This window comes from Sorex fumeus, unplaced genomic scaffold (assembly GCF_029834395.1).
Source record: "Sorex fumeus unplaced genomic scaffold, SorFum_2.1 ptg000008l, whole genome shotgun sequence".
Classification (NCBI taxonomy): domain Eukaryota; kingdom Metazoa; phylum Chordata; class Mammalia; order Eulipotyphla; family Soricidae; genus Sorex; species Sorex fumeus.
In genome coordinates, this window is record NW_026606065.1 from 18,354,509 (window position 1) to 18,498,687 (window position 144,179).

Genomic DNA, 144,179 nt, shown 5'->3' on the forward strand with positions numbered 1-144,179 from the left:
GGATCAGTTCTCACTCATTTGTACATGGCCAGAGAACAAAGTAATAACAAATGGGCAAAGACTTTATGGATCTTTAGAGGAAGCCCAAGGAGCCCTAAACAGACTACAGACCAGACCACACCTGTAAGGGGATACATGTTACAAGGTTCAAATTACAGACCACATATTCATAAGAATGCAATGCAGTGTAGGACAGCACCTGTTTTTTTTTTTACACTATCAGAAATAATATAATAAAGGTATTGGACCTTGCATTCAATGGACAGGATTGCTACAGGATGAGTACCACTGTGCATGGGTAAAAGGGAAAGACCATCCTACATGGACATCGGGGTGGGCCCTAGAACCACATACATCATCAATTCAATAAACTATAATTTATAAATATACAGACTCTTGTATGTAAATTTTTCATCCTCATTCAGGGGTCCACAAACTCATGAGACAAATCAGATTTGCTGACATATCCATGCTAACTATTCAGCAGAGAGTACAAGAAAAACCGAGAAACATAAAGGTATCAAGTAAAACCGTTGCATATAGGAAATGGTAGATATTGAACTTACTGGTTCAATTTTATTAAAACTTAAGTTTTAGCTATGGTGTCAAACTGCTTGAACTTGGATTTTTGACTCTGTGGTTAACTAGTTTTAACATTAGTATTTAGATCTCAATTTACATATTATTTAAAAACTTAAAATACTACAGAATTCACAATGTCTAGCAATCCCCACCATTTCCTTTACAATGGACGTGAGAAAGTGGTTTCTAAGGTCATACAGGACAAAACTGTTCACAGAAGTAAGAGAAAGTACATTTGATTCTCACATGAATATGACCAGTTGACTCATTTTTTGGTGTTATTTTATTTCTAAATGAAATGTCTTATTGGCAACATAATGAAAAAAAGGATACACAAATTGAGTTCTGGGGTTGAAATTGAGGGCTTTGGGGTTTCTTAGGAAAAGGAGGTAGACACACGAACAACAGATACAATGTTGGAATTACGTGTATGAGAAATTTATTATCATTATTGTAAACTCACAGAATCTCAAGTGATAATAAATAAATAAACTGTCTTCTAGATTTAGTAGCTAAGTTCCTTTTGGAAGTTCCCACTATCTTTGTGACATTTGAGTTATATTCAATCTTTGTAAGTTATAGCATACTCATGTTAGTAAAAACATATATGATGCACTGCATCTTACTATTAACACATGTCTAAATGTTCTCTTTTTTATTTGGGTCCCATTTATACTTGCTCTCATGGTTATATTATTAAGATTGATATTTGAGTCAAAAAGAAGTGATGATATTTAGCTGAAAAGGTAGAATACTCATAATGAAGATTTTAGGTATCAGAAAAATGTATCACATAACAAATAATTCAATGTACATTTAAGGAATAAACCTAATTTACTTGTAGAACATTGAAAAGAAAGACACTTGAAAAAGAAAAAACAGACCTTGATAAGCAAGACAAACAAATTTCCCATCACATAAAATATATAACAATCATAGTCAGGACATTGTTTTAAGCAACAGTTTCATGAAATTAAACATACATTAGTAATCAACTTTCTGTTTTATCCATTGATAGAAAAGTAAAGTAGTAAGACTTGAATATCTCTAAATATAGTACTTGTTTGTTTTATAATGTTCCCGTAGTCATCATTTAATTAGAAAAGCCATATCTTAAGAAGCCAAAAATCATAGCATTGTCACATTTTATCCAGGACTTTATATAAAGCATATCTTGAATTGAGGAATGACTTGAGAATACCTTAACATTTTAAAGTTATGAAATAGTTATTCAGACCTATGGGCTTTAAACTCAGCATAAACAACTCGGGAGCTGCTTCTTTAATTCTTTGATCTTAATCATATTATAGAAGGGAAACTGGGGAATAGCCTCAGAAACTGACTGAAACAGATTGTAGCCTTTACATGTTAAACTGCTAATATTACTTCTCTAAGTCTACCACACTAGGAACCCTTAGTTTGAAAGCTAGTACAGTAAGTGCAAGTGGCCTTTGAAACTCCCTCCAAAGCATTCCCAGGTCCCTTATTTAAGACCTCTCTGACTCTATCAGCAGGTAATTTTGAAGGGTTAAGTTAGGGAATAAAATTAAGAGACAGCATTAGATTATGGTTGGAATAAAATGTTCCTCGCATGAACATAGGTTTATCTGTCACATAATAGTCTCACCTTTTAATTTTTTAAACTATAAATTGAATATGGATTCTTTGACCTTCATATCTTGCCTTTTTGCCCTGAGGAACTCAAATATTATGGATATCAGGTGGTGGAATATTTCTGTTAAGAAAAGAAGTAATTTTTCCCCTAAAGGAAATTGAGTTTGAACGACCCAAATTTCCTACAAGATCAAAAGGAATCCCCATGTAAAATTGATTTAAAACCATTATAACTTTCATAATGAAAAGATTAGACTGGCTTTTGGGTATTACTATGAGTGCCCCCTCATGTGCTAGGTATAATACAGACCTTGAAGACATAGCCCTTTATCTTTCAGTCTCCTTAGACTTCTTTTAAGATTTTTTTTTCTTTTTTGGTTGCTGAAACATTTGTCCATAGATCTTACTGTCCTGGCTTCTCCACATTCAGATCTTCTTACAGTTTATGCTGAACAACACACTAAATTTATCAACACATAAATGAAAGAGCATAAAGTATTTGTTAACTGTATTGGGTTGCTACCTTAGAATAACCCTTTGCAAGCATAATACTTGGAGCATTATTTTCAAGCTACTGAGAGCATCCTACCCACATGGCAGAGTCTGGCAAGCTTCCTGTGGCATATTCGATATGTCAAAAATAGTTAAAAGTCTCACAATGGAGATGCTACTGGTGCCCACTTGAGCAAATGGATGAACAAATTGAAGACAGTGCTACAGTGCTAATGTGATATCATAAATTGAAATCTTAATGCATAATTTTTCAACTAATAATAAAAATAGATATATGTAAATAAATCTAAGCCTTAATTTACTTGATCTTGAACCCCAAGTAAACAGAATACTAATTATATTATTTAATTTTTTTTCAAAAACTGAAGATAAAAATTCAAAAATATAAGGTTAGAGGTTCAATATAAAATTTAATCATGATTGAGTTTGAAAATTCATTTTCTATTGACTTTGTGATAGTGGCAAGTGCCTTAGCTTTTTATGCCAAATTGAGAAAGAGATAATGAAAATAAATGAGATCAACATTTTTGAAGAATCATTCAAATTAAAATCTTCAAAGAGTTCCTGGTATATAACAAACATTCAAGAATATTAATATTAAATAGACATAATTTAGTATCTTCTGAGAAAGTACAATTTTACAGATTTGAGGTTGTATAGAAAAATGGTCACACCCAGTTGACTTAGACTGACTTATTGGTAAACAGACAGTCACAGGTAATATACTATATTCTGACAATGCAAATGCAATGTTAATATTTTTCTAAATGGTTTTAATCACTTCTAAAAAGTGTGTGTGTGTCTGTGTGTTGTGTATGGAGGTACAGGATTTATAGCTAGAAATTATTACACTAAAATCCATAGAATTTATGAACTGTCCTCCGGTTGTTCACCGATTTACTACAGCTGGCCCAGAAACATCTCCATTCTGAGACTTGTTACTGTGTTTGGCATATCAGATATATCAGGGGTAGCTACCTAGAGTATTTCCCCACACAGCAAAGCCTGGAAAACTACCCATGATGTATCTGATATGCGAAACACAGTAACAACAAAGGCTCACAATGGAGATGTTACTGGACCAGCTGGAGCAAAGTAATGAACAAAGTGAGGATAGTGTTACAGTGACAGTGCATAGAATTTATATAACTTGGGGCTGGAGAGATAGCACAGCAGGTAGGGCGTTTGCCTTGCATGCAGCCAACATAGCCAACCCGAGTTCAATTCTTCTGCCCCTCTTGGAGAGCCCGGCAAGCTACCAAGAGTATCTCGCCCGCACGACAAAGCCTGGCAAGCTACCGGTGATGTATTCGATATGCCAAACATGGAAACAATTGTCACAATGGAGACATTACTGGGCCTGCTCAAGAAAATTGAGGAACAGTGGGAGGACAGTGACAGTGACAGTGGCTTTTTAGCTAAAGCTTCTGGCACGTGATGAGTCATAAAAAATAAAAGTTAACCAGATCAATTTTATTCTGGGAACTAAGAGTCACAATTAAAAATGTAGGATGAACATAGGACTGTGCAAGTTTGGAGGGATAACACAATGGGATGAATAATACACAATGGATCCAAATGGATGGGTTCAATTCCCAGCACTACCCTGGGCTTCACTGTGGGCAACTCCCCAAAACAGAAGGAGGAAAAGACTCTTAGCATCTATAAAAGTGGAAAAAACAAAATAACAATTATTATAATAAGAATGTTAGGTTAAATCACTACATATATTTCAGTATCATTAGAATAGAAACATTATGTAATGTGCACAGAAGGAAGATAAACTGAATATAGGTTGTAAAGACAATAATTCTACAATGTCTCTAATTAAGAACTTGATATTATTCTGCAAACTGTTGAACCTATTTTATCATATGGCAAAATAGCAATTCAATTGTTCTAGAAGAAATTTTAAAAGCTATACAAGTAGAAGAAATATGAACATAAAAAAACAAGTTAAAAATATTCAGGAAATATCAGGAAAATAATATATTATTTAAAAATAATATTAAAAATAATATTTTAAAATAATTATTCAGGAAAAATCAATGCCTTGTGTATTCTTTAATATTTTTGTTTACTGTTCCACAAGAGCTACTTAACACCAATAGAGATGCATAATGAATTGTAATAGATTAAGAAAATTATAGAAAACTGACTTTTGAATTTGTCTATGAATAAGACATTTACATATATAAATATGTGTGTAGACATATATATGTATATATATGTTTGTGCTACAAAAGATAGCATAAATATCAGTACATATGTATATCTACATATATCTTGATATAAAGAAGGTAGGCCTCTGGATATGCCTTTAAATATGCACTAAAATAAGTTCAGTGTAAAGGATGGTACGATGAATGTGGAGAGTGTAAAGCAGTGGACAGGATTAAATATGGAGGACTACAATCTCCTAAGAGAAAGACAAATTTTATGTCTACAAAGGAAGAAACTAAATGGTCTGAAATTTAAATAAAGATGCCAGCAAATGATTAACAAAGACTAAAGGGAAGAAATTAAAGTAGACACAAAATATAAGTATATGAAAGGATTCCAGCAATTTAAAAATCTTCTATAAGAATTTTTTGTAGTAAGTAGATTCCTAGAGTTGACCTAGTAGATGATGGAGATAGAAGCTAAGTGAATTGTCTGAATTAGCAGAAATTGGTGTGGGGGAAGGATGAATAAAAGAGTATAAAATTTGATTTAAAAATCTGGTTACTGCTAAGAAAAAAATGGAAACTGCTAGGTCAGAAAAAAAATTCTCCACCCCATGCAAATGCTTAGATTGGACAAATTAGAATCGGAAATCTTAGTATAGAAGAAGCTAACATAATAAGACATATGGGAAATTTACATGACTATATTTCTAAAGTAAAATGTAACAAATGGGACATCAATATTAGTCACTTGATTACTTGACATCCCATTACTCATTGATTTGCTCGAGTGCACACCAGTAACGTCTCCATTCGTTTCTGTTGTGTGCTAGTGTAGCCCAATGGCATCTGCTCGTTCTAGAAACATGAACAGCCTCAAACTGATCATTCAGTGTCTTGACGAATAAGTCTGACCATCTCATAGGTGGACAGCCACCAATCTTTTGACGTCCCGTGGAGTCTAGTCAGTAATGTCTCTAGTCCAGCGGTCCTCTCCAAATTCCATTACGTGTCCAGCCCATCTGATTCTTTACGCCTTGACTAATGAGACAGCTTCCCTGATTCTTGACCATCGATGGAGGTCAGAACTCCGGATTATTTCTCTCATTTGAGTGAAGCGTGATACTCCAAGTATTGCTGTTCATCGATTTGCTCAATCAGGCAGGCCCAGTAACATCTCTATTTTAAGACTTATTGTTACTGTGTCTGGCATTGCCACGTGGGTGAGATACTCTTGGTAGCTTGTCGGGCTTTCTGAGAGGGGCGAAGGAATCAAACCTGGCTCAGCCAGACTGACTACACGCAAGGCAAATATGCTACCACTGTGCTATTGATTCTACTTTGGGAGATCCGAATAACGTTCTCATCCTGTTTTCGTAGGGCCCTGGTCTCTGAGGCATATCTCAATGCAGGAAGAACAGTGAAATTGAAGAGATATGCCCAGAGCCAGAGGTTCTTTGTCCTCTAAGCTATTTCTTTGAAGAGCTTGAAGGTGTTCCAAGCCACTCTCTTCTTCCTGCACAACTCGGATGCCTGGTCATTTTTCATGTGGATTTCTCGATCTAGGTACACATAACTGTTGCATTCAGAGATGTTCGTTCCATTGAGAGCGAATGAAACATCAGGAACAAGACTGTTTCTCATAAAGATTGTCTTCGTGAGATTCAGCTGTAGTCTGATTTTTCCACACTCACGGTTGAAATCGGCCAGCATTTGTGCCACTTGACTGATGTTTGGTGTTATTAGAATGATGTCATCAGGAAAGCAGAGATGATGTAGTTGCCGACCGTCTTCACTCCCGTTGCTTCACATTCCCGTCGTCGAGTGACATCGTTGAGAGTCTGGAGAGTTTTGGTGAAATGGTATTGAAGAGTGAAATGGTACCACTCTGCCAAACCCCTCTCTTGACGTCAATAATCAACTCCCTGTAGAATGGTGAGATCCTGGTAGTGAATCAGGAATACAGCTCACAGAGAATTCTGATGTATTGAGTTTGAACACCCTGTTTGGCTAAGGGATTGGATGACTGCTTCAGTCTCAAAAGAATAAAAAGCCTTCTTTAAATCAATGAACATTAGACAGAGCGCCATCTTGAACTCCCGAGAAACCTCAATGAGCTTGGTTATCATGTGGATATCGTCAATGGTGCTGAATCCTTTTTGGAACCTGGCTTGCTCGCATGGTTGTCCTTCATCTAGTGTTCTGCCAATCCTATTCAGGATGACTTGAGTGAACAGCATGTAGACAACAGACAACAGGCAGATTGGGTGATGGTTGCCAATGTCGTGGATGTCTCCCTTTTTATATAGTAGTACAGTCCCGCTGCTTTTCCGTTGGGATGGAACCTTGCATTCAGACAGATCATATGTGAAGAGCCGAGCCAGTGTATTGATGAGAATTTCTCAATTTCTCCTTCATCATCTTTTCCGGACACTCAGGCCGAGGCTTACACACGAGTGAAGCCCTACACAACCAGGGAAGCAGAACTTTGTGACCTTGGACTCCAGGCTCAACGGACCCAGGAACAGAGATCCTCTGCCTGCTCACTGTTGCCCAGCAGACCTCCATTTCCACCATTACCCCTACTACCCAGATGCCACCACACTCTCTGACACTTTCCGGACACTCGGGCTGAGACTCACGCACAAATGAAGCCCCACAGAACCAGGGAAGCAGTTCTCTGTGACCTTGGACTCCAAGCTTAACAGACCCGAGAGCAGAGATCCTCTGCCTGCTTCCAGCAGCCCGGTAGACCTCCATTACCTCTACTACCTCCACTACCCAGCCGCTGCCACACTCCAGAACACTTTCCAGACCACGCGGCCAAATAAAACACTTAATACAAGATTACGGCACCATATCTGATATGGTTCAACTTTGGTTTGAACCATGGGAACACCTGCAAGAATGATTAGAGGCCGCCCTAAAAGCTGCTATCTCTCTCGGAGAGCCTGGCAATCTACCTAGAGTATCCCACCCACACGCCAGAGCCTGGCAAGCTATCCTGTGTGAATTAGATATGCCAAAACCAGTAAATACAATGAGTCTCATTACCCTGACCTTGAAAGAGCCACCAATACAGCAGCATTAAGAAGGATGAGGAAGGAGAGGCTTATAAAATCTGAGGGCCGAACTAGGCTAACAAAACGAAGAACAACAAAAATGATTGTCTGTACTTTCAATGCACGTACGCTGGCATCGGATGTATCCACTGACGACCTGATTGTAAAAGCCTAAAAGATCAAGTACGACATCATTGGTCTGGCCGAGACAAGAAGGCATCGATCGCATTACGCTGTTTTCGACACTGGGGAAGAAATGTTCCTTGGAACATGAGACAAAAGAGTCGTTGGTGGTGTTAGTGTCCTTGTTTACACAAATGTGGCCATAGACATTGATTCATTTGAATGCCTAACAACTCAAATCGGACAATTACACTTTAATAGATGTGGCTCACTGCTGGCAGTTTCCATCAATATTAGTATACTTATAAAATTGAAAATCAAGGGGAAAGGAAAAGAAGATTCTATATAATAGGAAGTTTATGATTAACTGTTTTACTCACAGAAACTCATGAGCTTCTTAAATCAGAGATCATTGATAAACATAAATGGTAATGTTAACCTATCACCACCTGTAGGGCATCATTAACCTTAGATTCCTATAAAAACCAAGGTCATTTGGAAAACAGTATGGACGACTCTCAAAAGATTAGAAATTGAGCTCCCATTTGACCCAGCAGTACCACTCCTGGGAATATACCCCAGAGAGGCTAAAATGTATAGTCAAAGTGACATCTGCACTTGTTTGTTCATTGCAGCACTGTTTACAATAGCTAGTATATGGAAAAAAACTGAGTGCCCGAGAACAGATGACTGGTTAAAGAAACTTTGTTACATCTACACAATGGAGTACTATGTAGCAGTTAGAAAAAATGAAGTCATGAAATTTACATACAAGTGGTACTACATGGAAAATATTATGCTAAGCGAAATGAGTCAGAAAGAGAGGGACAGACGTAGAAAGATTGCATTCATCTGGGCAACATAAAGTAACAAAATAAAAGACTAACACTCAAGAACAGCTGTGATAAATACCAGGTTGTTCACTCCATGGCTTAGAGGCCAGCTGCGCACTCTAGGGGTAAGGGCAGCTCAGATAGAGAAGGGAGCACCAAATAAAGGGTGCTGGGAAGATCTGCCCAGGATGGGAGATGCCTGTTGAAAGTAGTCTATGGACCGAACATGATTGTCACCCAATGTCTCTTCTGCAGACCACAGCACCCAAAACCAGAGATAGAACAAAAGGGAGTGCCCTGCCACAGAGGCAGGGTGGGATGGGGGATGGGGGGGTGGGAGGAACACTGGTAATGGTGGGGGTGGAGAATGGGCACTGGTGGTGGGATGAGTACTCAATCATTGTATAACTGAAACCCAAGCACAACAACTTGTTAGCCTACAACTGTACCTCATGGTGTTTCATGAATAAGTAAATAAATAAATAAATAAATAAAAATGCAAAGTGAAAAAAAAAAACAAGGTCATGTTTATCTGAAGAAATCTCCTTGGGCCCTATCTGACAACTGAGATTGATCACAGAGAGAAGGAGAAAAAGACAATGGAAAAGACTGGTCCATGTTTATTATTGGAATCGAAAAGTTCATGAAGAAAAGATACTATAAGGGTACTAATATTAGTATAAGGGTACAAAATGTCCATGATGAAAATATACCTAAGAGATATCACTTGTTCACTTGACATCCCACTACTCATCAATTTGCTCGAGGGGGCACCAGTAACATCTCCATTCGTCCTTGTCTCGTGTAGCCTAATGGTTTCTGCTTGATCCAGGAACACAAAGAGCCTTAAACCATTCATTCAAGATCTTGACGAAGAAGTCTGACCATCTCATAGGTCGGTGACCATGCATTCTTTTGACATCCTGTGGAATCCAGTCTGTAACAGCTCTAGTCCAGTCGTCGTCTTCAAATTGCATTTTGTGTCCAACTCATCTGATTTTTGACGCTTTGGCAAATGAGACAGAATCCCCGATTCTTGATTGTTGAAGGAGGTCCGAACATTGTATTCCTTTTCTCACTTGAGTGAAGCATGATATTTCAAGCACAACTCTTTCAATTTATCTTTGGGAGTACTGAATAGCATTCTCATCTTGTTTTTGTAGGGCCCAGGTCTCTGAGGCATATGTTAATGCAGTAAGAATGTGGAGTTGAAAAGCTGTGCCTGGACCCAAAGGTTTTTAATACCTTTTAGCTATTTCTTCGATGCTCTTGAAGGCATTCCAAGATGCTCTCTTCTTCCTGCAAAGCTCAGTTGCCAGGTTGTTCGTCATGTTGAGTTCTTGACCTAGGTATACATAACTGTTGCATTCGGAGATGTTCATTACATTGAGAGCAAATGTAACGTCAGGAACGAGTTCGTTTCTCGTAAACATTGTCTTCATGAGATTTAGCTGCAGTCTGACCTTTCCACACTCATGGTCGAAGTCGGCCAGAATTCGTGCCACTTGACTAATGTATGGTGTTATTAGAACGATGTCATCAGTGAATCAGAGATGCTGTATTTGCCAACCGTCTATCTTCACTCCCATTCCTTCCCATTCCAGTCATCAATGATGTTCTCAAAGGTGGCACTGAAGACTTTTGGTGAAATGGTATTACCCTGCTGAACCCTTGTTTTTACATAGATGATCACTTCTTTGTAGAATGATGAGATCCTGGTAGTAATACAGCTCTTAGGAGAAACTGATGTACTGAGTTTGAATGCCCTGTTTGGAAAGGGCTTTGATGAATGCTTCAGTCTCAACAGAATCAAAGGCTTTCTTAAATCAATGAACATTAGACAGAGCAGCATCTTGAACTCCTGAGAAACCTCAATGAGCTTGGTTACCATGTGGATATAGTCGATCATGCAGAATTCTTTTTTGAATGGGACTTACTCACATGGTTGTTCTTCCTTTAGTGTTCTGCCAATCCTACTTAGGATAAATCGAGTGAACAGTTTGTAGATGACGGACAACTGGCAGATCGGGCAATAGTTACCTATGTCATGGATGTCTGTCTTCTTGTACAGTAGAATGGTCCTGCTGGTTTTCTATTGAGAAGGAATCTTACATTCAGACAGGTAGTATGTGAAGAGCAAAGTCATTGTATTGATGAGTACTGATGGCAAATTTTTCATTTTTCAGTCTGTGATAGCACAGCAGAAGGGCGTTTGCTTTGCACGCAGCCAACGTGGCCGACCCGATTTCGATTCCTCTGCCCCTCTCAGAGAGCCCGGCAAGCTACTGAGAGTATCTCGCCCGCACGGCAGAGCCTGGCAAGCTCCCCGTGATGTATTCGATATGCCAAACACAGTAACAACAAACTCTCCAATGGAGACGTTACTGGGACCACTTGAGCAAATCGACGAACAACGGGAGGGCCTTTACCTTTACCTTAGTCTGACCTTGTCTGGGCCGGGTGCTGTTTGCTTCTTAACCAATGAAATGGCATGTCAGATTTCAAAAGGGAGAACTTTGGGAACGACATATCCATCCTGTGGAATTTGGTATTTGGGCAGGTGGAAGAGTTCCAAGTAGAAGTCATGGATAATCTTCTCCATTGCCCTTCTGGAAAATGTGATAGATCCATCAGGACATTGGAGGGCAAACATCTTGGTCTTGTAGTTGGTGAAGAACAGGCACACATTGCAAATGCTTTTCCCAGCTTCTGCCACATTGGCCAGTACTGATGCTCTTCTCTCTTTGAGTTCTTCCTTTATCTCTTCTCTGCACTGCTGTGAGAGCTCGGACCTTAGCTTGTGTTTTCCTGAGGCTAGCACCAACCCCTGTTGGCAAATGAGCTTGAGAGTTTCTGAAGACAGGCATCTTTTTTGTGACTTTCTTTCTCTCGGCATTCCTAGCACAATCATGGAGATGCTGAACTAATTGATCATATTCTTCCTTGAAGTATTCAACAATGGCATCTTTCCATGTTGCTGCCCTAGTGCCAAAGAGCTTCCAGCTGGTGGTAATTCTCGGAGTTCTCTTCTTTTTTTTTTTTTTTCCCCCTTTATTTTATTTTATTTTTTTTAAAGTTGTAGATTTACAATTTTTGTGCTTTGGTTTCAATTATACAATGATCAGATACCCATCCCTCCACCAGTGCCCATTTTCCACCACCATGGATAATATCCCTCCCACCCCCATCCCCCCATCCCCCCGTCTCTGTGGCAGGGCAATCCCCTGTGTTCTCTCTCTCCTTTTGGGTGTTGTGGTCTGCAAAAGAGGCATTGAGTGGCAAACATGTTCAGTCCATAGTCTACTTTCGACATGCATCTCCCCTCCTGGGAGGATCCTCCAAACATCCTTTATTTGGTGCTCCCTTCTCTATCTGAATAGCCCTTTCCTCTAGGATACCCGGCTGGCCTCTAAGTTATGGAGTAATCCTCCTGGTGCTGATCTCAGCTATTCTTGGGTATTAATCTCATACTTTGTTACTTTATATCCCCCAGATGAATGCAATCTTTCTATGTCTATCCCTCTCTTTCTGACTCATTTCGCTTAGCATGATACTTTCCATATTGTACCACTTGTATGTAAATTTCATGACTTCATCTTTTCTAAGAGCTACATAGTACTCCATTGTGTAGATGTACCAAAGTTTCTTTAACCAGTCATCTGTTCTTGGGCATTCAGGTTTCTTCCAGTTTCTGGCTATTGTAAAGAGGGCTTCAATGAACAAACAAGTGCAGATGTCACTTCGACTATACATTTTTGCCTCTCTGGGATATATTCCCAGGAGTGGTATTGCTGGGTCAAATGGGAGCTCAATTTCTAATTTTTTGAGAATCGTCCATACTGTTTTCCAGAAGGGCTGAACCAGTGGACATTCCCACCAACAGTGAAGGAGTGTCCCTTTCTCGCCACATCCACGCCAGCATCGGTTGCTTTTGTTCTTTTGAATTTGGGCCAGTCTCTGAGGTGTGAGATGGTATCTCATTGTGGTTTTGATCTGCATCTCCCTGATGATTAATGATGTAGAGCATTTTCTCATGTGCTTTTTTGCCATTCGGATTTCTTCTTTGAGAAAGTTTCTGTTCATTTCATTGCCCCATTTTTGGATGGGGTTGGATGTTTTCTTCTTGTGGAGTTTAACCAGTATTTTGTATATCCTGGATATCAACCCCTTGTCAGATGTATATTCGGTGAATATCCTTTCCCATTCTGTAGACTGTCTTTGTATTTTGGTCACTGTTTCTTTGGAGGTGCAGAAGCTTCTTAGTTTAAGATAGTCCCATTTATCTATCTCTGTTTTCACTTGCTCGGCCAGTGGCGTGGCATCTTTGAAGATACCACTAGCTTCAATGTCATGGAGGGTTTTGCCAACTTTATCTTCAATGTACCTTATGGTTTCTGGTCTGATGTTGAGGTCTTTAATCCATTTTGATCTTACTTTTGTACATGGTGTTAGGCAGAGTTCTGAGCCTATTTTTTTGCATGTAGCCGTCCAATGATGCCAACACAATTTATTAAAGAGGCTTTCCTTACTCCACTTCACATTACTTGCACCTTTATCAAAGATTAGATGAGCATATGATTGAGGAGAGATGTCAGTGTATTCAACCCTGTTCCATTGGTCTGCAGTTCTGCCTTTGTTCCAGTACCATGCTGTTTTAATTATTACTGCTTTGTAGTACAGTTTGAAGTTCGGGAGGTTGATTCCTCCCATTTTCTTTTTCCCAAGAATTGCTTTAGCTATTCGTGGGGGCTTATTGTTCCATATAAATTTCAAGAGTGTTTGCTCCATTTCTTTGAAGAATGTCATGGGTATCCTTATAGGGATTGCATTGAATTTATACAATGCTTTCGGTAGTATTGCCATTTTGACAATGTTAAGTCTCCCGACCCATGAGCAGGGGATATCTTTCCATTTCCTCATGTCCTCTTTTATTTCCTGAAGTAGCGTTTTGTAGTTTTCTTTGTACAGGTCCTTTACTTCCTTAGTTAAGCTGATTCCTAGGTACTTGATTTTCTGGGGCACAATTGTGAATGGGATTGTTTTTTTCATGTTGCTTTCTTCTCTCTCACTGTTTGCGTATAGGAAAGCCATGGACTTTTGGGTATTGATTTTATAACCTGCAACTTTACTATACGAGTCTATTGTTTCTAAGAGTTTTTTGGTGGAAGTTATTGGGTTCTCTAAGTAGAGTATCATATCATCTGCGAATAGTGAGAGCTTGATTTCTTCCTTTCCTACCTGAATGCCCTAAATATCTTTTTCCTGCCTAATCGCTATTGCAAGTACTTCCAGTACTATATTGAACAGCAGTGGCGAGAGTGGGCATCCCTGTCTCGTCCCTGATCTTAGAGGGAAGGCTCTCAGTTTTTCCCCATTGAGGATGATGCTTGCTGTAGGCTTGTGGTAGATGGCTTTAATTATGTTGAGGAAGGTCCCCTCTATACCCATTTTGGCTAGGGTTTTCATCATAAAGGGGTGCTGGATCTTATCAAATGCTTTCTCTGCATCTATTGATATGATCATATGCTTTTTATCTTTTCTTTTGTTGATATGGTGGATTATGTTGATTGATTTCCGAATGTTGAACCATCCTTGCATCCCTGGGATGAATCCTACTTGGTCATGGTGTATGATCTTTTTGATGAGTAGTTGGATTCTATTTGCTAGTAGTTTGTTGAGGATCTTTGCATCTGTGTTCATCAGGGATATCGGCCTGTAATTCTCTTTCTTTGTGGTATCTCTGTCTGCTTTTGGTATCAGTGTGATATTTGCTTCGTAGAAACTGTTTGGAAGTGTTTTTGATATTTCAATTTCGTGGAAAAGCTTAAAGAGCATTGGGAGTAAGTCCTCTTTAAAGATTTGGAAGAATTCACAAGTGAATCCATCCGGGCCAGGACTTTTGTGCTTGGGGAGACTTTTTATTACCATTTCAATTTCCTTGATGGTGATAGGTCTGTTCAGGTATTCCAGGTCTTCTTGGTTCAGCCTTGGGAGTCTGTAGGAGTCTAGGAATTTATCCATTTCCTCGAGGTTTTGATGTTCCGTGGCATAAAGCTTCTCAAAGTACTCCCTGAGGATCCTCTGAATTTCTGTGGTTTCTGTTGTAATGACCCCCTTTTCATTTCTGATTCGGTTTATTAGGGTTTTCTCTCTCCCTTTCTTTGTGAGTTTTGCTAGAGGCTTATCGATCTTGTTAATTTTCTCAAAGAACCAGCTCTTGGTTTCATTGATCTTTCGGATTGTTTTTTGGGTTTCCATCTCGTTAATCTCTGCTCTGAGTTTTATTATTTCCTTTCTCCTGTTCGGGTTGTGCTCCTTTTTTTGGTCCTTCTCCAAGCTCTTAAGCTGTGAGGTTAGGTTACTTATGTGTGCTCGCTCCTCCTTCCTGAGGAATGCTTGTAGAGCTATAAACTTTCCTCTTAACACAGCCTTTGCTGTGTCCCATAAGTTTTGGTAACTCGTGTTCTCATTTTCATTCGTTTCTAGGAATCTTTTGATTTCCTCTTTGATTTCCTGTCTAATCCACTCGTTGTTCAATAGTGCACTGTTTAATTTCCAGGTGTTTGATTTAGTTTTCTGTTTTTGTGTGTGATTTACTTCTAATTTCAGCGCATTATGGTCTGAGAAGATTGTTGATACAATCTCTACCTTCTTAATTTTATGGAGGCATGTTTTGTGGCTCAGCATGTGGTCTATCTTGGAGAATGTTCCATGGACGCTTGAGAAGAATGTGTATTCAGCTTTTTGTGGATGAAGTGTCCTGTATATATCTACTAAGTCCCTTTCTTCCATTGTTTCCCTCAAATGAAGTATGTCCTTGCTAAGCTTGAGTCTGGTTGATCTATCAAGAGGTGACAAAGCAGTGTTGAAGTCTCCCACTAGTATTGTGTTGCTATTGATGTCTTTTTCCAAATCTATGAGTAGTTGTTTTAAGTACTTTGCTGGTCTCTCATTAGGTGCATATACATTTATTATTGTAAGTTCTTCCTGTTGTACAGATCCTCTGATCAATAAGTAATGGCCTTCACTGTCTCTTATGACCTTCCTCACTCTGAAATCAATGTGGTCTGATATAAGGATGGCTACCCCAGCTTTTTTATGGGAGCTGTTTGCCTGTAGGATTGTTTTCCAGCCTTTGACTCTGAGTCTGTGTTTGCTTTGACTATTGAGATGCGTTTCTTGCAGGCAGCAGAATGTTGGGTTCAATTTTCTAATCCATCCTGCCACTCTATGTCTTTTAATTGGTGTGTTTAGCCCATTGACATTGAGAGAGATTATTGTTATGGGATTTTGTCCCATTGTTATGTTAAAATTGGGTGTATTTGAGGGGCCTTTCTTGCCTTAAAGTAGCCCATTTAGTTGTTCTTGTAACCATGGTTTTGAGTCTATGAAGTTCCTGAGCTGTTGTTTGTCTGTGAAACTGTGTGTTGTTCCTTCTATTATGAATGAGAGTCTTGCTGGGAAAAGTATTTTGGGGGAGGCATTTATTTCATTGAGTTTTTTTACTATGTCCCACCACTGTTTTCGGGCCATGAGGGTTTCATCAGAAAAATCAGCTGTGAATTTTAAGGATGCTCCTTTGTAAGAGATTTCTTTCTTCGATCTTGCTGCTTTCAGAATTTTGTCTCTGTCTAAGGTTTTGGTCATTTTGATCAGAATGTGTCTTGGGGTATTTTTATTCGGATTTCTTCTAGCTGGTACCCTTCGGGCCTCCTGAATGTGGTCACAAGTTTTCTTCAGCTCTGGAAATGTTGTAGCAATGATGTCTTTGACAGTTTCTTCTTCATCGAGGTTTTCTTCCTGTCCCTCTGGGACTCCAATAATTCTTATGTTACCCCTCTTGGCTTCATCACGATCTTCTCTTGCCATCTGTTCCCGAATTGTGAGTCTCTTTTCCATTTTCTGCTCTTTTCGGGAGAGTCTCTGAACTTCATCTTCGAGCTCACTGATTCTGTTCTCAGCCGCTGTTACTCTGCTGCTGAGGACTTCCACTGAGCTTTTCAATTCGCCTACGAGATTTTTCAGGTCCGACATTTCTGATTGCATTTTCCTCATTTCTGCCTTCAGATCCTCTTGTCTTCTATTGGCATTGCTTTCCATTGTTTCTTTTAATTCCCTAAGCATCCTAAGTAGCTCCCTTCTGAATTCCTTGTCAGAGAGGTTGTCTAACACTACAGTACTGTTGGTGTCATCTGGGCTAGACTCTTCAATATGAATGTTTGGTGGGCTTTTGCGTTGCTTTACCATTGTGAGAGGTGTGGATTAGTCCTTCACGTTCAGTGTTAATATTCTGCTTGATATGCAGTGTGAGTTAAGATAGGCTTATGAGTTATTGGCAACTGTATTTCTAGAGGCTGAGCTAAAATAGAGAAGTTTCCATCTAAGAAGTTAGCTTATGGTTCCTACGGCATATGTAGTGGGAAAATATTTCGCGGCCGCGTTAGCGGCCGCGGCTCCGGAAAGAGTCCCTGGCACTGGGCGAGGATTTGGGAATGTCTCCTGTTTGGAATTGGAGCCGTTCAGCTTTGTTGCCCAGAGCTGGGCCTCTGTGCCCGTCCCACGCGGATCAGGGGTTGAAAACCGGCTGTCTCGGGGCTGTTTCTAGCTGCGCGTGCCCAGAGAGGAACCCAGGCCCTTGGGGGCGGGCTGTACCTGTCGGAATTGGAGCCGTTCAGCTTTGTTGCCCAGAGCTGGGCCTCTGTGCCCGTCCCACGCGGATCAGGGGTTGAAAACCGGCTGTCTCGGGGCTGTTTCTAGCTGCGCGTGCCCAGAGAGGAACCCAGGCCCTTGGGGGCGGGCTGTACCTGTTGCAATTGGAGCCGTTCAGCTTTGTTGCCCAGAGCTGGGCCTCTGTGCCCGTCCCACGCGGATCAGGGGTTGAAAACCGGCTGTCTCGGGGCTGTTTCTAGCTGTGCGTGCCCAGAGAGGAACCCAGGCCCTTGGGGGCGGGCTGTACCTGTTGGAATTGGAGCCGTTCAGCTTTGTTGCCCAGAGCTGGGCCACTGTGCCCGTCCCACGCGGATCAGGGGTTGAAAACCGGCTGTCTCGGGGCTGTTTCTAGCTGCGCGTGCCCAGAGAGGAACCCAGGCCCTTGGGGGCGGGCTGTACCTGTTGGAATTGGAGCCGTTCAGCTTTGTTGCCCAGAGCTGGGCCTCTGTGCCCGTCCCACGCGGATCAGGGGTTGAAAACCGGCTGTCTCGGGGCTGTTTCTAGCTGCGCGTGCCCAGAGAGGAACCCAGGCCCTTGGGGGCGGGCTGTACCTGTCGGAATTGGAGCCGTTCAGCTTTGTTGCCCAGAGCTGGGCCTCTGTGCCCGTCCCACGCGGATCAGGGGTTGAAAACCGGCTGTCTCGGGGCTGTTTCTAGCTGCGCGTGCCCAGAGAGGAACCCAGGCCCTTGGGGGCGGGCTGTACCTGTTGCAATTGGAGCCGTTCAGCTTTGTTGCCCAGAGCTGGGCCTCTGTGCCCGTCCCACGCGGATCAGGGGTTGAAAACCGGCTGTCTCGGGGCTGTTTCTAGCTGTGCGTGCCCAGAGAGGAACCCAGGCCCTTGGGGGCGGGCTGTACCTGTTGGAATTGGAGCCGTTCAGCTTTGTTGCCCAGAGCTGGGCCACTGTGCCCGTCCCACGCGGATCAGGGGTTGAAAACCGGCTGTCTCGGGGCTGTTTCTAGCTGCGCGTGCCCAGAGAGGAACCCAGGCCCTTGGGGGCGGGCTGTACCTGTTGGAATTGGAGCCGTTCAGCTTTGTTGCCCAGAGCTGGGCCTCTGTGCCCGTCCCACGCGGATCAGGGGTTGAAAACCGGCTGTCTCGGGGCTGTTTCTAGCTGCGCGTGCCCAGAGAGGAACCCAGGCCCTTGGGGGCGGGCTGTACCTGTCGGAATTGGAGCCGTTCAGCTTTGTTGCCCAGAGCTGGGCCTCTGTGCCCGTCCCACGCGGATCAGGGGTTGAAAACCGGCTGTCTCGGGGCTGTTTCTAGCTGCGCGTGCCCAGAGAGGAACCCAGGCCCTTGGGGGCGGGCTGTACCTGTTGCAATTGGAGCCGTTCAGCTTTGTTGCCCAGAGCTGGGCCTCTGTGCCCGTCCCACGCGGATCAGGGGTTGAAAACCGGCTGTCTCGGGGCTGTTTCTAGCTGTGCGTGCCCAGAGAGGAACCCAGGCCCTTGGGGGCGGGCTGTACCTGTTGGAATTGGAGCCGTTCAGCTTTGTTGCCCAGAGCTGGGCCACTGTGCCCGTCCCACGCGGATCAGGGGTTGAAAACCGGCTGTCTCGGGGCTGTTTCTAGCTGCGCGTGCCCAGAGAGGAACCCAGGCCCTTGGGGGCGGGCTGTACCTGTTGGAATTGGAGCCGTTCAGCTTTGTTGCCCAGAGCTGGGCCTCTGTGCCCGTCCCACGCGGATCAGGGGTTGAAAACCGGCTGTCTCGGGGCTGTTTCTAGCTGCGCGTGCCCAGAGAGGAACCCAGGCCCTTGGGGGCGGGCTGTACCTGTCGGAATTGGAGCCGTTCAGCTTTGTTGCCCAGAGCTGGGCCTCTGTGCCCGTCCCACGCGGATCAGGGGTTGAAAACCGGCTGTCTCGGGGCTGTTTCTAGCTGCGCGTGCCCAGAGAGGAACCCAGGCCCTTGGGGGCGGGCTGTACCTGTTGGAATTGGAGCCGTTCAGCTTTGTTGCCCAGAGCTGGGCCTCTGTGCCCGTCCCACGCGGATCAGGGGTTGAAAACCAGCTGTCTCGGGGCTGTTTCTAGCTGTGCGTGCCCAGAGAGGAACCCAGGCCCTTGGGGGCGGGCTGTACCTGTTGGAATTGGAGCCGTTCAGCTTTGTTGCCCAGAGCTGGGCCTCTGTGCCCGTCCCACGCGGATCAGGGGTTGAAAACCGGCTGTCTCGGGGCTGTTTCTAGCTGCGCGTGCCCAGAGAGGAACCCAGGCCCTTGGGGGCGGGCTGTACCTGTCGGAATTGGAGCCGTTCAGCTTTGTTGCCCAGAGCTGGGCCTCTGTGCCCGTCCCACGCGGATCAGGGGTTGAAAACCGGCTGTCTCGGGGCTGTTTCTAGCTGCGCGTGCCCAGAGAGGAACCCAGGCCCTTGGGGGCGGGCTGTACCTGTTGGAATTGGAGCCGTTCAGCTTTGTTGCCCAGAGCTGGGCCTCTGTGCCCGTCCCACGCGGATCAGGGGTTGAAAACCGGCTGTCTCGGGGCTGTTTCTAGCTGCGCGTGCCCAGAGAGGAACCCAGGCCCTTGGGGGCGGGCTGTACCTGTCGGAATTGGAGCCGTTCAGCTTTGTTGCCCAGAGCTGGGCCTCTGTGCCCGTCCCACGCGGATCAGGGGTTGAAAACCGGCTGTCTCGGGGCTGTTTCTAGCTGCGCGTGCCCAGAGAGGAACCCAGGCCCTTGGGGGCGGGCTGTACCTGTTGGAATTGGAGCCGTTCAGCTTTGTTGCCCAGAGCTGGGCCTCTGTGCCCGTCCCACGCGGATCAGGGGTTGAAAACCGGCTGTCTCGGGGCTGTTTCTAGCTGCGCGTGCCCAGAGAGGAACCCAGGCCCTTGGGGGCGGGCTGTACCTGTCGGAATTGGAGCCGTTCAGCTTTGTTGCCCAGAGCTGGGCCTCTGTGCCCGTCCCACGCGGATCAGGGGTTGAAAACCGGCTGTCTCGGGGCTGTTTCTAGCTGCGCGTGCCCAGAGAGGAACCCAGGCCCTTGGGGGCGGGCTGTACCTGTTGGAATTGGAGCCGTTCAGCTTTGTTGCCCAGAGCTGGGCCTCTGTGCCCGTCCCACGCGGATCAGGGGTTGAAAACCGGCTGTCTCGGGTCTGTTTCTAGCTGCGCGTGCCCAGAGAGGAACCCAGGCCCTTGGGGGCGGGCTGTACCTGCTGGAATTGGAGCCGTTCAGGTTTGTTGCCCAGAGCTGGGCCTCTGTGCCCGTCCCACGTGGCTCAGGGGTTGAAAACCGGCTGTCTCGGGGCTGTTTCTAGCTGCGCGTGCCCAGAGAGGAACCCAGGCCCTTGGGGGCGGGCTGTACCTGTTGGAATTGGAGCCGTTCAGCTTTGTTGCCCAGAGCTGGGCCTCTGTGCCCGTCCCACGCGGATCAGGGGTTGAAAACCGGCTGTCTCGGGGCTGTTTCTAGCTGCGCGTGCCCAGAGAGGAACCCAGGCCCTTGGGGGCGGGCTGTACCTGTTGGAATTGGAGCCGTTCAGCTTTGTTGCCCAGAGCTGGGCCTCTGTGCCCGTCCCACGCGGCTCAGGGGTTGAAAACCGGCTGTCTCGGGGCTGTTTCTAGCTGCACGTGCCCAGAGAGGAACCCAGGCCCTTGGGGGCGGGCTGTACCTGTTGGAATTGGAGCCGTTCAGCTTTGTTGCCCAGAGCTGGGCCTCTGTGCCCGTCCCACGCGGATCAGGGGTTGAAAACCGGCTGTCTCGGGGCTGTTTCTAGCTGCGCGTGCCCAGAGAGGAACCCAGGCCCTTGGGGGCGGGCTGTACCTGTTGGAATTGGAGCCGTTCAGCTTTGTTGCCCAGAGCTGGGCCTCTGTGCCCGTCCCACGCGGCTCAGGGGTTGAAAACCGGCTGTCTCGGGGCTGTTTCTAGCTGCGCGTGCCCAGAGAGGAACCCAGGCCCTTGGGGGCGGGCTGTACCTGCTGGAATTGGAGCCGTTCAGTTTTGTTGCCCAGAGCTGGGCCTCTGTGCCCGTCCCAGGCGGATCAGGGGTTGAAAACCGGCTGTCTCGGGGCTGTTTCTAGCTGCGCGTGCCCAGAGAGGAACCCAGGCCCTTGGGGGCGGGCTGTACCTGTTGGAATTGGAGCCGTTCAGCTTTGTTGCCCAGAGCTGGGCCTCTGTGCCCGTCCCACGCGGATCAGGGGTTGAAAACCGGCTGTCTCGGGGCTGTTTCTAGCTGCGCGTGCCCAGAGAGGAACCCAGGCCCTTGGGGGCGGGCTGTACCTGTTGGAATTGGAGCCGTTCAGCTTTGTTGCCCAGAGCTGGGCCTCTGTGCCCGTCCCACGCGGCTCAGGGGTTGAAAACCGGCTGTCTCGGGGCTGTTTCTAGCTGCGCGTGCCCAGAGAGGAACCCAGGCCCTTGGGGGCGGGCTGTACCTGTTGGAATTGGAGCCGTTCAGCTTTGTTGCCCAGAGCTGGGCCTCTGTGCCCGTCCCACGCGGATCAGGGGTTGAAAACCGGCTGTCTCGGGGCTGTTTCTAGCTGCGCGTGCCCAGAGAGGAACCCAGGCCCTTGGGGGCGGGCTGTACCTGTTGGAATTGGAGCCGTTCAGCTTTGTTGCCCAGAGCTGGGCCTCTGTGCCCGTCCCACGCGGATCAGGGGTTGAAAACCGGCTGTCTCGGGGCTGTTTCTAGCTGCGCGTGCCCAGAGAGGAACCCAGGCCCTTGGGGGCGGGCTGTACCTGTTGGAATTGGAGCCGTTCAGCTTTGTTGCCCAGAGCTGGGCCTCTGTGCCCGTCCCACGCGGATCAGGGGTTGAAAACCGGCTGTCTCGGGGCTGTTTCTAGCTGCGCGTGCCCAGAGAGGAACCCAGGTCCTTGGGGGCGGGCTGTACCTGCTGGAATTGGAGCCGTTCAGGTTTGTTGCCCAGAGCTGGGCCTCTGTGCCCGTCCCACGCGGATCAGGGGTTGAAAACCGGCTGTCTCGGGGCTGTTTCTAGCTGCGCGTGCCCAGAGAGGAACCCAGGCCCTTGGGGGCGGGCTGTACCTGTTGGAATTGGAGCCGTTCAGCTTTGTTGCCCAGAGCTGGGCCTCTGTGCCCGTCCCACGCGGCTCAGGGGTTGAAAACCGGCGGTCTCGGGGCTGTTTCTAGCTGCGCGTGCCCAGAGAGGAACCCAGGCCCTTGGGGGCGGGCTGTACCTGTTGGAATTGGAGCCGTTCAGCTTTGTTGCCCAGAGCTGGGCCTCTGTGCCCGTCCCACGCGGATCAGGGGTTGAAAACCGGCTGTCTCGGGGCTGTTTCTAGCTGCGCGTGCCCAGAGAGGAACCCAGGCCCTTGGGGGCGGGCTGTACCTGTTGGAATTGGAGCCGTTCAGCTTTGTTGCCCAGAGCTGGGCCTCTGTGCCCGTCCCACGCGGATCAGGGGTTGAAAACCGGCTGTCTCGGGGCTGTTTCTAGCTGCGCGTGCCCAGAGAGGAACCCAGGCCCTTGGGGGCGGGCTGTACCTGCTGGAATTGGAGCCGTTCAGCTTTGTTGCCCAGAGCTGGGCCTCTGTGCCCGTCCCACGCGGCTCAGGGGTTGAAAACCGGCTGTCTCGGGGCTGTTTCTAGCTGCGCGTGCCCAGAGAGGAACCCAGGCCCTTGGGGGCGGGCTGTACCTGTTGGAATTGGAGCCGTTCAGCTTTGTTGCCCAGAGCTGGGCCTCTGTGCCCGTCCCACGCGGCTCAGGGGTTGAAAACCGGCTGTCTCGGGGCTGTTTCTAGCTGCGCGTGCCCAGAGAGGAACCCAGGCCCTTGGGGGCGGGCTGTACCTGTTGGAATTGGAGCCGTTCAGCTTTGTTGCCCAGAGCTGGGCCTCTGTGCCCGTCCCACGCGGCTCAGGGGTTGAAAACCGGCTGTCTCGGGGCTGTTTCTAGCTGCGCGTGCCCAGAGAGGAACCCAGGCCCTTGGGGGCGGGCTGTACCTGTTGGAATTGGAGCCGTTCAGCTTTGTTGCCCAGAGCTGGGCCTCTGTGCCCGTCCCACGCGGATCAGGGGTTGAAAACCGGCTGTCTCGGGGCTGTTTCTAGCTGCGCGTGCCCAGAGAGGAACCCAGGCCCTTGGGGGCGGGCTGTACCTGTTGGAATTGGAGCCGTTCAGCTTTGTTGCCCAGAGCTGGGCCTCTGTGCCCGTCCCACGCGGCTCAGGGGTTGAAAACCGGCTGTCTCGGGGCTGTTTCTAGCTGCGCGTGCCCAGAGAGGAACCCAGGCCCTTGGGGGCGGGCTGTACCTGTTGGAATTGGAGCCGTTCAGCTTTGTTGCCCAGAGCTGGGCCTCTGTGCCCGTCCCACGCGGATCAGGGGTTGAAAACCGGCTGTCTCGGGGCTGTTTCTAGCTGCGCGTGCCCAGAGAGGAACCCAGGCCCTTGGGGGCGGGCTGTACCTGTTGGAATTGGAGCCGTTCAGCTTTGTTGCCCAGAGCTGGGCCTCTGTGCCCGTCCCACGCGGATCAGGGGTTGAAAACCGGCTGTCTCGGGGCTGTTTCTAGCTGCGCGTGCCCAGAGAGGAACCCAGGCCCTTGGGGGCGGGCTGTACCTGTTGGAATTGGAGCCGTTCAGCTTTGTTGCCCAGAGCTGGGCCTCTGTGCCCGTCCCACGCGGCTCAGGGGTTGAAAACCGGCTGTCTCGGGGCTGTTTCTAGCTGCGCGTGCCCAGAGAGGAACCCAGGCCCTTGGGGGCGGGCTGTACCTGTTGGAATTGGAGCCGTTCAGCTTTGTTGCCCAGAGCTGGGCCTCTGTGCCCGTCCCACGCGGCTCAGGGGTTGAAAACCGGCTGTCTCGGGGCTGTTTCTAGCTGCGCGTGCCCAGAGAGGAACCCAGGCCCTTGGGGGCGGGCTGTACCTGTTGGAATTGGAGCCGTTCAGCTTTGTTGCCCAGAGCTGGGCCTCTGTGCCCGTCCCACGCGGATCAGGGGTTGAAAACCGGCTGTCTCGGGGCTGTTTCTAGCTGTGCGTGCCCAGAGAGGAACCCAGGCCCTTGGGGGCGGGCTGTACCTGTTGGAATTGGAGCCGTTCAGCTTTGTTGCCCAGAGCTGGGCCTCTGTGCCCGTCCCACGCGGATCAGGGGTTGAAAACCGGCTGTCTCGGGGCTGTTTCTAGCTGCGCGTGCCCAGAGAGGAACCCAGGCCCTTGGGGGCGGGCTGTACCTGTTGGAATTGGAGCCGTTCAGCTTTGTTGCCCAGAGCTGGGCCTCTGTGCCCGTCCCACGCGGATCAGGGGTTGAAAACCGGCTGTCTCGGGGCTGTTTCTAGCTGCGCGTGCCCAGAGAGGAACCCAGGCCCTTGGGGGCGGGCTGTACCTGTTGGAATTGGAGCCGTTCAGCTTTGTTGCCCAGAGCTGGGCCTCTGTGCCCGTCCCACGCGGCTCAGGGGTTGAAAACCGGCTGTCTCGGGGCTGTTTCTAGCTGCGCGTGCCCAGAGAGGAACCCAGGCCCTTGGGGGCGGGCTGTACCTGTTGGAATGGGAGCCGTTCAGCTTTGTTGCCCAGAGCTGGGCCTCTGTGCCCGTCCCACGCGGCTCAGGGGTTGAAAACCGGCTGTCTCGGGGCTGTTTCTAGCTGCGCGTGCCCAGAGAGGAACCCAGGCCCTTGGGGGCGGGCTGTACCTGTTGGAATTGGAGCCGTTCAGCTTTGTTGCCCAGAGCTGGGCCTCTGTGCCCGTCCCACGCGGATCAGGGGTTGAAAACCGGCTGTCTCGGGGCTGTTTCTAGCTGCGCGTGCCCAGAGAGGAACCCAGGCCCTTGGGGGCGGGCTGTACCTGTTGGAATTGGAGCCGTTCAGCTTTGTTGCCCAGAGCTGGGCCTCTGTGCCCGTCCCACGCGGATCAGGGGTTGAAAACCGGCTGTCTCGGGGCTGTTTCTAGCTGTGCGTGCCCAGAGAGGAACCCAGGCCCTTGGGGGCGGGCTGTACCTGTTGGAATTGGAGCCGTTCAGCTTTGTTGCCCAGAGCTGGGCCTCTGTGCCCGTCCCACGCGGATCAGGGGTTGAAAACCGGCTGTCTCAGGGCTGTTTCTAGCTGCGCGTGCCCAGAGAGGAACCCAGGCCCTTGGGGGCGGGCTGTACCTGTTGGAATTGGAGCCGTTCAGCTTTGTTGCCCAGAGCTGGGCCTCTGTGCCCGTCCCACGCGGATCAGGGGTTGAAAACCGGCTGTCTCGGGGCTGTTTCTAGCTGCGCGTGCCCAGAGAGGAACCCAGGCCCTTGGGGGCGGGCTGTACCTGTTGGAATTGGAGCCGTTCAGCTTTGTTGCCCAGAGCTGGGCCTCTGTGCCCGTCCCACGCGGATCAGGGGTTGAAAACCGGCTGTCTCGGGGCTGTTTCTAGCTGCGCGTGCCCAGAGAGGAACCCAGGCCCTTGGGGGCGGGCTGTACCTGTTGGAATTGGAGCCGTTCAGCTTTGTTGCCCAGAGCTGGGCCTCTGTGCCCGTCCCACGCGGCTCAGGGGTTGAAAACCGGCTGTCTCGGGGCTGTTTCTAGCTGCGCGTGCCCAGAGAGGAACCCAGGCCCTTGGGGGCGGGCTGTACCTGTTGGAATTGGAGCCGTTCAGCTTTGTTGCCCAGAGCTGGGCCTCTGTGCCCGTCCCACGCGGATCAGGGGTTGAAAACCGGCTGTCTCGGGGCTGTTTCTAGCTGCGCGTGCCCAGAGAGGAACCCAGGCCCTTGGGGGCGGGCTGTACCTGTTGGAATTGGAGCCGTTCAGCTTTGTTGCCCAGAGCTGGGCCTCTGTGCCCGTCCCACGCGGATCAGGGGTTGAAAACCGGCTGTATCGGGGCTGTTTCTAGCTGCGCGTGCCCAGAGAGGAACCCAGGTCCTTGGGGGCGGGCTGTACCTGCTGGAATTGGAGCCGTTCAGGTTTGTTGCCCAGAGCTGGGCCTCTGTGCCCGTCCCACGCGGCTCAGGGGTTGAAAACCGGCTGTCTCGGGGCTGTTTCTAGCTGCGCGTGCCCAGAGAGGAACCCAGGCCCTTGGGGGCGGGCTGTACCTGTTGGAATTGGAGCCGTTCAGCTTTGTTGCCCAGAGCTGGGCCTCTGTGCCCGTCCCACGCGGATCAGGGGTTGAAAACCGGCTGTCTCGGGGCTGTTTCTAGCTGCGCGTGCCCAGAGAGGAACCCAGGCCCTTGGGGGCGGGCTGTACCTGTTGGAATTGGAGCCGTTCAGCTTTGTTGCCCAGAGCTGGGCCTCTGTGCCCGTCCCACGCGGATCAGGGGTTGAAAACCGGCTGTATCGGGGCTGTTTCTAGCTGCGCGTGCCCAGAGAGGAACCCAGGTCCTTGGGGGCGGGCTGTACCTGCTGGAATTGGAGCCGTTCAGGTTTGTTGCCCAGAGCTGGGCCTCTGTGCCCGTCCCACGCGGCTCAGGGGTTGAAAACCGGCTGTCTCGGGGCTGTTTCTAGCTGCGCGTGCCCAGAGAGGAACCCAGGCCCTTGGGGGCGGGCTGTACCTGTTGGAATTGGAGCCGTTCAGCTTTGTTGCCCAGAGCTGGGCCTCTGTGCCCGTCCCACGCGGATCAGGGGTTGAAAACCGGCTGTCTCGGGGCTGTTTCTAGCTGCGCGTGCCCAGAGAGGAACCCAGGCCCTTGGGGGCGGGCTGTACCTGTTGGAATTGGAGCCGTTCAGCTTTGTTGCCCAGAGCTGGGCCTCTGTGCCCGTCCCACGCGGATCAGGGGTTGAAAACCGGCTGTCTCGGGGCTGTTTCTAGCTGCGCGTGCCCAGAGAGGAACCCAGGCCCTTGGGGGCGGGCTGTACCTGTTGGAATTGGAGCCGTTCAGCTTTGTTGCCCAGAGCTGGGCCTCTCTGCCCGTCCCACGCGGATCAGGGGTTGAAAACCGGCTGTCTCGGGGCTGTTTCTAGCTGCGCGTGCCCAGAGAGGAACCCAGGCCCTTGGGGGCGGGCTGTACCTGTTGGAATTGGAGCCGTTCAGCTTTGTTGCCCAGAGCTGGGCCTCTGTGCCCGTCCCAGGCGGATCAGGGGTTGAAAACCGGCTGTCTCGGGGCTGTTTCTAGCTGCGCGTGCCCAGAGAGGAACCCAGGCCCTTGGGGGCGGGCTGTACCTGTTGGAATTGGAGCCGTTCAGCTTTGTTGCCCAGAGCTAGGCCTCTGTGCCCGTCCCACGCGGATCAGGGGTTGAAAACCGGCTGTCTCGGGGCTGTTTCTAGCTGCGCGTGCCCAGAGAGGAACCCAGGCCCTTGGGGGCGGGCTGTACCTGTTGGAATTGGAGCCGTTCAGCTTTGTTGCCCAGAGCTGGGCCTCTGTGCCCGTCCCACGCGGCTCAGGGGTTGAAAACCGGCTGTCTCGGGGCTGTTTCTAGCTGCGCGTGCCCAGAGAGGAACCCAGGCCCTTGGGGGCGGGCTGTACCTGTTGGAATTGGAGCCGTTCAGCTTTGTTGCCCAGAGCTGGGCCTCTGTGCCCGTCCCACGCGGCTCAGGGGTTGAAAACCGGATGTCTCGGGGCTGTTTCTAGCTGCGCGTGCCCAGAGAGGAACCCAGGCCCTTGGGGGCGGGCTGTACCTGTTGGAATTGGAGCCGTTCAGCTTTGTTGCCCAGAGCTGGGCCTCTGTGCCCGTCCCACGCGGATCAGGGGTTGAAAACCGGCTGTCTCGGGGCTGTTTCTAGCTGCGCGTGCCCAGAGAGGAACCCAGGCCCTTGGGGGCGGGCTGTACCTGTTGGAATTGGAGCCGTTCAGCTTTGTTGCCCAGAGCTGGGCCTCTGTGCCCGTCCCACGCGGATCAGGGGTTGAAAACCGGCTGTCTCGGGGCTGTTTCTAGCTGCGCGTGCCCAGAGAGGAACCCAGGCCCTTGGGGGCGGGCTGTACCTGTTGGAATTGGAGCCGTTCAGCTTTGTTGCCCAGAGCTGGGCCTCTGTGCCCGTCCCACGCGGATCAGGGGTTGAAAACCGGCTGTCTCGGGGCTGTTTCTAGCTGCGCGTGCCCAGAGAGGAACCCAGGCCCTTGGGGGCGGGCTGTACCTGTTGGAATTGGAGCCGTTCAGCTTTGTTGCCCAGAGCTGGGCCTCTGTGCCCGTCCCACGCGGCTCAGGGGTTGAAAACCGGCTGTCTCGGGGCTGTTTCTAGCTGCGCGTGCCCAGAGAGGAACCCAGGCCCTTGGGGGCGGGCTGTACCTGTTGGAATTGGAGCCGTTCAGCTTTGTTGCCCAGAGCTAGGCCTCTGTGCCCGTCCCACGCGGATCAGGGGTTGAAAACCGGCTGTCTCGGGGCTGTTTCTAGCTGCGCGTGCCCAGAGAGGAACCCAGGCCCTTGGGGGCGGGCTGTACCTGTTGGAATTGGAGCCGTTCAGCTTTGTTGCCCAGAGCTGGGCCTCTGTGCCCGTCCCACGCGGATCAGGGGTTGAAAACCGGCTGTCTCGGGGCTGTTTCTAGCTGCGCGTGCCCAGAGAGGAACCCAGGCCCTTGGGGGCGGGCTGTACCTGTTGGAATTGGAGCCGTTCAGCTTTGTTGCCCAGAGCTGGGCCTCTGTGCCCGTCCCACGCGGCTCAGGGGTTGAAAACCGGCTGTCTCGGGGCTGTTTCTAGCTGCGCGTGCCCAGAGAGGAACCCAGGCCCTTGGGGGCGGGCTGTACCTGTTGGAATTGGAGCCGTTCAGCTTTGTTGCCCAGAGCTGGGCCTCTGTGCCCGTCCCACGCGGCTCAGGGGTTGAAAACCGGCTGTCTCGGGGCTGTTTCTAGCTGCGCGTGCCCAGAGAGGAACCCAGGCCCTTGGGGGCGGGCTGTACCTGTTGGAATTGGAGCCGTTCAGCTTTGTTGCCCAGAGCTGGGCCTCTGTGCCCGTCCCACGCGGATCAGGGGTTGAAAACCGGCTGTCTCGGGGCTGTTTCTAGCTGCGCGTGCCCAGAGAGGAACCCAGGCCCTTGGGGGCGGGCTGTACCTGTTGGAATTGGAGCCGTTCAGCTTTGTTGCCCAGAGCTGGGCCTCTGTGCCCGTCCCACGCGGATCAGGGGTTGAAAACCGGCTGTCTCGGGGCTGTTTCCAGCTGCGCGTGCCCAGAGAGGAACCCAGGCCCTTGGGGGCGGGCTGTACCTGCTGGAATTGGAGCCGTTCAGGTTTGTTGCCCAGAGCTGGGCCTCTGTGCCCGTCCCACGCGGCTCAGGGGTTGAAAACCGACTGTCTCGGGGCTGTTTCTAGCTGCGCGTGCCCAGAGAGGAACCCAGGCCCTTGGGGGCGGGCTGTACCTGCTGGAATTGGAGCCGTTCAGCTTTGTTGCCCAGAGCTGGGCCTCTGTGCCCGTCCCACGCGGCTCAGGGGTTGAAAACCGGCTGTCTCAGTGCTGTTTCTAGCTGCGCGTGCCCAGTGAGGAACCCAGGCCCTTGGGGGCGGGCTGTACCTGTTGGAATTGGAGTCGTTCAGCTTTCTTGCCCAGAGCTGGGCCTCTGTGCCCGTCCCACGCGGATCAGGGGTTGAAAACCGGCTGTCTCGGGGCTGTTTCTAGCTGCGCGTGCCCAGAGAGGAACCCAGGCCCTTGGGGGCGGGCTGTACCTGTTGGAATTGGAGCCGTTCAGCTTTGTTGCCCAGAGCTGGGCCTCTGTGCCCGTCCCACGCGGATCAGGGGTTGAAAACCGGCTGTCTCGGGGCTGTTTCTAGCTGCGCGTGCCCAGAGAGGAACCCAGGCCCTTGGGGGCGGGCTGTACCTGCTGGAATTGGAGCCGTTCAGCTTTGTTGCCCAGAGCTGGGCCTCTGTGCCCGTCCCACGCGGCTCAGGGGTTGAAAACCGGCTGTCTCGGGGCTGTTTCTAGCTGCGCGTGCCCAGAGAGGAACCCAGGCCCTTGGGGGCGGGCTGTACCTGTTGGAATTGGAGCCGTTCAGCTTTGTTGCCCAGAGCTGGGCCTCTGTGCCCGTCCCACGCGGATCAGGGGTTGAAAACCGGCTGTCTCGGGGCTGTTTCTAGCTGCGCGTGCCCAGAGAGGAACCCAGGCCCTTGGGGGCGGGCTGTACCTCTTGGAATTGGAGCCGTTCAGCTTTGTTGCCCAGAGCTGGGCCTCTGTGCCCGTCCCACGCGGATCAGGGGTTGAAAACCGGCTGTCTCGGGGCTGTTTCTAGCTGCGCGTGCCCAGAGAGGAACCCAGGCCCTTGGGGGCGGGCTGTACCTGTTGGAATTGGAGCCGTTCAGCTTTGTTGCCCAGAGCTGGGCCTCTGTGCCCGTCCCACGCGGATCAGGGGTTGAAAACCGGCTGTCTCGGGGCTGTTTCTAGCTGCGCGTGCCCAGAGAGGAACCCAGGCCCTTGGGGGCGGGCTGTACCTGTTGGAATTGGAGCCGTTCAGCTTTGTTGCCCAGAGCTGGGCCTCTGTGCCCGTCCCACGCGGCTCAGGGGTTGAAAACCGGCTGTCTCGGGGCTGTTTCTAGCTGCGCGTGCCCAGAGAGGAACCCAGGCCCTTGGGGGCGGGCTGTACCTGTTGGAATTGGAGCCGTTCAGCTTTGTTGCCCAGAGCTAGGCCTCTGTGCCCGTCCCACGCGGATCAGGGGTTGAAAACCGGCTGTCTCGGGGCTGTTTCTAGCTGCGCGTGCCCAGAGAGGAACCCAGGCCCTTGGGGGCGGGCTGTACCTGTTGGAATTGGAGCCGTTCAGCTTTGTTGCCCAGAGCTGGGCCTCTGTGCCCGTCCCACGCGGATCAGGGGTTGAAAACCGGCTGTCTCGGGGCTGTTTCTAGCTGCGCGTGCCCAGAGAGGAACCCAGGCCCTTGGGGGCGGGCTGTACCTGTTGGAATTGGAGCCGTTCAGCTTTGTTGCCCAGAGCTGGGCCTCTGTGCCCGTCCCACGCGGCTCAGGGGTTGAAAACCGGCTGTCTCGGGGCTGTTTCTAGCTGCGCGTGCCCAGAGAGGAACCCAGGCCCTTGGGGGCGGGCTGTACCTGTTGGAATTGGAGCCGTTCAGCTTTGTTGCCCAGAGCTGGGCCTCTGTGCCCGTCCCACGCGGCTCAGGGGTTGAAAACCGGCTGTCTCGGGGCTGTTTCTAGCTGCGCGTGCCCAGAGAGGAACCCAGGCCCTTGGGGGCGGGCTGTACCTGTTGGAATTGGAGCCGTTCAGCTTTGTTGCCCAGAGCTGGGCCTCTGTGCCCGTCCCACGCGGATCAGGGGTTGAAAACCGGCTGTCTCGGGGCTGTTTCTAGCTGCGCGTGCCCAGAGAGGAACCCAGGCCCTTGGGGGCGGGCTGTACCTGTTGGAATTGGAGCCGTTCAGCTTTGTTGCCCAGAGCTGGGCCTCTGTGCCCGTCCCACGCGGATCAGGGGTTGAAAACCGGCTGTCTCGGGGCTGTTTCTAGCTGCGCGTGCCCAGAGAGGAACCCAGGCCCTTGGGGGCGGGCTGTACCTGCTGGAATTGGAGCCGTTCAGGTTTGTTGCCCAGAGCTGGGCCTCTGTGCCCGTCCCACGCGGCTCAGGGGTTGAAAACCGACTGTCTCGGGGCTGTTTCTAGCTGCGCGTGCCCAGAGAGGAACCCAGGCCCTTGGGGGCGGGCTGTACCTGTTGGAATTGGAGCCGTTCAGCTTTGTTGCCCAGAGCTGGGCCTCTGTGCCCGTCCCACGCGGATCAGGGGTTGAAATCCGGCTGTCTCGGGGCTGTTTCTAGCTGCGAGTGCCCAGAGAGGAACCCAGGCCCTTGGGGGCGGGCTGTACCTGTTGGAATTGGAGCCGTTCAGCTTTGTTGCCCAGAGCTGGGCCTCTGTGCCCGTCCCACGCGGCTCAGGGGTTGAAAACCGGCTGTCTCAGTGCTGTTTCTAGCTGCGCGTGCCCAGTGAGGAACCCAGGCCCTTGGGGGCGGGCTGTACCTGTTGGAATTGGAGTCGTTCAGCTTTCTTGCCCAGAGCTGGGCCTCTGTGCCCGTCCCACGCGGATCAGGGGTTGAAAACCGGCTGTCTCGGGGCTGTTTCTAGCTGCGCGTGCCCAGAGAGGAACCCAGGCCCTTGGGGGCGGGCTGTACCTGTTGGAATTGGAGCCGTTCAGCTTTGTTGCCCAGAGCTGGGCCTCTGTGCCCGTCCCACGCGGCTCAGGGGTTGAAAACCGGCTGTCTCGGGGCTGTTTCTAGCTGCGCGTGCCCAGAGAGGAACCCAGGCCCTTGGGGGCGGGCTGTACCTGTTGGAATTGGAGCCGTTCAGCTTTGTTGCCCAGAGCTGGGCCTCTGTGCCCGTCCCACGCGGATCAGGGGTTGAAAACCGGCTGTCTCGGGGCTGTTTCTAGCTGCGCGTGCCCAGAGAGGAACCCAGGCCCTTGGGGGCGGGCTGTACCTGTTGGAATTGGAGCCGTTCAGCTTTGTTGCCCAGAGCTGGGCCTCTGTGCCCGTCCCACGCGGATCAGGGGTTGAAAACCGGCTGTCTCGGGGCTGTTTCCAGCTGCGCGTGCCCAGAGAGGAACCCAGGCCCTTGGGGGCGGGCTGTACCTGCTGGAATTGGAGCCGTTCAGGTTTGTTGCCCAGAGCTGGGCCTCTGTGCCCGTCCCACGCGGCTCAGGGGTTGAAAACCGACTGTCTCGGGGCTGTTTCTAGCTGCGCGTGCCCAGAGAGGAACCCAGGCCCTTGGGGGCGGGCTGTACCTGCTGGAATTGGAGCCGTTCAGCTTTGTTGCCCAGAGCTGGGCCTCTGTGCCCGTCCCACGCGGCTCAGGGGTTGAAAACCGGCTGTCTCAGTGCTGTTTCTAGCTGCGCGTGCCCAGTGAGGAACCCAGGCCCTTGGGGGCGGGCTGTACCTGTTGGAATTGGAGTCGTTCAGCTTTCTTGCCCAGAGCTGGGCCTCTGTGCCCGTCCCACGCGGATCAGGGGTTGAAAACCGGCTGTCTCGGGGCTGTTTCTAGCTGCGCGTGCCCAGAGAGGAACCCAGGCCCTTGGGGGCGGGCTGTACCTGTTGGAATTGGAGCCGTTCAGCTTTGTTGCCCAGAGCTGGGCCTCTGTGCCCGTCCCACGCGGATCAGGGGTTGAAAACCGGCTGTCTCGGGGCTGTTTCTAGCTGCGCGTGCCCAGAGAGGAACCCAGGCCCTTGGGGGCGGGCTGTACCTGCTGGAATTGGAGCCGTTCAGCTTTGTTGCCCAGAGCTGGGCCTCTGTGCCCGTCCCACGCGGCTCAGGGGTTGAAAACCGGCTGTCTCGGGGCTGTTTCTAGCTGCGCGTGCCCAGAGAGGAACCCAGGCCCTTGGGGGCGGGCTGTACCTGTTGGAATTGGAGCCGTTCAGCTTTGTTGCCCAGAGCTGGGCCTCTGTGCCCGTCCCACGCGGATCAGGGGTTGAAAACCGGCTGTCTCGGGGCTGTTTCTAGCTGCGCGTGCCCAGAGAGGAACCCAGGCCCTTGGGGGCGGGCTGTACCTGTTGGAATTGGAGCCGTTCAGCTTTGTTGCCCAGAGCTGGGCCTCTGTGCCCGTCCCACGCGGATCAGGGGTTGAAAACCGGCTGTCTCGGGGCTGTTTCTAGCTGCGCGTGCCCAGAGAGGAACCCAGGCCCTTGGGGGCGGGCTGTACCTGTTGGAATTGGAGCCGTTCAGCTTTGTTGCCCAGAGCTGGGCCTCTGTGCCCGTCCCACGCGGATCAGGGGTTGAAAACCGGCTGTCTCGGGGCTGTTTCTAGCTGCGCGTGCCCAGAGAGGAACCCAGGCCCTTGGGGGCGGGCTGTACCTGTTGGAATTGGAGCCGTTCAGCTTTGTTGCCCAGAGCTGGGCCTCTGTGCCCGTCCCACGCGGCTCAGGGGTTGAAAACCGGCTGTCTCGGGGCTGTTTCTAGCTGCGCGTGCCCAGAGAGGAACCCAGGCCCTTGGGGGCGGGCTGTACCTGTTGGAATTGGAGCCGTTCAGCTTTGTTGCCCAGAGCTAGGCCTCTGTGCCCGTCCCACGCGGATCAGGGGTTGAAAACCGGCTGTCTCGGGGCTGTTTCTAGCTGCGCGTGCCCAGAGAGGAACCCAGGCCCTTGGGGGCGGGCTGTACCTGTTGGAATTGGAGCCGTTCAGCTTTGTTGCCCAGAGCTGGGCCTCTGTGCCCGTCCCACGCGGATCAGGGGTTGAAAACCGGCTGTCTCGGGGCTGTTTCTAGCTGCGCGTGCCCAGAGAGGAACCCAGGCCCTTGGGGGCGGGCTGTACCTGTTGGAATTGGAGCCGTTCAGCTTTGTTGCCCAGAGCTGGGCCTCTGTGCCCGTCCCACGCGGCTCAGGGGTTGAAAACCGGCTGTCTCGGGGCTGTTTCTAGCTGCGCGTGCCCAGAGAGGAACCCAGGCCCTTGGGGGCGGGCTGTACCTGTTGGAATTGGAGCCGTTCAGCTTTGTTGCCCAGAGCTGGGCCTCTGTGCCCGTCCCACGCGGCTCAGGGGTTGAAAACCGGCTGTCTCGGGGCTGTTTCTAGCTGCGCGTGCCCAGAGAGGAACCCAGGCCCTTGGGGGCGGGCTGTACCTGTTGGAATTGGAGCCGTTCAGCTTTGTTGCCCAGAGCTGGGCCTCTGTGCCCGTCCCACGCGGATCAGGGGTTGAAAACCGGCTGTCTCGGGGCTGTTTCTAGCTGCGCGTGCCCAGAGAGGAACCCAGGCCCTTGGGGGCGGGCTGTACCTGTTGGAATTGGAGCCGTTCAGCTTTGTTGCCCAGAGCTGGGCCTCTGTGCCCGTCCCACGCGGATCAGGGGTTGAAAACCGGCTGTCTCGGGGCTGTTTCTAGCTGCGCGTGCCCAGAGAGGAACCCAGGCCCTTGGGGGCGGGCTGTACCTGCTGGAATTGGAGCCGTTCAGGTTTGTTGCCCAGAGCTGGGCCTCTGTGCCCGTCCCACGCGGCTCAGGGGTTGAAAACCGACTGTCTCGGGGCTGTTTCTAGCTGCGCGTGCCCAGAGAGGAACCCAGGCCCTTGGGGGCGGGCTGTACCTGTTGGAATTGGAGCCGTTCAGCTTTGTTGCCCAGAGCTGGGCCTCTGTGCCCGTCCCACGCGGATCAGGGGTTGAAATCCGGCTGTCTCGGGGCTGTTTCTAGCTGCGAGTGCCCAGAGAGGAACCCAGGCCCTTGGGGGCGGGCTGTACCTGTTGGAATTGGAGCCGTTCAGCTTTGTTGCCCAGAGCTGGGCCTCTGTGCCCGTCCCACGCGGCTCAGGGGTTGAAAACCGGCTGTCTCAGTGCTGTTTCTAGCTGCGCGTGCCCAGTGAGGAACCCAGGCCCTTGGGGGCGGGCTGTACCTGTTGGAATTGGAGTCGTTCAGCTTTCTTGCCCAGAGCTGGGCCTCTGTGCCCGTCCCACGCGGATCAGGGGTTGAAAACCGGCTGTCTCGGGGCTGTTTCTAGCTGCGCGTGCCCAGAGAGGAACCCAGGCCCTTGGGGGCGGGCTGTACCTGTTGGAATTGGAGCCGTTCAGCTTTGTTGCCCAGAGCTGGGCCTCTGTGCCCGTCCCATGCGGATCAGGGGTTGAAAACCGGCTGTCTCGGGGCTGTTTCTAGCTGCGCGTGCCCAGAGAGGAACCCAGGCCCTTGGGGGCGGGCTGTACCTGCTGGAATTGGAGCCGTTCAGCTTTGTTGCCCAGAGCTGGGCCTCTGTGCCCGTCCCACGCGGCTCAGGGGTTGAAAACCGGCTGTCTCGGGGCTGTTTCTAGCTGCGCGTGCCCAGAGAGGAACCCAGGCCCTTGGGGGCGGGCTGTACCTGTTGGAATTGGAGCCGTTCAGCTTTGTTGCCCAGAGCTGGGCCTCTGTGCCCGTCCCACGCGGATCAGGGGTTGAAAACCGGCTGTCTCGGGGCTGTTTCTAGCTGCGCGTGCCCAGAGAGGAACCCAGGCCCTTGGGGGCGGGCTGTACCTGTTGGAATTGGAGCCGTTCAGCTTTGTTGCCCAGAGCTGGGCCTCTGTGCCCGTCCCATGCGGCTCAGGGGTTGAAAACCGGCTGTCTCGGGGCTGTTTCTAGCTGCGCGTGCCCAGAGAGGAACCCAGGCCCTTGGGGGCGGGCTGTACCTGTTGGAATTGGAGCCGTTCAGCTTTGTTGCCCAGAGCTGGGCCTCTGTGCCCGTCCCACGCGGATCAGGGGTTGAAAACCGGCTGTCTCGGGGCTGTTTCTAGCTGCGCGTGCCCAGAGAGGAACCCAGGCCCTTGGGGGCGGGCTGTACCTGTTGGAATTGGAGCCGTTCAGCTTTGTTGCCCAGAGCTGGGCCTCTGTGCCCGGCCCACGCGGCTCAGGGGTTGAAAACCGGCTGTCTCGGGGCTGTTTCTAGCTGCGCGTGCCCAGAGAGGAACCCAGGCCCTTGGGGGCGGGCTGTACCTGTTGGAATTGGAGCCGTTCAGCTTTGTTGCCCAGAGCTGGGCCTCTGTGCCCGTCCCACGCGGATCAGGGGTTGAAAACTGGCTGTCTCGGGGCTGTTTCTAGCTGTGCGTGCCCAGAGAGGAACCCAGGCCCTTGGGGGCGGGCTGTACCTGTTGGAATTGGAGCCGTTCAGCTTTGTTGCCCAGAGCTGGGCCTCTGTGCCCGTACCACGCGGATCAGGGGTTGAAAACCGGCTGTCTCAGGGCTGTTTCTAGCTGCGCGTGCCCAGAGAGGAACCCAGGCCCTTGGGGGCGGGCTGTACCTGTTGGAATTGGAGCCGTTCAGCTTTGTTGCCCAGAGCTGGGCCTCTGTGCCCGTCCCACGCGGATCAGGGGTTGAAAACCGGCTGTCTCGGGGCTGTTTCTAGCTGCGCGTGCCCAGAGAGGAACCCAGGCCCTTGGGGGCGGGCTGTACCTGTTGGAATTGGAGCCGTTCAGCTTTGTTGCCCAGAGCTGGGCCTCTGTGCCCGTCCCACGCGGATCAGGGGTTGAAAACCGGCTGTCTCGGGGCTGTTTCTAGCTGCGCGTGCCCAGAGAGGAACCCAGGCCCTTGGGGGCGGGCTGTACCTGTTGGAATTGGAGCCGTTCAGCTTTGTTGCCCAGAGCTGGGCCTCTGTGCCCGTCCCACGCGGCTCAGGGGTTGAAAACCGGCTGTCTCGGGGCTGTTTCTAGCTGCGCGTGCCCAGAGAGGAACCCAGGCCCTTGGGGGCGGGCTGTACCTGTTGGAATTGGAGCCATTCAGCTTTGTTGCCCAGAGCTGGGCCTCTGTGCCCGTCCCACGCGGATCAGGGGTTGAAAACCGGCTGTCTCGGGGCTGTTTCTAGCTGCGCGTGCCCAGAGAGGAACCCAGGTCCTTGGGGGCGGGCTGTACCTGCTGGAATTGGAGCCGTTCAGGTTTGTTGCCCAGAGCTGGGCCTCTGTGCCCGTCCCACGCGGCTCAGGGGTTGAAAACCGGCTGTCTCGGGGCTGTTTCTAGCTGCGCGTGCCCAGAGAGGAACCCAGGCCCTTGGGGGCGGGCTGTACCTGTTGGAATTGGAGCCGTTCAGCTTTGTTGCCCAGAGCTGGGCCTCTGTGCCCGTCCCAGGCGGATCAGGGGTTGAAAACCGGCTGTCTCGGGGCTGTTTCTAGCTGCGCGTGCCCAGAGAGGAACCCAGGCCCTTGGGGGCGGGCTGTACCTGTTGGAATTGGAGCCGTTCAGCTTTGTTGCCCAGAGCTAGGCCTCTGTGCCCGTCCCACGCGGATCAGGGGTTGAAAACCGGCTGTCTCGGGGCTGTTTCTAGCTGCGCGTGCCCAGAGAGGAACCCAGGCCCTTGGGGGCGGGCTGTACCTGTTGGAATTGGAGCCGTTCAGCTTTGTTGCCCAGAGCTGGGCCTCTGTGCCCGTCCCACGCGGCTCAGGGGTTGAAAACCGGCTGTCTCGGGGCTGTTTCTAGCTGCGCGTGCCCAGAGAGGAACCCAGGCCCTTGGGGGCGGGCTGTACCTGTTGGAATTGGAGCCGTTCAGCTTTGTTGCCCAGAGCTGGGCCTCTGTGCCCGTCCCACGCGGCTCAGGGGTTGAAAACCGGATGTCTCGGGGCTGTTTCTAGCTGCGCGTGCCCAGAGAGGAACCCAGGCCCTTGGGGGCGGGCTGTACCTGTTGGAATTGGAGCCGTTCAGCTTTGTTGCCCAGAGCTGGGCCTCTGTGCCCGTCCCACGCGGATCAGGGGTTGAAAACCGGCTGTCTCGGGGCTGTTTCTAGCTGCGCGTGCCCAGAGAGGAACCCAGGCCCTTGGGGGCGGGCTGTACCTGTTGGAATTGGAGCCGTTCAGCTTTGTTGCCCAGAGCTGGGCCTCTGTGCCCGTCCCACGCGGATCAGGGGTTGAAAACCGGCTGTCTCGGGGCTGTTTCTAGCTGCGCGTGCCCAGAGAGGAACCCAGGCCCTTGGGGGCGGGCTGTACCTGTTGGAATTGGAGCCGTTCAGCTTTGTTGCCCAGAGCTGGGCCTCTGTGCCCGTCCCACGCGGATCAGGGGTTGAAAACCGGCTGTCTCGGGGCTGTTTCTAGCTGCGCGTGCCCAGAGAGGAACCCAGGCCCTTGGGGGCGGGCTGTACCTGTTGGAATTGGAGCCGTTCAGCTTTGTTGCCCAGAGCTGGGCCTCTGTGCCCGTCCCACGCGGCTCAGGGGTTGAAAACCGGCTGTCTCGGGGCTGTTTCTAGCTGCGCGTGCCCAGAGAGGAACCCAGGCCCTTGGGGGCGGGCTGTACCTGTTGGAATTGGAGCCGTTCAGCTTTGTTGCCCAGAGCTAGGCCTCTGTGCCCGTCCCACGCGGATCAGGGGTTGAAAACCGGCTGTCTCGGGGCTGTTTCTAGCTGCGCGTGCCCAGAGAGGAACCCAGGCCCTTGGGGGCGGGCTGTACCTGTTGGAATTGGAGCCGTTCAGCTTTGTTGCCCAGAGCTGGGCCTCTGTGCCCGTCCCACGCGGATCAGGGGTTGAAAACCGGCTGTCTCGGGGCTGTTTCTAGCTGCGCGTGCCCAGAGAGGAACCCAGGCCCTTGGGGGCGGGCTGTACCTGTTGGAATTGGAGCCGTTCAGCTTTGTTGCCCAGAGCTGGGCCTCTGTGCCCGTCCCACGCGGCTCAGGGGTTGAAAACCGGCTGTCTCGGGGCTGTTTCTAGCTGCGCGTGCCCAGAGAGGAACCCAGGCCCTTGGGGGCGGGCTGTACCTGTTGGAATTGGAGCCGTTCAGCTTTGTTGCCCAGAGCTGGGCCTCTGTGCCCGTCCCACGCGGCTCAGGGGTTGAAAACCGGCTGTCTCGGGGCTGTTTCTAGCTGCGCGTGCCCAGAGAGGAACCCAGGCCCTTGGGGGCGGGCTGTACCTGTTGGAATTGGAGCCGTTCAGCTTTGTTGCCCAGAGCTGGGCCTCTGTGCCCGTCCCACGCGGATCAGGGGTTGAAAACCGGCTGTCTCGGGGCTGTTTCTAGCTGCGCGTGCCCAGAGAGGAACCCAGGCCCTTGGGGGCGGGCTGTACCTGTTGGAATTGGAGCCGTTCAGCTTTGTTGCCCAGAGCTGGGCCTCTGTGCCCGTCCCACGCGGATCAGGGGTTGAAAACCGGCTGTCTCGGGGCTGTTTCCAGCTGCGCGTGCCCAGAGAGGAACCCAGGCCCTTGGGGGCGGGCTGTACCTGCTGGAATTGGAGCCGTTCAGGTTTGTTGCCCAGAGCTGGGCCTCTGTGCCCGTCCCACGCGGCTCAGGGGTTGAAAACCGACTGTCTCGGGGCTGTTTCTAGCTGCGCGTGCCCAGAGAGGAACCCAGGCCCTTGGGGGCGGGCTGTACCTGCTGGAATTGGAGCCGTTCAGCTTTGTTGCCCAGAGCTGGGCCTCTGTGCCCGTCCCACGCGGCTCAGGGGTTGAAAACCGGCTGTCTCAGTGCTGTTTCTAGCTGCGCGTGCCCAGTGAGGAACCCAGGCCCTTGGGGGCGGGCTGTACCTGTTGGAATTGGAGTCGTTCAGCTTTCTTGCCCAGAGCTGGGCCTCTGTGCCCGTCCCACGCGGATCAGGGGTTGAAAACCGGCTGTCTCGGGGCTGTTTCTAGCTGCGCGTGCCCAGAGAGGAACCCAGGCCCTTGGGGGCGGGCTGTACCTGTTGGAATTGGAGCCGTTCAGCTTTGTTGCCCAGAGCTGGGCCTCTGTGCCCGTCCCACGCGGATCAGGGGTTGAAAACCGGCTGTCTCGGGGCTGTTTCTAGCTGCGCGTGCCCAGAGAGGAACCCAGGCCCTTGGGGGCGGGCTGTACCTGCTGGAATTGGAGCCGTTCAGCTTTGTTGCCCAGAGCTGGGCCTCTGTGCCCGTCCCACGCGGCTCAGGGGTTGAAAACCGGCTGTCTCGGGGCTGTTTCTAGCTGCGCGTGCCCAGAGAGGAACCCAGGCCCTTGGGGGCGGGCTGTACCTGTTGGAATTGGAGCCGTTCAGCTTTGTTGCCCAGAGCTGGGCCTCTGTGCCCGTCCCACGCGGATCAGGGGTTGAAAACCGGCTGTCTCGGGGCTGTTTCTAGCTGCGCGTGCCCAGAGAGGAACCCAGGCCCTTGGGGGCGGGCTGTACCTCTTGGAATTGGAGCCGTTCAGCTTTGTTGCCCAGAGCTGGGCCTCTGTGCCCGTCCCACGCGGATCAGGGGTTGAAAACCGGCTGTCTCGGGGCTGTTTCTAGCTGCGCGTGCCCAGAGAGGAACCCAGGCCCTTGGGGGCGGGCTGTACCTGTTGGAATTGGAGCCGTTCAGCTTTGTTGCCCAGAGCTGGGCCTCTGTGCCCGTCCCACGCGGATCAGGGGTTGAAAACCGGCTGTCTCGGGGCTGTTTCTAGCTGCGCGTGCCCAGAGAGGAACCCAGGCCCTTGGGGGCGGGCTGTACCTGTTGGAATTGGAGCCGTTCAGCTTTGTTGCCCAGAGCTGGGCCTCTGTGCCAGTCCCACGCGGCTCAGGGGTTGAAAACCGGCTGTCTCGGGGCTGTTTCTAGCTGCGCGTGCCCAGAGAGGAACCCAGGCCCTTGGGGGCGGGCTGTACCTGTTGGAATTGGAGCCGTTCAGCTTTGTTGCCCAGAGCTAGGCCTCTGTGCCCGTCCCACGCGGATCAGGGGTTGAAAACCGGCTGTCTCGGGGCTGTTTCTAGCTGCGCGTGCCCAGAGAGGAACCCAGGCCCTTGGGGGCGGGCTGTACCTGTTGGAATTGGAGCCGTTCAGCTTTGTTGCCCAGAGCTGGGCCTCTGTGCCCGTCCCACGCGGATCAGGGGTTGAAAACCGGCTGTCTCGGGGCTGTTTCTAGCTGCGCGTGCCCAGAGAGGAACCCAGGCCCTTGGGGGCGGGCTGTACCTGTTGGAATTGGAGCCGTTCAGCTTTGTTGCCCAGAGCTGGGCCTCTGTGCCCGTCCCACGCGGCTCAGGGGTTGAAAACCGGCTGTCTCGGGGCTGTTTCTAGCTGCGCGTGCCCAGAGAGGAACCCAGGCCCTTGGGGGCGGGCTGTACCTGTTGGAATTGGAGCCGTTCAGCTTTGTTGCCCAGAGCTGGGCCTCTGTGCCCGTCCCACGCGGCTCAGGGGTTGAAAACCGGCTGTCTCGGGGCTGTTTCTAGCTGCGCGTGCCCAGAGAGGAACCCAGGCCCTTGGGGGCGGGCTGTACCTGTTGGAATTGGAGCCGTTCAGCTTTGTTGCCCAGAGCTGGGCCTCTGTGCCCGTCCCACGCGGATCAGGGGTTGAAAACCGGCTGTCTCGGGGCTGTTTCTAGCTGCGCGTGCCCAGAGAGGAACCCAGGCCCTTGGGGGCGGGCTGTACCTGTTGGAATTGGAGCCGTTCAGCTTTGTTGCCCAGAGCTGGGCCTCTGTGCCCGTCCCACGCGGATCAGGGGTTGAAAACCGGCTGTCTCGGGGCTGTTTCTAGCTGCGCGTGCCCAGAGAGGAACCCAGGCCCTTGGGGGCGGGCTGTACCTGCTGGAATTGGAGCCGTTCAGGTTTGTTGCCCAGAGCTGGGCCTCTGTGCCCGTCCCACGCGGCTCAGGGGTTGAAAACCGACTGTCTCGGGGCTGTTTCTAGCTGCGCGTGCCCAGAGAGGAACCCAGGCCCTTGGGGGCGGGCTGTACCTGTTGGAATTGGAGCCGTTCAGCTTTGTTGCCCAGAGCTGGGCCTCTGTGCCCGTCCCACGCGGATCAGGGGTTGAAATCCGGCTGTCTCGGGGCTGTTTCTAGCTGCGAGTGCCCAGAGAGGAACCCAGGCCCTTGGGGGCGGGCTGTACCTGTTGGAATTGGAGCCGTTCAGCTTTGTTGCCCAGAGCTGGGCCTCTGTGCCCGTCCCACGCGGCTCAGGGGTTGAAAACCGGCTGTCTCAGTGCTGTTTCTAGCTGCGCGTGCCCAGTGAGGAACCCAGGCCCTTGGGGGCGGGCTGTACCTGTTGGAATTGGAGTCGTTCAGCTTTCTTGCCCAGAGCTGGGCCTCTGTGCCCGTCCCACGCGGATCAGGGGTTGAAAACCGGCTGTCTCGGGGCTGTTTCTAGCTGCGCGTGCCCAGAGAGGAACCCAGGCCCTTGGGGGCGGGCTGTACCTGTTGGAATTGGAGCCGTTCAGCTTTGTTGCCCAGAGCTGGGCCTCTGTGCCCGTCCCATGCGGATCAGGGGTTGAAAACCGGCTGTCTCGGGGCTGTTTCTAGCTGCGCGTGCCCAGAGAGGAACCCAGGCCCTTGGGGGCGGGCTGTACCTGCTGGAATTGGAGCCGTTCAGCTTTGTTGCCCAGAGCTGGGCCTCTGTGCCCGTCCCACGCGGCTCAGGGGTTGAAAACCGGCTGTCTCGGGGCTGTTTCTAGCTGCGCGTGCCCAGAGAGGAACCCAGGCCCTTGGGGGCGGGCTGTACCTGTTGGAATTGGAGCCGTTCAGCTTTGTTGCCCAGAGCTGGGCCTCTGTGCCCGTCCCACGCGGATCAGGGGTTGAAAACCGGCTGTCTCGGGGCTGTTTCTAGCTGCGCGTGCCCAGAGAGGAACCCAGGCCCTTGGGGGCGGGCTGTACCTGTTGGAATTGGAGCCGTTCAGCTTTGTTGCCCAGAGCTGGGCCTCTGTGCCCGTCCCATGCGGCTCAGGGGTTGAAAACCGGCTGTCTCGGGGCTGTTTCTAGCTGCGCGTGCCCAGAGAGGAACCCAGGCCCTTGGGGGCGGGCTGTACCTGTTGGAATTGGAGCCGTTCAGCTTTGTTGCCCAGAGCTGGGCCTCTGTGCCCGTCCCACGCGGATCAGGGGTTGAAAACCGGCTGTCTCGGGGCTGTTTCTAGCTGCGCGTGCCCAGAGAGGAACCCAGGCCCTTGGGGGCGGGCTGTACCTGTTGGAATTGGAGCCGTTCAGCTTTGTTGCCCAGAGCTGGGCCTCTGTGCCCGGCCCACGCGGCTCAGGGGTTGAAAACCGGCTGTCTCGGGGCTGTTTCTAGCTGCGCGTGCCCAGAGAGGAACCCAGGCCCTTGGGGGCGGGCTGTACCTGTTGGAATTGGAGCCGTTCAGCTTTGTTGCCCAGAGCTGGGCCTCTGTGCCCGTCCCACGCGGATCAGGGGTTGAAAACCGGCTGTCTCGGGGCTGTTTCTAGCTGTGCGTGCCCAGAGAGGAACCCAGGCCCTTGGGGGCGGGCTGTACCTGTTGGAATTGGAGCCGTTCAGCTTTGTTGCCCAGAGCTGGGCCTCTGTGCCCGTACCACGCGGATCAGGGGTTGAAAACCGGCTGTCTCAGGGCTGTTTCTAGCTGCGCGTGCCCAGAGAGGAACCCAGGCCCTTGGGGGCGGGCTGTACCTGTTGGAATTGGAGCCGTTCAGCTTTGTTGCCCAGAGCTGGGCCTCTGTGCCCGTCCCACGCGGCTCAGGGGTTGAAAACCGGCTGTCTCGGGGCTGTTTCTAGCTGCGCGTGCCCAGAGAGGAACCCAGGCCCTTGGGGGCGGGCTGTACCTGTTGGAATTGGAGCCGTTCAGCTTTGTTGCCCAGAGCTGGGCCTCTGTGCCCGTCCCACGCGGATCAGGGGTTGAAAACCGGCTGTCTCGGGGCTGTTTCTAGCTGCGCGTGCCCAGAGAGGAACCCAGGCCCTTGGGGGCGGGCTGTACCTGTTGGAATTGGAGCCGTTCAGCTTTGTTGCCCAGAGCTGGGCCTCTGTGCCCGTCCCACGCGGCTCAGGGGTTGAAAACCGGCTGTCTCGGGGCTGTTTCTAGCTGCGCGTGCCCAGAGAGGAACCCAGGCCCTTGGGGGCGGGCTGTACCTGTTGGAATTGGAGCCATTCAGCTTTGTTGCCCAGAGCTGGGCCTCTGTGCCCGTCCCACGCGGATCAGGGGTTGAAAACCGGCTGTCTCGGGGCTGTTTCTAGCTGCGCGTGCCCAGAGAGGAACCCAGGTCCTTGGGGGCGGGCTGTACCTGCTGGAATTGGAGCCGTTCAGGTTTGTTGCCCAGAGCTGGGCCTCTGTGCCCGTCCCACGCGGCTCAGGGGTTGAAAACCGGCTGTCTCGGGGCTGTTTCTAGCTGTGCGTGCCCAGAGAGGAACCCAGGCCCTTGGGGGCGGGCTGTACCTGTTGGAATTGGAGCCGTTCAGCTTTGTTGCCCAGAGCTGGGCCTCTGTGCCCGTCCCACGCGGATCAGGGGTTGAAAACCGGCTGTCTCGGGGCTGTTTCTAGCTGCGCGTGCCCAGAGAGGAACCCAGGCCCTTGGGGGCGGGCTGTACCTGTTGGAATTGGAGCCGTTCAGCTTTGTTGCCCAGAGCTGGGCCTCTGTGCCCGTCCCACGCGGATCAGGGGTTGAAAACCGGCTGTCTCGGGGCTGTTTCTAGCTGCGCGTGCCCAGAGAGGAACCCAGGCCCTTGGGGGCGGGCTGTACCTGTTGGAATTGGAGCCGTTCAGCTTTGTTGCCCAGAGCTGGGCCTCTGTGCCCGTCCCACGCGGCTCAGGTGTTGAAAACCGGATGTCTCGGGGCTGTTTCTAGCTGCGCGTGCCCAGAGAGGAACCCAGGCCCTTGGGGGCGGGCTGTACCTGTTGGAATTGGAGCCGTTCAGCTTTGTTGCCCAGAGCTGGGCCTCTGTGCCCGTCCCACGCGGATCAGGGGTTGAAAACCGGCTGTCTCGGGGCTGTTTCTAGCTGCGCGTGCCCAGAGAGGAACCCAGGCCCTTGGGGGCGGGCTGTACCTGTTGGAATTGGAGCCGTTCAGCTTTGTTGCCCAGAGCTGGGCCTCTGTGCCCGTCCCACGCGGATCAGGGGTTGAAAACCGGCTGTCTCGGGGCTGTTTCTAGCTGCGCGTGCCCAGAGAGGAACCCAGGCCCTTGGGCCGGGCTGTACCTGTTGGAATTGGAGCCGTTCAGCTTTGTTGCCCAGAGCTGGGCCTCTGTGCCCGTCCCACGCGGCTCAGGGGTTGAAAACCGGCTGTCTCGGGGCTGTTTCTAGCTGCGCGTGCCCAGAGAGGAACCCAGGCCCTTGGGGGCGGGCTGTACCTGTTGGAATTGGAGCCGTTCAGCTTTGTTGCCCAGAGCTAGGCCTCTGTGCCCGTCCCACGCGGATCAGGGGTTGAAAACCGGCTGTCTCGGGGCTGTTTCTAGCTGCGCGTGCCCAGAGAGGAACCCAGGCCCTTGGGGGCGGGCTGTACCTGTTGGAATTGGAGCCGTTCAGCTTTGTTGCCCAGAGCTGGGCCTCTGTGCCCGTCCCACGCGGATCAGGGGTTGAAAACCGGCTGTCTCGGGGCTGTTTCTAGCTGCGCGTGCCCAGAGAGGAACCCAGGCCCTTGGGGGCGGGCTGTACCTGTTGGAATTGGAGCCGTTCAGCTTTGTTGCCCAGAGCTGGGCCTCTGTGCCCGTCCCACGCGGATCAGGGGTTGAAAACCGGCTGTCTCAGGGCTGTTTCTAGCTGCGCGTGCCCAGAGAGGAACCCAGGCCCTTGGGGGCGGGCTGTACCTGTTGGAATTGGAGCCGTTCAGCTTTGTTGCCCAGAGCTGGGCCTCTGTGCCCGTCCCACGCGGATCAGGGGTTGAAAACCGGCTGTCTCGGGGCTGTTTCTAGCTGCGCGTGCCCAGAGAGGAACCCAGGCCCTTGGGGGCGGGCTGTACCTGTTGGAATTGGAGCCGTTCAGCTTTGTTGCCCAGAGCTGGGCCTCTGTGCCCGTCCCACGCGGATCAGGGGTTGAAAACCGGCTGTCTCGGGGCTGTTTCTAGCTGCGCGTGCCCAGAGAGGAACCCAGGTCCTTGGGGGCGGGCTGTACCTGCTGGAATTGGAGCCGTTCAGGTTTGTTGCCCAGAGCTGGGCCTCTGTGCCCGTCCCACGCGGCTCAGGGGTTGAAAACCGGCTGTCTCGGGGCTGTTTCTAGCTGCGCGTGCCCAGAGAGGAACCCAGGCCCTTGGGGGCGGGCTGTACCTGTTGGAATTGGAGCCGTTCAGCTTTGTTGCCCAGAGCTGGGCCTCTGTGCCCGTCCCACGCGGATCAGGGGTTGAAAACCGGCTGTCTCGGGGCTGTTTCTAGCTGCGCGTGCCCAGAGAGGAACCCAGGCCCTTGGGGGCGGGCTGTACCTGTTGGAATTGGAGCCGTTCAGCTTTGTTGCCCAGAGCTGGGCCTCTGTGCCCGTCCCACGCGGATCAGGGGTTGAAAACCGGCTGTCTCGGGGCTGTTTCTAGCTGCGCGTGCCCAGAGAGGAACCCAGGCCCTTGGGGGCGGGCTGTACCTGTTGGAATTGGAGCCGTTCAGCTTTGTTGCCCAGAGCTGGGCCTCTGTGCCCGTCCCACGCGGATCAGGGGTTGAAAACCGGCTGTCTCGGGGCTGTTTCTAGCTGCGCGTGCCCAGAGAGGAACCCAGGCCCTTGGGGGCGGGCTGTACCTGTTGGAATTGGAGCCGTTCAGCTTTGTTGCCCAGAGCTGGGCCTCTGTGCCCGTCCCACGCGGATCAGGGGTTGAAAACCGGCTGTCTCGGGGCTGTTTCTAGCTGCGCGTGCCCAGAGAGGAACCCAGGCCCTTGGGGGCGGGCTGTACCTGTTGGAATTGGAGCCGTTCAGCTTTGTTGCCCAGAGCTAGGCCTCTGTGCCCGTCCCACGCGGATCAGGGGTTGAAAACCGGCTGTCTCGGGGCTGTTTCTAGCTGCGCGTGCCCAGAGAGGAACCCAGGCCCTTGGGGGCGGGCTGTACCTGTTGGAATTGGAGCCGTTCAGCTTTGTTGCCCAGAGCTGGGCCTCTGTGCCCGTCCCACGCGGATCAGGGGTTGAAAACCGGCTGTCTCGGGGCTGTTTCTAGCTGCGCGTGCCCAGAGAGGAACCCAGGCCCTTGGGGGCGGGCTGTACCTGTTGGAATTGGAGCCGTTCAGCTTTGTTGCCCAGAGCTGGGCCTCTGTGCCCGTCCCACGCGGCTCAGGTGTTGAAAACCGGATGTCTCGGGGCTGTTTCTAGCTGCGCGTGCCCAGAGAGGAACCCAGGCCCTTGGGGGCGGGCTGTACCTGTTGGAATTGGAGCCGTTCAGCTTTGTTGCCCAGAGCTGGGCCTCTGTGCCCGTCCCACGCGGATCAGGGGTTGAAAACCGGCTGTCTCGGGGCTGTTTCTAGCTGCGCGTGCCCAGAGAGGAACCCAGGCCCTTGGGGGCGGGCTGTACCTGTTGGAATTGGAGCCGTTCAGCTTTGTTGCCCAGAGCTAGGCCTCTGTGCCCGTCCCACGCGGATCAGGGGTTGAAAACCGGCTGTCTCGGGGCTGTTTCTAGCTGCGCGTGCCCAGAGAGGAACCCCGGCCCTTGGGGGCGGGCTGTACCTGTTGGAATTGGAGCCGTTCAGCTTTGTTGCCCAGAGCTGGGCCTCTGTGCCCGTCCCACGCGGATCAGGGGTTGAAAACCGGCTGTCTCGGGGCTGTTTCTAGCTGCGCGTGCCCAGAGAGGAACCCAGGCCCTTGGGGGCGGGCTGTACCTGTTGGAATTGGAGCCGTTCAGCTTTGTTGCCCAGAGCTGGGCCTCTGTGCCCGTCCCACGCGGCTCAGGGGTTGAAAACCGGCTGTCTCGGGGCTGTTTCTAGCTGCGCGTGCCCAGAGAGGATCCCAGGCCCTTGGGGGCGGGCTGTACCTGTTGGAATTGGAGCCGTTCAGCTTTGTTGCCCAGAGCTAGGCCTCTGTGCCCGTCCCACGCGGATCAGGGGTTGAAAACCGGCTGTCTCGGGGCTGTTTCTAGCTGCGCGTGCCTAGAGAGGAACCCAGGCCCTTGGGGGCGGGCTGTACCTGTTGGAATTGGAGCCGTTCAGCTTTGTTGCCCAGAGCTGGGCCTCTGTGCCCGTCCCACGCGGATCAGGGGTTGAAAACCGGCTGTCTCGGGGCTGTTTCTAGCTGCGCGTGCCCAGAGAGGAACCCAGGCCCTTGGGGTGGGCTGTACCTGTTGGAATTGGAGCCGTTCAGCTTTGTTGCCCAGAGCTGGGCCTCTGTGCCCGTCCCACGCGGATCAGGGTTGAAAACCGGCTGTCTCAGGGCTGTTTCTAGCTGCGCGTGCCCAGAGAGGAACCCAGGCCCTTGGGGGCGGGCTGTACCTGTTGGAATTGGAGCCGTTCAGCTTTGTTGCCCAGAGCTGGGCCTCTGTGCCCGTCCCACGCGGATCAGGGGTTGAAAACCGGCTGTCTCGGGGCTGTTTCTAGCTGCGCGTGCCCAGAGAGGAACCCAGGCCCTTGGGGGCGGGCTGTACCTGTTGGAATTGGAGCCGTTCAGCTTTGTTGCCCAGAGCTGGGCCTCTGTGCCCGTCCCACGCGGATCAGGGGTTGAAAACCGGCTGTCTCGGGGCTGTTTCTAGCTGCGCGTGCCCAGAGAGGAACCCAGGTCCTTGGGGGCGGGCTGTACCTGCTGGAATTGGAGCCGTTCAGGTTTGTTGCCCAGAGCTGGGCCTCTGTGCCCGTCCCACGCGGCTCAGGGGTTGAAAACCGGCTGTCTCGGGGCTGTTTCTAGCTGCGCGTGCCCAGAGAGGAACCCAGGCCCTTGGGGGCGGGCTGTACCTGTTGGAATTGGAGCCGTTCAGCTTTGTTGCCCAGAGCTGGGCCTCTGTGCCCGTCCCACGCGGATCAGGGGTTGAAAACCGGCTGTCTCGGGGCTGTTTCTAGCTGCGCGTGCCCAGAGAGGAACCCAGGCCCTTGGGGGCGGGCTGTACCTGTTGGAATTGGAGCCGTTCAGCTTTGTTGCCCAGAGCTGGGCCTCTGTGCCCGTCCCACGCGGATCAGGGGTTGAAAACCGGCTGTCTCGGGGCTGTTTCTAGCTGCGCGTGCCCAGAGAGGAACCCAGGCCCTTGGGGGCGGGCTGTACCTGTTGGAATTGGAGCCGTTCAGCTTTGTTGCCCAGAGCTGGGCCTCTGTGCCCGTCCCACGCGGCTCAGGTGTTGAAAACCGGATGTCTCGGGGCTGTTTCTAGCTGCGCGTGCCCAGAGAGGAACCCAGGCCCTTGGGGGCGGGCTGTACCTGTTGGAATTGGAGCCGTTCAGCTTTGTTGCCCAGAGCTGGGCCTCTGTGCCCGTCCCACGCGGATCAGGGGTTGAAAACCGGCTGTCTCGGGGCTGTTTCTAGCTGCGCGTGCCCAGAGAGGAACCCAGGCCCTTGGGGGCGGGCTGTACCTGTTGGAATTGGAGCCGTTCAGCTTTGTTGCCCAGAGCTGGGCCTCTGTGCCCGTCCCACGCGGATCAGGGGTTGAAAACCGGCTGTCTCGGGGCTGTTTCTAGCTGCGCGTGCCCAGAGAGGAACCCAGGCCCTTGGGCCGGGCTGTACCTGTTGGAATTGGAGCCGTTCAGCTTTGTTGCCCAGAGCTGGGCCTCTGTGCCCGTCCCACGCGGCTCAGGGGTTGAAAACCGGCTGTCTCGGGGCTGTTTCTAGCTGCGCGTGCCCAGAGAGGAACCCAGGCCCTTGGGGGCGGGCTGTACCTGTTGGAATTGGAGCCGTTCAGCTTTGTTGCCCAGAGCTAGGCCTCTGTGCCCGTCCCACGCGGATCAGGGGTTGAAAACCGGCTGTCTCGGGGCTGTTTCTAGCTGCGCGTGCCCAGAGAGGAACCCAGGCCCTTGGGGGCGGGCTGTACCTGTTGGAATTGGAGCCGTTCAGCTTTGTTGCCCAGAGCTGGGCCTCTGTGCCCGTCCCACGCGGATCAGGGGTTGAAAACCGGCTGTCTCGGGGCTGTTTCTAGCTGCGCGTGCCCAGAGAGGAACCCAGGCCCTTGGGGGCGGGCTGTACCTGTTGGAATTGGAGCCGTTCAGCTTTGTTGCCCAGAGCTGGGCCTCTGTGCCCGTCCCACGCGGATCAGGGGTTGAAAACCGGCTGTCTCAGGGCTGTTTCTAGCTGCGCGTGCCCAGAGAGGAACCCAGGCCCTTGGGGGCGGGCTGTACCTGTTGGAATTGGAGCCGTTCAGCTTTGTTGCCCAGAGCTGGGCCTCTGTGCCCGTCCCACGCGGATCAGGGGTTGAAAACCGGCTGTCTCGGGGCTGTTTCTAGCTGCGCGTGCCCAGAGAGGAACCCAGGCCCTTGGGGGCGGGCTGTACCTGTTGGAATTGGAGCCGTTCAGCTTTGTTGCCCAGAGCTGGGCCTCTGTGCCCGTCCCACGCGGATCAGGGGTTGAAAACCGGCTGTCTCGGGGCTGTTTCTAGCTGCGCGTGCCCAGAGAGGAACCCAGGCCCTTGGGGGCGGGCTGTACCTGTTGGAATTGGAGCCGTTCAGCTTTGTTGCCCAGAGCTGGGCCTCTGTGCCCGTCCCACGCGGATCAGGGGTTGAAAACCGGCTGTCTCGGGGCTGTTTCTAGCTGCGCGTGCCCAGAGAGGAACCCAGGCCCTTGGGGGCGGGCTGTACCTGTTGGAATTGGAGCCGTTCAGCTTTGTTGCCCAGAGCTGGGCCTCTGTGCCCGTCCCACGCGGATCAGGGGTTGAAAACCGGCTGTCTCGGGGCTGTTTCTAGCTGCGCGTGCCCAGAGAGGAACCCAGGCCCTTGGGGGCGGGCTGTACCTGTTGGAATTGGAGCCGTTCAGCTTTGTTGCCCAGAGCTGGGCCTCTGTGCCCGTCCCACGCGGATCAGGGGTTGAAAACCGGCTGTCTCGGGGCTGTTTCTAGCTGCGCGTGCCCAGAGAGGAACCCAGGCCCTTGGGGGCGGGCTGTACCTGTTGGAATTGGAGCCGTTCAGCTTTGTTGCCCAGAGCTGGGCCTCTGTGCCCGTCCCACGCGGATCAGGGGTTGAAAACCGGCTGTCTCGGGGCTGTTTCTAGCTGCGCGTGCCCAGAGAGGAACCCAGGCCCTTGGGGGCGGGCTGTACCTGTTGGAATTGGAGCCGTTCAGCTTTGTTGCCCAGAGCTGGGCCTCTGTGCCCGTCCCACGCGGATCAGGGGTTGAAAACCGGCTGTCTCGGGGCTGTTTCTAGCTGCGCGTGCCCAGAGAGGAACCCAGGCCCTTGGGGGCGGGCTGTACCTGTTGGAATTGGAGCCGTTCAGCTTTGTTGCCCAGAGCTAGGCCTCTGTGCCCGTCCCACGCGGATCAGGGGTTGAAAACCGGCTGTCTCGGGGCTGTTTCTAGCTGCGCGTGCCCAGAGAGGAACCCAGGCCCTTGGGGGCGGGCTGTACCTGTTGGAATTGGAGCCGTTCAGCTTTGTTGCCCAGAGCTGGGCCTCTGTGCCCGTCCCACGCGGATCAGGGGTTGAAAACCGGCTGTCTCGGGGCTGTTTCTAGCTGCGCGTGCCCAGAGAGGAACCCAGGCCCTTGGGGGCGGGCTGTACCTGTTGGAATTGGAGCCGTTCAGCTTTGTTGCCCAGAGCTGGGCCTCTGTGCCCGTCCCACGCGGCTCAGGTGTTGAAAACCGGATGTCTCGGGGCTGTTTCTAGCTGCGCGTGCCCAGAGAGGAACCCAGGCCCTTGGGGGCGGGCTGTACCTGTTGGAATTGGAGCCGTTCAGCTTTGTTGCCCAGAGCTGGGCCTCTGTGCCCGTCCCACGCGGATCAGGGGTTGAAAACCGGCTGTCTCGGGGCTGTTTCTAGCTGCGCGTGCCCAGAGAGGAACCCAGGCCCTTGGGGGCGGGCTGTACCTGTTGGAATTGGAGCCGTTCAGCTTTGTTGCCCAGAGCTAGGCCTCTGTGCCCGTCCCACGCGGATCAGGGGTTGAAAACCGGCTGTCTCGGGGCTGTTTCTAGCTGCGCGTGCCCAGAGAGGAACCCCGGCCCTTGGGGGCGGGCTGTACCTGTTGGAATTGGAGCCGTTCAGCTTTGTTGCCCAGAGCTGGGCCTCTGTGCCCGTCCCACGCGGATCAGGGGTTGAAAACCGGCTGTCTCGGGGCTGTTTCTAGCTGCGCGTGCCCAGAGAGGAACCCAGGCCCTTGGGGGCGGGCTGTACCTGTTGGAATTGGAGCCGTTCAGCTTTGTTGCCCAGAGCTGGGCCTCTGTGCCCGTCCCACGCGGCTCAGGGGTTGAAAACCGGCTGTCTCGGGGCTGTTTCTAGCTGCGCGTGCCCAGAGAGGATCCCAGGCCCTTGGGGGCGGGCTGTACCTGTTGGAATTGGAGCCGTTCAGCTTTGTTGCCCAGAGCTAGGCCTCTGTGCCCGTCCCACGCGGATCAGGGGTTGAAAACCGGCTGTCTCGGGGCTGTTTCTAGCTGCGCGTGCCTAGAGAGGAACCCAGGCCCTTGGGGGCGGGCTGTACCTGTTGGAATTGGAGCCGTTCAGCTTTGTTGCCCAGAGCTGGGCCTCTGTGCCCGTCCCACGCGGATCAGGGGTTGAAAACCGGCTGTCTCGGGGCTGTTTCTAGCTGCGCGTGCCCAGAGAGGAACCCAGGCCCTTGGGGTGGGCTGTACCTGTTGGAATTGGAGCCGTTCAGCTTTGTTGCCCAGAGCTGGGCCTCTGTGCCCGTCCCACGCGGATCAGGGTTGAAAACCGGCTGTCTCAGGGCTGTTTCTAGCTGCGCGTGCCCAGAGAGGAACCCAGGCCCTTGGGGGCGGGCTGTACCTGTTGGAATTGGAGCCGTTCAGCTTTGTTGCCCAGAGCTGGGCCTCTGTGCCCGTCCCACGCGGATCAGGGGTTGAAAACCGGCTGTCTCGGGGCTGTTTCTAGCTGCGCGTGCCCAGAGAGGAACCCAGGCCCTTGGGGGCGGGCTGTACCTGTTGGAATTGGAGCCGTTCAGCTTTGTTGCCCAGAGCTGGGCCTCTGTGCCCGTCCCACGCGGATCAGGGGTTGAAAACCGGCTGTCTCGGGGCTGTTTCTAGCTGCGCGTGCCCAGAGAGGAACCCAGGCCCTTGGGGGCGGGCTGTACCTGTTGGAATTGGAGCCGTTCAGCTTTGTTGCCCAGAGCTGGGCCTCTGTGCCCGTCCCACGCGGATCAGGGGTTGAAAACCGGCTGTCTCGGGGCTGTTTCTAGCTGCGCGTGCCCAGAGAGGAACCCAGGCCCTTGGGGGCGGGCTGTACCTGTTGGAATTGGAGCCGTTCAGCTTTGTTGCCCAGAGCTGGGCCTCTGTGCCCGTCCCACGCGGCTCAGGGGTTGAAAACCGGCTGTCTCGGGGCTGTTTCTAGCTGCGCGTGCCCAGAGAGGAACCCAGGCCCTTGGGGGCGGGCTGTACCTGTTGGAATTGGAGCCGTTCAGCTTTGTTGCCCAGAGCTGGGCCTCTGTGCCCGTCCCACGCGGATCAGGGGTTGAAAACCGGCTGTCTCGGGGCTGTTTCTAGCTGCGCGTGCCCAGAGAGGAACCCAGGCCCTTGGGGGCGGGCTGTACCTGTTGGAATTGGAGCCGTTCAGCTTTGTTGCCCAGAGCTGGGCCTCTGTGCCCGTCCCACGCGGATCAGGGGTTGAAAACCGGCTGTCTCGGGGCTGTTTCTAGCTGCGCGTGCCCAGAGAGGAACCCAGGCCCTTGGGGGCGGGCTGTACCTGTTGGAATTGGAGCCGTTCAGCTTTGTTGCCCAGAGCTGGGCCTCTGTGCCCGTCCCACGCGGATCAGGGGTTGAAAACCGGCTGTCTCGGGGCTGTTTCTAGCTGCGCGTGCCCAGAGAGGAACCCAGGCCCTTGGGGGCGGGCTGTACCTGTTGGAATTGGAGCCGTTCAGCTTTGTTGCCCAGAGCTGGGCCTCTGTGCCCGTCCCACGCGGATCAGGGGTTGAAAACCGGCTGTCTCGGGGCTGTTTCTAGCTGCGCGTGCCCAGAGAGGAACCCAGGCCCTTGGGGGCGGGCTGTACCTGCTGGAATTGGAGCCGTTCAGGTTTGTTGCCCAGAGCTGGGCCTCTGTGCCCGTCCCACGCGGCTCAGGGGTTGAAAACCGGCTGTCTCGGGGCTGTTTCTAGCTGTGCGTGCCCAGAGAGGAACCCAGGCCCTTGGGGGCGGGCTGTACCTGTTGGAATTGGAGCCGTTCAGCTTTGTTGCCCAGAGCTGGGCCTCTGTGCCCGTCCCACGCGGATCAGGGGTTGAAAACCGGCTGTCTCGGGGCTGTTTCTAGCTGCGCGTGCCCAGAGAGGAACCCAGGCCCTTGGGGGCGGGCTGTACCTGTTGGAATTGGAGCCGTTCAGCTTTGTTGCCCAGAGCTGGGCCTCTGTGCCCGTCCCACGCGGATCAGGGGTTGAAAACCGGCTGTCTCGGGGCTGTTTCTAGCTGCGCGTGCCCAGAGAGGAACCCAGGCCCTTGGGGGCGGGCTGTACCTGTTGGAATTGGAGCCGTTCAGCTTTGTTGCCCAGAGCTGGGCCTCTGTGCCCGTCCCACGCGGATCAGGGGTTGAAAACCGGCTGTCTCGGGGCTGTTTCTTGCTGCGCGTGCCCAGAGAGGAACCCAGGCCCTTGGGGGCGGGCTGTACCTGTTGGAATTGGAGCCGTTCAGCTTTGTTGCCCAGAGCTAGGCCTCTGTGCCCGTCCCACGCGGATCAGGGGTTGAAAACCGGCTGTCTCGGGGCTGTTTCTAGCTGCGCGTGCCCAGAGAGGAACCCAGGCCCTTGGGGGCGGGCTGTACCTGTTGGAATTGGAGCCGTTCAGCTTTGTTGCCCAGAGCTGGGCCTCTGTGCCCGTCCCACGCGGATCAGGGGTTGAAAACCGGCTGTCTCGGGGCTGTTTCTAGCTGCGCGTGCCCAGAGAGGAACCCAGGCCCTTGGGGGCGGGCTGTACCTGTTGGAATTGGAGCCGTTCAGCTTTATTGCCCAGAGCTGGGCCTCTGTGCCCGTCCCACGCGGCTCAGGGGTTGAAAACCGGCTGTCTCGGGGCTGTTTCTAGCTGCGCGTGCCCAGAGAGGAACCCAGGCCCTTGGGGGCAGGCTGTACCTGTTGGAATTGGAGCCGTTCAGCTTTGTTGCCCAGAGCTGGGCCTCTGTGCCCGTCCCACGCGGATCAGGGGTTGAAAACCGGCTGTCTCGGGGCTGTTTCTAGCTGCGCGTGCCCAGAGAGGAACCCCGGCCCTTGGGGGCGGGCTGTACCTGTTGGAATTGGAGCCGTTCAGCTTTGTTGCCCAGAGCTGGGCCTCTGTGCCCGTCCCACGCGGATCAGGGGTTGAAAACCGGCTGTCTCGGGGCTGTTTCTAGCTGCGCGTGCCCAGAGAGGAACCCAGGCCCTTGGGGGCGGGCTGTACCTGTTGGAATTGGAGCCGTTCAGCTTTGTTGCCCAGAGCTGGGCCTCTGTGCCCGTCCCACGCGGCTCAGGGGTTGAAAACCGGCTGTCTCGGGGCTGTTTCTAGCTGCGCGTGCCCAGAGAGGATCCCAGGCCCTTGGGGGCGGGCTGTACCTGTTGGAATTGGAGCCGTTCAGCTTTGTTGCCCAGAGCTAGGCCTCTGTGCCCGTCCCACGCGGATCAGGGGTTGAAAACCGGCTGTCTCGGGGCTGTTTCTAGCTGCGCGTGCCTAGAGAGGAACCCAGGCCCTTGGGGGCGGGCTGTACCTGTTGGAATTGGAGCCGTTCAGCTTTGTTGCCCAGAGCTGGGCCTCTGTGCCCGTCCCACGCGGATCAGGGGTTGAAAACCGGCTGTCTCGGGGCTGTTTCTAGCTGCGCGTGCCCAGAGAGGAACCCAGGCCCTTGGGGTGGGCTGTACCTGTTGGAATTGGAGCCGTTCAGCTTTGTTGCCCAGAGCTGGGCCTCTGTGCCCGTCCCACGCGGATCAGGGTTGAAAACCGGCTGTCTCAGGGCTGTTTCTAGCTGCGCGTGCCCAGAGAGGAACCCAGGCCCTTGGGGGCGGGCTGTACCTGTTGGAATTGGAGCCGTTCAGCTTTGTTGCCCAGAGCTGGGCCTCTGTGCCCGTCCCACGCGGATCAGGGGTTGAAAACCGGCTGTCTCGGGGCTGTTTCTAGCTGCGCGTGCCCAGAGAGGAACCCAGGCCCTTGGGGGCGGGCTGTACCTGTTGGAATTGGAGCCGTTCAGCTTTGTTGCCCAGAGCTGGGCCTCTGTGCCCGTCCCACGCGGATCAGGGGTTGAAAACCGGCTGTCTCGGGGCTGTTTCTAGCTGCGCGTGCCCAGAGAGGAACCCAGGCCCTTGGGGGCGGGCTGTACCTGTTGGAATTGGAGCCGTTCAGCTTTGTTGCCCAGAGCTGGGCCTCTGTGCCCGTCCCACGCGGATCAGGGGTTGAAAACCGGCTGTCTCGGGGCTGTTTCTAGCTGCGCGTGCCCAGAGAGGAACCCAGGCCCTTGGGGGCGGGCTGTACCTGTTGGAATTGGAGCCGTTCAGCTTTGTTGCCCAGAGCTGGGCCTCTGTGCCCGTCCCACGCGGATCAGGGGTTGAAAACCGGCTGTCTCGGGGCTGTTTCTAGCTGCGCGTGCCCAGAGAGGAACCCAGGCCCTTGGGGGCGGGCTGTACCTGTTGGAATTGGAGCCGTTCAGCTTTGTTGCCCAGAGCTGGGCCTCTGTGCCCGTCCCACGCGGATCAGGGGTTGAAAACCGGCTGTCTCGGGGCTGTTTCTAGCTGCGCGTGCCCAGAGAGGAACCCAGGCCCTTGGGGGCGGGCTGTACCTGTTGGAATTGGAGCCGTTCAGCTTTGTTGCCCAGAGCTGGGCCTCTGTGCCCGTCCCACGCGGATCAGGGGTTGAAAACCGGCTGTCTCGGGGCTGTTTCTAGCTGCGCGTGCCCAGAGAGGAACCCAGGCCCTTGGGGGCGGGCTGTACCTGTTGGAATTGGAGCCGTTCAGCTTTGTTGCCCAGAGCTGGGCCTCTGTGCCCGTCCCACGCGGATCAGGGGTTGAAAACCGGCTGTCTCGGGGCTGTTTCTAGCTGCGCGTGCCCAGAGAGGAACCCAGGCCCTTGGGGGCGGGCTGTACCTGTTGGAATTGGAGCCGTTCAGCTTTGTTGCCCAGAGCTGGGCCTCTGTGCCCGTCCCACGCGGATCAGGGGTTGAAAACCGGCTGTCTCGGGGCTGATTCTAGCTGCGCGTGCCCAGAGAGGAACCCAGGCCCTTGGGGGCGGGCTGTACCTGTTGGAATTGGAGCCGTTCAGCTTTGTTGCCCAGAGCTAGGCCTCTGTGCCCGTCCCACGCGGATCAGGGGTTGAAAACCGGCTGTCTCGGGGCTGTTTCTAGCTGCGCGTGCCCAGAGAGGAACCCAGGCCCTTGGGGGCGGGCTGTACCTGTTGGAATTGGAGCCGTTCAGCTTTGTTGCCCAGAGCTGGGCCTCTGTGCCTGTCCCACGCGGATCAGGGGTTGAAAACCGGCTGTCTCGGGGCTGTTTCTAGCTGCGCGTGCCCAGAGAGGAACCCAGGCCCTTGGGGGCGGGCTGTACCTGTTGGAATTGGAGCCGTTCAGCTTTGTTGCCCAGAGCTGGGCCTCTGTGCCCGTCCCACGCGGATCAGGGGTTGAAAACCGGCTGTCTCGGGTCTGTTTCTAGCTGCGCGTGCCCAGAGAGGAACCCAGGCCCTTGGGGGCGGGCTGTACCTGTTGGAATTGGAGCCATTCAGCTTTGTTGCCCAGAGCTGGGCCTCTGTGCCCGTCCCACGCGGCTCAGGGGTTGAAAACCGGCTGTCTCGGGGCTGTTTCTAGCTGCGCGTGCCCAGAGAGAAACCCAGGCCCTTGGGGGCGGGCTGTACCTGTTGGAATTGGAGCCGTTCAGCTTTGTTGCCCAGAGCTGGGCCTCTGTGCCCGTCCCACGCGGATCAGGGGTTGAAAACCGGCTGTCTCGGGGCTGTTTCTAGCTGCGCGTGCCCAGAGAGGAACCCAGGCCCTTGGGGGCGGGCTGTACCTGTTGGAATTGGAGCCGTTCAGCTTTGTTGCCCAGAGCTAGGCCTCTGTGCCCGTCCCACGCGGATCAGGGGTTGAAAACCGGCTGTCTCGGGGCTGTTTCTAGCTGCGCGTGCCCAGAGAGGAACCCAGGCCCTTGGGGGCGGGCTGTACCTGTTGTAATTGGAGCCGTTCAGCTTTGTTGCCCAGAGCTGGGCCTCTGTCGGAGTTCTCTTCTTAAACTTTGTATTTGTTACTCCCCACTCGGTGAGGTAGAATTTTGCATGAAGGAGACATTGGTTTGATCCTGTTTGAAATTTTGGGACAACAGAGACATTGTAAGGCAAAAATGTTGATTGAATATGATGTGTTCAATTTTGTTGTGGAACTGTGCACCGGTAGACTCCCATGTCCAACGTTTAGATTCAGCCTTTTGGAATTGTGAGTTACCATGGGTGGTCTTGGTTGAAATGAAATATGGTGTTCAAATATGGTGTGGACCAAGGGAACACCTGCAAGGGTGATTAGAGGCCACCCTATAAGTCTCTCCCTCTTGGAGTACCTGGAAAGCCACCTTGAGTATCCTGCTAGCATGGCAGAGCCTGGCAAGCTACTCGTGGCATAGTCGATATGCCAAAAACAGTAAAAACAATGGGTTTCATTCCCCTGACCCTGAAAGAGCCCCCAATATGGCAGCATTAAGAAGGATGAGCAAGGAGAGGCTGATAAAATCTCAGGGCAGAACTATGCTGCCAAAACAAAGAAAGACTAAAATGACTGCCTTTACTTTCAACCCATGTATGCTGGCATGGGAAGAATCCATTGAGAACCTGATGGTTCAAGCACGAAAGATCAAGTATGACATCATGGGTCTGACCAAGATGAGAAGGCATCAATCACATCATGCTGTTTTTGACACTGGAGAAGTACTGGTCCTCGGAACATGCAACAAAAGAAGCGTCAGTAGTGTTGGTGTCCTTGTCAACATGAACTTGGCCATGATTATTGATTCATTCGAATGCCTAACAACCCAAATTGGATGATTACACTTGAATAGATGTGGTTCACTGCCGGCATTTTTCTGTCTTCCTTGTATGCACCAACATCCAACTACAATGAAGAAGAAATTGAATTCTACATGGAGTTGGAGAAGTTCTACAAAAAATACCATAAGTAAAGTAAGTAAAGTAAAGGCCCTCCCATTGATCATCGATTTGCTCGAGCGGGCCCAGTAACGTCTCCATTGGAGACTTTGTTGTTACTGTGTCTGGCATATCTAATACTCTCGGTAGCTTGCCGGGCTCTCCGAGAGGGGCAGAGGAATCGAACTCGGGTCGGCCATGTTGGCTGCGTGCAAGGCAGACGTCCTACCCGCTGCCTTCTACAATATCATTGTCAGTAATTTTAGTGCCAAGATAGGACCGATAAGATGGGCCAAAAAACTCCACATTGGGACCCAAGGCCTAGAATGGAACCAACAGAGTGAGAGACTCTCTGAGTTCATCATGCCGACATAAGAGAAATAGCAGATAAAATTCCTTCAAACAGAAGGAAGAACAAACATTGAAGGGGTACAAAATCTAGTTACCCAAAATATGTCTCTTTGGTATAAGACTGCCACTGGCTTATTATTCTTGAGAAATAGCATGCATGTTCCAAAAAAAAACTGAAGTTACACCTTTTCAAAGAGACATTTATATGACTAAGGAAACTGTTCATTGGTAAGAAGTCACTTTTCTTACATAAGAAAAAATGGAAACAACTAAATTTATCTCTTGCCCAAGGATAGAGCAGCAAATTATGTTAGCATAGCAATTAAATCTGCATAAAAATCATACTTCTGTTTAAGGTGACTTTCTAAGAACCCTTTTTTTTTATATGCTACATTTCTGGAGAGGCTGCTTCCAATCCTTCACCTTTAGCTGAAGATACTTTCTAAGGTAGAGATTTATGGTTATTATATGGTTTCCTCAGTTTTCCTGTCCTTTTAGTTTGTGTAACAGAGGCATACATAATAAAACAACAGAATGCGTGACACCTAAAGGCAAAAGAAGATTCTGGAAGTGCTCATCTTCAGCCTCAGTTTCCTAAATTTATAATGGAAAATGTACTGTCTTGGGGCAGGAAGCTATCGTGAAAAATATCTATTCACTTAAGTAACTTCTAAGTGACAGAGCAAACTTTGTTTTCTCAAACTTCTCCTAAGTTTCTATGAATTGCCTTTTCTCTGCAACTCTGAGTACTTATAGTGTGTTTGGAATTCCTGTACTTAAAAAATTAAATTGATATTTTAATCAATTAATCTTTTTTTATATAAGGTTTGTCTCCAGTTTAGAAAGCTTAGAAGATAACATTTTCTTCCCACCAACATCTTATTCTGTGATATTGGAGAAATTACTGTATTGATACACAGTAAAATTTGTAGATTGATAAGATATTATGAGAACAATGTAAAATCAAACAATGCAATGCTTCTATAAGTGGATAGAATAGCTAATATTGTAGCAAAATTAAGAAAAATATTGAAAGAACTGCGACCCAGACTATAGCAGAAGCAATAGATAGAAAGAAAATAAAAATGAAAAACAACAAAAAATTTTAACACCCAGGAATAAATAATAGATAGCATAAAGGTAAAAGGTAAAGGCCCTCCCGTTGATCGTCGATTTGCTCGAGTGGGCCCAGTAACGTCTCCATTGGAGACTTTGTTGTTACTGTGTCTGGCATATCCAATATTCTCGGTAGCTTGCCGGGCTCTCCGAAATTGATAGCATAATATCTTCAAAATGTTTGTTATCAAGTGTTTAAAAGTTTAAGAACAATAAAATATTTGTAATACCTAGAGAAATTAGAATATATATGTTTTAATAGTTACATATGAGGGTATTAAATCAAAATCTTCCATCTTACAACTGAGATACTTCTTCATAAAAAATAATTGGCAGCCTGTAACTTAAGCAATAGTAACAATAAAAATGAGTTCACAACTGCCCCCACATTCTGAAGTCCTTTCTATGATAAATTTTGCTGACCAATTAAGGATAGATTGATAAACTTAAAAACAATTCAAAAGGTTTCACAACAAATGATTCAAATTCAAACCACTTTCTTACCCCATCTGTCTGTCCCTGTGTTCTGACCCTGATGGAATATGTCTTGAGAATACACTGGACCCACTCCGTGGTTCCTGTTCTAAAGTAAAACTCTTGATTATAGTACAGATGAACTATTTCTTAGTCACCATAGATGAAACTTACATAACTGTTACTTCCCATTATCAGAAGGAAAAAAAGGTAAACAGAATGAGGAAACAGTGATATAGGAAATCAAGTAAAAGTTATGACGATTTTTTTAAAGATGGAAGATAGGAATGATTATTTTTTTCCAAAACAAATTTGATATCTAAATATTATGCTTTACCCTCTTTTCGGCATTCATATTTTACTTCATCTCAATATTTTTGAAATAAAATGATAGAACAGCGGGTAGGGCGTTTGCCTTGCATGGGGCTAACCCGGATTCGATACCTCTGTCCCTCTTGGAGAGCCCAGCAATCTACCAAAAGTGTCTAGCCCACATGGCAGAGCCTGGCAAGATCCCCATGGCATATTTAATATGCCAAAAAAACATTATCAACAAGTCTCACAATGAAGACGTTACTGGTGCCCACTCGAGCAAATCGATGAACAATGGGAGGACAGTGCTACAGTGCTACAGTTAATATTTTTATAATATTACACACATCATTATGAAAGGCTCACTATCAGTTATCATTAATCCTTTAATATTTCCTGTTCGCACTTCTGTGTCATGTGTTTAAACACTTATGCTGTCAGTGATTTGTGTAAATCAGGGAGTGAGAGAGGGAGCCTGAAGAATCCAATGCTCTTCCGTACCTGGGCACCTGGAGAAATACCTTGCATGGTCAGAACTGGTAAAAACTCCCATAAGAACATATGAGCACAGACACTCATATCCAACTGGCCTCACCATGCAGCATCAAGCTGCACCTGAAGCCCATTTGCTCTGCTTGGCTCAGTAACTGGTGCCTACCACCTGAGTCTTTGGGGATCTGTGGATTCAAGCTAAAGTGAATAATTACTTTTGTAGAAAAGGAAATGTTCTGTACAATTCTAAACTTGGCACAGGCTTTTCAGGTCTATTGCTTTTCCCTCACTGAAAAGAATTTCATGAAGCAAATATTAAAGCAAAATAGTTTTGTTAAAAGAAAATTGCTTAGAGAAATGTCAGAGAAGAGAGATACATGTTTAAAAGATAACACAGATTTCTCCATAGGGGAAAAATAAATGCTGAAAATGGCTTTCAGGGGAAGGTTATATACAATTTCTTCAAATTGTTTTGACCTGGATTTCTTTTATATTCATAAAAGGTAATCTGGGTGTTACCATAGAGAAAGTTTGGACTCTTGCTGGTACTTTCATATTTTTCTTATGGCCTTTAGATTCTCTTGGATTTTTCCTTTTCTGAAGAGATCTACTCTTTTCTGAGTGGTGTCTCAGTTCCTCCATCTTAAAAAAAGCTTAGGATTTTTTCCTCAAATGGGATGTGATCTTCATGTCTTTGGGCTACTTCCTCTGTGCATTTTCTTCTGAAGTTTTAGAATTTAGGGTTGGGGATTTTTTTTTTGCATTTTAGTATTAAAAAAACTCATTACCAGGCTTTCCTGTTTATCTACATGATTTACTTTCATCATTATGAACCAAATTTTCTGCATATTTTATGTTTGTATTAAGTACATGACCTCCTCCAAGCCCTGTGCAAAGTGCAGGTGTCAGCTGTGCAGCAGCAGCAGCAGCAGGAGCAGCAGGAGAAGAAGAAGAAGAAGAAGAAGAAGAAGAAGAAGAAGAAGAAGAAGAAGAAGAAGAAGAAGAAGAAGAAGAAGAAGAAGAAGAAGAAGAAGAAGAAGAAGAAGAAGAAGAAGAAGAAGAAGAAGAAGAAGAAGAAGAAGAAGAAGAAGAAGAAGAAGAGGAGGAGGAGGAAGAAGAGGAAGAAGAGGAAGAAGAAGAAGAAGAAGAAGAAGAAGAAGAAGGAGGAGGAGGAGGAGGAGGTGGAGGAGGAGGAGGAGGAAAAGGAGGAGGAGGAAAAGGAGGAGGAAGAAGAAGAGGAAGAGGAGGAGGAAGAGGAGGAAAAGGAAGAAGAAGAAGAAGAAGAAGAAGAAGAAGAAGAAGAAGAAGAAGAAGAAGAAGAAGAAGAAGAAGAAGAAGAAGAAGAAGAAGGAGGAGGAGGAGGAGGAGGAAGAGGAGGAAAAGGAAGAAGAAGAAGAAGAAGAAGAAGAAGAAGAAGAAGAAGAAGAAGAAGAAGAAGAAGAAGAAGAAGAAAGAAGAAGAAGAAGAAGAAGAAGAAGAAGAAGAAGAAGAAGAAGAAGAAGAAGAAGAAGAAGAAGAAGAAGAAGAAGGTAGTGCTGCAGTGGGCATTCACACAGCACATGCTCATTTGGTGGCTGTTCCCCTGTGCTTTCTTTCCCGGTCATGTCATCTAGCCTGTGGAGGTGGCTATCAGCCACCGGACACTTGAGTCCTGTGTATCCACACTGTTCTGGCCCACCAGTTTTCTTATTTATTAAAACATAAGTTTGGTGGTCGAGAGCCACCTTCCCAGGATGAATGATGGGCGAAGGACGGTGGTTGATGGATGGAGAAATAGGAACCAGGTCCCAGGCTGGTCGGCAGTAGGTTTATTTCTCTCTCTTCCCAGTACCGTCCCATCTCTCGTTTTACGGTGCAATCGTAGTTATTGTTTTGACTGAACTCCCAGTCATCAGAATTCATCATCCTAGTCTCCTCACAGACCTCGAAGTCTCCAAAGCCTCAGTTATCCTCCTTGTCTTCAACGTCTCATGGTTGACCTTCTTGTCCTCAACATCTAGTCCTCAGCATCTAGTCTTCATCTCCTTCCCAACACCTGTTTCTCAGCATCTCCTTCTCAGAGTCTAGTCCCAGAGACTCATTTCAGAGTAGTTCCGTTTTCCTTTCCCAACATTTAGTCTCGTTCTTCTGCTCTGTTCTGCTCTGTTCTGTTCTGTTCTCTGTTCTCTGTTCTCTTGTCTTCAAAAACTTTCCCTCCCAGAGTCTAGCCTACCTCTGACAAATCTCTGTAGCAGCCACAAGTCTCTTTTCAAGCCTAAAAGTCTCTCTGCCAGCCCCTACAGCATAGTTATACAGGAATCATGTAGGGTGGGTATTCAAAGTTGAAGATGAACATTAACATAACAACAAGAGAGGTAAAGGCTACTCCTTCAGGAGATTAACTCAAGGACAAAATCTTATTTTAGGAGATTATTCAAGATTACCAAGAGATCTAGCTCAAGGACAGGATTCCTCTCAAGTTGTATTGCTTTTTTCTTTTCCTCAGATAGCAATCTATTTAAACAGTCATCATAAATTTACTTCTTATAATATTTCTTGCTATGTTGTTTTGTATGAGCACATTAAGCTTAAAGTTGGCTCTTCCTGGGAACATCTCCCTATAGAGTCCAGACCACAATCCTCAGGCCAGGTTAGCCTTTCTAACCCCAGCAGGGTCATTATTCAACTACTGCTTTTTGGGTCATTACAGAGTTGTCTATGAACATGCTCTTAACTTAGAGTTAAGTGTTATGGCACTTGTCTTGGCCCATTTTGATGCCAGGGTAGCTCACAGTTTGCCCTGGGTCCATCAGTCCCTCGTCAGACCCTGCTCTTGGAGTGCTAGGAACTAAGGATAACTGAGGCTTAAGCCAAGTATAAATGGATGCCCAGGAGCTAAATATTATTTTGGAGTCAATTAACTCCCATGTTACATAACATTGCATCAACTGTCTTCCTGTGTCTATACAAAAATGACTTTACTAAATAAACCATGCAAGATTTAAAGGAAAGAGAAAAACAATTTAGGATTATTAGTCCTTAGTGGATTTGGGTTTGCCTCAGTTGCACTGCTGTGGGAGTGGCTCAATAAGCCTTAAGCTTCTTTTTGGAGCAGCAAGGACAACCCATTGTTATCCAACATATGGTTAACCTTGAAACTTAATATGCCTGGTTAAAGATAAAGAAATAAATAAACCAAGAATTTTAAGTGCCTTAACTTTAATTTTTGATAATGTTACCATGGAAGAGAATTTATTCTTGAGTTCATTCTTGTGTCATGTACAAAAGATTTGCGTGCAAAGTTTCATATATTTAAGAAATTATAAATATTTATTTTGTAGCTTCAAGAAGGTAGTTTTGGGTTGTTCAGTGTTCTAGATCTCAGCATCACATTGGTGTATTTGAGTCTTCTTTGTTGTCCTTTTAAGCTCTTGCTGCTCTCTGGCAGGTCACACTAGAAGCCAACCATTGATATCTCACTGGTGCTCTGTAGACTTTTATAGATGCTCTGAGCCTGTTACTAAAACTATATGGCCTATCTCTCCAGGACTGTGACCCCATGGCTCTGTCTCAACTTCCCTAATTTTCCAGTGATCACATGTCCATCGGTCAGAATCTTTCTGTCCTGTAGTTTGCTCTGATGTACACTCCTACAAGGAAACTGCATAAATCTTGAAAATGCATATTTCTTTCCTGAGTTATTTTTTTTCTGTTTTTATTATAACCATGAAAGTTCAATTCAAATGCTTCCTCATGACAATAAAATGAAAGAGACCATGAAAGGTTGAGAAAACGAGTTTTATTGGTAATATAGCACTGACAGGTTAGAAGCTGGAAGAGTTATGCCTCGAAACAAACATCTTTTCTGCAAAACACACTGTTTGAGAGGAAAATAACAAGAATAGGTGGGTGACACACAGGTGAGTTCTAAAACAATTATTTCCTTCTTGATATGGTCTTCTGAGACATATGTCATCTTACTTGCAAGCCTAAACTCAATAAGGACATACTGAAGAACACTATCTTTAATTTTAAACACTTTAAATAAGTATGTCAAATAGTTGCAGGCAAATAGGTAGAGGGGTATGCGTAAGGCACTTTTGAGAAATTATAAAATTTAAGAAGACACTGTCTAGGAGCTAGAGCGATAGTACAATGGGTAAAGCATTTGCCTTGCACCAGACTGACCAGGGTTCGTTTCCCAGCATTCCAGATGGTCCCCTGAGTATTGCCAGCAGTGATTCCTGAGCACAATGCCAAGAGTGAACCCTGTTCAGAGCCAGATGGGACCTTAAAAGCCAAAAAACAAAATAATAATAAGGAAAGAAGACACTGCCTTAAACTGAAGTGGCCCAAAGGCATAAAGACCACGTTCCTTTGCCATGCAAATCCCAAGCATTTTGGAGTGAAGATATTGAAGCAGGACAAGATGAAGAAATCCAAAGTTCTACCCAGAGAAGGGTGGACCCCTTGGGGAAAAAATGAGAAAAAAAATCTATGAGACTATGAAAAGATCAGAAGTTTGAAAGGAATGGAATTATGAAACCAATAACAGTGCGAGGCTTTTCTTGCAACAAAGCCTAGAATAATTCAAGAAAAAAATCCATTTGGAGAAAATGTTTAATACTTCTTCCTGAAAGCAATTTTGGTTCAACTCTGTTTTTTTCCTCGAACATAGAACATATATCTAGCTTTGTTGCCTCTTTGCTTCCTTTATTCACTCTGTTGAAGTCTATGTTCTCTCTTGAGCACATACTTCCTGTCTTTTCCTCTTCCTCACATGTTTCTAAACTCTGGCCAGTAGAAAACTACTTTGTTTCACTAGTTTGCCTGCTCCTGAAATTATTTTATGTGAGGGAAAGGCTAAGGATCCAGCACCTTAGGGCCGGTGTTAAGATTGTCTTTCCTAGTATCATGTTAAGCGAAATGAGTCAGAAAGAGCGGGATAGACACAGAAAGATTGCATTCATCTGGGGAACATAAAGCAACAAAAAGGGAGACTAACACCCAGGAATGGCTGAGATTAGTACCAGGAATTTTGCTCCATGACTTGAAGGTCAGCCACCCGTGCTAGGTGAAAAGGAAGCTCAGATAGAGAAGAGAGCACCAAATAAAGGATGTTGTGAGGACCCTTCCAGGGTGGGAGAAGCATGCTGAGAGTAGTCTATAGACCAAGCATGATTGCCACTCAATGTCTCTCTTGCAGAACACAGTACCCAAAAGAAGAGAGAGAGAACAAGGGGGAATGCCCTGCCACAGAGGCAGGGTGGGATGGGGGGGTGGGGGGTGAGGGGGATGCTGGGACCCGTGGTGGTGGAGAATGGGCACTGGTGGAGGGATGGGCACTTGATCATTGTATAACTGAAACCCAAGCACAAAAATTTATAAGTCTATAACTGTACCTCATGGTGTTTAACTAATAAAAAATAAGTAAAAATTAAAAAATAATTCTTCATACTGCTTTCCATAATAAATAGAATGATTTATATCCCCCCCAAAAAAAGATTCTCTTTCCTTTCCGGCAAAGAGCAATTCCTCACCCCAGTTAAGGTCATGGCTTCCAAGAAATAAGGTTTAGGAATTAGCTCTGCTGGGCAGAGCTAGTTGACTTCAGGCACAGCTGGAGCTGGTGTGAAGATGCAATGTGGATGTTCACAGCTGACTTTACCTATCCTGAGCCAAGTCAAAGATTTTATAAAGTGCAGCTGGCTGAGTTGGGTAGCAGAGAGGTAGAGACACACTTTCCTTAAATCTGCCTCCCTCTCTCCCCACTTAATCAAGTTACTGTAACAGAACCATTCACTCTTTCTAGAGTGACTTGGTCACAAAGATAATATCCACTGCATAAGTGTGAGTTATATATATGCCCCTAAGCCAAAGAAAGCAGGTAAACTAGAATTAAAGATTTATTTGGGGATATGTGAGAGTGTTAGAAATATTTATAAGCCTAGGCTCATGTGGTGCATATATTTTCTTTTCAATTACTGTTGACCAAACAACAAACAAAACAAACACATCTTCCCGCTGTTCATCCATTTGCTTGAGCAGGCCCAGTAACGTCTCCATTTTGAGACTTGTTGTTACTGTGTTTTGCATATTGAATACGTCACGGGTAGCTTGCCAGGCTTTGCCATGCGGGTGAGATACTCTTGGTAGTTTGCCAGATCTTAATAAAATTGGTTTATCTTGATGCAAAGCTTAAAAATAATGTCTATTCTTCTTTGGCAGATAATAACCAGTACAACTCCATAAACCATAAATGTCTACTTTATCTACCCACTGTACAGAGTAGGATTTCTGAGACTGAAATATCAGAATATATGTTTGTAATGGATACAAGCCAGCACTTACTAAGAGTATTGAAGTTGGAACAGAGCACCCCTAGTTATTCAGCACTGTCTGAAAACTAATGATGGTATATCCACTTGAAATTCATAGAAAAATGCTATTTATGACACTCTCCATTTTAAAAAATAGGTTAAAAAAATGACAATATTAAGGATGCATTTGAATGTTCATTTTCAATTAAAATGAACAGAATATAATTTTGTGAATTATGGGAAAGTAGAAAGGTCATATGACACATTTTAAAAATATATATACAGAAATATTTTTCAAAAAATGAAAAATTACGAAATGAATATTAATGATTACCTACAAACATATATATACTTTAATATTGCACAGGAATACAAGGAATAACTGAAGCATCATTACTTGTAGAAAACAGTGTTGAATGGCAATATACATTAGTGAGAAGGATATGTATAATATGTATATGTATATGTATAATTTTTTTAAGTTATAAATTCAGTCGGGCTGGAGCGATAGCACAGAGGGTAGGGTGTTTGCCTTGCATGCAGCCGACCCAGGTTTGATTCCTCCATTCCTCTCAGAGAGCCGTCAAGCTACCCAGAGTATCCCAACCAATGACAGAGCCTGGCAAGCTCTCTATGGCATAGTCGATATGCCAAACACAGTAACAACAAATCTCATAATGGAGACATCACTGGTGCCCACTCAAGCAAATCAATGAACAATGGGAGGAGAGTGCTACAGTGCTATAAATGAGTCATCAGAACACCTACAGTAAAAATATGGAATAGAAAACGATACAATTCAAGACAAGATAGAGCACAAATATCACACTACAAGTTCATCTTTCAAAAGCTTTCGCTGTTTATTTTCCCATAGTATCAATGAAAGAAGCTAAAGAAAGCTCCCAAATATACGACCCTGCAGCTTTACAACTGAAATTTCTTTCCTTTTTTTAAAAATTTCTTTTGTGGGGGAAGGGGCCAACATACCCAGCAATGCTCAGAGGTTATTCCTGGCTCTATATTCAGGAATTACTCCTGGTGGACTTCAGAGGTCCATATAAAATGCCAGAGATCAAACCCATGACTGTGTGCCAGGCAAAAACTCTACCCACTGTACTATCACTTTGGGCCCTACAACTGAAATTTCTTAATTATAGAGGTTGGACAGTCATCTTTCCTTGCCAGCTCAAAAAAGGCAAACCTTTATGATTAGAGGGCAAATTGTTCCAATTTAAAATTGCAGTCTTCTTTCCATTACTACATTGTACTCGATCTGTAGTTTCTGATAACTTTATTTTCATGCCATATGTTCTCAAAATTAAATGTTTTAAAACTTGAAATCTATAATGACATTTTCTATATTGCTTTATTTTATATAGCTTGCTTTATATAATATACATTCATGGGTATAACTTTAACATTTTCAAGATATGTAAATGCTAGTGTATTTTTAAATTAGGTATATTAATTTACACAAAAATTACCTGTCAAATGTACAGATATTAAAAAATGTAGAGAAAACAATGAATCAGTATTTTAAAATGATTTTGTATATAATAACTGGGCTGATACACGAACCAAAATATTTTAATTAAAAGTCAAATACAATTAATTTATGAGTGCTACAAAGATTCCTTCAGCAAAAAGCTTAAACCCTAAGTTGTCTGATGGAGAAATGTCAATATTTAAGATTTATAATTTCAAGGTTGGAAAGGATATTAAAAGGCATTTGATCTAAAGTTCAATTTGATGTTAAAATCCTTTCACTATCTCTGCAGAAATATTATACAATTTCTTACTGGTTAAAATTATAAAAGTTACTCTAATCAATAACTTAAATCTTGCTAAAGAAAACCAATCTTTCTTTAATATTGGAAATTCTAAAAACTGCTTTCTTAACCTTAATACCTACCAATATTGTGCAGAGAGCTATTTATCCTTCTGTATTGTTTCTGGTTCATGTATCATCTACCAGAAATATTTTTCTAAAAGTCTTACTCTTCTTCACCTTGAAATACACAGGTATTTGAAGATGCAATGAAACTCACTTCCATGCTCCAAGTTCTCAATGGAGACTATCTCAAGATTATTCTCTTTCAGTTTTTGTAATATTCTATTATGTGGTTATTTTAATGTTTCTACATAGCGAGTTTCACAAGTTCTTAAGTTGTCATTTATTCAATTTGAGCATTGTCACTTGATAAAACACTATCAACTTTATGAAATAGTATTATCTGCCAGTGCTATAATGTCAAATTAGTCAATCATACTCTAAAAATACAATTACTTGAAGTGAATACAGAAAAGAGTATTTCTAGAGAATATATCATAGAATTATAAAGGGATATAGGACCCTTATTTTTCCTTATTTTCCAAAAACAAATCTAAATAATTATTTTTTATTTCTGGTTATATTTTAAAGGACTGCCATAATATATAGCTTAAGCCCCAAGAAAAGCAATTTCATTGAATCCAGGCAAATGAATGAAAGATTACAAATTCAATTATGAAAGCTAAAAGTTATAAACAACTTTTCATATAAAAATGGACTTTATATCTGGGTAAGAGTTTCTACTTGTCTTTGTTGTTCTTTGTCAAATCTCTAAAGACCTAGAAAAATGCCTGCAGCACAGTAAATTCTTAAAAGTAGATAACAGTAGAAATGACAAAGTTGGCTTCCCCACGACATATTTTATTATATGGTGTCTGAATCACATTCTTTGCCATACACTCTGAGGCATTGTCAAAAGGTTTCTTTAAAGAAGGGATTCTAAATGATAGAAGAAAACATTACTCTTAGAAGAAGAGCCATGGTGATGTCACAGAGTGAATAAACTCTATCCCTTAGAAGACTATTGTTGCTGATTTCAAAACAATTGTTTTATCTTGTTCAAGCTAGGTCCTGGTTTCTCATTATTGCTCTTTTCCCTATGAATAAGCAACAGTTGCACTGTTTTGTTAAAAATTACAACAGTCACTCTGGTAGAATGTGCAGAATTTTCAGGTAATATTTCTGCTTACCTGGAGTTCTTTATTTCAATATGTGAATGTCACTGTTCTTTTATATTTTATTATAATAAATACTCATGTAACATTATCAAATTTAGCCCAATATAAATTTGTAGGTTCTGATTATATGGGCTCTAAATAGAGCTCCTTTATTAATTCTCTACATTTTAGAATTGGGTTAGAATTTATTGTATCAAGACCATAAAAATAGAGAATTGCTCTTCAGATCAGTTGTTAAGTGTGGAAAAATGATGCAATTTCTATTGGTGCTCCTAGTCATCTTTTAAGAGCTGTATCATCTCTAGTTCTCATAAGAGCCTTTTACTGCCAAAACATAGAAAAAGCATAAGGTAACAATGAAGTACTTTGTAAGAAAGGATGCTGGCAGTAGCCACTGAAGGATCATGTTTAAAGTTCTTCAAGGGTAGAGTATCTATGACTCTAATAGAGTCCATTTGTACGACTGTTCTAAGACTTGTTTGCAAGAATATTCTATTCATAATGTACCATCCTTCTGCACCGCAGGAATTTGATTTCTGCTCTCTGAAAATAATCACCTGACATGCAATATGTCTTTGTACTTTAAAAATTGTTTTACCACTTGTCTCCGGGATGCTTATTTTATAATCCAATATAAATGTAATAATCTGTATATGAATGTATGGTGCTCTCAAATTTTAGAAACAAGGACTCATAAGGGCATTATTTCACTAATATTAACGTTGTAATTCTTTCAGGATTGAAGTCAACAACATTTTAGTAGGACAAAAATATGAGGTCTCTCATTTTTCTTTAACACACAGCATTTCATGAGATTCTCTGACTGTGCCATAACCCATAGAGGACATATTAGTTTTATAATGGAAACAGCACAGCAAAACTGCAATCACCAGATTGCCTACATAAGTAATACCAATGTGAAAATTCAACCAATAATTCACAGTTCTTCAGTGCCACTGAATCACAGTAGAAATGAGCATTGTATAGAGGACTTACTCAAACATCTAAATTAGAAATAGTCACACCCAAACATGATTCAGGTTATATTCTTTCCCTCTTTCTCATACCATGTGTGAAAGATGCTGCTGCTCTCTTTGTCATGATAAATGCTGAGAAAACAAAGCAGCATCACACACAGGAACTTCAGTATTAGAAAAATGTGTGTGCTTTAAAATGGCATCTAAGAAATATTAAAAACTGAAACATTCATTTGAAGTATTGAAATAGGTGTGACTTCAATAGTATCAAGGGGATAACTTTCCAACTTCTTTATATTCTTCTTGTTTATATTCTTGTTTATATTCTTCCTAACACCATGGAAATTTTCTTTAGTCAGTGCCTGAAATCTTGTATTCATTTTGTTTTATTGCCAGCTCAAAAATAAATAAATAAATAAATAAATAAGAAGTTAACTTTGGCTTACAGATCTTTAATATGTCCTTTTCTTACACGTTCCTCACATAACATGATGTTGATATTCTTTTCACTGAGAGAATGTATGTAATATATGTATTCGTCCATTTATATGGGCAGGATTTTCTTTCATAAAAAGGGTACACTGGTAACTTCCAAGGTTGTCATAAAATGTGATTCCTTTTATTCTTAAAATCCTCAAGTGTCATGTCAACAGTTCAACTTCTTTGAGGTCAACGACCTCTGGACAAGTCCAAAACTTTTCCATGGAGACTACAATTGCTAAGAACTATAACCAAGTATTCCTTCTTCTTTTAATCCTTCCACTTGTTTCAGCTCTAGTCACATCTGACAGGGATTATTTTATGATGGTAGTGAAAATGTGTCAGCTACGACCCAGTATTTTAAAATATAAATATTTATTCTGTAATTGCCACTGGGGAAAGTACAGAACAAATTAACTGAAATAATGGACAACAACCATAAAGTGGAGAATCAAGATGAAACTAAGCATATGTGTTATATTAGTGAAAAAGAATGAGGTATAAATTAAAAGAACAATCAGAAAAAAATTAGTAGAATTATGTCAATTACAGGAATCTATTCTCATGCCCCAAGCTCTAGAAATTTCAAAATATTTAGTACCACGCTTCTTGCCTATATCTTTTTGCCTTTTATTAATTATCAAATGAAGAGAAGAGGCATGATATTAAAAGTTTTATATTTGAAAATCAGGCTGATTATTCATTTTTCATAATCCTTTGCTGGAGAGCAAAAGAAGAAATAAAAACATAAAGTCCCAAATCTCCACATTTCTTCCATTTTTTTTGGTACAATGTTATTCACACACTGTAAATTTCCCAAGCATCAATAAGGTACAGCTCAGTGTTTCCCAAGAATATGCACTGTATTAGATTTTAAATTCAATTCTGCTCCAGAACTTAATGACTATGACTAAATTATACCTATCACTGGTATAATAAATTACTTTAACCTTAGAGGTTTTAACAACTAAATTTATATTTTCCACGTCTATGTATCAGAAGTATGATGTGGGTCTCATGTAGCTAAAATCAGAATTTAGAATAGAGACACATTACTCTCTGAAGATGATTTTTTACTGTATTAAAGTACCATGATTCACAAGGTCATTCATCCTATATTTTTAGACACAATATCTCCTGCACCAATCCTATCACTAATGTCTTCTTCCTTTCACTAGGGTTTCCAGGTTCCCTCACAGGCCACCCCTCTTAGTTAGTGACCCTAACAGGAAATTTAAGGAAGAATCCTTCACAGTTTTCAACTCATTACCTTTGCTATGGTATCACTTTCTCTGATTGTCTCTTCCAGGAAAGGTTCTTAATTTTCATTAGATTAGACCCATTTTTATAATTCATTTAACAATATCAAAATTGTTAATATTAACTGCATCATTGGATATTTTCTTGCTATGTAAGATAATATAATCATAGAAATATGGATATTTGAATGGGCATTATTACTATGAATTATAATTATATTTTGAATTAAATGCCCTCTTTTATTCTAGAAAGAGATGGCAATCAAGGGTCACATTAACTCTCTACCTGTGGTGGGGAACAATGGTACAGTTGTTGCCTGGCACTGACTGATTACCAGAGGGTATGAGGTGGCATTTATCTTTGAGGGCCACTGCATCACTACCAGACAGAAGGTGGGATTAGAATCATGTAAGGTGCACAATACGCTGCTAAGATGTGCAAATTAGCTGGCATTCACTCTTATTTAAACTGGTCTTATTTGTTGATGACTTGCATAGGAACATGGCAGAAGCAGAAGTCAGCAGAAGAAACTCACACCCCAGGATGAACAATGAGCAGATAAATAATTTAAGGTAAAAACAAAACAAAAAACAAACAAACAAACACAAAAATAAACGAAGGTAGAGGTAGGGTGCTGATCAACGACTTGGCTAGGTTCTACTTCACCTGTAAGGTCTCTGTTAAGTGGCCAACTGAGATGTGCTGAGTAATTTTTAGCTCAGTTTGCCCTTCCACTATTATCATGGGGCTTGCTTGGGGCACTTGGGGCTTATATTCATCAGCCAAACTGCTTGTTTTGGGAGTAATCACCAGAGGTCATTTAGAGGATATTAGGGGGACTGGCCAATGGATAGTCCAGACCCTACAAGGAGGGCTAACTGATGAGTGTGTGCAGCCTCAGGTTTACTATCCAGATCTCTGGTGATAACTGATTATGGTGCCAATATGCAGGACCCCAGGTCCCTTTTCTGTATCATCTACTAAGGCCACATTGCTTGAGGTAGAGATTGAGAAGTGGGACAATTTCTTGACTGAAAAGGGTAGTCGTCTTTGTCCCAAGGGCCTCTAATATTGTCTAGTGTTCTGAGCATCTCTTCTTACGTCAGCCTCAGAATGCAAATACCCAGTGTCATGTACATGGATTTGGGGCATAAACTCATGGGGCTACACTACCAGTGGTTCTGGGGGAGCATGGAGCTGTAAAGTGGTAGATTAGTGGGGCATGAGAAGGGTTATTGGACCAGAAGTTGAAGTTCTCAGGGACTGTTTTCAAACGAAGGGCCTCCTGGCAGGGAGTATCTGGACCTCTATTGAGATTAAATTCCCACCATCTGAGCAATCAATTTTTTAACACTGAGCAGAGGAGATTGCCCCCTGGCTTCCTCCAGTGCCATACATTTCCTAAAGTGTGGTTGGAAACTGAACTCAATTTTGGGTTCTTAGGATCGGGAACTACTTGTTTTAATCCCTTGGTAACCTGTGGTTGGTGGGAGCAGGCAGAGGATCTCTGTTCCTGGGTCCATTGAGCCTGGAGTCCAAGGTCTCAGAGTTCCACTTACCTGGTTCTGTGGGGCTTCACTCATGCGTGAGTCTTGGCCAGAGCATCTGGAAAGCATCCTGGAGCATGGTGGCAACTGGATAGTGGAGGTAGTGGAGGAGAAGCCCCACAACCACACGACATATCATAAGGCACTTAATACCCATCTTCCAGGATTGCAGCAACATATTTGATAGGGTTCAAATATGATTTGAACCATGGGAACACCTGCAAGTGTGATAGGAGGCTTCCCTAAAAGCTTCTATTCCTCTCGGAGAGCATGGCAAGCTACCGAGCGTATCCTGCCCACACAGCAGAGCCTGGCAATATATCTGTGGCACATTCAATATGTAAAAACCAGTAAGTGCAATGGGTCTCATTACCCTGATCCTGAAAGAGCCACCTATATGGCAGTGTTAAGAAGAATGAGGAAGGGGAGGCTGATAAAATCTCAAGGCCAAACTAGGTTACCAAAACGAAGAAAGACAAAAATGACTGTCTGTACTTTCAATGCACATATGCTAGCATAGGATTCGTCCATTAAGAACCTGATGGTACAAGCGAGAAAGATCAAGTATGACATCAGTGGTCTGACCGAAGAAGGCATCAATCACATCATGCCGTTTTTGACACTGGGGAAGAAATGTTCCTCGGAACATGTGACGAAAGAGCCGTCGGAGGTGTTGGTGTCCTTGTCAACATGACGTTGTCCATGAGCATTGATTCATTTGAATGCCTAACAACCTGAATGGGACAATTACATTGAATAGATGTGGCTCACTGCCAGCAGTTTTTATCTTCACTATCTATGCACCAATGTCCAATTATGATGAAGGAGAAATTGAGAAGTTCTACATGGAGCTGGAGAAGTTCTGTAAAGAAGACCACACCTTATACAAGATCACTTCGGTGATTTGAATGCCAAGATAGGACTGGGAAGATCTGCCGTAGAACTCCACATCAGGACCCAAGGCCTAGAAGAGAACAAACAGGGAGAGAGACTGAGTTCATTATGTTGACCTAGACCAACCACAGTAACTCAAAGTTTCAGAAGGCCTAATCTAAACGTTGGACTTGGTAAATATCCTGGTGGACAGTTTAACAACGAAATTGATCACATCATATTCAATCATCGGTTTTGCCTGACCGATGTCACTGCTGTCCCAAAATTACAAATGGTATTGGACCACCATCTCCTTCGTGCAAAATTCTACTTCACAGAGTGGGAAGAAAGGGCTGCAAAGTTTAAGAGAACTCCCAGAACAACCAACAACTGGGAACTCTTTGGCACTATTGCTGCAACATATGAAGATGCTGTTGTTGACAACATTGATGAGGAATACAATTGACTGGTTCAGCACCTCCATGAGAGTGCAAGAAACACCCAGAGAGAGATAGCCCCCCAAAAGAAATGCCTGTATTCGAAAACTCTTGAGCTTATTCACCAATGTGACTTGGCACATTCCTCAGACAATGATAAGTGAATGTTTGAGCTCACAAAGCAGTGCAGAGGAGTGATAAAGGAAGACCCCAAAGACAGAAGAGCAGCAGTGCTGGATGATGTGGCAGAAAACAAGAAAAGCATTCTCAACACCCACCCTTTCTATGCTAACTACAAGACAAAGATGACTGTCCTCCAACATCCTAATGGATCTATCACATATTCCAGAAGGGCAATGGAGAAAATTATGCATGACTTCTATTCAGATTTCTTCGATAGCCACATCCACCTGCCCACATACTAAATTCCGCAGGTTGGGTATGTTGTTCCCAACATTCTCCCGTCTGAAATCAGGCATGCCATTTCGTCAGTAAAGACGCAAACAGCACCTGGTTCAGACAAGGTCAGACCCAAACACCTGAAGAATCTGTTGTCCTTATTCATCAATACACTGACTCGGCTCTTCACACTGAATGCAAGGTTCTGTCCCAATGGAAATCCAGCAGGACTGTACTATTGTACAAGAAGGGAGACATCCATGACATTGGCAACTATCGCCCACTCTGCCTATTGTCTGTCATCTACAAACTGTTCACTCAAGTCCTCCTGAATAGGATTGACAGAACACTAGATGAAGGACAACCAGCAAGCAAGCTCGGTTCCGCAAAGGATTCAGGACGATCAACCATATCCACACAATAACCAAGCTCATTGAGTTTTCTCAGAAGTTCAAGATGCCACTCTGTCTAAGGTTCATTTATTTAAAGAAGGCCTTTGATTCTGTTGAGACAGAAGCAGTCATCGAAGCCCTAGCCAAACAGGACATTCAAACTCAGTACATGAGGATCTTCTGTGAGCTGTATTATGGGTTCACTACCAGGGTCTCACTATTCTACAACGAAGTTATCATCCATGTCAAGAGAGAAGTTCGGCAGTGTGATACCATTTCAACAAAACTCTTCAGTGCCACCCTCGAGAACACCATTCAATGACTGGAATGGGATGTATTGGGAGTGAAGGTAGATGGTCGGCAACTACACCACCTCGTCTTTGCTGATAATAATAACACCAAACATTAGCCAAGTGGCATAAATGCTGGCCAACTTCAACTATGAGTGTGAAAGATCAGACTACAGTTGAATGTCACGAAGACAATATTTATGAAAAATAGTCTCATTCCTAACATTGCATTGGGTCTCAAGGCAACCAACATCTCCGAATGCAACAGTTATGTGTACCTAGGTCGAGAAGTCAATATGACAAATGACCTGGCACCTGAGTTGGGCAGGAGGAAGAGAGTGGTTTGTAATGCCTTCAAGAACATCGAAGAAATAGCTAAGAGGGTGAAAAAACTCTGGCTCCAGGCACATCTCTTCAATTCCACTGTTCTTCCTACATTAACATATTTCTCAGAGTCCTGGGCCCTATGAAAACAGGATGAGAACGCTATTCGGGGCTCCCAAAGAGGAATCTAAAGAGCTATTCTTGGAGTATCATGCTTCACTCAAATGAGAGAAAGAATCCAGAATTCCGACCTCAGTAGAGGTTCAAGATTCAGGGATGCTTTCTTGTTTGCCAAGGCATCGAAAATCACATGGTCTGGACACGTAATGAAATTTGGAGACAACCACTGGACTAGAGCCATAACTGACTGAATTCCACAGGATGTCAAAAGATCACATGGCTGCCCACCTACGAGTTGGTCAGACTTCTTCATTAATACCCTGAACAATCGGTTTGAGTCTCTATGTGTTCCTAAAATGAGCAGATGCCATGGGGCTACAGGAGCACGCCACAGGGATGAATGGAGACATTACTAGTGCCCACTCAAGCAAATCAATGAGTAATGGGGTGTCAAGTGATCAAGTGATCAGGATTGGGAGGATTGATATCCTTCATAATCCTTTGAAGTTTCCTCAGTCTATATAGGATCTTTCAGATTTACCCAAAGCACTCTTGAAAGAAACTTGCAGGTTTCCTCATCAGGCCCTTTCCTCTTCAGTGTTCATGAAATGCAGATGATGATTCCTGCTATGATTTTCGAGGTCCCATCAGATAGAGAGAGGTCCTTGTAGTCACCTGCAAATATCTCAAAGAAACATGCATTGTTATAGCAACAGTGCATGCTCAGAGGCTATGGAGAGTATTCTTGGTGCAAGGATAGATATGGCATATCCCATCCTGAAGGGCCACAACTGTAGTCTGAAAGAACAGAGTCCCACTTTTTTCAGGAGAACAGAGTCCCACTTTTTTCAGGTGCCCAGGCTTAATGCCCAGGCCCAAAGAGCTATGCACCAGCTGGCATAAAGGAACAGACAAACTCTACCAGAAATTTGAGTCTATACAGTGTCTCATGTAAAGTCCCTTCAAGGCATCCTTTTCAGAGCAAACTGCCAAGCCTGGTGAGAGAGGAGAAGGTGAGTTACCCTACTCGCTCTCTGCCTAGTTCGAGTGCCACACTTGCTTTCAGATACTCAATTTTGAGTCCAAGCCATAGTTGAACTGTGTGATGGAGCTGGTATTTGTGAGAAAGCAGCTTTAGCAAGGAGTCTGGGAAAAGGCAGCAGCTGGAAGGGATGTACCTGAAGAGGTCCAAGATACAGATAGCCCAAACACCTTTCTAAGGCTGTCTTCATGAACAATTGTGTTTGTCCTTAATGTCCTCAATGTCTGTAACGGCAACACTAAAAACTCTCTGCCCAGCATGGGAAGCAAGAGTCAGTTGTTTATTTGGTGATTGGCAACACCTCTTTGCATCAGCATGGTGTGGACACGTTTTTATCTCTTAGAAGAGGTTTACTACAGGTTTGGGGGTGGTTTCATTTGTATTTCTACTTCATATCATCACCTTTTGATCTCTTCTTCTCTTGCTCGCTACATAGCATCTTAACTGTCTATATGTGGGGCTTGTTTTCACAAGCTCCTGAGGTCATACTGGTATCACTAGATGGGGGCGGGGTTGGGGTGGGAGAAAAATACCCCCTCTTCCTTATCACACAAATACTTGGCCATTGACAATTATGCTTATCATAAATGAGCACAAAAATAGCTAAACACGTCAAGAATGTCTTTTTTTGAATTAATTATTTGTTCCAAATCTTTATCTTACACTTTATATAAATACTGTGGTCTACAAAGCTATTCATGATAATTTATTACAGTCATTCAGTGTTGTAATACTAATCCCACCACCATAATATCTTCCATCCACCACTGTCTCTAATTTTTCCAGCCATCCCTTAAACCTGCCCCTGTAGACAGCCCTCAATAATTTACTTAATATTGTTGGTTGTTAATAATTTCCTAAAAGATTGATCAAGAGCTGTTAACTTAGAAGAAACTTAGTGAAGATTATCATCAGGCAAAAAATGTCTTGGGTAAAAGAGATTTGAAATGATTTACAACACAGAATCTAATTTATCAGATGTCATATCAGTTCTCCATGGACTCTCTCAATCCTCTTGCACGTGTTTATGTGCTGCCTTAGCAAGGTAAGCTGTTGGAAACCATATACTCGTCCAACGCAGTAAAACCCTCCCTATGTAGTGACTATTTATGACTCTTTAGATTTCCCCAGGGAAGTTTTCTACAGTATTTTGAATTCACGTAGTCGACAGGATATTAAATCGCCACTACCACTTATGAAAAGATACCTTTATCTTGATGAAGAATACAGATAATGCATTTGGGACTGCATAGATATATTCTAAAATATATGAAGGATGGAGATGATAAAATATTTCAGTATTTAGTCAAGAAGATTGACTGTGTAAATAGAGCACTTACATTATTTTTTAATTTTTTTTGGTATTTAACGGTGCACTAAATACCAAGACATATCATAAAGGATATAGAAACAACTTGAAGAAAAGGAATATCAAGGAAAACATGGAAGGTTTTTACACAGGATCATGTAATGCTGTGGTTTTGTGGTGCAAATTTCCTCCAGCAAGCATCTCTATTACAGAATCTCTAGAATTACTTAAACTACTGGGAATTTTTGGGGGGGCATGTCACATAGGCATAGTTGATTTTTACTTTCATTTACAGACCCTATTTTCTTTCTTGTGAATGAAAAAATGCATCCCCAGAATCTAATATGATCACCTGACCACCTTCAGGAGTAATTCCTGACTGTAGAACCAGGAGTAACTTCTGAGCATTGCTAGATGTGACTTCCAAACAAAACAAAACAAAAAGAAGAGGAGTCTTTCAAACTATCCCTATTTATGAGGCTTTTAGGTACTGATTCAGCAACACCGGGAAGTGATCAATATGTATATTTTGTATCAGGGAAATAAATCTGTATTTGTGAGCCAGACAAAGAGTCTATGGGTTAAGGAGCAACTCTTGCATGCGGTATAGCTGAGTTTGATTCCTTAAACCCCATAAGGTCACTCAAGCACCACAAGAAAGGACCCTTGACCACAAGGTGAGGATTAATCCCTGAGCACTACCTGGTATGGTCCCAAAACAAAATAAGCAAAAAGTATCCCTGCTTTTTTCTGATCTCTGTCAACTCAAGGTCACCTTTTCCCTCATCAGACCACTTCTCTAGTTATGCCAAGAATTCGAAACTGAGATTTTCTAGAAGTCACAGCTCCCTTGGAAAGAGACAGCCCCGGGAGACTTGTATTCATTTTAATTAATTTAAATCCACCAATTTAGGATCTTGGAGAATACCCATTTGTTCTTTCACAGTTTCCTAAGTCAAAAGTCAGGCGGGCTTGACTGTGTTCTTTCCATGGTCTTGCCAGTTAAAAAGCAAGTAGCAAGAGACACACCTAGTGGTAGTCTTGGTTTCTATCACCCATTAACAAACATTTCGAGCCCTGCTTGGTTTTGATTCCCATCCTGGAAGAGAAAACATGCAACATCACTGTACTAAAATAAGTGTTCCCTGATTTCTGATTCCTATACTTTAAACCTTGTCCCTCAAGGTCCTAGAAAGATAAAGAGTATTTTCTATAAAGGTAAAGAACATTTACTTTCACTTTTCCCTTAAACTAGTTAATATCTTATGCAACGTGAAATTGAGGGGCATTACTAACTTTGTTGATGAGAAAATAATTGATTCCATTTAACACCCATACTCTTTTTTTCCAGAAATGCTGTTAGAAGCATCGGGACAGCCTCCAGAGGCATGAGTGAAGGAAACAGATACATTGTCTTCTAACTTTACATTCTACTTTGAGAGAAAAAGAAAGGTAACCATTTAAGATAAAATAGTATATGTATCTCTTGCCTTTTTTTTAGTTCATATTAGAATACTTTTCTTTTACAATGTTTATGACATTTCTGCTTGAGAAGAACTAGAAAGTCATCAAGATATAGGTGGGTAATTAGCATCTTTTTTATGGACAACTAATGTTCAGGCTTCAAAGATATGTACAAAGTAAAGTGTTCACTAAGGGGTAGGAGAAAAATGATGAAAAAATAATGAGAAGGACTGAGAGTGTGTTAGTATTTAGAGAGTAAATGCCTGGGGCCTCCTGTAATATTGGGGTGCTATGTTAAAAAATTGTGATCATTCCTCAGTGCACGTTAGGTCCTGTTGAAACCTGAAAATTTGTGACTCTCAGTTATTTGATGTCACCTGATAAAGGTTATTGTAGAAGGATACTCTAACTATTAAGAACATACCACCATCATCTGATAAGAATTAAGAATTAAGTCACCTTGGCAAAGGATTGTTTCTACTGCAAAAAGGGCAACTTTATAGTGTGAATATGCTTTATCCTGGTTTTCAAAAGAGATTAAAGGTGAGAGTTGAAAAGTTGTTAACTTGACTTAACATGTTGACAGAGGCACAGTGATTTCTGCTGATTAAACTGTATTCAAGTGTGAGCCACTAGTGGTACTCATGGGTGTCAGTTTGTTAAGGTTGTCAGATGGAACATTCATGCATAACAGTATTGAGAATTGCAATATTCCCTTACAAGCTCTCAAAGTGCTTTTATTTAATATAATATAATAAAATATATCAATTTCACTAGTGCATGATTTATTTTGGCAGTTACATTTACATAAGCATGAAAAACTAATATATCCCACTGTGTATCTATCCACTGACCCTCATTCATTTATTACATTTCTGTGACAAAAGAAATTATCTACCACTATTTAAATCTGTGGATACTTTACTTTCATATGGGCTGATTTTACTCCAGTAATTATGAAAGTTGGTCTTTTTCATAATATCCTTTGTGGCAATTATGTGTAGGGAAATGGTGGAAATTTTGCAAGTTAGTCTATAGAAAAAAATATTTTAACATTAAATTAAACAAATGAACTTCTGGGTAACTTAAGTGGAACATAATACAAAATATAGACAAATGACAGAGTGATTGGAACAGGTTGTTAATTATTTTTATTTATATGTATATGTACATATATTTTGTCACAGAATGTTATTTCTAATTAATGTATTTTTAGTATGTTACCCATAACTGCAGGCCACACATGACAACTCATAGTGCTTATCCATCCCTAATTTTGTGTAGACCCAGTAACTAGAAGCCCACTTGTCTCCAATAAAGGGAATATAGATGATAGCTGACTATGGCATTTTTAGTTAGTTAAGAATAAACAGGAGTAAATATTCTCTTATTCCCAAGAAAGAAAATAAAAATTGAACCTATTCAGTTTCTTTTAGTTTGAAGCTTTAGAATTGAAACTTTCACCTTATAAATATACCAGTACTGACAATTGTGCAGTAAGTAGCATTTGTCAGTAGTAGCATTTCCAGATTCAGTCCATTAAATAGTAGCACTGCACTGTAACGCTGTTCTCCTGTTGTTCATCAATTTGCTCGAGCAGCCCTAGTAACGTCTCCATCGTGAGAATTGTTGTTACTGTGGTTGGCATATTGAATACACCACGGGTAGCTTGCCAGGTTTTGTCGTGCGGGAAAGATACTCTCAGTAGCTTGCCAGGCTCTCCGAGAGGGGTGGAGGAATCGAACTCAGGTTGGCTGGGCCGGCCACGTTCAAGGGAAATGCCCAATGCTGTCCTATCGCTTCAGCCTTTAAATAGTATTTTAACTTAAGTATTGTGAGAAGCCCCTCTCGGAGAGCCTGGCAAGCTACCGAGAGTATTCAATATGCCAAACACAATAACAAAAAGTCTCACAATGGAGATGTTACTGGGCCCACTCGAGCAAATCTATGAACAACGGGAGAACATTGTGAGAAGCAAACAACACATCTTAGAAAAATACCAATTATCTACCCCTCTGTCCCACTTTCACCTCTCCCCACAATTCTTGACATATTTCCTCTCTTAGAAATCACTGAAACAGACAGAATTCAAGACAATTTTTCATTGAAAATAAATTTCATTAAGTCATTTAATTATTTCACTTGGTCCAAATACGATGACTGTTGATATATATGAAGCCTAATTTGATCCCTGCTACCATCTTCTAGTAAAGAATTAAAGACAGAGGTCAGAGAGAAAGAGTACAGCTGGAAGGGCATTTACTTTGCCTATGACTAACCTATTTCTCGCATGCAAGATGTTTCCTCAAGCACTTCAAGGAATGATTACTAGGTACAACTCCAAAACAAGACACTATAAACAATTTAAGTAAACTCAGTTTTTTTATTGTAATAATTGTTTTTATGTAATACTCCCTCTTGATTTCCATGAACTATGTCAGAAGATGTTAATTTGCATGTACTTTGAGAAGTACATCATAATGACATATTGATTGATCTAAAATGAGAAGGTTGTGGGAATAAAAAAAAACATTTAGAGTTATATTTATCAGTGCAATATGGTTAACATGATTAACAACATATTAACTTTTTGTCATATGGTAATGTTATAAAAATGTATGGAATGATATATGTATAAGTTTGCAAAAAACATTGAGATGCTCTTATTTTAATGTGAAAAACTTGAAATTTTATATATCAATGCATATATATGCATGAATTTACTAATAAATATCTTAAGCCTTAAGGAATAAGATATTAGATGAATTAACTCCTGGTTAGGACTGGAGCGATAGCATAGCGATAGCATAGAGGCCAACATGGCCAACCCAGAGTTCAATTCCTCTGCCCTTGTTGGGGAGCACAGCAAGCTACCGAGAGTATCTTCCCCGCACGGCAAAGCCTGGCAAGATCCCCGTGACGTATTCAATATGCCAAACACAGTAACAACAAGTCTCACAATGGAGATGATACTGGGCCTGCCCAAGTAAATCTAAGAACAACAGGAGGACAGTGACAGTGACAGTAACTCCTGGTTAGCTATATCAGATCTACAGTGACAAGAAAATTTATAAATGCAACATTTTCCCTTATTCATATTAAAATCCTATATAATAAGTCTTTGGAAGAACCACAGATATTTTTATATAATTCAGATTGCCTTAACATTTATGCTACTAAAAATGCTTGACATCATATTATTAAAATAATAAAATTTTTAAAAAATGCATAATGTATGCCAAAGTGATCACCAGTATTAAATAATTTTATTTGCCTACTAAGATTAGAAGACACATACATCAACTATGCCATTATAGAGGTGATAAATCTAAAACACAAATTGTCCAAAGAACTTTTGAAAATTATGTGACTACAAAATTATGGGATACAGACTAGATTTGGGTATTTTACAAACTAAGGCATATGTTTTGTTAACAATTGATAATCGGCGATGTTTATATCTTTTATGTAAAATGTCATGTTCTTTTGACATAGGACTTTCTCATAGTACTTTCAGCATTAAAAATATGTTTCTCATTTGTCATGAAAGCTTTGTATTCAACCCCATACTCTGTATTCTAAAATAACTTTTTAATTGAAAAGGTCTCTTAAAAGTTTTAAATTGTTAAAGTCTGTTTATAACTATTTCTGGCAATAATGAAACTGGGCATTTTGTGTGCATATAACATAGGAGGGATTTTGCCAGGGGAGGGTAAAATAGGTAAGAATAAGTGGAAAATCATTCCAAATAAGTTGAAAAAAATCTTTTTTATGTAATGACTAAATAATACATCCCCAATTATCCTACTAATTGTTCTCATAGCACTTATTTCAAAATTAACATTTTATTGGCATATGACTATGTTTATTTATTTTATTTGTCTGTGCCTATTTTCTATGGCTGCTTTGCCTCTATAGTGCCTGTTTGCGCAGTTACGAAAGATAAACTCTGGCCAGGAAAGACTAAAATATTCATAATTTGGCCCTTTACCAAAAGCAAAATTGGTAAGGTTGGACCTTAAATAATGTGTTTACTTATTTTGTCTCTTTTCTGCTTCCTCTCAATAGATTTAATTTCTCGGCATAGAAAATTTGGTCTGATTTTATTTGGATTTCTTTTTATGATTTCTGCATCCATATTCTACATAAAACTGGCATGTAGCAGACATTTTAGAAATGTTTTTATTGATGTTTGAAGGGATGTCTATACAAAAATAATGCAATATTGATCACTTTTATATATACTGACTCAAGTAATTAATTGAAATATTTTAAAATGTAATGTTTCAAAAGTAATAGTAATTAAATGTAAAAAGATATGAATAAAACAGTATATAAAATAGCTTGCAGCAAATATCATGAACCGTGACCATTCGAATCTTTTAATATAAACTAAAATAATTATAATTTTTTGTTTATTTTTTTGCCACACTCAGTACTCAGGTATAACTTTTGGCAATGCTCTCAGGGATTACTCTTAGCAGGATAGGGGACCACATGGGGCCTTGGAGATATAACCCAACTTGGCTATGTGCAAGGTAAGTGTCCATCCACTCTACTCTCTTTCTGACCCCTGTTTATAATTTTTTAACATTGCAAGTAAGTTGTATATTAAAATATTTATATTTGCAAATCATAATCCATGATAGAAAGGAAAACTGAAGTACTATTACCTCCTTCAAAGATTAAGAGTCAAGATAGATTGTAATTTAGATTTTAATGGGATCAGAAATAAAAGTTGTATTTATTATATTGAAGTACCTAAGATAGTGTGCCTGTTTAATCTGAGTTTTCATTTCAGACAAGATAAATACTGATAAATGGTTGGGCTTGAATAAAAGTTATTAAGAAATAAATGTATTAGATAAGTTTCACAAATACCACCCCCCACACACACACACTTACAATAGCATATAATCCCAAAAGCCTTCAGGTTTAAATATAGCTTAAAATGAAAGGCACAGGCATAAGAAAATTGTGATAACAATGAGGCACGGTCAGTGAGGAAGAAAAAAATGAAGTACCTAAGTAATTTGAGTACTTTTTCAATACTCTGATTTTGCCAGTGTGTACACTTATCTACACTTACATACTTATACACCTATATGCAAAAATTTTTCAAATATTTATGGTCAGGTAAAACAAAGATAAACTGAGTTTTAAAAAATAATGCTTAGGGATAAAATTCTGATTCCTATATCTAAAATCCAACAATAAAAATCACAAAAATTATGTAACTTTTGGCTACAGTGGTAGAAACACTTTCACCATTTCGGGCGATCTGTTGAAATCTGCAGTTATTATTTTGTTACTGTTAATGTAGTTATTAATTTAACAATAGTTGGGTAGTAACTGAAGTGCTTTGTTTTGATTTTTGATTTTTAAGGCTACTTTTAAGGAACCACTTATATCAAATTGCTGTATATAGATTGTATATAGGCTAACAAAGTTCATATTTTTCAAAGTAATATGGAAGATGTGTGAAATGCAGATTTCTTTTCTGTACTAAATATCAAGGAGGGCCATTTACATTTTTTCCTCATTTTCATCTTTTAAGTCTTTTTCAGGAGTAATCTGCTATTAGTTATTTGTTATTCAAAATTTGTTACCTCATTGTGAGGAGGATGAATTAAATCTGGGTTTGAATCTGTTGTAGGCATATGCTATAATACTGAATACCATTATTAATGCTGATTTTCCCCTCTCCTTTCAGTGTCCATATTTGTGGCCAGAGTATAGTTTATCTTTTTCTAGGATCTAATTTGTTTATTCTTCTTTTTTCCCACAATGCTTTGTGTTTTTTTGGGGGGTGGGGGTGGGGATGGAGGATTATCAGGCCTCCAAAGTTGTGCTCAAGAAGTGCAGGATCCCTGACCTTTAATTTTCAGGACATAAACCAAGGATTATGTACTGCTCTAATCCTGTGGTACTAGAGATTACCTGAACCACTCCATGATGCTCCAGAGCTCCAGGGCTCCTAGTGATGCTTAAGATACCATATGTAAGTGAAATCAGGAAATTTGATTATAAGTAGATCGACATGGAAAGTATCATCCTAAGTGAAATGAATCAGATAGAGAGGGACAGACATAGAATCACTGCATTCATTTGTAGAATATAAAGTAACAGAATGGGAGATTAACACTTAATGGAAATAAGAATCAAGAGGATCACTCCATGGCTTGGAACACGACGTCACATGCTGGGAGAAAAGGCAGCTAGGATAGAGAAGGGACCACTAAGTGAATGATGCTTGGAGGGCTCACTTGGGATGGGAGATGCGTTCTGAAAATAGACTATAGACTAAACGTGATGGCCACTTACTACCTGTATTACAAACTATAAAACCCAAAGAGAGAGAGAGAGAGAGAGAGTAAAAGCAATGTGCCTACCACAGAGGCAGGGGGGTTGAGATGGGGGTAGCAGGGGGGATCCTGGGGACATCGTTGGTGGAGAATGGGCACTGGTTGAGGGATGGGTACTCTATCATTGTATGACTGAACATTAATCACAAAAATTTATAAGTCTGTAACTGTACCTCAAGGTAATTCATTATATATATGTATATACATACATATGTATATATATATATATATATATATATATGATACCATGTTTGCTGGGGATCTAACTCAGATAGATTACATGTGCTACAACCCTGCACTATCCTTGTCCCATGCAAACCTAGCCATGCAATGAGCTTTTACCAGTGCCTTAAGAGTAGTGATACGCTGTGCCCTATAGCAACATGTTAAAGTTTATAATGGTAGTACTAGAGATTTGGGTGACATTTGTGAACATTTTGCATGATTACTATTCCTCAGCCCCATATTTGAATTGGAATACCTCAATTAACACTTTTATTTTTCATGATTTTATGTGAATATTTAGCATAGTGTGTGAACACAGAGCCTAAAAAATGTGCAGTGTGTTTCAAATGGTAACATATTTATACTATTCATGCTTAAAGACCACATCAATATTTTGCCAATTTTTAAATTTTATTATCTGAACTCTTAATATTGTCCACTTATTTCTGTCTCAAACAAAAAGGTAAACTCTATCTTTTGTTGGGAGATCTATTCCAACAGGAATATTATACCCTTAGAATTTATTCAGTGGTTATTAGGTAAACAAGTTATACAATGAGCTTGAAATCAAGCAAATGCTTTTGAAGTAAAAAAAAATATTGTTTTATTTTTGTTATATAATGAGCATGACATTCATTTCAAATACTGCTTTCTCAATTTGGTACTAAACGTTTATTTGACTGGCTTGCGATTTTTTCCAAATTTTACCATTTTTTCAGATTATGTTGTAGCACTGTAGCACTGTCCTCCCAATGTTCATCAATTTGCTAGAGCAGGCCCAGTAATGTCTCCATTGTGAGACTCGTTGTTTCTGTGTTCGGCATATCAAATACATCATGGGTAGCTTGCCACACTTTGCAGTGCGGGCGAGATACTCTTGGTAGCTTGCAGGGCTCTCTGAGAGGGCTGAAGGAATTGAACTGGGGTCAGCCAGGTTGGCTGTGTGCAAGGTAAACGCCCTACCTGTTGTGCTATTTCTCCAGCCCAGATTATGTTAAAGCATAGAAATTTCCATCCTATAGCTGCTTCTTCTCTATATTTCTCCATATATCCCACCCAATCCTGTGATACTTTTGTACATGTGGAGTAGACAAATTAATGCAATTGCAATAAAGGCTTCTACTGATTCCACAGGAATTTCTGGCATTATTATGGCAAATGAGAGATGTCCTAATTTGGGAACTAGATAGACTTTAAGTATGTTTTTTTGTTTGTTTGTTTTGTTTTTGCATTTTGGGTCGCACTCAGCGATGCTCAGTGGTGCCTCCTGGCTCTGTACTCAGAAATTACTCCCAACAGTGCGTGAGGAACCATATGGGATGCTGGGGATTGAACTCAGGTCAGTTGCATACAAGGCAAATGCCCTACCCACTGTGCTATCACTCCAGTCCCCAGACTTTAAATTTCTTAACAGTAGATTTTGGGAAAGAGTTTCTTAGAGAAAAATGTATAACACCGAGAAAAGTAGGAATTGATAATATTCAGCATGAGAAGGAATAAAATCTTTATGCTAGAACAGATATAGGCAGCACAATATTGTATCTATCATACTTACAAGATATTATCATTTTAACTTTCAGGAAAACACATCCTATTTTGAAAATGTTCACAATCATTAATAGTTCTAAAAATTAAAGTACTCATATTCCAATTCTTCAGTGTCCACTAAGTAGAGGCCCTCCCGTTGATCATCGATTTGCTCGAGTGGGCCCAGTAACGTCTCCATTGGAGACTTTGTTGTTACTGTGTCTGGCATATCGAATACTCTCGGTAGCTTGCCGGGCTCTCCGAGAGGGGCGGAGGAATCGAACTCGGGTCGGCCATGTTGGCTGCGTGCAAGGCAGACGCCCTACCCGCTGTGCTATCGCTCCAGCCCTAAGTAGTTGAGGAGAAATAGAAGTTAACACTCAAGTTACCTTGACATGAACATACACTATATCATTTGACTTGCACCCCTTTCTTTCCTGAAAAATTTATTCACTTCCTCTCGGTTAGAAATAGAAGCATCTATGTCAATGAAACTTAAATATTTGTTTCAAGAAATTTTAACCCAGGAAAGTAAGATTGCAAACCGATAAATAACTTCCGAATTTGCTTCAGGAAATTGCAAAAACAAAAGTATTTGAGAAAAAAATTTACTCACCTGTGCAAACAGTTATCAGGCCATTTTTTTTCACAACTAGATAAACAGCTCACTTATCATGACAATTTTCATTTCATTTCAACTTTACCTTAAGATCCTTATCCCAGCCTTAGTGCAAAACTAAGCAAAACAAGAAAAAACGCAGAAATAGTTCGATTCTGCAAGTTTTGTTCCCATCTGAAAAACCCACCTAAAGTCACTTGAACTGAGGCTTATGATTCTATGTCTACCATTCACTATCTTCCTCAAGTTGTGGCATTTGTAAGAGTGTGTGATGGTACTACATTATGCTGTTGCAGCAAACTGAATGAATTAGTTATGCTTAGTTAATTTTCTGGTCTTTAGGGGAGACTATAATTGTCAGTTCTGAAGTTCATCTCAAGGGCCTCCTGATATCTTCTTGCTGGTGTGATTAATGATTATGTACTCAGATATAGTACATTCTCTAATAATAGTACAACCCGTCAAGGGATCTCTCTGATCATAATATTAAGTTACACATATCCTACATTTGTTCTGAGTTATGATTTCTGTCTTTCTAGATTGTCTTCAGTCTTGTCAAGTTACAGACTGAAGACTGTAATTACTCATTTCTGTCTATACAAGCTTTCCTGAAGCAACACATTTCAAAGTTTAGAAATGAGCTAATACAGTTTCCATAGATATAAAACATTTGCTGTGTTTTATAGCTCGAGATTGCTAGATCCAAATATCTTGTCTTAAAAATATTAGTTTATAATATATTTTGAAATTAAGACTCTTCTTTTGAAAATAATTTATGTTAATAAGTATGAAATACTGATATTTAGTGAAAATATGACTTTCTTTAATAATGCTATATAATTTTTGGTTTACCCTTACCCAGTTATCTTTTGAGCCTCTAAGAGAGGGTTCATAAGACACAATAGAAGTAGGTTCAAAAAGTCTGTACATCAAAATGGTTCTAAAGAATAAAATAATATATATGTAACTTTATAGGGTAAACTTTGCTGTAATCAGTTTTTCCTAATACATGCTATATTTTCTCATAATTTGGTTTTTTGCTTAAAATCACATATTGCCAAATTAACGCTGATTGACCGTGCCTATTCAAGTTACATGTGTAATTTAGTATTTCTTTTTAGAACCATAACATTAATACTGACTATATTTAATACATCACAATTGGCATTGGGTTGTTATTTTTGTTAGCTTTTGAAAACACTGGCTTTGTCAGCACCATTTTTTATCAAACATTGCAGTTCTTTTATTTTTTTTTTGCTTCAAATTATTTATTATTTTATGTATCATTTGTCACATTGGTTTTAATGTTTTCACCTTAAGATAATGATTTTTTTTATGTATGAGTACTGCTATTTATTCAACCACTGATTAGGCTGATTGAATTGGGCATGAACTCCACAAACATTGCAGTTCTTTTAAGGACTTATTCATTGGCATAAAAACAAAGGTGATTTTTTTCATGTTGTAATTTAATATATGTTTCCTTATAACTGCATGTTTCCTCAGGGACATTTTGGAAATACATTAGCAATTTCAACAATATTTTTACCTGAATATGTGTTTATGGCTTTTCAATTTAGAAAAAAATAAAGACCTATATTCAATATCTTCTCCTTCTCTTCCTCCTCATCTTGTCCTCCTCCTCCTCAGGAAATATCATTTGTTTCCATATTATAGAGATTAATATTTTGTCATGTTATACTGCCTTTATTGTTTGTTATACTATTTCATTTTATTTTTGTAGAATATGTTTCTGGAATATAAATAGATAAGTTAATAGCTATGAAATCCACATAGTCCTACTCACTAGAATTGCTTTTTGAATCTGTCCTCAATTATTGGTAAAATATAATGTCCGACTAAAATCAATTTATGATTTTGTCAAAGTATACAACCTCAATGACTATGTTGGATTTTCTTTTACATTTTTGCTCTTGTTGATGTCTTATGAATGGATACTTTGTATATGTGACTGACATATATTGTTTAATTCACAACAGATCGAATCTCTAACTCACTGTATTTTACATACAATGAGAACATCTTTTATATCCCTATTTCCACCTCCCCCAAATAAACAGAAAATTAATTATAAAAAGGAACTATAGAAAGATGTTGAATTTGTAGACCATTATAGCACTTAAAGAAAATATTGAATGTAAATGAATCTTATATTTCCATCTGTTTCTACTTCAACCTCAAGGTCTCCTTTTCTCCCGACTCTCTCCTCCACACACCTTCATCTCAAAAATATAAGAGTATTTGATTATTCTAATTCAGCAGTCTGGAAAGAAACTATTATTCATCATGTAAAAAGGATAGTTAATGCCGACTGGTCATACCCTCTTGGTTTGATGAATAAAAAAATACATTAATCATCAAGATAAGGGCATTTATAAGTATTTCTATTTTTAAATAAAATTATGGATAATGCCTAAGTATTTTATAGGTGTTCAAAAATACTTTATGTTTATGAACTAGATGATTTGAAGGATTATTAAAATGTTTTTCTTTCATAATTTTTTCATTACCCTGTTCATACAGATATTAATCTTTCTTCAAAATCAAGTTTGAAAAAAATATTCCTTGTTTTTCTGGGCTGGAGCGATATCACAGCAGGTAGAGCATTTGCCTTGCACATGGTCAACATAGGTTCGATTCCTCCGCCCCTCTTGGAGAGCCCAGCAAGCTACCAGGAGTATCCTGCCCACACAGCAAAGCCTGACAAGCTACCCATGACCTATTCCATATATCAAAAACAGTAACAAGAAGTTTCACAATGGAGACATTACTGTTGCCCACTTGAGCAAATTGATGAACAACTTGAGGACAATGCTACAGTGCTTGTTTTTCTATCTGAATATTACCATCAACATTCCATAATAGGGTTTACCTCAAGTGTGGGGAAAACTTCAAATAAACAATGGTTGAAACATTCTCAGGCACTTTAAACCAGGCACAGACTATGAAACAAGATTCAACAACGGGGAAGAACTTCCCAGAGGAATTATAAAAATATACAAATGGAAAGTAGGTTTGAATGTAAAATAACTGATACAAGTAGAAGAGAACCACAATGTGAGTTACCATTAACTCTCCAAGATTTCTTTCTTTGGTGAACCAAAGTTTAAGTTTCAGACCATAACTGACAGTCATTTTCTCTTTCTTTCTACAGATTCTTATTAGATATATATCGTTATTCATTAGATCACTTGAAGTTCAGGTCCTATCAAGACAGGCTGCACAGCAGAATACAAACTCAATAAATTTGTGCATGATAAATTGCACAGTGATTAAAGTGCTTACCTTGCATATGCTCAACCCAGGTTTTATTCTTGGTACTGCAAATGATCCCCTAGGAATTTCCAGGAGTTATTCGTGAGCACAGAGCCAGGAGTAAGCCTAAAGAGCACTCAACAAGGGTGCCCTGCATCCCCACCCTTCAAAAAAATTGTCATCAAACTTACCTTCCTTTTAGTGGATAATGTTCTGCACTACTTCAATACATTTTCATGACTGGGCATTCTTTCTTTATCTGTTGAGATCATTAGATACTGATAATTCACATCTGAGACTCTGGGCATTTCTTCAACTAAAAATATGTCATATTCTACCTAATAAATTATTTCTTGTTCAGGTCATATTCAACAACTGGTTAATGTACATGTCTAAAATTTTGGACTTCTATATGTAAGGTATAATTTCTCTAAAGGAATATTCAAGGCTTACAGTTCAGTGAGATTTGCTTAGAAATTTGTTGTCACGAATAAAAAAAAAAACCTATTAATCATTCAGATTATACTTTCATAAATCTCCAAGAGTAATCCTAATCCATATTCTATGTATCCTATTCATCTTACTGACTGCTTTTGAACATATTTGATTTAAGATACTATCTTTGCAAAAGATACTATTTAAATATTTTAATTTAAAAAGTTTCTGCTATCCATTTCATGAAGAGAAAAGAGATAAAAACATGGTGTTTATAAATTATATCACCTTACTCATGATCTATATCAATAACCATATTAATTCAGCAAATCATCTTTAATAAGCAAATAGTACATGCAATATACATTACTTACATATCTACACACAAAAAGGCAGATTTCCTATTAATTCTTAAACTCTTATATTTCTAAATTATATGTCAAAGCACTCCAAGTAGAGGCTGGAGCAATTGCACAGCGGGTAGGGCATTTGCCTTGCACGTGGCCAACCCGGGTTCAATTCCCATCATCCCATATAGTCCCTGAGCACCGCCAGGGGTGATTCCTGAGTGCAGGAGCCAGGAGTAATCCCTGGCATCGCTTGGTCTGACCCCAAAAGCAAAAAAATTAAAAAGAAAAACAACACTAAAGCACTCCAAGTACCATAGCCAACTCATAATTAAGTACTCTGCTGCATTTTGTAATTTTGAAAAACATCAAAAAACTCTCTATTTCTTAAAGACCTTGTGAAGCTAAAATATAATAAAATAATTTATTTTATTTTATATTTTTGAAGAACTGCGGATTGAATCCTGCACCTAACATATACAAAGAAAGTACTCTATACCACTGAGCTACATCTCAAGTCCCTTCATATTATTTTATAAAATGGTTCCAATTATTCACATGATTTTAAAAGACTGTGAATAGGCAAAATAAGATTCATGACCTATTAGTGACCCATCATTCTAACAACAACAAAAAAAAACCCAGAACACATGATGTATAATTTTATAGCTTAAAAGGAAAAATGATAGCTTTGTGCATATCCCAGAAAAATTACTCTTTTAATAATTGAAAATGTTATAAATTGCTATCACAGTCCCATGTCTGGGACCTTTGTCTATTTTTTAATAGAAAATCATTGTAAAATATAGTTTCTTTCTACTAAACTTACTGTTACTAAACTTTTTACATATAATAATCTTTTACAGAAATTACTGACAGGACAGTTTGATTATCAGGCCTGTCTTTTATCTTCCTATTTGTAAAGAGATATACATTTCCAGTGGAATTGTTCTATTGTATTACAAATGAAAGAGCTCTGGAAAAAGCAGGGATATTTAATTTGCTCAACAAACATACATTTCAAGTATTACAACAATCTGAAGGGGAATAATTTTCTACTGTTATTTGCCAACTATTTTTATCTTTTAATATTCTTACTAACACTATTAAGCATAAAAATAAGTACATTTGAATTATTTGCCTCTAAAATAAAAATGCTATTAAGTTTTAATAGTCTATCAAACATCATTAATTTATGAGGAGGCCATTTCATCTAGTTTTTTTGGCACACTTGGATGATGGAATTTTGATAATCCATTTTATTTATTTTTTTCTGGCTATGATGTCATATATAGATATGTATATATGTATATATAATACAAATATCTGTATAGTGCAAAATGCATCAACTTGCTGCACAAAAAAATGAATTTTGTACTTGTAGACAATTATGCAAAGTTAAATATTTTAACTGAAACATGTTTATATGTTAGTGATATACGCATATGTACTTAAATATTTTTCTTAATCTATTACTGCCTTCAGAACAAAAGAAGTCTTTGTGAAGCAGGTTGATATATTTTGCTTAAGTGTCTTAAAAATATAACATATCATACTATTTAGAAAGTGATGGAATTTATAGCATTTTACAAAGATTGTTAAAATATATGGTCAAGATAAAATGAAAGCTTTCATGGTTGTAAAATCTTAGCATATTTTACTCCTATCAAAGTTATCTCTGTTAATAAATAAGTAAAAATAAATGTTTCAAAACTTATTTATTTATTTATTTATCTATTGCTTTTTGGGTTACACCCAGCAATGCACAGGGGTTACTCCTGGGTTTTGCACTCAGGAATTACTCCTGGCAGTGCTCAGTGGACCATATGGGATACTGAGACTCTAACCGGGTCGGCCATCCTACCTGCTGTGCTATTTCTCCAGCCCTAGAATTTCTTTGTCTTTTTTTTTTTAAAGCGACACCCAATTTTTTTCCAAAACTTTTGTTTTCCATTATTCAGCTTTAAATAAAACATGAATGATGAGAAATCCTATACCAAATAAAGGCAAGCAGGTGAGGTGCTTGCCTTGCATGTGTCCAACCTGAGTTCAGTCCCTGGCACTGAATATGGCTCACCGAGTACACCCAGAAGTGTTTAAGTGAAGAGGCAGGGGTAAAACCCTGAACACAGCTTTCTGTGATTCCTTCAAATTTCCACCCCAGGCCCCCAAAAGGACTTCTATAATGTGACTTTGTTTCTCTTTTTTCTTTAAGGCCACACCCAGAAGTGCTCAGTGATTACTAACTGGCTCTTGCATTCAAGGTTCACTCCTGGTGGGCTTGGAGAACCATATGGGAATGCCAGGAATTAAATCTGGTTTGGCATGTGCAATTCAAGGACCCTACCTGCTTATTTAAATCTTTAACTTGAAAATAATATCAAGCTTATTATAGAAATAGGAAGTAGTGTTTAAGTTATATATGTATAATTTTAAAATAATGTTTCTGACTGATCTCAACAATAAAGTTGACATAGTCATAAATGCTATTTAAATTAGAATGTAATAGTACAGTGTTGAAAGAGTTCTTTATTATGCTATCATTTACAAATGAAAATTTCAAGTAACAGTTTTTAAATTTAATAGAAATATTTGACTTGGAGGCATAAAAATGTTCTGGGATAACTTCATGGAAATGAAATGAACCTTGAATTAGATCTTATAAAATGTACAGAGTTTGAAGAATTAAATTAAATGATTGCAATATGACACAACAAAATTATTAAGAGTGTACGTATATAAAGTTAAACAGGTACAAGATATTTTGGAAATTTCCCAAAAATATTGTTTAAATTTATAGAATATATGACTTAAGATAAGGTGGAACAAAATTGCAGTTTTTTCTAACTTAGACATCAAGTACAACTTAGCAAATAGCAGTAACTGAAAATGTTTGAGTAAGTTAGTAGTATGGTAAATTACATTGCCTTAAATAAATTAAAAATGGACTACTTGCATTTTGAACTATTAATTTCTATAAGTGTTCTTTAAATATGCAGCAAAATATTTTTATTTTGCATAGTATCTGCCATTCGTAAATCATCATATGTCATATTATCTGAGAGTAGCCTGAAATTATGCAACTTTTGGCAAAAACCCAGCACAAGAAAGATATGGTAAATTAGTTTAAATTTTTTTCACCCTTCCAGACATTTTTACAAGTTATAAACATGAATTTTAAATAAAACTTTTCATTTATATTCTGGCTGGGGAATATTTTAATAATATTTAGAAGATTGTGGAAGCAATTTAATATGTTATAAATTACTATGTTAATTAATGGTCGGATTGTGATTAAGAGCATATGAATAAGAGATGCTGCTGAGAAAGGGAGTAGGGTTTTGAAAATGTGGTTAAAGTAAGGGGGTGGCAGATGTGTATGAATTAGAAATGGACAATACTGCTCTAGCATGATTAGAAGATTGAATGCCTGTGCCGCCAAGAGAGAGGTCAATTATTATTGGAAAAAAGTTATAGAACTAACAGATATATTTTGAGTTTGCTGTGCTTTATGTGCATTGTGGAAAGAAAAAAATATGGGAATCATCAATAGTTATGAGATAATTATTTAAAACAATAAACCATAAGAAGACTAAGAAGACTAGAAAATTGTGCGGAGGACATGATTAAAAACACAGGCAAGAAAAACAAGTTTTTCAAAGAATGAGCAATGATGTCAAATATGGCAGAGATGCCCTACAAACATAAAACCTGTCAAGCAAATGAAGTATTCTAGTAAAATGTTAATCTAATGAGGCCCTTAGGTACAGTTTATAAGGAATTGGTGAATGTTTTTCTTTGAGAAAAAAAATCATTGATTTATATTCATCATAATGCACTGCAAGGATAGTATGCTCTATTTATTGTAATAAATTGTCTCTAGAGCACATTGAACTTCCCACTTAATTAAATAATACCAAAATTTATTTCTATTTATGTTTTAGTATTTTCCCCTAGTGAAATCTAAAACATCCTTAATTTCTTGAGTTAGAATGTATAGTGCATTTTGGAGCTATATTAACTCTCCATGTCATTCAAGTTATTGGACAAATCTAGTTGATAAACATACTATAACCCTACAACTGTTGATAAGTAGACTTTTTATATCAACGTGACAGTTTCATAATAATCTTAGAAATATTCCAATGTAGATATTTATCTTAATTTATAAATTATTTCTTATGAAAAAATCAAATTTTGAGCTAACACTAATATTTTCATGCCACTATTAGCTCCTGGGACAGTGATGTTCATATAATAGTCACAAAAATTTGAAAAAAAATATTGTGATCCTTTAATTTATGTAGTCATGAAAGCATGAATAATGTACATACAAACATGTGAACAAATATAATTAAATATGATAATATTCGAATTTATTTTCTTTTTTTCTGAGCAAATTCTTTTCTTGGCTATTTGGGTAGGAGACAAATTGAATTAGTTAATATTCAAATGATTTAACACTACCGTAGAGAACATAACAATTTTTTTCTTTTGATCATGAGACAGTGACAGAGGGTATAAATAACAAGTAAAATGAATAACTTATTACAAATATATGTAAGTGGCATAAAGAACTGGAAATAAAGTAACTGGAAAGAAAGTTATGTATTATTAATGGCTACAAAGAGATATATTTGGAAGGTCCATCTATCCTCCATTCTTTTCTTTCTCTCTCTGAACAAATTCCAGTCATTATGTATTCAACTCTCTGACTATTTAAAAGCTGATCATAGGGCAGAGAATTATGCAGAGAAGAACATTTAGGGGACCAACAATAGTTAGTAGGGAATTGTTCAGAGCTTCAATATGAATCTTGTGTAATTATAGTCAATCAGAGCACATAGAACACTGATGATTCTACTGGTCTCATGGTGATCACATTACCTTTATTTGTCTAATCCAGTGGAAAGGATACAATTCCATGGAGAAACAAAAGGTTGAAAGATTCTTTCTCCCAAGGCTGAACAGAAAAAACTTTTTTTTTGTTTGCTTCTGGAAGCCATCCTCATACAAAGGAAATGAGTATAAAGATTATACCATTGGGTCCATGGCGAAGTAGAACAATAATATATATTTCAACTGATGTAACAATTCGACAAACTATTTTCTATTTGAAGAGTTGTTTTTAAGTAAAACACATACGAGATGAATGCTATTTGTGTAGCATAAAATACTATGAATAATGACAAAATACTAATAATAGGGATATATTTTCTGAGGAAGATCTCATTTCAAGGTCAGGAAGGAGACGATCATACAAATCCCACCAGAAGAAATATCCTATATAGTAGAGAAATGCTTAAATATAATGAAAAAAATCAGCTCAAATTTTCAGACAGCAACAGAAAGAGTATCAATGTGGATGGAGTGATTCAAAGAGAAAAGAGTTTGGTAAGTATAAAAGAAAGCTGAGTTCTGAGAAGATAGTGTAAGGTCGCTGGGAAGAAAGCGTAGGTGGTAGACTACATGCCGAGCAGATAGAAGTTCCTTAGTTCAGTGCGCCTTGGTGTGAGGTAAAGCCCTGGAGCCCCATCCCAGAAGCTCCTAGTTGAGCACAGCAATGTTTAGCCAAGTTCCTCCAGGAGAAACTGCAATTCCTCCATCCTTCCTAGCACCACTGGCCATTGTGCAGGCTTCAGCCCTGGAGTCCTCCAGAACTTAACTAGCGGTGGTTAGGGTGCCCTGTACATATGGCCAGGGATGAATGAGATGGACCCCTGAGCCTCTTGAGCATCTCCTTGGAAACCACCCCCTAAAAAAAGGATGCTGGTAAAAATACTCAAATTTTTAGAGTATATGTAAGGGTTTGAGTTTAATCCTAGGCAGTATATTGAGTCACTGAACCCCAGCTTTTGTTGGCACTGGTTGGCCCAGCATTGTGGGGAATGTCCCCATGCTCCCAGCAGCACTTCTAGGTGTCACAGAAGAGGGGAAAAAAGGGAATAAGTCCATGTAAACATTTATATAATAATTATTAATGGGTAGAAGATATTGATATAAACACACTGTGAGCTAAGTTTTCTACATTGCATATCAAACGCACTTGTAGCATTTGTATCACTTGTCACCATTGCTGATCGATTTGCTCAAGTGGGCTCCAGTAATGTCGCCATTCGTCCCTGTCGCATGCTGGTGTAGCCCAATGGCTTTTGCTTACTCCAGGTAAATGATGAGCATCAAACTGTTTGTTCAGAGTCTTGAAGAAGAAGTCCAGCCAGCTCGTAGTTGGGCAGCCAGGCATTCTCTTAAAGTTCCGTGGAATCCAGTCGGTAATGGTTTTAGTCCAGAGGTTATCTCCAGACACGCAGGCAGGTGTGTGTGTGTGTATGTGTCAAACTATCTGTTGAGAATTAAAGTATGAAACTCATGAGAGATAGGTTTCCTTTTTAATAGGAAAGCATCACACATAGAATTAAGAGCATTTTTGTCGCTTTTTTTGTTTGCTTCTTTTGGTTTGGATTTTGATCCACACCCAGCAGTGTTCTATACTTGTATCTGGATCTTCACTCCCTGTGGTCTTTCAGAATCATCTGGGGTACTGGGGATTGAAACTTGGTAGATCAGTTGCAAAGAAAATATCCTGCCAGCATCACTAATTTTTCTATCACTTTTTATTTTGAATAATTAATGAAGCATTGGAAATTTAATAGGGCAATTTGACGTTTTGTTTTATATTTAGATTTGTAAATACAAGGTAGGTTGGATTGGAAATCTATGGTATATTTTCAAAAGTAACTATTTGACCTTTCTGTTGTTTTTTTATTTTATTTTATTTTGTTTTGTTTTTGAATCTTAGGTTGCACCCAACAACACTAAGGGTTTATTCCGGGCTCTGCACTCAGTGATTGCTCCTAGCAGTGCTCAGGGGACTATATTGGATTGCACCATAAGGGGTGTTGGGTTTCAACATGGGTCAAATGCATGAAAAGCAACTGTCTTAATCACTGTAATATTTCTTTATCCCTTTTTTGATCATTTTTTCTGCAAGAGATATTAAATTTCTTTTTCCTGTTCTTCTCTATAAATATAAATATTTTATCTAATTTTTAGAATTAATATATACTTTACAAATTGGAATTGTTTTACATAAAACAACTGCATATTATTACTAACACTTGTTATATTTATCACTTAATTGTTACACTAGACATTTTTATATTCTATCTTGACTTTTACCTTCATAGAAATTTGTTTTATCAATATTTTCATCATCTGAATATTCTGAAAATAGGTAACTAAATCAGAGAAATTCAAAAACTTGATTTTTCCCATGGTAAGTATAGAATAGTGAGAGCAAATGAGGTGCCCTAACTCACAGAAAATCTATACTGATAACAAGAATATTTTTTTAAACACAGGAAGAAATCTATAATAATAATAATTAATGGAGTTATTTTTATTAATGTATCAAAAATATAGCAAAATAATTGTAAAATGTTAGACTAATGAGCACTCTATATATATTCTAAAATTATATAGAAAAATATGTGCATATGTAAGTTTTACAAAACACATATAGCAGAAGCTAAGTTTAAATCAACATTTTATACTAAGAAGGTTTAGTACACATTTCTATTTTTCATAAGTTATATTGATACCTGCTTGTTTTTCTACATTAAAGCATCCCTTACCACTCTAATTCTCATGTTCAATTTATTGTGTTGGTAATATTTTAAGTATTTTACTAAGCACATATTAATTGGCTGAGTACTATTACTCAGAAATAATGAGATCGCATATTATTAAAAAGCATTCTATTGTACTGTAATAGGATTTATCCAGTAAGAAACACTAAAAGTAATACTTGCGCAAAGAAAGCACCCCCCCCCACTCTGTGTGGCTAGAAAGCTTCATTTTTTCACACTTGTTCTCTCTTTTTATCTATATTCTCTGCAAGCTCTTTAATTTTAGCGAGAATTGTAACTTCCATTTTCACTCAGGTAGCTATATATTTATATATGAACCCTATATCTTTTTCTGGATAGTATGTTCAATATTTTTTCTAACTGCAGAAGGTTGTGGACATGTGAGTTACTCATTTCTAATTCCATACAGTATACTTTAATGCTTAACAGTGAAGAGGTGAGTTGAGAATGAGACAGCTGTACACTTACTCACACATTAGCAATCAATATGACTCTCTTCTTTAAAGATGTTATGCGGATGTTGTTAAACCTGTCTGTAAAACTAAGTCTTTCTTTTAAATCTACAGATTTACTTTGGTGTGTGGTGCTGTTAGTAATAAGTTCTATAGGGCTCTCTTTGCTTTTGTCTTCTGATAACAGACCACAAAGTTGAACATGAATCTCAGTGAAGACATTTATTGTTCCCTGGAGTCTATTGTATTACTCGCTCCAAACCTTTACCTCTTACTGATCCATCTTTGTCATGTGGCCTGTCCTGTTAGAGGAATCTTGAAGATGTATGGCATAATGTTTACTTCAGCTATATGCATTGTTTAGAGCAGTAAAATGAGGAAGAAGGAACATGTACTGCATCTAAACCAAGGACCAAATAAGTCTTTTCTCTTTCTCTAGTTTCCTGTAGTAATAGGCATGCTTATCCTGGAAGGAGGATAAGAAATATATGGAATGGAGCTGGTCTGACCAAACTAGAGAAGATGTCTCTTAGGCCTAAAAGTTAAATATATGTTTGCTGTAATTTTTGAGTGCACAGATATTTGTACAAAAGGATATGTTAATGCTTCCCTGACAGAAAAATTTGTTTACTGAAACATTCTATATACTAAAACATTGGATATTATCTTTTCATAATCTTGGAATATATGAAAAAATCTAAAATGCACATTTTAATTTTTACTGAAGAAAAGGAATGTGCCCATGGTAGTAGAAAATATTGTTGACACAAAGGATATTAAACATTAGAGACTGAAGAAAGAGTTCTGGCAGTTCTTTAAACCTTGGAGTTTGTTACTCTTAATATCACCTCCCAAATCTTTTTTTGTCCAGTGACAGAAATGTTTGAGAAATATTATAATAAGCACTCCATAATTTTAAATTGATTAGATTGAGACACTGATTGTAGGGACATGGAGTTTGGAACATAGATTTTTTTTGCTATGAACTGAAAAATAGTTTTCTTATTTTTTTTCCTCTATGCACCTCACACTATCAACTGAAAAGGTTAATCTATACTTTCTTCTTTTATAATATAACATTGTATTTATAGATGTACAAAAACTAGAATAATTTATATACAATATTTAATTCAAATTTTATTTTCTAAGTACTTTTACAATTCTTCTATGTCTCTTCGTCTTATCTTTGAAATGGGTATTTAATATTTAACAAAATTTAATAGAAAATATTACATATTTTTAGATTGTGTTTTCTTCTATTTCTGTTTCATTATTTGCCTTCTCATCAATAAATTGTTTTAATATATATTTTAACTTTTTGTACACTTATATATGCATTTTATATAATGTGTGCCCATACATCCCTCCAGGATTCTTTTTCATGGTTTTTGACACTCTTGAAATTTTACCTTCTAACTTAATTTTAGAATTAGCTTGGCAATTTCTTTAAAATGTATTCCATGTTAAATTTATAAATTAATATAAAAGAAAACAAAATGTCATTATAAAAAACATAGCTGCTAAAGAGTATGACTTTTCATTTCTTCAGTTAATTCATTATTTTCTTTGGGAAAACTTTATAGATTTATTTTTCATTATTACACACAGTTTTTTTTTTAATAAAAGGACATGTGTTTAAAAGACTTACTAGAAAAGTGTCCATTTATTGAATTTCATGTCCTACTCTTTGTGAACTGCAGCAGTACGCTCTAGAAATACAATGGACTTCAGCCTAAGAAAGCACTGTGAGAGAAAAAAATGAGAGTTATGTACTCTTTCTAACAAAGTGTCTATATATACTTCAGTGCTTCTTTGCAGCTGACAAGTGGGCAAACTTGACAATGTGATTTTTGAGAGACCCAGAGGGATAACTGTTTCTTCCAGATTTATACATTTAATTTCTTATGAATTCCCAGGAAGAAAAAGGTACTTGGAGGAATTCAGTTAACCCTAAATTGTCCCCCACACCCTCTCAGGAGTGATATCTGAGCACAGAGCAAGGAGCAAGCTCTGAGTATCACTAAGTGTGCCCCAAAACTACAAATAAATGGTACTAAACTTTTCTAACCTATACACTAGTAAATAATCCTCTGAAGTGTTTCACTTTCAAAATAAGAATGTGTTACTAGATCTACTGTCATTTGAAATACATGGACAAAAAGACAAAACTCCTGGATAATAAAAGCAAAGTAAAACAGAATTATAAGCTTCAGGTCTCTCTCTACCTATGTAACCATGATTGAAAAAGTGGATATTATTTTCACTTCTCTGACATCAAGTGCATAAAATTTGTTTCTTGATGCTGATCAGTGTGCATGTAATATTTTTCATTCTTCATTTTATACTTAAAATGTTTGTTGTTAGTTAAGATTGCATTACTCTGTTGAAATCTTTGTCATTTATAAAATATCTTTCAATTATCAAAATACAAATCAAAGTCACACCAATATGTGAATCTGAAGTTAGAGTGCTGAGAAAAAGTTTCATTAATAAGCAGAATGCTCAAATTGCAGTTTATAAGCTGAGACTAAAATATAGGAAAGGAAATTTGCTTTATTCTGGGGTCATATCCAGTGAAGAGCAAGGTCTACTTGTAGCTCTGCACTCAGTAATTACTCTGGAGGTGCTTAAGGAGTCACAAGGGATGCTGGGGATCAAACCGTGTGCAAGGCAAATGCCCGACCCACTGTACTATCACTTCAGCGCTGATGCCCATATTTTTAATGTGCAATATGATGAAAGTAAAAGTAAGTAAACTAAAGTCCCTCCCGTTGATCATCGATTTGCTCGAGCGAGCCCAGTAATGTCTCCATTGGAGACTTTGCTGTTACTGTGTCTGGCATATCGAATACCTCACGGGGAGCTTGCCAGGCTCTGCCGTGCGGGCGAGATACTCTCGGTAGCTTGCCGGGCTCTCCGAGAGGGGCAGAGGAATTGAACTCGGGTCGGCCATGTTGGCTGAGTACAAGGCAAACGCCCTACCGCCTGCAAGCAGCCAAAGAGGCATTGAGTGTTCTGCTTTTTCACATTTTTGTTACTCTGAATCCTTAAAAACAAGCAGTTTTAGGTTATAGTCTGCCCTTTTTAAGTTAAAATGTATCAGTTTTAGTACATAGTCTTTTTAATTTGTTTTCTAAATAGTGGGCTGGAGCTATAGCACACCCAGGAGGGCATTTGTCTTGCTCATGGCTGATCCAGATTCAACTCCTCTGTCCATCCTGGAGAGCCCAGCAAGTTTCCGAGAGTATCCTGCCTGCATGGCAGAGACTGGCAAGGTCCTCGTGGCATATTCAATATGCCAAAAAACAGTAACAAGTCTCACAATGGATTCTACTATTGGAGATGTTACTGGTGCCCACTAGAGCAAATCGATGGACAACGGGAGTACAGTGCAGTACAGTTCAGTTCTAAATACTAACATTAAACAGTTTTATTTAATAGTGTTTAATCAAGATGTTAATAAATGCTTTATAATATTTAGAGTTGCAGGAGAAAGGGGCACAGGTTTCTTATTGACATTTTTATTCTTATCTTTATATAGAATGTTCATCAACATTACTATTAAGGGATAGGGTTGGAGAAAGGTATAAGGGGTTAAGTTCTTTTTATCCCACTAAGAGTAATTACAGAGCATCATGCCAGAAATACTCAACACTCCCAGGGTGTCCCGAAAACCTAAAACAAAACAAAACAAACAAACAAAAAGAGCATAATTAAAGGATATACTAAAGACAATTGCTGCACTGTGTTGACCAACTTGTCCTGTGGCTAAGTCCTGATTTATAGCATTCTAGTCTACGTTTTAATTATTCTTATTTCACTTTTTTTTACATTTTCTTATATATGAGAAAAGTAGTGACAGTACTTGCTTCCCTTGGCTACAGCTTCACATAGATGAGATTACCTACACACTCCTGTCACATGTAAGTTAGAATTGAACATGGTACATTGAAGACTATAATACATTTGTTGTCATAGTACCTGTATTATGTCATAATTTCTTGTGACTACATGCATCTATCTAAAAATAGTTGGTTGAAGCTATATTACATATAAAAGAATGTTGAGTTTTTCCTCCTCAGAGAAAAATTCAGTAGCCCATAAGGAAATCAAACACTCCATTCCCTTGATTTGAATCAGGCTAAAGGAGCAAATTGGTCAAGGTAACAAGATTGCTACAGAGGGTAATTAACAAAACAAGGGATTTATTTTAAAAACTGCATATTCACAGTTTCACTAACTCAAATACAGGAACACTGCTCTGTGTCACTGCTTTATAACATGTATATGTATGTGAAATTATTTGTTATTTAGGAAGGACTATACTGTGTGAAAAATATATTACCCATCCCATTATAGAGAGGCCCTATAATGGGATGGGTAATATAGCTCTCTAGTCAACTCAAAATGCTGAGATTTTTTGTGGTTTGTTAAGATCAATGGGTGCACACAGACATAATAGCACTAGAAAATGATAAGACAATTATTATGCATTTTTAAAATTTTTATTAGTGAAACACCATGAGGTACAGTTGTAGACTTACAAATTTTTGTGCTTGGGTTTCAGTTATATAATTATCTAGTACCCATCCCTCCTCCAGTGCCCATTCTCCACCACCACTAATCCGAGTAGCCCTCCCACCCCCCAGCTACCCATCCCATCCTGCCTCTGTGGCAGGACATTCCCTTTTGTTCTCTCTCTCCTTTTGGGTGCTGTGGCTTGCAAAAGAGGCATTGAGTGGCAGTCGTGTTCAGTCTATAGTCTACTTTCAGCATGTATCTCCCATTCTGGGCGGATCTTCCCAACACCCTTTTATTTGGTGCTCCCTTCTCTATCCATGCTGCCTTTACCCCTAGAGTGTGCGGCTGGCCTCCAAGCCATGGAGTAAACCTCCTGGTATTTATCTCAGCTATTCTTGGGTGTTAGTCTCCTATTTTTTTTTACTTTATGTTCCCCAGATGAATGCAATCTTTCTTTGCCTGTCCCTCTTTCTGACTCATTTCCCTTAGCATGATACTTTCCATGCAGTACCACTTGTATGTAAATTTCATGACTTCATCCTTTCTAACAGCTACATAGTACTCCATTGTGTAGATGTACCAAAGTTTTTTTAACAAGTCATCTGTTCTTAGCCACTTAGGTTTTTCCAGATTCTGGCTATTGTAATCAGAGCTGCAATGAACAAACAAGTGCAGTTGTCACTCTGACTATACTTTTGTGGCTCTTCAGGGTATATTCCCAGGAGTGGTATTGCTGGGTCAAATGGGAGCTCAATTTCTGATTTTTTGAGAATCTTCCATACTGTTTTCCAAAAGGGCTGAACTTGCCCGCATGCCTACCAGCAGTGAATGAGGGTTCCTTTCTCGCCACATCCACGCCAACACCGGTTGCTTTTGTTCTTTTGGATGTGGATTATTATGCATTTTAAATCACAGTTAATTGCACAAATTATTCTTATTATGTGAAAAAAATAAACATTCACTTTGCATGTGCCTATTTATAGCAATAGTTTTGCCTGATGACTTATGTAAACAAGGGTTTGAAAAAGAATACCCATTTTCTTTGGAACATGACATGAAATAGAAAAATATTTTTTGATCTCTTTTATCCTTAGCATACCCAGTCTCTCTGTTTACTTAAAAATAAAAAAGAAGGTAACCATAAGACAAATAAATTAAGTTATAGTCATTGTAATAAAGTTTAATTGTAATAAAGCACACACACAAACACTTGTACTCCATATATTTAAAGTAAAATAATTTATACTGAATAAATTATTTTCTGATATTTGTAAATGCTGATAAACTATTAGTTGATATAAGTTCTAGATGCTACCTCTGAAATAACTAAAATTGAAAAGAAAGAAACATTACAAAGGCATTGAAAGTTTCAAAGTTTCAATGAGAATATAAAGATAGTCTGAAAAATCTTAGCTTAAAATATAAGAAGAAAAAGTAACATTTCAGCTTTAAAAATTATTCTATTTATTACAAATTTCTAATACTCAATAGACTTTTATAGTCCAGGTATTAGGATATATATGATTTTTGGCGATTTTTTAAACCTGGAATCAGACTATATATCTAATATATCTAATATTGTTAGATATAACATATGTACTTTTTAAACTCATACATATATACTTATACATATACATGTATATATACATACATACATATATATGGATCCTTTTTCTTTTTTGGGGAGATAATCTCACTTTGTTTTTATTTTTTTATTTAGATTTTTATTTATATATGGATACTATAAAAGTTTTTTTTTTGTAGGATTACTGCTATTTATTCAGCCACTGATTAGCTGATTGAATTGGGCATGAACTCCACCTAATTTTTTTTTATTTAATTTTTTTCTTTTTCACAAATCACACAAGTCATCCTGTTATTTGTCGATTGCCTCAAGCAGGCCCCAGTAACGTCTCCTTCATCCTAGTCCTGAGATTATATTCAAGGCTCTTTAGGAGAACGAGACCCATCATTGTTACTGGTATTTGGCATATTGGGTACGCCACAGGGAGTTTGCCAAACTCCCCATTTTTCTTTTTGTATTTATTTATTGAATCACTGTGGGAAAAGTCACTAAACTTTCAGGTTTAAGTCTCAGTCATACAATGATCAAACACCTTTCCCTTCACCAGTACTCATTTTTTCACCACCAAGTACCCCAGTATACACCTCTCCCACCCCTCCAAATGCCTGTTAGGCAGATGATTTCCACTTAACTCTTCTCTACATTGATTACATTCATTATTCAGACAAAAGATTCACCATTATTATTTAGAATCCCCCCCAAACAATCAGAATCGCTGAAAAGGCATTGTGAAATATTTTGTTTTCTATAGCTGGTTATGAGAATCATATAATGTCATGCGGCCACGATTTTGGATTTCTGCAAGGAGTCAGATAGTTACGAGATTGGTTTCCGTGTGTCTGGTGTTATGGCCATGCCGGATAGCCGCTTGTGGGGGGTAACTCGTGACCTCGGTAGGGCGTGAAGGACGAGCAGGTACCACCCCCCTTCCCATGAGACTGCAGTCGCCCCATCACCGCTGGCTCGTACCTGGCTTTCCTATAAGCTCTGAGGTGGCAGCCATCTTGCTGCCACGGGGGGTGGGGGGGAAAGGCGAAAGGGAGCAACACCCTTTCCCTCCTGGGGAGACATGGCACCGTAGTTTAATGCATGGTCCATTCACTTTTCTTCTGCAAGCTGCTGGGCTCTGTCTGGACTAAGTCTTTTTGCCTCTGGAGCCATGGCCATGCCATAGAGCCGCATGTGGGGGGCAACTCATGACCTTAGTAGGGTGTGAAGGACAAGCTAGTACCGTCCCCCTTCCCATGAGACTGCAGTTGCCCCATTACCGCTGGCTTGTACCTGGCTTTCCTATAAGCTCTGAGGCAGTGGCCACATTGCTGCCAGGGAGGGGGGAAGGCAGAAGGGAGCAACACCCTTTCCCTTCCGAGGAGGCATGGTGCAGTAGTTTAATGCATGGTCCATTCACTTTTCTGCTGCAAGCTGCTGGGTTCTGGATTAAGTCCTTTTGCCTCTGGAGCCATGGCCGTGCCAGAGAGCCGCTTGTGGGTGGCAACTCGTGGCCTCGGTAGGGCGTGAAGGACAAGCCGGTACCACCCCGCTTCCCATGAGACTGCAGTTGCCCTGTCACCACCGCCTCATATCTGGCTTTCCAATAAGTTCTGAGCCTGTGGCCACGCTGTATGCAGTTCAGATGCATTTCTGCCAAAAGCTACTGGGTTTCAAGATTTGTTTCTGAGTCTCCGGTATCATGGCTATTAATCAGCTTGATCAGGAGAGAGAGAGGTCATCTGTAGGTGGCGACTTGGGGTCTCATTGGGATGGGAAGAAAGAGTCGGCTCCACCCCAGTGTGGTAAGGCCCCATGTGTCTCGTCACTGCAGGCCCAAACCCAACTGTCCAGTGGCCTCTGGAGGATGGTGGTCACCAGGTCACCAGGGAGAACAGGCTAAGGCACAAAACCTATTCCCACCTAGAGTGGCCCAGAGCCAGTAACCTACTGCAGGATCAGGACTCATTTCTGCCAAAAGCCTTTGGGTTCCGAGATTCGTTTCTGAGACTCTGCGATCATGGCCATTAAGCAGTTTGATCAGGAACCAGAGAGGCCATGTCTCCAATTATATAGCTGAGCCAAAGGTGGTTTGTCGGTGTATCTCCCACATACCTACCTTTTTGCCGTTTACTTTTTTGGTAAACTTAGTCCCAAGTTTTTGGGGTCTGGCCAAAGGCACAGCAGCAGTTTTGGGGTTTCTGAAAGTCTGACGTTGCCATCAGGCTGCTGATGCACTCACCTCACAGGTATATATTGACCTGCTGGCGGCACCATAACCCCTTTAAAGTATTTTTTACACACTGTTAAATTTTCAAGTTTTTCCTATTTTTTGAAAATCAGCATATGCTATCTACTAGATTTTCTGAGTAAAAGTCCCGTATACATAAAAATTGAAGTAGAGTGCCATAGAGATAAAATCCTGGGATTTTAAAAAGAAGCAACATACCTTAACTTGATCACTTGTTCATTTGACATCCTGTTACTCATCGATTTGCTCAAGTGGGCACCAGTAACATCCCAGTCGCGTCCTAGTGTAGCACAATAGTGTCTTCTCACTCCAGGAACACTAAGAGCCTGAAACCTACCATTCAGGTTCTTGACGAAGAAGTCTGACCATCTCGTAGGTGGGTGGCCACGTGATCTTTTGACGTCCTGTGGAATACAGTCTGTAAGGGCTCTAGTCCAAAGGTTGTCTCCAAATCGTATTACATGTCCAGCACATCTGATTTTCAATGCCTTGGCAAACGAGACAGCGTCCTTGATTCTTGACCGTGAATGGAGCCAGAACTCTGGATTCCTTCTTTCACTTGAGTGAAGCCTGTTACTCCAAGCATAGCACTTTCGATTTCTTTTTGGGAGACCCGAATAGTGTTCTCATCCTGTTTTTGAAGGTGCCAGGTCTCTGAGGCATATGTTAAAACAGGAAGAATGGTGGAGCAGAAGAGATGTGCCCTGAGCCAGATGTTCTCTGTCCTCTTAGCTATTTCTTTGATGCTCTTGAAGGAATTCCATGCTGCTCTCTTCCTCCTGCACAACTCAGGTGCCAGGTCATTTATCATGTTGAGTTCTCAACCTAGGTACACATAACTGCTTCATTTTGAGATGTTCGTTCCATTGAAAGTGAATGGAATGTCAGGAACATGTCTGTTTCTCATGAACATTGTCTTTGTGAGAAATAGTAAATACCTTAACTAATTAATATTTTCAACTATAATTTTATCTTCTGGACATGATAGTATTTATCATTTTTTTCCACTAAGCGGTTAAGGCATTTTTCAGATATTTGCCCCGTGGACTGAGCAGGCCTAAAAATTGTGTTTTTACAGAAGTTGTGCTTTTACTATAACTGGTTGTTCCCTGTTGCAAAATCTTATCATTATTAATTGAAAATATTTCATTTGTCATGGAACCCAACAAAAGTTCAATTTTTTACATCGTAATTGGGTAGAATACATAATATTTCTTTTAAAGAAATAAAATGACTGGCCAAACATAATGGCAGATCATCTAGTCATAATAATATCAATCATCCTTAATTAATCATATGTGTGCTCTCTCCTCTCCTTGAAGATTCAGTTTTCTATGTCATTCCTCACTAGAATACATATCCTCATTTTTCCCTTTGATCTATAGATTACTCTGAATTTATGTTCCTTCCTAATAATTTGATGTTTATCTCATTAAACTACTAATCTTAGAGAGGCCGGGGTAAATGATTTCTCCCTCCCAAAAGTTAAAACTTGAATGTTTCACATAGAAATAGTTGTAATTTAATACAGATCAGAATTAAAGAATAAATGGCTTATCTACACTTCAAGATGTTTCGAATGAAAATAACCTTAGGCTTTAAAATAGAAAGAACAACATGAAGATAAGGAATTTTGAAGGCAAACACTTATGTTGTAGTCTAATTGATCAGCAATTAGCAATTAGCACTTACTGAGATCCAATAGATGTTATGCTAAGTGTTGTGTGAGGACTTGGGAATATAAAGAGAAGAAAAACATCTCCACTTCCCCTGGCTCACAGTCAATTGGAGAAATAGAAAACTAGTCATGTGACTATGGAAGTCTCGGTACCATGAATATAGGTAATTAAGTCAGGATAACACATAAGAGGAATGATTTAAATATGAATTTAGACACGAAGATAAAAGAGATGTCATACAAATTACTGTACAACTTGAAAGTGAATTTCATAGATTTATTTAGGCATGTTATATGAGTGCAATTTCACTAAGATGAAATTTTAAAAGGAAACTTACGTGAGATGATAGCAGAGTGAAGGATAGTGTTGTAAAGGGTAGTGTTTTCTATAAAGAAAGATAAGAGATAATAAAACTAAATTTAAAACTAAAACAAGGGACTGGAGAAAGAGGACAATGGGTAAGGTGCTTGTCTTGCAAGGAGCAGACCCAGGTTAATCCCTGGCATCTCATGAGGTCCATTCAGTCTTCCAGGAGTTAGCCATGAGTGCAGAGGCAGGAATAAGCCCTGAACACCCTCACGTGTGGCCCTTGAAAACAAAAAAGAGAGGATTAAATGAAAATCTGCTTATTAAGTAATCATTAATCTTTTTCCAATCTTGGTTATGAGAACACTATTGACTGGGCTTATTATGCATCCTATGCAGGGATTTCATCGGTCACTTTTTGGGAAAAAAACTAGTGTAAAACAACAATATACTAAAGCAATAATCAGAAAAACAAAATCAATTAAGAAAAAAATTTTAGTTAGCCAATTGTAATAACCAACAGTAAAATCATTTACTTTAATCCTTAACAATGGCTATGGGATTGCTATAGTGAGAATATCTTCACAATTCAAGATAAACTATTTCATGCAGAAAAATTCAATGTTAAAATAATCATGGATGATATTAGAAGGGTATTTTGAGGAAGAGAAGTAAAAAACTAACACACAATTTCATAACTGGAAATTTAGATGTTTACCACCAAAATGATAGCAACATCTAATAAATAAGATCAGTGATCCATGAAATAATGGCTCTAATTCAGTAAATAGATAAAATAAATCCTTATAATAATTAAAGGTTTAAAAAAGTCCGAGAATAAGATCTGTGCAGCATGTTGGTAGAAATCATAGTCAATATTGGTAGAGGACAAAAAGCTTTGGAAAAAAATATTTCGAAGAAATTAAATTAAGATGACCTTATAGATTTCAGTATCTTCAAGATTTATGAAAATCATAATTCCTATGGTCAATGAAAATAAACAAATAAAATACTATATAATTGTAGAAAAATTATTTAGTATAAAAGAAAATATAATAAAAAGTCCATGAGTCCATATTATATACAATATTTTCATAACACAATGACTGATTAATTTTCATCTTAATGATTGGACTTATTGGAAGATTTAAGTGAAGGAAGTGGAGGGGAAATACTTTTCTTTGATTATAAGTTCATAAACAATAACTGAATCTTAAATTAAGTAAGCGACCTCAATTTTGTACTTCTTGTTTTGTTTTCTTATTGTAGTTTCAGTAGTCTTTCCAAATATACTTAGAATTTTCCTCTGCTCACTAAATAACATGCTTTAAGAACCTGTTATGCTATTGCTAGGATTATTTATTGGGTAGGAAATTTTTGTTGTTGTTTGATTTCCAAAGTCATTCCATTCTCCAGACAATTCAGAGTGCCTGAAGCTAATGTCCTCAGAAGCTACCATCAAATAGTGATGGATGGGGAATTGATAACCCAGTTTGCTGGTCTATTGCAAAGGATCCACCCATCATCCATTCAATGACCCTTGTCTCCCACTATGCTCATTTTCACGAGGCTCAATTCTTAAGTTTAGCTAGATAAACTCAGCTTTCTAGCTCTTGCTAACCATGAAGTGGAAATGACAGAGCAGAGGAAATGGCCATCTGAATCTAATCAACTTGAAGAATGTGAAAGAAAATAAAAATCCTATGATTCTCTATTTTTTATCATAATTATAGAGCAACAGATTAATAAAATATATTTTTATCTCTATTTGTTAGGGATAATTTCAAGAACTTTCTACATTGTCTTTAAGTTTCCCAGGAAGAATAATTTTTAGTTTTATGCATTATTAATAGTTTTAATAGTATCTTTATTCATTATCTCCATTCTGCAGTCAACTACATTAGCTTATTGGAATAATATCCCAACTATGCTGCTCAGATATAAATCTTTGTTTCAAGTTGAGATTGTAAAGGAATTCAAATAAAAGCACAGAGGATTTTTGAAATGTTATATTAGGACAGAATCATAATTTAATGTTTTATAAAATTTACTGTCAACTTAATATGGTTCAACTGAGACACATAGAAACCAAGTAAGAAAAGCTTTCGTAATAAAATTGATGAGAAAGGAAGTTATACTAAAATATAAAAAGATTACAGAAGAAGGAAACTAGACAAATTTGAAAACTGAATCCAACATAGATCTAAAGGAATTTGCTGGAAGGAATTATAGGAGGTAAGATTTCTCTTGCATGTGACTGACACTGGTTTGAGCAACTTCAGGGGTAACTCCTGGGCACATAGTCAGGAATAGGAGAAATTTTATAAAGAATTGAATTTGTTTATAGAGAATAGATTTACTTGAATTATCAATGGAATTCCCAGTAAGCATATGTACACATATATTTGGTACTAGGATTATAGACGGTCATCTGAATACTTGGGAACTAAAATAATACATTAAATATACTAGAATTAATATATTAAAGATGTATATGCATAGTAAATTATAATTTTGTAGTTTCACATACAAATTTTTACTATAAATCACTCAATGTAGCAAAATTGGGTTTACACTCCTTTATTGAATATTAGATGTCAATGTTTTACCCTATTATGCTATGGGAACTGCCTATTATTCTAAATCCAAATTACCTCAGTAATCTTATAACTTCTGGTTTTATAAAAATGATTTTTTTAGCTTCTTAAAAAGATAAAACACTTTGTAAATAAAATGAACATCAACCTTGCACAAGGTCTAAGCTAATCTTCTAATATTCTGTTTTTAGTTTATGTGCTGTCAAAATGAGTATTATTATTCATCTAAATATTACTGATATAGTAAAATCTGTATTAATCCAGTGGACAATGTAGGAATTTTTAAGAAATTATAGGAGAAAATTTTGAAAAATAATATTAACTCCTATACTTGAGATATACATCCATTATGAATCTGAATAGTAAAATTTTAAATACTAATTTTGAGCACTTAGATATTTTGATTTAAAAGTGCTATTTCTGCTTGGAGATAAACTAAAATCACCATAAAAAATTCATCTTCTTTCAGAAGAGCAATTAGTGTCTATGTTATGCCACTTTAAACTATTAATTTCCCTGAGAAAAGGCCTCTACTGAGTAGAAAAGTTACCGATAGAAACAAAGATTTCTGAGGTTTCATCTCCCATTTACGTCTTTCAAATCAGAAAATCAAGACTCTTTTCTGGAGCATTCCTAGCTGGTTCAAATCAGTTCGGACACAGAGTGTTCCTGTAGATCACGACCCTAATTTTGTATAGTCACTTTGAAAAGAATGGACTCTCCCTGAATTTGACTGAGCGATGTCTTTTTGTTGAACTGCTTTGAAAGCTACTTCTATGTGTAGCACATTTTCCACAATAGAAATTCAAGGATCTTTTCTATCTCAATACTGTCGGCCCAAATGACTTCAAGTAGTTTCAGTTCGGCTATCTGTAAGAGATGAATTTGTTCAATCAAGTTAAATCACTCCACAAGCTCAGTCAGTTCACCAGAAAACACTGCAGTTTTATCTAACTGTTTTTATTCCAAGGTTAAATTAATATCTGAAGTTCCACATTTTGCTTCAATCCAGTCATAAACTCATAAAAAATGAACTGACTGGTTCTGATCTATGTTTACATTTCCACTATAAAAGCACATGTTGATTATTTTAAATGGAAAGAAATAATATAGGGACATATGAAGAAAACTCAAGTTCAGTTCAACACTGAAATTTGCTCATTTGTTTACCTTATTTACCTTACCTCAAAATATTTTGCTCACTCAATTTTTTTTTCAGTTTAGTTTTGTTTTCTCTAATTCAACTAACTTTATGTAAAGTAAAGTAAAGGCCCTCCCATTGATCATCGATTTGCTTGAGCGGGCCCAGTAACGTCTCCATTGGAGACTTTGTTGTTACTGTGTCTGGCATATCGAATACTCTCGGTAGCTTGCCGGGCTCTCCGAGAGGGGCGGAGGAATCAAACTCAGGTCGGCCATGTTGGCTGCGTGCAAGGCAGACGCCCTACCCGTTGTACTTTATATAGGTGATAACCTACATATAGGAACTCACTTTTCTTTCCTGATTTTATCATTCTAAGCATCTCCCTCCAAGTCCAACATCAAATTATTTTTTGATACACTGATAACATATTGAGATGCATAAAAATTTTCAGAATTTAAAATAACTATTAGGAAATAGATATTTCACTAGAGTGATAGCACAGTAGGTAGGGTGTTTGCCTTGCACACAGCCAACATGGCAAACCAAAGTTTGACTCCTCCGCTCCTCTTGGAGAGCATGGCAAGCAACCAAGAGTATCTCGCCAGCACGACAAAGCCTGGCAAGCTACCTGTGACATATTCGATATGCCAAACACAGTAACAAGACTCACGATGGAGACTTTACTGGGTCCACTCGACCAAATCAATGAACAACGACAGGACAGTGACAGTGACAGTGACTATTGTTTGTAAGAAAACTTGTAATAAAGCACGCCATGTGAAAAAGAAATATTCTTTATTTCCTCACGCCTATTTTTGTGGCTGAGTTAGTTGTATTATTCTTGCATTTAGTTCTTTGTACACATTATTCTTTTCAGGTGCAATATGGCTTCTATTTTCTCTCCCCATCCTTTTAACTTATTTCAAAATTTGGGGTTCTATTCTCAAATCTTCATACTGGTTTAAATCTTAAAATATTTATACTGGTTAAGTGTCCATACTATGTGACTTCTTAGTGATTTTCTCACTGAACTATAATAGATTGACCTTTTTCTCATTCTTCTTGAATAATTTACCATTTATTCATATGACTTTATTTCATTATTTTTGATGTAACTGATTTAAAATTAAGTTCACTTATTCATACGCATAATATACACTCGAGCAAACTTTGTAAAAGCATTTTGAAAAATGAAAGCTCCCAACCTTTTTCTTTCTTTTCTTTCTCTTTTTCCCTTAGGCTCAAAAGTGAATTTGTAATCAGTGTGCATAGAAACAGATATAGCAGAAAAAAACCTTAAAAATGGAAATAGGTTTGCTGATTTAAAATTATAAAATGCATAATTCTATGTTCTCTTATTAAACATATAGCATTCCAATGAGATGGTTTAATTAATTTTCAATAATCAATATTCTTGGTAAGAATTATTTGATAAGTCAATTAGTCCTTCTTCTGTTTCCCACTCAGAAATGTATATTTAAGAAAGGATGACATAACTGACAATCCATGAATAAGACTACTATTCCTATATTTCAAATGAAGATACATTTATTATATATACATATATAAGCAACAGCATTGTTAATGAAAGAATCAGTAATGTGATTCATATTTTTATATTCCTGAATAATTTATATTAATTTTAAGTTATGTAAAAATCATTAGCACTCTGCCCAGGACATAAGTGTTCATTTACTAGTAGTGATTTTCACTAGCTTTTCTTATTTAAAAATGTTAGAGACTTTTTTTACTATTTGTGAAACCTTTCTGAGTTTGAAACAAAAAATAAAAACTTACTAGATTGTTTTGGTTTTTGTAGACACATACTAACATACTTATAAAGATTTTCTGATACTTGCATTTGCTTAAAAATTTCTAGCAAAATAATATGAGCAGGAAGGTCACTTGATCACTTGATCACTTGACATCCCGTTTTTCATCGATTTGCTTGGGCGGGCACCAGTAACGTCTCCAACGGTCCCTGTTGTGCTAGTGTAGCCCAATGGTGTCTGCTCCCTCTAGGAACATAAAGAGCCTCAAACCGATCGTTCAGCGTCTTGAAAAAGAAGTCTGACCATCTCGTAGGTCCGTGGCCATACGATCTTTTGACATCCCGTGGAATCCTGTCAGTATTGGCTCTAGTCCAGCAGTCGTCTCCAAATCTCATTATGTGTCCAGCCCATCTGATTTTAGACGCTTTGGCAAATGAGACAAAATCCCTGTTTCTCTATCATCTATGGAGCTCAGAACTCCGAATTCTTTCTCTCATTTGAGTGAGGTGTGATACTCCAAGCATAGCTCTTTCGAGTCTTCTTAGGGAGACCAGAATGGCATTCTCATCCTGTTTTTGTAGGGCCCAGGTCTCTGAGGCTTATGTTAATGCAGGAAGAACAGTGGAATCAAAGAGATGTGCCCAGAGCCAGAGGTTCTTCGTCCTCTTCGCTATTTCTTCAACGCTCTTGAAGGTGTTCCAAGCCGCTCTCTTCTTCCTGTGCAACTCAGATGCCAGGTCAATTGTCATGTTGACTTCTCGACCGAGGTACACATAACTGTTGCATTCAGAGATGTTCATTTTGTTGACAGCGAATGGAACATCAGAAATGAGACTTTCTCATAAACATTGTTTTCATGAGATTCAGTTTTATTCCGACCTTTCCACACTCACGGTCAAGGTTGGCCAGCATTTGTGCCCCTTGGTTAATGTTTGGTGTTATGAGAATGATGTCATCAGCGATGCGGAGGTGGTGTAGTTGCCAACTGTCTATCTTCACTCCCGTTCCTTCCTATTCCAGTCATCGCATGGCATATTTAAGGAGGGCACTGAAGAGTTTCAGTGAAATGGTATCGCCCTGCAAAACCCCTCTCTTGATATTGATGATCAGCAGGAAGGTAAATCTGAAAAAAGAAAGCAAACAGTAAATAATTGTTAAGTTGTGGCATGATTACTTGAAAGTTCTTTACACTCTCTCTACGATGTCTATATTTGAAATTTTCTAAAATGAAAAGCTAAATTTATATGTACATATATAATCTGGAACCACTAAAATATATCATCAACGTTATTAAAAATAAGGTACAAGCCCACTTTTGAAAAGGGAATAATGGGAAGAATTCATATGTAAATTTCATTGTATACCTGTGATATACTAACTGAAAAAAAAATTAAAAGTTTCCTCTTAGAAGGAGACTAAGTGCTTAAGGACATAAAGTGAGCAGTGGATTTTTATACCACTTTAAATTACTAGAAGAGAATAAATTTTATTATCTTAAAAAAACATTAAACACATATAGTAGCTGAAATAATTTTTAAAACTTCTTTCAGATACTCAAGACAGTCTACTTTTTCAAGTTAAAATTATAGGGATTTGACCTTAATTTAAAAATAAGCGAAAAAGTGTAATAACCAAAGTTTATCTTCTAATATAGCTTACTTTCTTAAATGCTGTTGTATAATAACTCTTGAAATTTATCAATTCATTCATTAACAGTTTTATTTCTTGAATATACTCTAGATAAAATGTGCTCAACTAAGTATCCTCCGTGCCCTTATATGCATTTAAAAGCTAATGAGTAAATATATTTCACAATAAATTGAAAATTAAATTCATAATTACTAATTATTTTAGTACATTATGATGAAATTTAATGAAAATTATAATTAAAGTGTGGGGGGGTTCTTAGGCAAGAATTCAGTGAAAAAAATCACAGTGGTTTCCATGAGAATTAACTGGAAAGGTAAAAAAAATATTCAATAGCCAATGAAACAGGCAAATCTAGTAATATTTTGTTGCATCACTATTTGAAACAGGTTATTGACTGGACAAGAGCTATCGTGCAGAGGGTACAGTATTTGCCTTGCAAGCCATCACCTAAGTATGTTTTTTGGCATCCCATATGTTACCATGAGCAGCTCCAGGAGTCTTCCATGAGCACAGATACTGTAATAAGCCCTGAGCACAGCAGGGTGTCTCTCCAAAAACAAAAAGGCTACAGATTGTCATATTAAATATAGAAAAAAACTCTAAAAGAATTTTGGAAGCCAAATGACTTTGATATATATTCATTTGAAATCACCTTCCTGAGGAGTAAGGAGAAATGTTCAGCTCTTTTTGAGAAATTATGAGGCTACAATATAAACTGATTTGAAATAGACTTGGAATAAAATCATTAAGATCCAGCAATCAACTGAAGAAGTTTCAAAATGCTTTAGGTGGCAGCCGCTGTGGCTATTTTGTGGTATTCGAAATTATTTAGAAAAAATAACACCTTTACTCAAAATAAACCACCACCATGCTGAGACCACTTTCCGCACGCATGAAGGTACTGGCAGAGGGACAAAGTCACGCGGGTTCCGGGGCCGAGATCTCCAAGCCTACTCGGATTTGGGCCGAGCATCCTCCACCCAGATCCTCCAAATTCCAGTAGGCGGGGGTCACACCCACCAACTGGCCCCCTGGCGCCGTGTAATCCCATCAGTGGCCAAGACTCAGAGACTATAAAAACCAGATCCCGGAACCGCGCAGCCGCATTTGCGGCTGCGCGACATCATATTATAACATCTTATTATCTCATTCCTACTTTGGACAAACTGACAGGTTACTGAATGTAGCCTGCCCACAGGGCAGAGTCTGGCAAACTCCCCATGGCGTACCAAATATGCCAAATACCAGTAACAATGATGGGTCTCATTCTCCTAAAGAGCCTTGAATATAATTTCAGGGCTAGGATGAAGGAGACGTTACTGGGGCCTGCTCGAGGCAATCGATAAATAACAGGATGATTTGTGATTTGTGATTTGTGAACACCTTTACTCAAAATAAAGTAGCCTCCAAGAGGAGCATGTGTGTGTGTGTGTGTGTGTGTGTGTGTGTGTGTGTGTGTATTGGTGGTGGTGTAGTGGTGGTGATTGGGTGGGGGAAATGATTTTCAGGGACTGCCAATATTAGAAGTAATTTTTGAGATAATTGCCATCAATCTGTATCTTATAATATCAAAAATAAAAGCAGCTTATTCTTAACACTATGGACAAATCCAACATTAAAGAATGTTTCTCCTCTTTTTCTCTGTCCTGCAGAAATATTAGATCTTTGTTTCATTACTGCCTGCCACAGATCTCTCTTTTCATTTAGAATTAGTTGATATGAAAATGAGCTCAGACCACAGAAGGAGAGATTTCAACTAGGAAAAAAAAAGTCTCTCATATGGCAAAGGAGTGAATATTATTAAGGAAAAAAAAGTTGTAATATTACACCTTTATCAGAAAATGACATTCAAAACATCTGAAGTTTTCAGTGTCGATTAACCTGTTTGTTCAGTGTCATTAACAATTATCATTTTCTAAGAAATTCTCATTTTTTATTTGGAACATTTCTTTATTTAGTACCTAAGACACGAATTTTGAATCATCATGTCACTTTGCCCCACTAGACACCATGGAAACAAGGAGAATCAGGCTAAAAAAAATTTTAACACTGCCTCTAAACATAAATCTTCTGTATTAAAGTTTCTCCTTCTCTTTCCCTTTCTCTTCTTTTTTTTTATTTTTTATTTTTGGGTGACACCAGGGGTTACTCCTGGCTCATGCACTCAGGAATTACTCCTCGCGGTGCTCAGGAGACCATATGGGATGCTGGAATCGAACCTGGGTCAGCCACAGGCAAGGCAAACACCCTATCTGCTGTGCTATCGCTCCAGCCCCCCCCTTCTCTTCTTTAAATTAACTCAAAAAATGTTGTTTACTTCTTAAATTATTCTTTCCGATTTCAAATGTTTATCATTTAAAGTCTCAAAAGTAATTTGTAGTAAAAATCTAACACAATATTTAGATTTATATTAGGCATGGATCACGATTATCCTGTTGTTCGTCGATTGCCTTGAGCAGGCACCAGTAATGTCTCCTTTGTCCTAGCCCTGAGATTCTAAAAAGTGCCACATTCAAGACTATTTCGGGGTTAGGAGAATGAGACCCATCATTGTTACTAGTATTTGGCATATTGGGCATGGATCACTTTGACATATTTAACACTTTAAATTCTACAAACTTTGCTTTTTCTCCTAATTCTACCTGCTGTTTATTCTCAGATTCTCTATCCCAAAGTAAAAGAAACAAAGAAAAGAAATTCCAGTGACAAGAAGTCAATGACTAAATGGCAGAATTTTGATGTCAGTGTTTTTCTCAGATATCAAGAAAATAGCTGTCTTGGAAAATAGCTGACAATACTATGCTTTACCAATTTTTGGAAGCTTTTCATATCTTTGTCTATAAAGAAATAAGATATGCTTTATGAGTACTAAATATAAATGTAGGATTAAGCTTGTCATGAGGACATGGATTCTGTTTTTTTCCTTCAATTTTTTTTTGTTTATTTTATTTGGAGGTCATACTTGATTGTGGCCAGGGCTTACTTTTTCCTTTGAGGTCGAAAATAACTTCTGACACTCCTCAGGGGATTGTATGGGGTACTTGGGTTGGAATCAGTTTTGACCACATGCTAGACACTTGTACGAATTTCTAAATTATCTCTCCAGCCCCAAGAGAGAATCTGAGTGGGAATTTTTTTTTTTACAGATTTGGGAAATATAAGTGCTAGGAATTACACATGATCCTTGCTGGATTAATACTAGACCAGTCAATTTCTAAAAACTGTAATTGTATGTTAATTTCCAGGGGTCTGTCTATATAAATTGTACAATTAAAAGGTACTTTTAGAATGGGATTTGTACTGATAGTTGAATCTTCTGCATTAGAGCATGAAATAGGTGATATAATTCTTAATGCTCCCAGTAATTTTATTAAATACTAGAATAGTAATTCCCAATGTGGACAATATTATTGCCTCAAAATTTTCATCCACACTGAGTACTTTTATATTCCTGATAAAGGCCAAATAAGTTTTGGAATGTTTATAGTATAACAGAAGATGAATTATTAATCTAGTCTTTGACGGTAATTCACACTTTACTTGTCCTAATATAATGTGTGTTTTCAGAAGATATCTGATCTATAAGTATATATTAAGTTGGGCCGCATACTTTCAGTGACTCCAGTAATAATCAATAATTTATATTAAGATTAAAGAGGCAATTTTAATTGTAATTCTTTTCTTCTTATGAGTTATGCTATAATTTTAACTTAGGAAAGACATATGCTCATTCAAAATAAGGCACAATATCACAGACATGCCAACATTTATTTTATATTATCATTCCTTAACCCATAAAAATTATAGATATAATGATGTAAAGTGTATTCATATGATTTATCTAAGCAAAGGTAAGTGAGTTTTCATGTTTAGCTAAATCAGGGGATAATTAGGAAAAAATTCCGTGGGGATCATATGTTGTAGAGAAAAGAGAATTTATTAATCTAGGTTGCTGGTTTAACATTAAAGTATGCTTTACATAAGAAGGGATAAAGTATCTTTGATAGCCTCTGCTGTCTTGGAGTTCATCTGCTTTTCATAGTTAATTTATTCCTTGAGTGATATTATATCCACAGAGTTAATATCTGCTTATTTTGTAATGAGTAAAAGTGTGAATTTAATGAGCAAAAGGGCATATTTCTTATCCTCTTCTATAGAAATTTCAGATATCACATTAAAATAAGTATTTATATGTAGTGGTTCTTAAGATCAAAGTAAGAAGTTTGTAAATTCATATTATTCATAATTTACAATTCAAGGTGTTAATTGATGTTGAAAACCTAGACGGATATGCGATTTGCCCTGTTTATGAGTCTACGCAGATCTGGTTTCATGAATGTTGGCAGAAGACTCGACACTGTCTCAGAATCAAAGGAAATTACTAATCATGGCAGGCATGCTTTTCTTGGTTGCTCATTTCTGTTATAGTGCTCACAGGTTCTTGTCTTTGAGCAGTCAAAATTGGAAGCACAGACAACACTTAATGGCATGAGTTTAGTGGAGATTTTACTTCAAAGTCGTGAAAGGAGCAGAGTGATGGAGGCAGGGAAGGGAAAGAAGTGTCCTGTGCTAAGATAGGAGGAAACTGTTCAGCAGGAGTTCAGAGAAAGGTACAAACCTTTCTCATTTTATGTCTTCTTAACTTGGAGCACTTTTCACTGGATTTGAAGTGCACAGGGTAGTCAGACAAAGGCTGTGGAATAGGAAGGTATAGAAACAGTTATCTTCTGATTTTTCCTGGGTAGGGTCCCATTCTAATAAGGTGCTGCCTCATTTTCCCTTTACCCTATTTGTTCTACTAACAGCCTCTCCACTCCCGATACCATGAATCAGTGCAGAGTCAGGTGAATACTACAGAAATCATGGATTTGTATTGTGGCTTAGAAAACCTGACTATAAGCAATACATTCTTGTAAAGTGGAGCAAAGAAACCTCTTCCCAACTTCTGAGAGGGACACTTTATCTGTCTTGTAAGAATGCTACACAGGCATCCTGAAAAGTGTAACCTCTGGGTTACAAGAGTTCTGAAAATGCTGCAGTATGGAAGCCTATGAAAACAAAAGATCTGAGAAAATTGTATCCTAGCAATAAAAAAAAATATTAGGAAGTGGGTTTTCTTCCAGTTCTTTGCAAACTATGAAAGCAAGGCAACTATATTTTATGTTATCACTTACACTGTTGACAATTTTTCATTACGGCATTATTATAGGTCAAGTATATTGTTTCATGATCAATATATATTTAACTATTCAAACTTGGTATTGCTTTTATAGACAGTAACCATAGAACAAAGTCAGAGAATTATGAATATGCCAGACTGAGTCTAGTAAAAAATAGGCAAGAGTGAGAAAATGATACAGAACAGAATAGTCCTGTTGTCAGTGAGGTGAGGACCTGAGGAGTTAAAGACTGGAAAAGTCTGAGTGAGGACTTGATGGCTTGTACACTAAGTTCCTGTCAACTTCAGTGAGGTAATCATCAAGTAACCCCTACATGAGACACACCTGATCTCCACAGAGCTGGAACTATTCAGACTTTTTTTTTTAAATTGCATTTCTCTGACTGAGAAAAGATTATGCTTGACACAGGACAAGAATAAGCCAGGTAATTCCCCAGTGAGGTCCAGTTTCTCCATCTCTCTCACAGAAAAAAAAATTCAAAGGACAGGCAGTAAAGCATAATAACAATTCTTATTTTTATTTTTTGAGGAGGGGGGTTGGGACACACTAGCATGCTTAGGGCATTGTCCTTACTCCTGGCACTTTGCTCAGAGATCTCTCCTGGAGAGGGACTCACATCGGGTGCTGAGAATGAAACTAAGACTGGTGGATTCTGGGGTGAGTGCCCTACCTGCTCTGCTGTTCTGTATGTCCAGCCCTAAGACAGAATCAATCTCTCTCTCTATCTGTCTGTCTGTCTGTCTGTCTGTCTGACTGTCTGTCTGTCTGTCTGTCTGTCTGTCTGTCTCTCTCTCTCTCTCTCTGGAACATGTTTATGAAAAGACTAATTTGAGATTATTTTTCAAAATACTTGGCATGGGGATCTCTGTAATATGGAGAAAAAGGGATTTGAACTCTGTTAGTCAACCCTGAGTTTTATCAGGGACTATATTTCTGATAAATTGTCACTGTCACTGTCCTCCCATTGTTCATCGATTTGCTACAGCGGGACCAGTAAGGTCTCCATTGTGACAATTGTTACTGTGTTTGGCAGATCGAATACGTCACAGGGAGCTTGCCAGGCTTTGCTTTGCCATGTGGGTGAAATACTCTAGGTAGCTCGCCGGGTTCTCCAGGAGGGGCGGAAGAATCCAACTCGGGTCGACCGTGTTGGCCGCTTGCAAGACAAACACCCTACCCACTGTGCTCCAGTGGGTATTGCTCCAGCCCCTGATAAATTGATGCTGAAGGAATTGCCATCTGATTTTGAACTGGTGGCAGGACAAATCTCTTTTATATAAGACTTTGTTTTTCCAGATATTTCATAGTTTCATGGCTAATTGAAATTCTTACTGTTTGAATACAAGAGTTTAACAAGAGCTACACAGTTGGTCTCTATACCTTATTTGTGAAAGTTTGGATGGTTTGAGATAAGGCTACAACTGAAGTAGAGTAGAATCACGAAAAGTAGGGTTTGATTTTGAATTTAGTTTAAATGTTCATCTTTTGTTCATGTTGGATTCTTAATGTTAGTACATTGTATTAGATGCCAAAAAACTTCTAAAAATTTTGATTGAAATTATAATAATCATTTATTTGGATGCCCTTTAAAAAGCCATTTAGTGAATGCCATTTGGTGGAGCAGGCTTTTTATTTATAATTTTATTTGAGTGCTCTTTTTTTCTTTCATAGAGATTATAAATAATTTTATTTATTTGAAAAAGTTACTCACTTATGCTATTATTTTTCTATATAATTAATTTATACTCTCATTTTTATTATCGTCTATCTAATAACTGGTTACTGATTTTTTTTTCTGATTAGTTGACTTGTAAAGTTAGATGGTCTATCTGAGATTTTTTTTTCCTTAATGTTGCTTTTAGTGCAATGTAAAATTTTTCTACTTTTATTAATAAATTTTAATTTGTCTTTCCTTTGTTTTGAAATATATGTTTTAAATCCATCCTTTGACTTTTATTTTAGCACTCATTGTATAGGAATATGCTGTGTATTTGTTGTTGTTTAGGGAAGTGTACTCACTGTGGTTGGAGCGATAGCACAGCAGGTAAAGCATTTGCCTTGCACACCGCTGACCAGGGTTTGATTTCTCCGTCCCTCTCGGAGAGCCCAGCAAGCTACCAAGAGTAACCCGCCTGCATGGCAGAGCCTGGCAAGCTCCCTGTGGCATATTTGATATGCCAAAAACCGTAACAACAAGTCTCACTTGGAGACCTTACTGGTGCCTGCTTGAGGAAATAGATCTGGAGGACAGTGTTTCAGTGTTACATATGGTGGCATTCAGGGATTGCTCTGCACTCAGGAGTCACTCCTGGCAGGGTTCAAGGGAACCATAAGGTATGGAGGCGAATTGATCCTGTAATAGCCACATGCAAGGCAAGTACCATAGCCACTGTACTTAGTGTTTCTCCGGCCCAAGGAATGTGGTGCTTCATATCATAGATTTGGAAATTTTCTAGGTTCTCTACCATTACCGATTACATTTATTTGCATTTCCTAAGATGTGTCTTGTGAGGTACTATTCGATTTACAACAATTGCAAGAATTGTTTTCCTATTACTGCCCTGTGCCTCTTCCAGGGCCACTCTTAGAATCTCTTGCACATTTCTTAGTTTTGTTGAATTTTAGATCTGTGAAATTTACAGGATGCCTTTGTCTGTTATTTGGCCGAACACATATTTCAGCAGTGTATAGAGTAAAATTTGCCTGTGTTGATTTTCAATATTTTCACCATAGCAATAATGTGGTATTCATGTGATATAAATATCACTAACCATATTGTGTTAAATACATTTTAATATATATGTATGTATATATATGGGCTGGAGCAATAGCACAGTTTGTAGGGCGTTTGCCTTGCATGCAGCCAACATGGCCGACCTGAGTTCGATTCCTCCGCCCCTCTTAGAGAGCCCGACAAGCTACAGAGAGTATCTCGCTGCACGGCAAAGCCTGGCAAGCTATCCGTGACGTCTTCGATATAGCAAAACACAGTTAAAACAAAGTCTGCCGATGGAGACGTTATTGGGCCTGCTTGATGAACAATGGGAAGACAGCGACAGTGACAGATATATATATATATATATATATATATATCACTTATCACATTGTACTCTGTAAGTGTATAAAATCTTCTATGTGGGAAATACTAATATATTTCGTGGTATATTCAATTACAAATCTCGTTTATATCTTATTTTGATGAATGAAATAATAATAATATCAAAATTAAAATGATACTATTAGATTACAGAATTAACTCAAATCTATTCTTCATACATTCCTTCATGCATAATTTTCACACAGATAACAATTGAGAATAATTTATTTTTGTAATTAATACATTTAATATTTAGAAATATCAAAAATCTATTGAAGAATATAGTATATGCTTTGTGTTCTATTTGTGTTACTATTTTAAGAGAATAATAAACATTTTATATGTATTTTCTTTTTAAATCTGAAAAACTAATTAGTATTTCAATATAAATTCTTAATCCTCTAGGTACTGCTAACAGCTCATTACATTACATTACAAAACAGAAATAATGTAGTCATTTTAATTATTTCTAAATCTACTGAGTGCTATTACAATTATTTTTAAATAAGCCACATGACAATATACAATTGTCCTGAGAAATGCAGGCTCATTAGTTTGAGTGAATGAAGTTTAAGAGTTTACTCTTTCTTGCCACATAGGGCAAATCAGAAAACTTTTATAGAAATGACGCAGATTCCACAATATTCATAAAATATTTCTAATCAGACCAAGATAATAAAGCTTTGCTTTACAAATTTCTGATAATATACTTCAATATCATTTATGCTTTGAATTCTTAAAATGTATGACTTTTTAATCTGTAAATAATTTTTCATCATTTCTCAATTTTTTCCATGGCTAGGAATTATATAATTTCCTTTTGTATTAATTTAAATTATTTAAATGTTATAAAAGACAGTACATGTAATATTTAATGATAAATATATCATTTACAGTATACATAAAACTTATGTGATATGAAGAATCAACCTTATGGCAAATGTTTTATCTTAATTTATAAGAATTATAAGGAAGATAAATTATTATAAGAGGATATGATAATTTTCTAGTAATTATGAAGAATACCATAAGACACAATTATGATGATAATGATGTACATGATCATAATATATATTTTGTGCACTATCTGATGTTGGACCAAGTGCTACTTTAGTCTACTGGAATACAATAAACTCCTTTAGCATAGAACATGTAGTCAATAAATAGTTGTTGGTTAATCACTGCTATACTATTGCTTAGAAAAGAACTTTACTGGGTTTTGAAATTTTTGTTAGCTTCAATGCACTAATAATTGTGCTAAGTTCTATATGAGGTTATTAAAATATCTAAACGGGAAAAGTAGTTTTATTTTATATGTTTATGTCTAGTAATGCTGTAGTGCTACAGTGTACTGTATGCTCTAAAAAGGGTTCAATGACATATATTCTAAAGTTCATAAGAATTTGTACCTTTGGTAACAGACTTCTCTAAAACTTATACCCAGATGCTATGATCGTTGGTATGAACTAGTTTCATTTTTAAATTTTCCCAATATATTCACTGCTTGCAGTATTATAGAATGTCATGACTTAAATAGTGGTACTAGCAAAACAGACCTTATGAAATATAGTATTAAATACCTGAGAAGATGAGAATATGGCAGCAAGTTTGTTTTTTTCAAGCCAGTTGATTGGCACCTTCGACCTCTGACCAGCAGAGGTCAGTGGCAGAGAATGAGACAAAAACAGAAGGATACAGGACAAAGGCACATAGTTTACCCTCTAAGTCTGGCAAGTGATCAGTGGTCTCACAAAAAGGCCATTTATAGTCTCACAGATAAACCATCTATTCGATATAAAACCCCCCATCATCCAGGCTGCCAACAGATGAGTCAGTGTTGATAGAGGCATAAAGGATAGTTAGTAAGCACACCAGTGTTCAAATAGGTACATAAAAAGATCAGAGGCTAGGATATTTTGCATAACTAGCAGAAGACACCCTTAAAATACAGAATAAATTCTTGGCAGTTTTCTATTCTATTTTTGCTCATGTCATCTCTACATCTAAAATACCCTAAACAGTTGGGTTTTATATTTTCTTGGCTCATTTTTGCAGCTGGCAGTTATTTGTTATCTATTCTATCCTTCATTGTACTACTCTGCTTTTCTGGGTGGCATTTTTGCAAACGCTTCACAATCTAATATTAAGCTTTCTTATCTAGCGATTTATTTTGTATTTTGCTCTTATTTTATTAGGGTGGCAAATTGTCAAAATTGTTTGATGGAAAACAAAAACGTTTTTAGTTTTTATAATTTAGATAGTAGCAATCTTGTAAAACTCAAATAATAAAGTGGCATCCATCACTTCTTTGTCACATAGTATGATCAATTTCTCTGTCGCAAGAGTACTCTACAATTCTCCTTTTCTATCTGTGCAGGAGCAAAGTCTTGAAGAAATTCAGAAGAGAATAAGTTCAAGTCCCTTTATGATATTATGGTGTGATATTAAGGCAACCTGCTTCAGTGGAAAAGACACAAGCTATGGCATCATATATATGTTTCTGAATCCTAACTTAGATAAGTGTCTTCAAGATACTCAATTATAAGTTGAGTGATTTTGAACTATTTTAACCAGGCAAAAGTGCATTGCTACACTGAGCTCAAATTTATGGGAAAGACACTGAAACATTTTAAAGTTTAAAAATATTGGTTAGTTAAGAATTAATAAATGGAGGAGAAAAGACAGATAAGCTATGGTCATTCTTTAATGCATATGACACTGAACTATCATAATTTTTCATATCTCAAATTTTATACAATGAAACAATAGATTTTTACTTTTATTTACATTTATCAATACATCAATCACTGCTTGCATATTGCATATATAATAATATATGCAATATATATATCACTTTTGATATCACAGCAAATGATAAACTAACTTATCATGACCAAATATTTAAGTTGTGCCATTTTAATACATCAATTACTAAATATGTATTCCTGCCTTCCTGTATTTATGTCACTTTTTGTATGACTTTGATTACATTTAAAACTGAGTTTTGTTTAGAGAGATAGTACAGATATTAAGGGTCCTGCCTTGTATACCATGAGCCCTGGTTTAGTACCCATCACCATATTTGGTCCCCTAAGCAGCATCAGGGTTCTCTCCTGAGCACAGAGTCATGAGTAAGCCCTGAGCATGGTCAGGTGTGCCCTTCACAAAAATAAATCACATAGATAATTCTTCTTCCCTCATTTGAATGTAGCATTGGGCTATGATTTGATTTTGCTACTTACAGTTATCAAAGATGACATGGAAATGACCTTGAAATGCTACTTTGCGCTGGTACATGCTTTCACTCCCTTATAAACAAATGCATATTAGGAGATTGACAGATTCTAATACTTTCAGGTACCCAAATCCCTACCCCCATAGACTTGTTATTCAGGTATAGTGTGGTAAATGAACTCAGTTGACTAGAACCAGGCCAGAGAAGCAACAGTGGTTACATATTATGGTTAAATAATAAATGTTTGTGTTTTAACATACTTAATGCTGTCATTTTATTATTTAACAAAAATAATAAAAATAAAACTACTGTGCAGGGTACTGAATAAAATTTTTTTTCAATGAGAAAAGCTGAATACCAATGAGTAAAATCAGATAAGACTAGAAAAAAATGCAAACTCTGTGAGTTAAGGTGTAAAAGTTGTGACTTAACTAAATAGCGGTCTAAAAATATTGTCTAATATTAAGTAGTAGTGACACTATTAAAAAAATGTTCCCAGTAGGTAACATGGAAGATGTAAAAACCTAGCTAGTGGCCTATGAATTTAGAGATTGTTATTTCTAGGTGTCACACTGATATTTTAGTTTTAGTTTTGGTATTTATGATACAAAATGAAAAAAAAACAATTATAGGCTAATATGCCCAATGAATACGGTCACGGTCATGGTCCTCCCATTGTTCATCGATTTGCTCGAGTGGGCCCAGTAACATTTGCACCATGAAACTTGTTACTGTGTTTGGCATATCGAGTACGTCACGGGTAGCTTGCCAGGCTCTGACATGCGGTCGAGATACTCCCTGTAACTTGCTGGGCTCTCCAAGAGGGCCAAAGGACTCGAACTCGAGTCAGCCATGTTGGCTGCGTGCGAGGCAAATGCCCAACCACTGTGCTATAGCTCCAGCCCTAGCCCAATGAATTTAGAGTAAATATAGAGGAGTCAGGCTCTGCCTGTTTGTAGAATAAAATTATTTGTGTCTTCATTTTTTCCTAAAGAAAATTATTTCTACAGTAAGAAAATACAGAATAAGGATGAATTTAAGGAAGTATTTCTACATTCTTTCAAAAATATCTTTGCTTTCTAAAATAGTAGGGAAAGGAGAGGAAGGGAAACTTGGGTTATTGGTGGAGGTACATTGAAGTTGGGACATTGGATACCTTAAACTCTGTTATCAACAGCTATATAAATCACAGGGCTACATTAAAAAAATAAATGCTTCTTTATTTCAGCATATAAAACAACCTAATTAAAAATAACACATGCACAACCCTGTTTTGTGCACAGGGTTGTGCATGTGTTATTGTGCACAGGGTTGTGCCATAAAATCAACAGATCAAACACCCCATTGTGCTCATTGAGAGATGAGTGGATAAAAAAATCTGTGACATATGTACACCTATTTTAATTCAGTAGATAAAAAAGTTAACGCTATTTGCAACAGCATGGATGAAACTAGATGAGGTCATGTTATGTCAAATAAGTCAGGAAAAGGAAGCTGTTTTAAACAACTTAGCAAGATACTTTCCATGTAGAACCACTTTTATGTAAATTCCATGACTATATCTTTTCTAACAGCTGTGTGGTATTCCACTGTGTAGATGTAACAAAGTTTCTTTAACCAGTCATCTATTCTCGGGCACTCAGTTTTTTCCAATTTTAGTCATTGTGAACAGTGCAGAAATGAACATGGAAGTGCAGATATCATTTCAACTGTACTTTTTTGCCTCTCTGGGATATATTCCCAGAAGTGGTATTGCTGGGTCAAATGGGAGATCAAATTCCAATATTTTGAGAATCGTCCATACTGTTTTTCAAAAGGTTTGGACCAGTCGGCATTCCCACCAGCAGTGAAGGAGGGTCCATTTCTCGCCACATTCGCACCAACACTGGCTGCTTTTGTTCTTTTGGATGTGGGCCAGTCTCTGTGGTGTGAGATGATATCTCGTAGTTGTTTTGATTGGCATCTCCCTGATGATTAGTGATGTAGAGCATTTTCTCATGTGCATTTTAGCCATTTGGATTTCTTCTTTGAGAAAGTGTCTGTTTATTTTGTCGCCCCATTTTTTGATGGGGTTGGATGTTTATTCTTGTGTAGTTCAACCACTACTCTGTATACCCTTGATATCAACCCCTTGTCAGATGGGTATTGGGCAAATATCCTTTACCATTCTGAAAACTGTCTGTGTATTTTGGTGATTGTTTCTTTTGAAGTGCAGAGGCTTCTAAGTTTAAGACAGTCCCATTTCTCTGTCTCTGTTTTCACTTGCTTGGCCAGTATCATGTCATCTTTGAAGATACCTTTAGCTTCAATGCTGTGGAGGGTTTTGCCAACCTTGTCTTCAGTGTAACTTATGGATTCCGGTCTGATGTTGAGGTCTTTATACATTTTCATCTTACTTTTGTACATGGTGTTAGATAGAGATCTGAGCCCATTTTTTGGGTATTTAACTGTCCAGTTTTGCCAGCACAATTTGTTAAAGAGGTTTCCCTTGTTCCACTCCACATTTCTTGCTCCCTTATCAAAGATTAGATGATCATATGTTTGGGGAGGGATGTCAGCATATTAAACCCTGTTCCATTGGTCTGTGGCTCTACCTTTGTTCCAGTACCATGCCGTTTAATTATTACTGCTTTGTAGTAGAGTTTGAAGTAAGGGAAGTTGATTCCTCCCATTTTCTTTTTCCCAAAAAATTGCTTTAGCTATTCGTGAGGGCTTTTTGTTACATGTGATATTCAGGAGGGTTTGCTCCATTTATTTTAAGAATGTCATGAGTATCATTATGGGGATCACATTGAATTTGTACAATTCTTCGGGGAGTATTGCCATTTTGACAATGTTAATTCTCCCAATCCTTGAGAAGGGGATATCTTTCCATTTTGTCTTGTCCTACTTTAGTTCCTGAAGTAGCGTTTTGTAGTTTTCTTTGTACAGGTTTTTTACTTCCTCAGTTAAGGAACTTAGGAATTCCTAGGTACTTGATATTTGGGGCAATATAGTGAACGGAATTGTTTTTTTCATGTAACTTTCTTCTCCCTAATTATTTGCATATAGAAAAACCATGGGCTTTTGTATATTGATTTTATAGCCTACCACTTTACTATACAAGTCTATTGTTTCTAGGAGTTTCTTGGTAGAGGTTTTAGGGTTCTCTATGTATAGTATCATATCATCTGCTAATAGTGAGAGCTTGATTTCTTCCTTCCCTACCTGGATTCCCTTAATATCTTTTTTCTTGTCTAATTGCTATTGAAAGTACTTCCAGTACTATATTGAACAGTAGTGGAGAGAGTGGGCATCCTTGTCTCATCCCTGATCTTAGGGGGAAGGCTCTCCGTTTTTCCTCATTGAGGATGATGCTTGCCCTAGGCTTGTGGTAGATGGCTTTAACTACAATGAGGAAAGTCCCTTCTATGCCCAGTTTGGTGAGGGTTTTCCTCATAAACTGGTGCTGCATCTTATCAAATGCTTTCTCTGCATCTTTGATATGATCATATGGTTTTTATATTTTCTTTTGTTGATATAATGGATTAATTTGATTGATTTCTAAATGGTAAACCATACTTGCATCCATGAGTCATGAATCTAACTTGGTCAAGGTGTATGATCTTTTTGATGTATTGTTGAGTTCTATCTGGTAGGTAGTATTTTGTTGAGAATCTTTGCATCCGTGTTTATTAGGGTTATCGGCCAGTTGTTTTCTTTTCTTGTGGTGGCTTTGTTTATTTCTGGTATTAGAGAGATATGGGCTTCATAGAAACTGTTTAAGAGAGTTTCTATTTCTTCACCTTCCTGGAAAAGCTTGAGAAGAACTGGCAATATGTCTTCTTTAAGTGTTTGGAAAAATCCGCTAGTGTATTCTATGAACCCGGACTTTTGTTTTTGGGAATACTTTTGATTACAGTTTCAATTTCCTTCATGTTAATAGGAATATTCAATACTGTAGATCTTCTTGATTCAGCCTTGGGAGATTATAGTAATCCAGCAATTTATCCATTTCTTCTAGGTTCTCTTGTTTCATGGCACATAGACTTTCAAAGTAGTCTTTGGGGATCTTTTAAATTTCTTTGGATTCTGTTGTGATAACCCCCTTCTCATTTCTGATTTGGTTTATAAGGGTTCTCTCTTTCTTTGTGAACCTTGCTAGTGGTTTATCTATCCTGTTTATTTTCTCGAAGAACCAGCTCTTGGTTTCATTCATTTTTCGGATTGTTTTCGGTTTCCATGTCCTTGAATTCTATTCTAACTTTTATGATCTCTTTTCATCTGCCTGGTTTGGGGTCCTTTTGTTGGTCCTTTTCTAAGATCTTGCAATGTGAAGTCAATTTTTTTTATGTGGGCCCTTTCTTTCATCCTGAGAAATTCTTGTGAAGCTATAAATTTTCTCCTTAACATGACGTTAGCTGCATCCCATAGATTCTGGTGGCTCATGTATTCATTCTCATTTGTTTCCAAGTATCTTTTAATTTTGTCCTTTACATCCTTCCTGACCGACTCGTTGTTTAATAATGAGTTGTTTAATTTCCAGTTGTTTGATTAGGTTCTCCATGTCTGTCTATGATTCACTTGTATCTTCAGTGCATCGTGGTCTGAAAAGATTGTTGATGATATTTCTATCTTCTTGATTCTATTGTGGTATATTTTGTGTCCTAGCACATGATCTATTTTGGAAAATGTTCTGTGTGCATTGCAGAAGAATGTGTATTCTTTCTTTTTTGGCTGGTAAAGTCCTGTACAGTTCTATAAGTCCTCTCCTATTTCTTCCTTCAAAGCTAATGTTTCCTTGCTGAGTTTTCTTCTTTTTTTGATCTATCCAGAGGTCATAAGGCAACGTTGAAGTTTCCTGTAACTATTGTTTTTCTAGCGGTGTCCTCCTTAAGATTTGTTAGCAGTTGTTTTAAATATTTAGTTGTTCCCTCATTAGGTGAGTATACATTTAAGCCTGTCATTTCTTTTTGTTATACATATCCCTTGATAGGTAGAAAATGGCGTTTGTTGTACTTTGCAATCTTTTTCTGCCTGAAATTTATGTTGTCAGATACTATTATCGCCATTCCAGCTTTATTTGAGGAAGCTGTTTGCTTGCAGTATCATTTTTCATTATTTTTTGAGTCTGTGTTTGCTCTGACGGTCCAGATGAGTTTCTTGTAGGCAGCAGAATGTTGGGTTCTGTCTCTGAATTTATTTATTTATTTATTTATTTATTTATTGTTTTTTTTTCTTTTTTTAAATTTTTATTAGTGAGACACCATGAGGTACAGTTGTAAACTTATACATGTTTGTGCTTGGGTTTCAATTATACAATGATCAAATAGTCATCCCTCCACCAGTACCCATTTCCCACCACCACGGATCCCAGTATCCCCTCCCCATTCCATCCTGCCTTTGTGGCAGGGCATTCCCTTTTGTTCTCTCTCTCCTATTGGGTGTTGTGGTTTGCAAAACAGGCAATGGGTGACAATCATGTTTGGTCTATAGTCTACTTTCGGCATGCTTCTCCCATCCTGGGAGGATCCTCCCAAAACTCTTTATTTGGTGCTCTGAATTTATTTTTCCAGTCTGTGTCTCTTAATTAATTATTATCTTAATTATTATGACATCTCATTCCTACTTTGACAAACTGGCAGGCTACCGAATGTAGTCTGCCCACACGACAGAGTCTGGCAAACTCCCCGTGGCGTACCCAATATGCCAAATACCAGTAACAATGATGGGTCTCATTCTCCTAAAGAGCCTTGAATATAACCTCAGGGCCAGGATGAAGGAGACGTTACTGGGGCCTGCTCAAGGCAATCGACGAATAACAAGATGATTTGTGTTTTTTTTTGTGTGTCTCTTAATTGGTGAATTTAGATAATTAATTTTGAGAGAGATTACCGTTATGGGTCTTTTGTCCTCTTTCTGTAACAATCTGTTGTGCTTGTAGGTTTTGTCTTGCCTTATACTAGCCCCTTTAGTCCTTCTTTTAGGTTTGGACTTGAATCTATAAAGTTCCTGAGCTGCTGTTTATCCACAAAATAGTGTACCATTCCTTAGAGTTTCAGTGAGTTTAGCTGGATAGAGTATTCTTAGTGAAGTGTTCATTTCAGTGAGTTTTTTCAATATATCCCACCATTGCTTTGGGGCTTGGAGGGTTTCCTCTGATAGATCTGCTGTGAATCTAAGGGGTGCTCCTTTGTATGTGATTTCCTTCTTTGACCTTGCTGCTTGCAGTATTGTGTCTCTATCTGCGGCATCCATCATTCTAACTATAATATTTCTTGGAGTGTTTTTGTTAGGGTCTCTTAGTTTGTACCCTTCGGGCTTCTTGAATCTGAATGGCTGCATTGTCCAGCTCTGGGAACTTTTCAGCAATGATTTGTTAACTGTGGCTTTTTCAATGGGATTGTTTCCCTGACCTTCTGTTACTCCAGTGATTCTAATGTTGTTCCTCATGGAATCATCTCCTAGGTATATGATTCACTCTAGAACTATTTTGAGTGATCTTGCCATTGTTTGTTGTTGTCTGTAGGCATTGAGCAAATGATCTTCCAGCTCACTGATTCTGTCTTCAGCTGTGGCCATTCTACTCTTGAGAGCACAAACTGAGTTTTTTATTTAATCTACCGAATCTTTTATTTGTGACATTTCTGTGTGTAGCTTCCTAATTTCTGCTCTCACTTCTTCCTGTATTTTCTCGATTGTTTTTCTCATGTCCTCTTTTAATTTACTGGATACTATCTCACTGTTTCATTGAGTTAATTGAACATTTTCATTACTTTGTATCTGAATTCTTTCTCAGAGAAGTCCCTTAGGTGAGTAGCACCTAATGAGGCTTCTGGAGTCTTTTCATCATCCTCCCCTCTTGGTGGGGATTTGCGTTGTTTCTTCATGTTGGTGGAGAGGTATGGAGACTGAGATGTTACACAAGATTGCTGGGTATGTGTAAACTAATTCCAGCCCAAATTAGGCCACACCGACGTCTACAGAGGCCCCGCCCCCTATGTGTACTTGATCTCTCTGGGGTGTATAACCTGGGGGAAGAAGAGGACCAGGCACAATGTTGGGGTTGAACAGGAAGGAGCTCAGAGATGATGAGTGTCCCAGGGTCCCATATGAAGCCTGGGGAACATATGTGGGTAAAGCCAAGTCCTGGTTTCAAATGACTGACCTGAGGAAGAAGAAATAATGCGATTTGGAGATGACCCGTGGACTAGAGCCATTACTGACTAAATTCCATAGGACGTTAAAAGATCGCATGGCCGCCTACCTACGAGATAGTCAGACATCTTCGTCAAGACCCTGAATGATTGGTTTGAGGCTCTTCGTGTTCCTGGAACGAGCAGACACCATTGGGTCACACTAGCATGTGACAGGCAGGAATGGAGATGTTACTGGTGCCCACTGGAGTAAATCAAAGAACAACGGGATGACAGTGCATAGTGCTACAGTATTTTTTGAAGAATCTTATATCTTTTATTCTTCTGTTAATCTTTTCTCTTTGTGTTGTTCACTAGTTTCTGTATTGTTTTCTTTTCTACTTGGTTGATTTATGTTATTTTATTTCTTTTACTTTAGAACATTTAACTTTTTATGTTCAGTCTGTTTATTTATAATGAGGTATCTGTCATAATTCTTTCTTTCCCTTTGCTGTAGCTAATGTATTTTGTCCGTTGTGGCTGCTGTTAAAATCTCTTCTCACTTATTTTCAACAATTTGACATGCAAATTACCACAACATACTTTTACTTAATTTTGTTCTTTTTTAAAAATCAAACATATTTTTAAATGTTCTTGTAAGAGAACAAAACTTTGAGCATTTTTATTTTGTTCTTTCCTGTTCCCCTTTTATTTCTATTCTCTTCTCTTCATTTGCTTCCTTTTCTTTTATCTCTTCTGTTTTGCTTTGTTGGCTTTAGTTTATTTATTTATTTATTTATTTATTTATTTATTTTATTTTGGAGTCACTCTCAGTGGTGTTCAGGGATTCATCAGTCTCTCCACTTAGAAAATACTTCTGGTGTTGCATAGGAGACCATCAGGGGGTGCCAGGAATGGAGCCTGGGTCAATTGATCCCACTCAGGACAAGCCTCATAGCAGATGACTTTCTCTCCAGGTCTAAATTTTCTCTTTATTCTATAGTGCTCAGTCCTTACCCCTGACTTTTCAGTCAGGGACCACTCCTAGAAAAGCTGACCCTAATACTACATTTTAGGATGGAACCAGGCAGGGCTGGCTATGTGTACAACAAGCATATTACTCCTTATACTGTCTCTCTGGCCTATGGATAGTTCTCCAAATATTCTTCCTGGCCACATATTCCTCTTCTTTTATTCTCACTGAGTTGTACACAACACCTTTGGAAATTTTCTTGGATCACTGATGCTTTCTTTTGATTCCTCCTCATTTTGAATATTTTTAAGCCCACTCTCTCCTGCTGCAGTATTTAATATATTATTAATTCCATTAAACATATTTTATTTCATGCTTTATTGCTTTAATTCTAGAAACTGAAATTTTCATCCTTTATTGTATTTTTTAATTAAATCACCATGAGCTACAGTTAAAAAAACTTTCATGCTTGAGTTTCAGTCATACAATGATCGAACACCCATCCCTCACCAGTAAACATTTTCCTCCACCAATGTTGCCCATATCCCTCCCCCTGCCCATCCCAAACCCCCCTCTACCTCTGTGCCAGACAATTACCCTCTTACGCTCTCTACTTATGGGTATTTGATTCTGTTGAGACAGAAGCTGTCGTCAAATCCTTAGCCAAACAGGGTATTCAAACTCAATATATCAGGATTCTCCACGAGCTGTATTATGGATTAACTACCAGACTCTCACCATTCTATATGGAAGTGATCATCCATGTCAAGAGAAGGGTTCGGCACAGTGATACCATTTCACTGAAACTCTTCAATACCACCCTCGAGAACATCATGCCACGACTGGCATGGAAAGGAATAAGAGTTAAGATAGATGGTCGGTAACTATACCGCCTCTGCCTTGATGATGACATCGTTCTCATAACACCAAACATCAGCCAAGTGGCACAAATGCTGGCCAACTTTGACCGTAAGTGTGGAAAGGTCGTGCTACAGCTTAATCTCACAAAGGCAATGTTTATGAGAAACAGTCTTGTTTCTGACGTTCCATTTGCTCTCATTGAAATGAACATCTCAGAATGCAACAGTTATGTGTACCTAGGTCAAGAAGTCAACATGACAAATGACCTGGCACCTGAGTTGCACAGGAGGAAGAGAGCGGCTTGGAATGCCTTCAAGAACGTCAAAGGAAAGCTAAGAGGATGAAGAACCTCTGGTTCTGAACACATCTCTAGATTCCACTGTTCTTCCTGCATTAACTAATACCTCAGAGACCTACAAAAACATGCTATTGAGAATGCTACTAAGGTCTCCTAAAGAGGAATTAAAAAACTATGCTTGAAGTATCATGCTTCACTCAAATGAGAGAAAGAATCCGGGGTTCTGAGCTGCATAGATGGTCGAGAAGCAGGGACACTGTCTCATTTGCCAAGGTGTCGAAAATCAGATGGGCTGGACACATAAAGCGATTTAGAGATGACCATTGAACTAGAGCCATTACTGACTGGATTCCATGGGACATCAAAAGATCTCGTGGCTGCCCACCTACGAGATGGTCAGACTTCTTCATCAAAACCTTGTACAATAGTTTTGAGGCTGTTCGTGTTCCTAGATCGAGCGGAGACTATTGGGCTACACTAGCATGGGACAAGGACAAATGATGACATTATTGGTGTCCACTTGAGCAAGTTGATGAGTAAGGGACGTCAAGTGATCAAGTGATCAAGCGATGGTTTGCAATACACATAGTGAGAAACTATTATGTTTGGTCCTTTATTTTCATTCCACATGTATTCTCAATATACTTCAATTAACTAAGATTAAATCTTGATCATATGGAGTGCATTTATAATATTTAAAATATTATATAGTAATCCTCATTTCTGGATCGGTATTGATGTATTTCCTGTCACTGTCACTGTCACTGTCCTCCCATTGTTCATTGATTTGCTAGAGCGAGCACCAGTAACCTCTCACAACAAATTATGAGATTTTTTCTTACTGTTTTTGGCATGCCAAATAAGTCGCGGGTAGCTTGCCAGGCTTTACCATGCAGGTGAGATACTCTTGGTAGCTTGCCGGTCTCTCTGAGAGGAGGAGTAATCAAACACAAGTTGGCCAGGACGGCCGCCTGCAAGGCAAATGCCCTATCTGCTGGTGCTATTGCCGCAGCCCAATCATCATCATCATCATCATCATCATCATCATCATCATCATCACCATCACTGTCACTGTCCTCCTGTTATTCATCGATTTTCTCTAGCCAGCTCAGTAACATCTCCATTGTGAGACTTTTTTGTTACTGTGTTTGGCATATCGAATATGTCACTGGTAGCTTGCCAGGGTAGCTTGCCAGGATTTGCCATGAGGGCATGATACACTTGGAAGCTTGGCGCGGTCTTTGAGAGGGGTAAAGGAATCAAACTCATGTTGGCCATATTGGCTGCATACAAGGCAAATGCCCTACCCGCTGTGCTATTTCTCCAGCTCATAATAATAATAATAATAATAATAATAATAATAAATTAACATTCTGAATAAAAACAAAATAATATGGAGTTCATGTCCAATTCAATCAGTTTAACCAATGTTTGAATAAATAGCAGTGCTCCTATATTAGAAAATAATAATAATGAATTCAATGTGTTCTGTGAAGAATACAGTGGGTAGAGCACATGCCTTGCACATAGCTGTCTCAAGTTCAATCCGCAGCACCACACATAGTACCCTGAACCCTGCGTGGAGTGATCCCTGAGTACATATCCAGGAGTAAGCCTGAGCACTGCTGGCTGTGGCCTCCAAAAGAAAAAAAAAATAATAAAATAATGAGTCTTTCTGGATTTGCTATATCTTCCATTGTATGGGAGGAACAGAGATAGTTATACTTTCTTACAAAAGCCTACTTCTAAGATTGGTCACTGGCTGGAAACTTGAACTTCCTACTTATTATAAATTGTGTTTTCCTGTTAATGCTTATGAAAGCATACATAACTATTTAGTATATTTTGCTTCCACAAAACTCATAGTGCTTTATAGTTAAGACTGTAATGATGTTACGAGAATTTTATCCTCTAAAGCAAAATCATATGATTAATTTTCTGTTTTTAAAAAGACACTCTAAAATATAATCATAGCATTAAAAATGATAAGTCACAATACTTTGTTATATTGGTAAATTATTAGTAAAATCCTTTCTAGCTTTATAATAAAATCACATGTTAATATGACGCTAATTGAAAAACACCCAGTTTCCTGGGTGTTAGTGTCCTATTTTCTTACTTTATGTTCCCCAGATGAACGCAATCTTTCTATGTCTGTCCCTCTCTTTCTGAATCATTTCGCTTAGCATGATACTTTCCATTTAGTACCACTTGTATGTAAACTTCATGACTTCATCTTTTCTAACAGCTACATAGTGTTCCATTGTGTAGAGGTACCAAAATTTCTTTCACCAGTCATCTGTTCTAAACCGAACATGATTGCCACTCATTTCCTCTTTTGAAAACCACAGCACCCAAAAGGTGAGAGAGAACAAAAGGAAATGCCCTGCCACAGGGATGGGGTGGGATGGGGAGATGGGGGGTAGGAGGGATACTGGGATCAGTGGTGGTGGAGAATGGGCACTAGTGGATGGATGGATACTCGATCATTGTATAATTGAAACCCAAGCACAAAAATTTGTAAGTTTACAACTGTACCTCTTGGTGTTTCACTAATAAATTTTTTTTTAAAAATCCAGTTTCTAAACTGCTACAGTAATTATATTTCTATCTTTAGACAAGTGAAAATTATCTTAACACCCTTTAATGCATGTACATATAATTGTACATCAC